Below are 127,707 nucleotides of genomic sequence, written 5' to 3'. Positions count from 1 at the left end.
CAGCTCATTAAAAAACGAGTTACGTTTCTCGGGCATCCGGCACGTGCAGGAGCCTTTGGATGTTACGCGGCTGGAGGCACCGATGACGTCTCTCCCCCCCCACTGTTGAACTCCCGGTGCGCAGCCCAGCTTCCTCTGGCTTTTCCACCTCTGAAACAGGGGTGGTGATACTTAACCACCCTTGGAAACACTTTAGAACACTTGGTTAAGAAAAGCGCTGCCTCATTTGCAAATAACGTTTCAGAGTGGCATAGAACGCACAACACGTGTTGCGGGCTGCCCTGTCGCAGCCAGCGAGAGGCTGTGGGAGGCCGCGGTGGCCGGCCCTGCTCTTGGGTGGGTGTTCGGTCAAGGGAAGGTGGCATGGGGTTGTGCTGACTCACTCTTTCCCGAAAAGGCTTTACGTTACGGCCATCGTAATGAAACGCTTGTGAAGTGTCATAGTAAACCCAGACTGCGTTGCAGTATGTGCGCCCAAATTGTTGCTGAATTATAGTTCCAGAATTAGAAATGCCGAGCACGGCCCGTAGTATTTCAGCAATCTGCTAGTTTCTCAGAGCACCGGTGGCGCGGTAGGTGGGAAAGAGCTGGTTGATTAAAATGTGTTTGGACTCGGAAAAAAGGCTTGTGTAATGTCTCACATGGGTGACTAGGCATGAAGCTAAGTAATCACAACCTGGAAGGCATACAACTGCCATTGATTAGGAAACAGGCTGCGAGAGAGAGGAAAAAAAAATAAAGAAAACATGACAAAAACAATAGCAGGTGTGCTGCCAGGTTCCAGAGTATGAAATGGAGTTGCCAGCATGTTTACTGAAGAGACAGAAAAAGAAGTTGACCATATGGCTGCAGTGGTTTTATGTAATGCAAAATCATGCACCCCTCATTATTGTAAGATTTGGCTGAGGAATTTCAGTTAGCCACGGTGAACTGGGTGAATGAGCAATACAGAATGATGTATCGAGAGGAATATTACGTATCCCATGGCAGTAAATTATCTTTGCCTTTTCAAGAAAAAGGTGTGTATATCATTGTGAATAGCTCAGTGAAACTATCTCTGCAATGTATAGTTCTTGTAGAAGGGAAATGAACAAGATATGATGCCATTAAAAGATTGGAATATAATAACTTATGAAAATATTCTGCATAATGGGGAACATGTATTATATATTAGAAAGGCAGAGATACAATGAGCGGTACTGAAAAACTAGATTTGATATTCCTACATACTGTATTTCAGAGCACAAGAGGAAAGGGACCAAAGCCAACATGGCATAGACAGTAACCCCCCTTTATTTTACCTGTAACTAATTATGCAAGTCATCACTGAGGCCAGCATTTTAATAGAACATTTAAAGGACTTGACTTTAGTATGTTTAATGATAACATCTATCATTATTCAAAACAGATTTGAAAAGTATAGGGAAAAAATTACCACCACTTGAAGGCATACCTTATACTTTACTGCAAATGTTAAAAGAAATGAAGGCAATTTAATTCATTTGATGGCTTTTCACACGTATTTGGAAACACCTGACAGTGACCTCTCTAGGTACAAAGGATCATGCATCTACTGTGTTGTGTTTCCAGGGACACGTGGCTCTGCCATGAGAAGTCAGCAGCTGGGAACTGTGTGCATAAGGCTGAATTAGTTTTTGCATCGTACCTGGGGGCTATGAAAAGCTTTCTCCTATAAACCATTTTAATATTCTGTATGTGATACGTGGCTTATTAACAACAACATGTGCCAGGGAAACATGGTAAACAGTAGAGAAGACTTTTTTAATGTAGTAATTAATTATTTGAAATAATAGTTATTATACAAAATTATGTGTATAGAGAGGTGGCTGTTTGCCAGAGATGTGGTAATAAAAAGATGATGTGTTACAAAGACCTCAAATTATATCACACAATTTCTGGTCAGAGGCTTTTTATTACCCCTTCGTGGAAATGGGCTTCTGTAGTCCAGCTTTCTAACTTTTCCATGGCCACTACCCACTACCATCCTCTTCTCACTGCTCAGATTTCCAAATAATCAGAATTTTCTTATTTAGCATGCTAATAATTACATTGATAATAATTATTATATGAGTATATTATGTTATACTCTTTACTGGAGCTCCAAAATCATAGTCATTCTGGTTCAAAATTAGCCTATTTAGTGAAATAAACAGGCAAACCTCACTTTAATGTAGTTGGGACAAAAAAGCCTGCCTTGACTGATACTCCCAGTTACCTTGGAGCATCCTTTGGTCAGAGAGCTGTAAAGAATCCCTCTCTCCTGCCCTCACACTCATGGCTTCTCCCCATGGACATGGGCTCTCTAGCTCTCTGTCATGCCCGCAGTTCCTTTATATTCTCTCCACAACTCTCATCACTCTCCAGATGAGTCATAGGAGACCTTTTCTTCTGTGCCTTTCCTCCTCCTCCTCCCTCTGTGGTACAACCTTGAATTGAGTTTGTGTGGCAAGGTTGTGGTAGCAGGGGGGTTACAGGGGTGGCCTCTGTGAGAAGTTGCCAGAAGCTTCCCCCACGTGCAACAGAGCCCATGCCAGCCGGCTCTAAGACGGACCCGCCGCTGGCCAAGGCCAAGCCCGTCAGCCATGGTGGTAGTGCCTGTGGGATAACATATTTAAGAAGTGGGAAAAAAACACCAGGAGCAATTGCAGCCAGAGAGAGAAGTGAGAATATGTGAGAGGAACAGCTCTGCAGACACCAAGGTCAGTGCAGAAGGAGGAGGTGCTCCAGGCGCCGGAGCAGAGATTCTCCTGCAGCCCATGGTGAAGACCATGGTGAGGCAGGCTGTCCCCCTGCAGCCTATGGAGGATGATGGTGGAGCAGATATCCACCTGCAGCCTGTGGAAGACCCCACACTGGAGCAGGTGGATGCCTGAGGGAGGCTGTGACCCCATGGGAAGCCTGTGCTGGAGCAAGCTCCTGGCAGGATCTGTGGCCTCATGGAGAGAGGAGCCTATGCTGGGGCAGGTTTGCTGGCAGGACTTGTGACCCCGTGGCGGACCCACGCTGGAGCAGTTCGTGAAGGACTGTAGCCCGTGGGAAGGACTCATGGTGAAGTTGGTGGAGGACTGTTTCCTGTGGGAGGAACCCCAGGCTGGAGCAGGGGCAGAGTGTGAGGAGTCCTCCCCCTGAGGAGGAGGGAGCAGCAGAGACAACGTGTGATGAAGTGACCACAACCCCCATTCCCCGTCCCCTTGTGCTGCTGGGGGGGAGTAGGTAGAGAAATCAGGAGTGAAGTTGAGCCCGGGAAGAAGGGAGGAGTAGGGGGAGGTGTTTTAAGATTTGGTTTTATTTCTGATTACTCAACTCTGATTTTGGTGGGTAATAAACTAATTTCCCCCAGTTGAGTCTGTTTTGCCTGTGATGGTAACTGGTGAGTGATCTCTCCCTGTCGTTATCTTGACCCAGGAGCCTTTTGTTATATTGTCTCTCCCCTGCCCAGCTGGGGAGGGGAGTGATAGAGCAGCTTGGGTGGGCACCTGGCATCCAGTCAGGGTCAACCCACCACAGACCTGCAGAAATTTTACGTAGCAGTGGAACAACTCAAGAGCAATCTTATTCAAAGGAGCATTGTATTATGGCAAAAGTAAATCCTGGGATAATCTAAACCATTATGCATTCATGGACAGGTTTCCCAAATGACTGTAGTTGGGCAGCCTCGCTCTGCAGTGAGAGAGGTTACTTTGGGCACAGTTTATTGGTGCTCGTATGAAATGTTCACAAGGAAAAGGTAGAGGAAATGAAGGTAATTTACTGGCTTTTCTGCTGTCAGGAGCTGGGCTGAGGGTAGCTGGGGTTTGAGGAGGAGACTTGAGTGTTTGGAAAACCAAAACAAAATGTTCTTGTCATAAGTGGCACCACTCAGCTTTTCCCTTCAGGCAAGGTATATGCAAGGTATTGCTGGTGGATTTTGTTAAAAAGTGTCTCTTCTGGAATACATTTCTACCATTACCATGTCTGACTATTCTCTGTATCAGGTTGTACGACCTAGGTAGCGTGAAGGGATGTTGAAAGAAGGGGCTGCCACCCGCAGCTCTGGGGCCAGGCATCCTCCCGCCTGGCCAATGGAGCCCAGCCCAGGGACCCGGCACCTCCATCACAGGCTGGTGGACATGGCTGCTGCTTTCCAGTGGCAACTTCAGTGGCACCTATGTGTAGGACTCACACAAGTCCCCAGCTCCCCTTCGGCTGTCAGGGATGAGGTTCACTAGAGAAAGCACACCCCCCACCCCACTCTACGTTCACAAGCACACACGCAGTTGCAGATCCCTGGCTGGCTGATACCCCTGCCTGGATCCCAGGCCCTCCTACCTGCTATGCAGTCCCTGACTCACTGCCTGGTCCAGCTTGGTGCTCACTGCATTTTGGCAAGGTCCAGCTGATCTTGCTGAAACAAGCATCCTCCCACTCCACATGCCCTTACCAGTTAGTCTGGCTGAGCAGGGCTATTCCCTGCTGTCATCTCTGTGTGTTCAGTTGGATTTGTGCCTCCAGACGTTTGGCCTCCCCCCTTCTCCTTGTCATGCCACTTGACAAGGTCCTTGATCAGATGACATTAACGAAGCAGGCGCTCTCTCCTTCCATGTGCGCTGACGGGTAGATTTCAGCTGGGTTTAGATACAGAAGCAGAAGGTGGAAATAGTGCCTCTTTCTGAAGAAAATCACCTTGGTACCTGAGCATGCTGTCCTCATTAACAACTACTCCTGTGCAAGTCGTCCATCTAGAGCAAACAGTAATAGAAGGTTTATACATGGCTAATGAAGTTGCACAGACATCTTGAATGTATTTTATTAAGATGTGATAAACAATTCCTGACAATCAATCTGATAAAGTAATGGTGGCAGAATAGAAGGAAATTTCAAGCAGGGGAAGATGTTTAATATATGGCAGAGAAAAATTATCTGTTATGGATAATTTAGCATAGAGTCTTTTCAGAGCTCAGTTTTGTACTGGTTTGAAAGGTCATAAAATTTCAAAACAATAAGAATAAAAAAGTGAGCCACAAAAGAAAAGCAACAAAAGTGATTATGTAAATTAACAGTGTTCTCCTTACTGTATACGTGATTTGAATACCACAGTACTGCAGTAAGAGAGCATTTGTCAAGGAATTACTTTAGCATTCATTTAGGCTCCTGCAGATTTAATATCCAAGGCTGGCCATAGATGTTCACATTTACTGTCCATTCATAGGTTATGATGAGTAGCTGGAAATACCGTATGTGTATCTAGCTCATTACATTTCAGCTATAAAATTACACTGAACTCTTAAGACTACCATTACAACAACTGAATTTGGAAAAGATCATTTTAAGATGTCACGGATTTACTGTGCTAGAACTGTTTGAAAATTATAAAGCATGATTATAATCTCATAAGACATTCCTGATGATTTTAAGCAAAGTATTTGGTCAATTAAAAACTCCTAAACTAAATATATGCAGAATACAGTGAATGATAAATAAACATACAAGCAAAAGGCCCTGTTGTGCTTTAACCCCAGCTGGCAATGCAGTACCACGTGGCCACTTGCTCACTCTCCCTCACCCAGGGGAATGGGGAGGAGAATAGGAAAAAAAGTAGAAATCATGGGTTGAGATAAAGACAGTTTAATAGGACAGAAAAGGAAGAGATAATAACAATAATAATAACAACAACAATAATAGAATACACAAAATGAGCGATGCACAGTGCAATTGCTCACCACCCAGCCCAGTCTCTGAGCAGCGATCCCTCAGTTATATACTGAGCATGACATCATATGGTATGGAATATCCCTTCAGCCAGTCTGGGTCAGCTGTCCTGGCTGTGCTCCCTCCCTGCTTCTTGTGCGCCTCGTCGCTGGCAGAGCACGGGAAGCTGAAAAGTCCTTGACTTAGTATAAGCATTACCTAGCAACAACTAAAATCATCAGTGTGTTATCAACATTATTCTCACCCTAAATCCAAGCCACAGCACTATACCAGCTGCTAGGAAGAAAATTAACTCTATCCAAGCCGAAACCAGGACATGCTCTTAATTTATGAAGTATTTTTCAGAGAATCTGACTGGGAACTTACAGCTTATAGACTCTGAACATCTCCTCCTCTATGTAAGCAATCTGATATGGTGGAATACTTTCTCCCCCACCACGTCCCACATATTCAGTGGAGCAACAAGAGGAGGAGGGACAATAGGACAGGAGTATAAATGTTTGCCTTCACACAAGTGCAATGCACAGGCCAGCAGCTAGAAGCAGGAGCACACATAGACACAGACAGACAGACAGGTGTCACTAATGAGGGGAACCAGTGGCTTTACAGGGATGCTCCCTGAGCCCCACGACAGCGACCGTGCCGCTTGCTTCACTCCAGAATGTTTGGGTGTTGGACCACACTTACCACACACAGAAAAAGAAATCTCTGCAAAGTCTCTGGCATACAATCTCACTTAGAAAATGTACATTGCATCTCAGCTGGAGTCCAGTGCCATCTGTGTGCAGGTCGTGGCTCCCAGCGACATGAAAACAAGCAGCCGAGTAGCCCCTCCAGCCTCAGTTCAGCTGGCAGATGTATTTGAATTGAAGGGCTGGCCCAGATATATTCATCCTCTTGCTCTCCCTTCATCCTAGCTAGGTACTTAATTATTTGCAACTGTTGGGATACCCAAACCTAACTGTTGTCATATGATTTTTAATTTATTTATTTAACTTTTCCACAGTGGGGAAATTTGCCTGGTTCTCCACAAGAGAGGCTCATTTAGCTCCTTTTCAAGTAATGAAGTCCTTCCTGGAATTCCTTATTGCTACCCCTGGATTGATACAATACTATATTTGTCATAGAGTCTGCCTCCAGGGAAGTTGTTTAAAGTTGTATTTGGGCTTATTATCCACCCACTCCTCCGTTACTTTCAGCAGTAATTTTTTCATTGCTTTTTTTCCCATATATATTAATCTTGGAGTTTTCATTCCCCTGCTGCTTCCCCTTTTGCCAATTAAGGTGGGAAAAATGGGAAAAATTTAAACCAGTTCTACTGTACATGTCTCTACTTAGGCAAAAATCACAAGCCCTAGAGCGGAAAGCCCCAAAAGAGCGGTGTGGAAGAAACCTTATCCCATCCAGTGACATCCCATGCCGTGTTCGCTGATCCAGTGGTTTCTGCCCTTTGTAGTAGAAGTTACATGGCTTAATGGTTGACTCCAAAAGCAGACACTGAAATGTAAAACTATCAGTCTGACAACCTCTGTTTTTTTAGATCAGTACAACTTAACCCCACTTTTACACAGCTAATGCCCTGAAATGCCTTGGCAGGGCTGAGCAGCTCAGTGTCTTGGTCACACCTCCAGGTTTGATCGCTGCCCAGGGATGCGACACCTTCCCATGTTCGTGCTTTCTATTGCCAGGGATCCTGAGAATATGTCTCTGCACAAAATGCAGTGACAGCCACAATTTCTTTCTTTCTTTCCACTTCCCATGGAAGTGTTTTAATTGCCAGTGTGTAGGCCAGTTTTGGCAATTTGTCCGCTGTCTTTATAAAATGGTATAGAAAAGGATGCAAGATTCACGGAAGCAGGGCGAGTAAGTGCTTTGGCAGCCTCTCAAGGGTGTCTGCCCCAAACAGGGACTTCTGGATTCCAGTCCCTGCTCCTTGTACTGGGTTTTGTCAAGTGGTTTCCAACTGCAAGGACATGTTCTCTTCGCAAGCTATGTTATCTCTGGCAAGAAGCCTAACTTGACAGCAACTACCACAGCAGCTCAAGTCTCTCTGGATCCACTGCCCTTATCCCGCTCTTCATCTCTGCTTCAGGCAATGTATTTCCAACCCCTCTCACAGGCTGTCCCAGCGCTTTTGTAACAGGGAGCTGTTTTCATTGAGTTGCATCTATACGTACCTGGGTGGGTTTTTTGCCTGTGTTCATTTCTAACCGAGCTATCTCACCCCTCCTGTCACACACGTGCTACTGGCCGTGAAAGAAAGCGCATGAGAACGCACAGCTCCCAGGAGCAACATCTCACAACGTCCCTGTACTCCGCACTGCCTGGTTAACTAGTTTAGCTAGTTTGCTGATTTTTAAACAGTTTGCAGTATTTCTGGATCCCGTGCAATTCTCTGCATGCATTCGTTAGAGAGCCTAGGTGACTAACTTAAGGCTTGCTATTTTACTGCAGAGATTTGAATTCCTGAAAGTTTATTTTTACAGCACTACACTTTTTTGAACCTTGCTTGCAGCCTCCAAATCAGGGTTAGAGTGGGCTAGTGTTTCAAACCAGAACTTAAAACCTCAGGCAAATCACTTAAACCCACTTAACAGTAAAGCCACTTATTAAAAAAGCATGGCTTATGAGTATGACTGCTTAAAAAGGAGAAGGATTCTAAATTTATTGTCAGAAGAAAACTGCAAATGAAAAGTTATTTGCAATGGATAGCTATGAAACAGGAGCTGGAAAAGTTCCTGTTCAATGATATTAATTTCATTTAATTTCTTTTTAAACTAAGGGGAACATATAAACAAGTAACTCAGCTCTTTGTACTTTTTAAAAAAAACCCACAGGAGTAATAGTTTATTTGCTCACATTGAATAAACAGAAACATATTACTAAAACTTAAATGTGTTTAGTATGGTGCTGTTTCTGTGTATGTTTATATATATAAAATTAGGTATTAGATATTAAGATTTTAAAGTGGGTGCTAAGATTTTTATGGAACACTTAGCTAATAATAATGTTCCTCTGTGGGAGGGATTTATAAGTCAAACTGGCAGTAAAAATTAACATTACCCATTCAAGATTAAAGCACACCCCCATGTATTTAATTGTGTGTGTGTAAAAAAGAATATATCCAAGGGCACCATCTGCTGACAGGTTCGGGATGCCAAATGCTTTAATGGATTTTCAGATATGGGGAAAAACTCTACATTCAGACCTCACATATATTAGAAACTAGTTTCTTCTCGATTTTGAGGGGAGCACAGACTTGGTATTGCTATAAATCAGTTTTGTTTGGGATTTATTTTTTGAATAGTGAGCTTTTGGCCCGATTCTTTTCCTTCTGCAAGTATTAGTCTGGAGTTCTTTTGCTAGAAACTGTCTTGAAAGTGTCCTCAGTGCGACAAGACAGGAAGGCACATCATTACGTAAAGAATATTATGCAATGTTGAATCAAAGTGAAAAATTCCTCTATCATTTTTTCCTCATTTTGTTTCAAAGCATCCTTATCCTGATACTTGGGTGGAAAAGAGGAGATCAAATAACTATAGAAAACCAGGCAGTATGACCAATAATATGCTGTAAGTCACTGTGAAATAGTATTTCTTTTCTTCAGGCTGATAACTTTCTTCTCTGGCATACAATACGTGCATTTGCAGTGGAAGTAATTTGTATCGACTTACTGTCAAAATGTGCAAGGAGGGAAACTGCCAGTGTGATTTTAAACATCAGATTAGCAAGGAGCAGCTTACAGTACAGGATATTCTGCTGGGAGCTAGGAATTCATCAGAGCTCAGGTGGAAGTTGGCATCACAAAGCTACCCAAGGCTGCGAGTTTAATAGTTACTGGTTTATCGCAATTTACAGCTGGTCCAGACATCAGGGGGCAGTTCCTAAGCATCCACTGATTGTCATCTTATATTATTACAATTTTCTTAACTTACAGAAGAGAACAAGAGCTGGTTTTACAAAAAGCCTTCATTTATGCAACTATCACATCATTTAGTTGCAGCGCACAAATGTTCTCTGCTGCCAGGAATTTGATGGATTTTGAATAAGGTTTTATTGAGCACAGTCACTGCTGCTATCCGAGGGGTGCCTCTGTAGCAGATGGCATGTCCTGTTACCCTGCTTTGTTTTCACCTGTCTGTCCTTGCACTTCTAGCTCTTTTATACGGAGTTCTGTGGCAGAAAAGCAAAGCTACCTAAAGAAAAGACCGAAAGAAGCAAAAAAGTGTATTTTTTGTGATGGTGAGATGCTCCAATTCAAAACACTTGTACATTCGTGTTACACAGCAAGACTTTTTTATGACAAAAGAATTTGAATGATACAGACTGCAGAAAAAAATTAGTTTCAAGTGCATTTATTTTGAAATAAACAAGAATATTATATGCATATATTCATATTTGTATTAAATAACTTATTATTAAATATAAGAAAAAATACTCTTAAAAACTAATCTGACACTTTCACATTCTAGTTTACATTAAGTGACTATAGTTAGGAAATATATAGAAAAATGATAAAATTGTCTCAAGCCAGCCGTAAAAGCAAAGTGCACTATTGCCTAGGGCAGCGGAGGAGCAAAATGATGATGGTGCTGCCGCTTCCTCCACGGGGAGGATCACTGTGAGTGGGCGGCAGTGAATGCCAAGGAAGGAGGGGAACCCCTTCAACAACTCCCTATCCTTTCTTTCCATTTTTTTGTCCTTCATCACTGAAGTGGCAAATTGGGTTTTGCATATGCTGACAAGAAGCAGTGAGACAGTTCTGCGTACCAAGACGATACACTGAATACAAGTAATTCCCTAAATGATCAGACAGGGGTTGCAGCTTATCCATGTTCTGTTGTGTCTTTGTCCCAATTTATTTAACTTTTCTTTTTGTTGGTAGTTTAAGGATGCCAAGGTGGAAATTTGGTAAGTATTTATCATGAAATAATAACTAAAGTAGCATCCTTCAAAAGCTTTCTGAACTGGCTTTTTCTCAGATAAAAGCCACATCCAGCACATTTTTTCCCAAGAGTCCCACAGTGGAATTTCTTAAATAACATCTTCCTTTTGATTTTTTTAGCAGAGATTAAAAATACTGAATTTAGAATAAGATTTAACTCAGATGTACTTACACAGATGCTGTACAGCTTTTCTATTCACATGTGATGTAAGATGGTATTTGAGCAACATGTGCACTAAATATTATTTTGAGAAGTTTGCTCACAGGTATTTGGAGTAAGAAAAGATTTAAAACCATTAATTTGGTTCCATTTTAATTGTCAGACTCCACCAAATATTTGCCTTTCCGGTAACAATTTATTGACATTAGTTTTACTGTGTGTGTATTCAGCTAGAAATATTTCAAGGCACAGATTGTCCCTAAATGGATACAGAGTAATGTCCAGTGAACCTTTCCAAGAAGGATATAAGAAATATGTGTTTGTGTTTGTTTCGGTTTAATTCACACTACCTATCAATCATCTTGAAAGGGAGTAAGAAAAAGCGCTGCTGCTGAATAGCAAAGAAAAACTCTAGAGAACGTGAAACCCAAATATAACAGTGTTCTTACCACTGTTTCAGTAACATTGAAACCTACAGGGCATGAAAGGGCATGGTGCTACCACTTGCCTGCAGTCTCCACTACCTTTGTAAGGCCTAATTTATGTCTAATCTTTGATGCGTAATATTCAAATAATATTACTTAGTGAGTGTTGCTCTGTACTGCTGCATGCATTCATGTTTTGTTTTGCTTTTTGTTTTACACAAACACAAGTTATTTACTGTTTTTCAGATACCACATTCCAGAGTAGCAAATTGAACAACTATAATTTCTACTCAGTGCCACATCTTTCTTCATATAAAAGAAGTGAACTACTCACAAGAAACACATGAAGTTTTACTCTACCAGAAATGTATCAATAAATTTATATGTATGGCAATAAAATTCATAATAAATATTATAAAGTGTGTCTTACTTCATGTGAATACGAACATTTTGACTTTTCTTCAACATTCTGCTTGTAAGACATCTTAAAATCTGTACTATTTTTTTAAAAGGATAAATTAATAAACATAATAGTAAGACTCGGAGAATCTGAACATTATCGTCCGTACAGTACCTTTCCTAGGTAAATACCTATCATTCACATTATAAACATAACAGCTTTATCTTTTTAAAGTAACAGCTTTGTTAGATTCGAAGAATTTAATTTGTACATTCAACTCGTATATAATTGTTATGCTACTTCGTGTATTCTCATTCCCAATTTAGCAGGAATTTTTAATAGTGCTCTTCTGAAAGCAAATTCACAGTCTAAGCTGATGTGGGGCAGTTTCTCTTCATCGCCAAAACGTTTGCCTACCCAGGTGTAAAAGTTGTTTTTGTTTTCTTTTAAATGACAAACATATCTCAAAATAATAAAAAATAATATTCAAAATATATTCTTTAAAAAAAAAGACTTCTGCCAATCAGGTGATAGTTTGTCGTTTAACTAAAATACAGCCTTAAAAGTCGTCGGAAGAGTTGATGATCACTACGTTAAGTGGAAAAGAAGTCCTGTGTTTTCTACTGCAGCTGGAAGATTCATGATTCACCTGGGTTAGTTTGTTCTTCATTAAGAATTCATAGGAATAAACAGTTCTAGCCAGTGCAGATAATCCTTCTTTCATCCTTTATCTCAGCATATCTCGTCTCCGAAATTGCTTCCATAGATCTCTGAGATGTTCACTGGTTACCGTCATCACACACGAGTAATATTCCTTCCAACCATACTTTGGAGTCTCCTGTGAAAAGTGAAAACATACAATTGGACAAAGATATCCTTCACTAAATTCCTTAATACTACATTAAATTTTACTCAGATTCATACACACTAGATACATGTTTTACTATTAAAATCATCAAAGATCAAATACTTCTATGGCTCAGAAGTACTTCTGTAAAATAAGGGTTATAAATCCATACACAGGTTAACTATTCAAAATGCATCCTCACCTCACAGCACACAGTTAGCATTCAACAATAGCCTACGTATATTAAAATCTGTAAGAAAGGATTTCCTCTTTATTCAGGTATGTCTTGCTCTCTCTCTAGTTTTGTTTCTCACTTCTTCACGTCGACGCTGTACTAAAAAATTCCCCTCTAACACTAAATAAAAAGCATAGAAAATTACTGATGTTCATGAAACTGAGGCATTAGCAAAAGCCAAATACAAAATCGGTAGATGATATGAAAGCTTCTTTATACTAGGTTACCTTAATCCTGAACTGCATTGTAGTTCACTGACATTGGTAAGTGCCCACTGAAAGGCGAGGAGTATTGTCCAAAGGCTGGCCTGGGAGATTCACTAGACTCTACGCTGTCTGCAGTTATCACTGGATCTCATTATTTCTTCCGCTATTCCTAACTTCACAAGCCCATTTTGATAGTAAGCACAGAAAGATGGAGAGGGGCTAAATATTACACTAACTGGGGAAAGAGGCTAAGTAAGGAAAAGGAATTGTAATTAAGTCAGAAGCATTTACAAGTAATTTTAAATTGTAATCCATCTTAGGAATTAAGTCCAATGTCTGGAGGTAAATGGTTAGAGTGTCAAGGTGAGAGATTGTCTGGTAGCTTGTTTTGGTTGAACCAAGTGAAAAAGTTAAAAATATTGCAACAGTGCAGTATATTAAAACCAACCATTAAAGAGTGAAGCCTATACTTCATTTATTCTTATTACTTATCTTGTATAAATAAAAAGCATAGAACATTATGCAGAAGTTGTAAATATTCAGAAAACAATCTAATCCACAGCAGTATATAATCCAGACTTGAAATACTAGAAACAATACTTACATGAATGCATAATTCAGCTGAGATTTATGGTTAAACTTATAAAAAAAAGCGCATTACTTGCAAAATGCATTGCATTATTTAAGAAAAGCACACTCAGTTGATTAACCAGTGCTTTGAGATATGCGTTTATTTTTTATTTTATGAAATAGGTTCAGACAAATGTTCATGAAAAGCAGTAAAAGAAACAGTGAAGAAGAAAGAACTGTTCATCTACTTATTTCTAATGTATGGATTGTTGTTGTATCTACTCTCAGTGTCCCAAATGCATGGAAAGAACATTTTGTCCACATACTCTGCAATGCTTTCACATTTCACTGGAACGCTTTCCTCCCACTGCACCCACATATGTTTTTAAGGTTCTAGTCGGTTTTAGGATCAAAAGTCTGAGTTCTGTAATTTCCAGTTACTTTTGTAAGATGAGTCAGGTGTGCCTGTCACACACTTCTCACTTTATTTGCTTTAGAGAAGAGGTAAGCAACAATTTCTTCAACTAAAAAGCAGCAGCATCTTCAGGTTTTTTTTAAAGCTATCTCTTACGATAGTTGTATTCAACTACTGTATACTGGGAAAGTATGGAAATCAAAAGCTTTCAAAGTATTAACTACATGGCACATCTTAATGTTGCTTGACTGAATGAAGTATTTATAGAAGACAGCAATTTGTTGTTGAAACATGACTAGTGATGAGGTTCTGAATCCATGCCTGAGTCTTTCACGTCTCTCTCAAAATGAAATTTCCTTCCCCAATTAGTCCCAAGACTCTTTTTGTAGCTATTAACTATTACTTCCTCAAAAACTTTAATCAGAACTTTAGAAGCCCCACAAAATTTAGAACACCTAGAAAACAGTTCTTTTAATGCAAATATCGTAAGATTTTCAAGAAATTACTGGGACTTACAGCTTATTTTCTAGATTTACAATTGTGACATACAATATTTATTTTTAATACTTTAGAAGTGAACAAAACTGGAATTATAGCATAAGTATCTATTACAGGTTCTGAGCACGCAAATAGTTTACTGACCAGTACTTTCAGCTGGACTTGACTCCCTCCTGAAGCTGGCCTCTAGCATCCTTCTTTGGAAATAACTCTGAAAGGGTTTTGTTAGAAATTTCCTAGATAACCCTTCCGTAAGGCATTCGAAATAGAGCTCTCCCCTCAGCTCTGTTTGGCAGTTCCCTACCAAGATGTTTTTTCTGTTCTCCCTACAGTATACGCAAAGGAGTACCTGCTGATGCTGAGTCAGGCTGCATGCTTTGCAGGGAGAGCTCCGCAGAAAGACAAGCTCTCCAAGAACACTGCCAGCTGTTTGGACCACATAGAGCTCATACAGCTGTTCCTCAAGGAGAGTTTTTCATTATTTATTATAAGGGTATAACATTTTTTACACTGTGAAGTAAATTGCATTAGTGCAATTTAAAGATACGTAATGTACAGCACAACGTGCTGTTTATCCCTTTTCAGGATGCAGATTCATAGTATGGTATAATCTGTGGTACGTAGGCCAAATGTCCTAATCTCTTTCATCAGAGTTCTACATTTACCACAGAAAGTGTATCAAAGCACACACAATAATCTGTACATTTATATTTGGAACAAAGTAAAATTAAGAGTAATTGTATTTCACTTTGGGATGTAATTGCAGCAGATTTTTATATTTCACATACATTTATGTGTTTCTTTGTACATCAGACTGAAATTTAATTACTCAATTGAAATTGCTCAATTTCAAATCTCCAATGATTCTGTCTTAATTATCTTTTCAATTTGTAAACTAAATAGAAAATAATTATTTTTAGAATTATGTAAATCTTCACTCCACACTGTATGGCAAAGACAGAATTAGTTCTGTTCTCCTCCACACTAACAAACTCCAAAATCACTTCACATGTTTTGGCTAAAGTTTCCATTCACTGACACTTGCAACAAACTTGCAAATCTGATGAAATATTACAAGTTATGTAATGTTTTGCACAAAAAGGAACTCTGAATAGCTAACAACTGGATACCTCATCACAAGAGACAAGGACCAGTTGCTCAAGTGAAGAGCAGTAGCTCCCTAACGTGTCTGCAGGGAAGAGGGAATTTTATATATACGAGGTTTACACTGTATTCTTCAATGCACAGGCAACAGATACCTGATAGAGTTGTACACAAGCAAGCTTAGGTACCAGAAGCATTCTTGTTACAGCATGCAGGAGCTCCAGGTGGGAAGAAGAGCAGGGTAAATAACCAGCAACCACTACACTACGTCAGTGAGGCGGCCTGTAGCCAGGTTGTGCACTGAGAACTAACCTAGTTCCTCTGTACTGTCTCCCAGTGCATAGTGAAGACATCATTATTCAACTTTAATTTTTTTCTTGAGAATGATTTTATATAGAGTGAACAAAAATCTCCCTTTATAAATATCCACTGTGGTTTTTTTTCCCCAGTTTACTCCATCTCAACAGATTAATGAATCAATTTATTGCCTGAGTTCAGATCTCTGTCAAGGTGTCCAGGTAAATAAACTTGATGCTTTTACCACCATCTCTCTTTTTGTCACCAAGCTAATTGTATTTGCCTTGTTATTAGACATTGGATTCTTTTGTGTCACACTGCATTTTACTCCAGTTGGTCACATACCCTTCACTGAAATTAGCAGGAAAGCATTGTGACTGTGTAACATTTTGCCAGTTTTCCTGTAAAAACTGTTCCCTATCTTGAAAAGTTCACAGTTTAAATAATACTTGACATGCAATTACAATGTAGGCTATGACAGAATTAGTGGAGACAAAAAGACAAAGTACTTCTAAAAGAATGATTTTTACAAAGACATGGGAAAGGAAATGTCCTGGTTTCGGCTGGGGTAGTTAGTTTTCTTCCTAGCAGCTGGTATAGTGCTGCGGTTTGGATTTAGGCTGAGAACAATGTTGATAACACACTGATGTTTTAGTTGTTGCCAAGCAGTCAAGGCCTCTTCAGCTTCTCATACTGCCCTGTCAAAGAAGGTGGGGGGCACCCAAGAAGCTGGGAGGGGACACAGCCGGGACAGCTGACCCAAACTGGCCAAAGGACTATTCCATACCATATGACATCATGCTCAGTATATAACTGGGGGTTGGCCAGGAGGTGGTGCGGCTTCGGAACTAGCTGAGCATCAGCTTCAGGTGGTGAGCAATTGTGCTGTGCATCCCTTGTTTTGTATATTTATTGTTACTGTTGTTATTATTATTAATAATTATTATCTTCCTTTTCTGTCCTACTAAACGGTCTTTGTCTCAACCCACAAGTTTTACCTTTTTCTTTTCAATCCTCTGCCCCATCCTACTGGGGAGGGAGCGAACAGCTGTATGGTTGTTTTAGCTGCCTGCCAGGTTAAACCACGACAGGAAGAAAGGAAGAGCCAAAGTTTCAAAGAGATTAAATTACATAAAATTAATCTAAAGCTATGAATTTCTTCTTATGTGACTGGTGAGTTGGATTACTAAAATGTTGTTTTAACTATTTTATTAGTCATTTACACTTCCCATTAATCAGGTGGAGAAACCAGATGCTTTGTTAAGATCACATTTCCTTTTTCTGTTCCTCACATATTAGTACAATGCTTCAGTATGTGGTTTATACTCATAAAGAGGAAGTAGAATTAAAAAAATGTTATTAGTTAATCAAATAATAAAGAAATAATCCTATGGATGCTAAATTTTAGAAGAGAAGAGCATATGCAGATCAAACAGAACTCTTGTCTTCTTTCCAGGAGGACAAATCAGCTGCGTGAGCCTGGACGTGCCCCAAGATATCTTTACTCCTGAATTTCAAAGAACCAGCCTGTTCAAAATTGTGACACTTCATGGAAAAAAACAAATGGTGTGAAGAGTCCGAAAGAACACCATTTAGAATAAATGACATGCTGTGCCACAGGAACAGGTCAATAATTAAGATATAATCCCTCTACCTTACCGATCTTGCACAGGGGTCTACAAAAGAAAAACATCAGTGGGACTGGTGAGCTGGTGGGCTGAGTAAACAGATCCCACCTCTCATCCTTACAGACTTACATTTTTGACAGTGCTAGAAGCCAACCATCACCTCAAATAAACAGGATCCAAGAAACTTCTGCTTAGTGTACCTATATTCCTTTCCTGCCACGCTGTTTCACTGTTAGGGAAGAAAGATTTAAACCAGCAGCCCAGCATGCTCACTGGCATACAAGTGTTCACAGAGGTACATGAGAGGAAAGGAGAGGATTCAGAAGGTCAGATGCCAATATGCTGATGTATGGAGGCATCTGAATATGGTTATTTGACAAGAAATCTCAGCTTAATATTGTGCCTCAGAATTAAAAACAGAGGAGGAATGACAGTCAAACTCTCCTGGCTGAGAAGCACGAGACGTGCTGGCTACTCCACAGGGCCCACTCACACCACACCACTGGCCTTGGGGCTGTGTTTGTCACGGCATACATCTCTCTGTTCCTCCCCACTGCAAAATAATGCATCTGGGACCTACATTAGCTGTTAACAGCCTTCGTAGTAACTACTGCAAAGTCTATAAATATAGATATTAAAAAAGAGCTGGCACCAAAACTTTAAATTGCAAAGGAGCAAACTCTTCCTTTATGTAAGAAGAGAAATGTCTACTGACACATTTCTGCTGTGTCCACTGTGTGACAAACAGTTTTACAATATGGCTACAGAATACACCCCCCCAGTTTTTACGCTGAAACCCACAGTACAATCTAATTGTAGGCCTGAATATTCATGTGGTGTATATGCAGAAACAGCCATGGTGGTCATGTGTGGGCACAGCGCCGATTTTTGAAAATTGCTGGTATAGCATTAATCGAGCCAAAGCCACGTTACTGTTTTCAAAAGTGTAACTGTATAAATCAAAGTAGAATCAAGTTACTAACAGTCTCTCAGGAAGAAAAATCTGCCTCTACGGTCTTCATTGGTAAATCCTTACTCGCTATAGGTACCTGAGAATTTACTTGAAAAGTGATCACAGGACAGACAGAAAACAGCAACAGAAACTATGAAAGAATACTTTTCCTTATTTCAAACATAATACAAAATCGCAGCTGGCTTACAAAACAGTGACAGTACAAGTCAGTCATTGCCAACTCCAGAATAAAATTCTATTACTTCAGTCAAAAACACAACGTGATGCTTTGAACTACTACATTGCTTACGGTCAGATAACCTATTCCTGAATTTTGGAACGGGAAACAAAGCAGTGACAGTTTAACATTCAGCCATTCCTGCAAGCATGCCAGCACACTCAGACTGGGCAGCTAACACATACCGTCATTTTATCTGCTATAGAGTTCCTTCCTCACGCAGGATTTGAAAGTAGTATACCTCTGTATAGGTTTGTAGCCCTGTGGAGCAGAAGATGGAGAAGTGCGCAGATGCAGACAACATGTGAAGGCAGCCAGAGGTAAGCATAAGACAACGGTATCATGAAAATACAAAAAAATGGCTTCAAGTGACAAATAGCTAGAAGATACAGTATATTTTGTGCTAGGTAAAATGCTTACCATTTAGTCATTAAGTTCCAAATCTTTCAGTTTAAAAGTGGAATTTATAAAGGAAAGGGAATCTTCTTATATATTTTTGAATTAAAAAAAGAAAGGAAATAACTATTTTAAACCAAACAGCAAACAAAAATAAAGCTTTTCATGTCTGCAAATTTTAATAAGTTTATGGCAGTACTTTGACTGACCACTTGATGGCAGCTTAATATACTAGTTTGTTTCAAACTACTAAAACCAAAAAAGGTTCTGGATTATACTACTATATTCCTGAAAGACATAAATTTCATTTGATTAACTCTTTAAGACATTTACTTTTCCAAAACTGTACCTAAAATAGATGTTAAAATGAATATTTATTATGTTCCTATAAGGGATAGTACCTGATCTTTCTCAAGTTTATAAGTGTATAGCTAAGCTTTTAAATAGGACAAAGCTGGTAGGTACTGACTGACCTTTCAGAACTCCAGTTTCATCAGACTTGTGTAACGCTTAGCTCTTAAATATGTTTGCTTTAGTCAGACTATGTAACTACAAAATGCCCTTTTCAAAAATACACGGTCCTCGTATCAAGTTACGTGATGCCTTCAAGATTCTTCTGGGCAAACATTTTAGTAAAACAACTTTTGAAAAAGTTGAATTACTAAGTATAAGATTTTAATTGTAAAATCATACTTCAAATCACAGGCCTATTTTAAACTGTTAATTTTTAGATGTTTTTAGAGTGATAATCAGAGACTACATTGATTTGGGCAGACGTTAACTGTAGGATAGTTAACATTAAAATCAGGCATTTACACTTTATAAACAGGTTCAAATTTCTCATGGCAAAAATTTCCACGTTGCCACAAAATACTGCATAAGCAGAAGCTATAATGTTCTTTTATCTGTATAATGGAACTGACCAAATCTTAATATGGATTTGAAACACAGTTATTAACAAAGAAAAGGTTAGTGATTTGTTAGTTTTGATTTAGCACAAGACAACATCTGAGCCCTCCACATTGTAGGAGCAAGAGGGTAAACTTGTACTTGTTCTGGCCACACTAAATACTGTGTAACTTTTAATGCACGAACAATAGGAAGCAATTAATGACACTTCACACCAATTTGTTCTGGGCAAAAGGTTCTTATGTGTTTTCTTCTTTTCATTCTAAACTAAGATTGGGATGGGTGGGGGGTGTTTATTAAACTGAAAAGGCAAATTTTTGCGGAGTTTTTACAATTACCGACTCGTGGAAAAATCAGGTTTATGTGACACTTGCAAACTTACTGGAAATTGTAATTCCTAAGTTTGGTACTGTAATTGTCTTGCAATACTACTGATCAGGGAAGAAAATGGATTTTTCTGAATAATCTAACAAGTCTGCATGTAGGCATGTCTGAATATAACTGAATTGTAGGACCAAATCATGATCATCTCCTATGCAATCCAGGAGATATATCTAATTAAAATTAGCCATATCATTTATGAAAGGCGGTGCTATTCTTCTGAGCATCTTTGGCTACTCTTTGTAGGTCTTTTACAGTCCACTGGAATATTTTATAGTGGCCTAGGCAAAAGAAAGATACATGCATAAGACTGAATAGTGCTGGATGATATATATTCTTAAGGATTATATGTGATTTCTGTCATGCATTTTGTGAAATAGGAACATATAATACATTTACAAGAATTACTTAGTAAGCAGACTGTTTTCTCGTTAAATTAACATACACTGCACACTTACAATTAGTAAACGATTAAAACATATAGCTGAACATCTTGAAACGGTTATGAAACAATCATCATTCCCACACCATAATAAAAGGAATTGAGGACCAACAAGGAAATAAGTTTGTTACACATTCAGTGGTTGTTACCCACATTTTACGTTCAATCATAATATTACAGTAATAACAAGTAAACTATTAGACTCAACACCACTTTACAGCAAGTTCTAAAATTATATTTAGGAAGCTAACTAAAAATGGCTAAAATTGCACTGCAGAAATAACATGCTGAAATGTGAATTTAGGAACCATAATACAGTTTATGTCTAAGATATTAGGTTGTCAGTAAGAACACCATTTTACATTTAGTTAAAAATGTTAACATCTGTCATATGAAGAAAAAAATGTGACTTTTATTGATCATACTCTAATTAAAAATTTTTCTGCTACTATAAAATTTCCCTGTACTACTCCAGAACCGGAAGAGGGCAGCAAGGCCTACACATTCACCTACAAGGCAAAGCATGATTTACAAGCTTGTTCCCTATGAAAATTTTCTCCAAGTAATTTCCTGCCCTCTAGCCTCTTGTAATTTAATGTATTAGATACAGGGTTAAATTACAAAATGCAACTTTGAACTAGAATATAGCATTGTTCAGCACCACTTCAGTAATTCTTTATTTGAAAATTAGAACTATCTTCTGCTGCAACCCTTTCCAAAAGTTGGAATGAACACTGGGTATTTTAAATAATGTTTTAGAAGAGCCAATGGTTGACCTTTAACTAAACTACCCGAGTTTGAGAGAGACAAACTCTCTTTTCCCTGCAAACAACCCAGACGTAATTGCTACCCTTGTTAAAATTCTTAATGCCAATCTACCAATCACACAATACAGAAGAAGTGACAGTATGCAGAGGATTTCTCATCTCCAATTTGAGTACTATAAAGGTACATTATGTCCCCTATGTATTGCTTTCTAATAAGCAAATCAAGAATTTAAGGAGGAATTTACCTTACAGACTGCTTCGGGATTTCTATAAAACATATGTCTTTAAACATACGGACTGTTGGTTTGCAATCTACTGGTGCTACAAGTGCTTAAGTAAGTATTGGTTAGTAGTAAAAAGTCAGCTAAGACAACTATAAAAACTAGAATCCTTACCCTGAACCCTCGATTGAGTCTGTCTTTCATAATACCGATAAATTCTTTGTAACTCAACTGGTCATCTCTGTCAACGTCAAAAATCTTGAACACTGTGTTCACCAAATGTGGTGAAAGCTTCACACCCGTGGCTACATACACAGCACGTTTGAATTCATCTGCATAAAGAGAACATCAGAAGAAAAAATAAAATACATTAATCCTACTCTGTGAACAACGTATTATGAAATACAAGTAAACTTTTAACTTTAGTTTTCACAGTTAAACACTCAAAAAATATAAAAACACCTTCTCCTCTCAAAGCTGGAGTCCTAGCCTTTTTAGCCTTTTACCTGAGACATTAAAACTACAAACTAGGAATTACAGAACATTTTTGTATTTTTCTCAATGGTTCTGTATCTTTATCAACAGATTTTTATAAAAATATAAATACTTACCTTGACCTATGGAACGACTTGCAAAATTATACATTTGCATTGCAATTGTAAAGTCTTCTAGGTTGTTCAAGAATTGGAAAAATGATCTAAATTCGTCAAATGTGATACCCTAAAAAATAAAAGAACAACATGCACCATGAGAATTATCAGTAGTGATGACAACTGAATAAACAAACCTTGCAGTTACATGTGTCTACTTCATTTAAGAACAGATACTACACCCATTGAAAAAAATAGTGGTTTGTACTGAATGGAAATAAAGAATTGGAGTCTCCTGAGGAATGCAAGATGTCTTTCCTCTTTACACTGCAACGGATAGCAATTCTTACCCAAAAAGCAGTCAAAAATATCGCTCCATTGCTTAAGGCAATCTTTAAGAATTCCAGAATTAATACGATATGGTAGGTAGTGTTGAGAATGAGTCTAGGTTTGTATGAATATTGGAATATGTTTACCACTGAAAACCTGCAAACCACTATCATATATACATGCGTGTGTGTGCTTACATTAATACATTGAATTAATTCATAAATACATATTATGAACTAACTTAAGCTCTGTACTTTAAGGTGAAGTTTTTACATATCCAGATTTAGACACCTAGGTCTCTCCAGCTGATACTCCAAGTATCAAGTACTGCAGGATTTGCCCAGCTTTTTGAAAAATCTTGTGCATTTTGACCAGACTTCAGAATATCTTCTGTGAAAGTTTCTCTGAAAGTACTATTGTTAAAAGAGCTTATTTTCTCTTCTTTTCTTATGATATTTGTTCTGCTTTTCTCTCAGCTACAAATAAAAAAACCTGATAAACCATCTCTAAATCAATTTTGAAAGAGACCTTAAACAGAGATTTTTAACATAATACTGTTAAAATAAAAGACTTGTAACAGGCGTCCACCCACTTGAGATGTAAACCACAGCTTAAGTGATCCTACCTAAGCTCTAGCTAAGACTTAAAAACTGTTTGGAGAGCTTGACCCATCTTCATCATGAATTGCTTTTCTCAGCAAGCATATTTGTTCTCTGTTTCATTCTCTGCAACTGGGAGGAAACTCATAGACACAAGCAGAACCACCTCCTTATTCTCCTTTAAATTTTTATCTTAAAAGCTTAATTTACTAATACTAACCAATATTGTCTTCTTGTTTTGTTGCACTTGACATCTAATAGTTTATGTTCAAGTTCTGTTTCTTGCACTCTGTTTAGACTGAAAACTCTCTGGGACAGGAATAATTTTGTGACATATTTGTGAAACACTTAGATTGGTGACACCTCAGTCCCTATCTAGGACCCTCAGGTACTATGGCAAAATAGCAATAATAGAAAATAGCCATCAAAATCTTGAGCTGACATTTTTAGGTTCACAATGATTATTAAAAGTCCTTAATTTGCACCAATTTGTCTGTAAAGATTCTGAATGTGGGAGATATTGTAAGAGGTCAGGCTACCACAAAAAACCTGTCTCTTTCCATATAACTAGAGAGGAGATGGTCAGTCCAGATGGAAAGTAGCCTTGCATAGGTAAGGCTGAGAACCACTGGTCTACAAACAAGCCGTTCTGCAGCTTCTGTGTTTCCTGTAGTAATGAAATCTGCTGCCATGACTTCACACTGGAGATGACGCAGGGAGACAAAGGAGCCACACCTGCAGTCCATGGCTGAACTGTACATACTCTGCAACATTTTAGCAATAAGAAAAATATCTGGCTTCATTTAGGAGTTCTACAATTTCTGCTGAAATTGTCTCCAATCATACATGCTTATTTCCTCTCAAGGAAAAACAGCAAAGGACACAAAAGAGGCAGAAGGGAAGGCAAAATGACACTCAGAGAGAGTAGGGGATATGGCATTCTACTGCCTCTCTCCTTTCCTAGGACCATATTTTGTTCAGCTGGTAACTGTAATAACATTTTGTATTTGCCATGCATTTTGACATAGGGAGGTATCTATGTGTAGATATCCCAGAAGTTTCGTACTGGAAACTATTTATTTTCTATGTAAAAGGAAACTAACTTTTTTATTTATTTGGACAGATTATATTTTACTACAGCAAAGAAAACTGTTATATTAAAGCACCAATGCTGTTAAAAATGCATAGACTTTCTTTAGGAGCTGATATTTCTGGTAATTCAAGATGCCAGCTTAAATGAATCACTGCTTGGCATCTAGTTAGTAAAAGGAGGAAAACATCCTGTGAGCAGGCAGCACGCCAGCTGAACATTTTAACATGACTACAGTAAGCCAAATGATCATCATGTTGCTTTAGAGGCTTCTACATACAGCACCACGAAAGATTAGCATTGCCAACTGCCTATTACTTTACAAGCTAGACTAATTTTTATTCTAAATGGAATCCTCGGGTTTGTATTAGTATTGTAGCATAACACTGTAATAAAATACAGCATACACTTTATAATTTTTGAATTATAATGTTATTACAAGTGTAAAAAAGTGCTAACATATGAACAACACCTCCATGGCAATAAGAGGCAAAGTCCCATTCTCAAAAGCCTGTGGCCAGCACAAGAGATGTCACAGGGATTTACTTTTTCCACTGTACTGATAGTGCAGTTACCAAGCCAGTGACATGGAGCTATGGAAAATGGCAATGTCTTGTTTTACTTAACGGAGGTATAGCATATGACCTAGAGATATATGGCACTGGTCAAGTGCCAGGAAATTCCCAGAATGCAGCATAAGCAAACCTGTAACTGAGTGGCACAGTTTTCTAGGTGCAAGCTTTCCTTAGCTGATGGTCCCACCAGAGATCAAGAGGAAACTACTGTGGAAGACTTGCTATCAGAACAGTGGCATTGGAAGACTTAGAGATGAACTGCAAAGAATATTTCCTTGTGTTTAAAAGAAAGCATCTGTATTTACATTTACTTAATCCACTTCACCTTTGCCATTCAGAAAAGCATTTCACTGTACCTATGACTGTCATTCTTTTTCAGTTACCCACATGATATTTACACATTGTTGTTATACAAGCCCCGAAGTGATTTTTTTTTTTTTTTTAATTTCCATATATATGGAAATATTGATTTCACCCTAAAAAAAAAAAAATATCTGGGAGCCATGCAAAAAGAGCTTTATACCATTTCTATTGCACTGTCGGGGCTCTGAATATGGAAAGCTGCGCAGAGTGGTTAGACTTGAGGGTGTCAGCAGCTAGACCAGGAACTCAGAAGGGTCGGTGAGCAGGAACTCTGATCCCAATCATACCACTTCATCTTACTCCTAATCTGGTGCAAAAGAGACAGCCCTGCTTTGCTTTTCCACTCCCCAGCTATATCTACCTCTCAGTGGACCTAAGTGCTGTAAAACACAGGAAGAAATGGATAATCCAGCTATTTGAACAGAAAACTGTTGATTTTTGGAGTGTGTTTCTATCAGGTCAGCTGACTGATCTTACTTACTCTGCAGACTGAAATTACAATGTGATTTCTCAAACAAAAAACCCAAAAAACTGTCCAAACCAATTTATTACTTTTCTTCACAAGCTCTGCTTTCAATGCTATCAAAATATATAGCTATTAAAAGAGTTAGATTTCTAGGACAGATTAATCTGATCTCCTGTAAACACAAACAGAAGTATATCCAAACCATCCCTTATTTGAAGGGCTACTTTTAACATTATCCTATTGGTTATAATTGATGCATAGTTGCCACTACATTCCTCTTCAGATATGCTTCTGACAACACATTTGTTGTTAAACAAATAAAGGACTATCTACCTCATGACCTTTACTGTTTTTATTACCTTTTCTATCTCTTCAGCCATTAATAAGAACTATATACCCATCAATAATTATATACAAGCGATCTGTTATGAAGACTATAAAACAACTAGATAAAGGGTATCAATGTTATTTCTGAAGAGGTGCTATTCCAGTGGCAGTGCAAAAGAGAAGTAAGAAAAAAAAGGGGGTTTAATGCATTGTTGCTAGAAAATTGTTCTTTTTCAAGTCTTAGGTTTTTTGCTGTTTAAACTGAATTTTCATGTAATATAAAGCTTTGTTATCTAAACTTCAGAATTATTACTAGCTAAATCCTATGGAACATAATTTTATGCTATTTACTCTTTTACTTTTTATTCAACAAGTAATCTGAAAGACACGAGACACACAGCTTATGATCAGAATAAAATCCTGGTGCTAATTAATTCAGTGACAGAATCTCATCCAGTCCAACTAGGCTATGTTTTCATCTTGATGACACTGGGACCTGATGCTGTGGCCCACTGCTGTCCTAGCTAAACAATTACCTTCTCTTCAGGAATTCTGCAGCGCATGTTTTCCAGGTAACTTGATGTATTTTCCACATTGGTATACCTCAAAAGAATATGGGCAAAGTCTTCCTCACTGATGGTGTTCATCCCATTAGAGTAGGAAAGGAATTCTATCTCTAGAACCTCAGTTTGTAGGTTATCCATAAATCTAAAGCACAAACAAAAATATGAAGAAATAGTAATACTTTTTACTTCTACTATTCATGTCCTTAAAAGACTTGTAGAATATAAAGCCAAATAGCATTGTACAAATTAGTTCCCTTTTTGTAGCACTGATGGTAAATTTGGTAAATCCCTTATTTACATTGACACATTTTCTAATCAATACAACAATCTTAACTCAAAAATGAAGTGTTTTAGTAAGGATTAAAATGACTTAATACTTACATTTCTAATTTACTTCTAGTGTTTGCTTAATTTTCTTCTTCAGTGGGTCACTGGTCTTTATTTTTATATGCTAGACTGAAAATCCCATCATGGAACTAAATGAATTCCAAAAATTTATTCCCCATATAGTTGCTTACAGGTTGTGATTAACCCTTATTTTTCTCTTTTTAACAAGCTAAGTATGATGAGCTCTTGCAGCCTCTCAATCTAAGCTTTTTTTTTCTTTTTTTTTCTTTTTTTTTTCTTTTTTTTCTTTTTTCTTTTTTTTCTTTTTTTTTATACTTCACTATTCTTATTTTCTATAAACTTTTCCCAACTTAACAACATATTTAGTATATTCTGGACACAAAACTGGGTAAAGTATAAAACTCGATACATATCAAAATAAAATATAACTTCCCTGATTCTGCTTGATGCCCTAGATACACAGCCAAGGATGAAATTACCTCTCTGGTCATAGTACTGCACTGGGAGCTCATGACCATCTGATTGTCAACCACAACCTGCAACACTTCCCTGTTTCAGGTTCCCAAGAGTTCACATCCTGTAGACACCGTCTGAAACACTCCTTTCTAACATATAACTTGACTTCTAAGAACTATGAGGAGCTTAAATCAAAAGGAGGTCTAAGCAACAGTGCAAGGTAAACATGCAACAGTATTTCCCTCACGAGTCCGTAGTTTAATGATTTTTTGAGCTAGTAAAGTAGTGTTGAATAAAACTTGATGGATCCCTCTCATGAATATCTGTACTAGGTTTTGACCTCTTTAGCACTCACAACGTCTTACAGCAATAGACGGACATTTTAACTAGATGCCTTTTGAAAAAGTACCTTTTCTGGTTCTTTTGAACTCACATCATGATTTCACTTGATGACAGAGTTTTTGTATTATGTGAAATACTGAATACTTTTCAAAACATACATCATTTTAAGGTGAAATATTTTGCAAATATCTGATTGATTAGAATGCACAGTTAAGTGATAACTATAAAGACAATAGGTATTGGGAGTATTCACTGAGAAAACAATAAATACTGTATGTCTTTCAATCACACAGAAACACAGTTTTATGGCTCTGTTTTTACAGCACTCTTCCTAAATTTTTAAATTCTATTTTAACTGGTGTAATAATTGTCCTGGTTTTTGGCTGGGATAGAGTTAATTTTCACCAGAAGCTGGGAAGGGACACAGCCAGGACAGGTGACCCAAAGGGGTATTCCATACCATATGATGTCATGCTCAGCATATAGAGGGGGCTGGCTGGGGAAAAGTCACTGGTCAGGGATGGGCTGGGCATCGGGTTGGGTGAGCAAACTTCATTGTGTATCACCCGCTTTGTATATTTTTTTATTAGTATTATTGTTATTTTCCTCTTTCTTTCCTGTCCCAGTAAACTGCCCTTATCCCAACCTATGAGTTTTGCATTTTTCTTCCGATTCTCCTCCCCATCCCAGGGGAGGAGGAGTGAGCAAGCGGCTGCCTGGTGCTCAGCTGCTGGCTGGCGCTAAACCATGACATAACTAAGCCTATAGCTTCCACTGTGTTTTCACTTTTTCCCAGAAGAAGCTTGTTCTAAACTGCCCACACGATATCTTCAGAAAAATCTTTACATTTAAATATGTCTCTAAGAGCAGAGATGTACACAAAATTTGTTTTTTTTAAAGCACTGACAAACAGGAAAAAAAAAATAATTCAAAACCAAGAAAACAATTCCTACATACCAATAAGGACAGGATTGGAGTATAACCTCTGCACCCTAAAGCAACTACACACACAAGTGCTAACAAAATTTGCAAATGTAGCAGCATTAGTACAGGACCAATAAGTTGGTCCACTTATTGTTTTATTTTGCTCTTTGTATATACAACACACACAAAGGGAACATAAACTTTATATACATGTCTGCATAAACTATGTGTGCAGTAATATAATACACATTAATTAGAACAAGCATGCAAGTATTTTTTTACAAGGAATTAATAAAGTTGAGACTCACCTATAAAAATCTTCAAAGTTCAGTTCAGCTTTTCCTTTCTTGCCAAAAAAGTGTACAAGCAGTGTAGTATCTGACAGTGAACTTGAAATATCATCAGCACGCTTAAATATTAGAATAAAAGAAATTAAAGGCCATGATTGGATCAGTTACAGAAGTATAATCTGAGAATGCGTATCATCACAATAGACCTTTCTATTAAAAGATTTTGTGTTTTATGTTCACAGTCTTTAAAAAGACTTCAGTATTAAAATCCATTAAATTTAGTCATGCAATTTTCACACAAAATAGCATTACGTTGTTAATTGCATTTAGTAGAAAGCACTTAAAAAACTATATAAGCTGCAGTGAAGGGGAAAAAGCATGAAAAATAAAACCAGAAACTGTTGAGAAAAAAAAAGAGTTCTAGTCAGTTAAGGTAAACCATAAAAATAACTCCCTTGTACACAATTTCCTTTCCCTTCCACTATGCAACTACAAAGAAATTAAAGGAAGTTACTTCGTATGCTCTTATTTTTTATTTCAAAATTATTAAGTATGGGATTGTATTCCAAAACCACTCACATCAGTCAAGTGTACTTTATATGATTCTTTTCTGTAAGTAGCAGATGCCTACAGTTTAAATTTTATTGCCCAAATATATTTAAAACAACAGAATTGTAAGACATTTTGAAATCATGAACCAGTATTTTGACTCATTCTCTTAAGAATGTTCCTCATCTATGAGTACGTGATGTCTGCATCAGACAGGAATCTTTGAACATGTACTAACACTTTTTCCTTAATAAGTAACTACCAACTTTGAAGGCACAAAATTAGAATAGTAAAACCAACTAATTTCGACCATTAGTAATAGCAAGAGCTGTAAATAGGAAGACACGCATATAAACAGAAGTAACTATCATCTGTGTATAAACAGAGGTAACTATCATCTGTATATAGTGATTGTGCAACATTCCACTTTTTTACTACATATTCATTTCCCTCAACTGTTCTGTATGTGCATTGATTTTACTTCTTTTACAAAGAAACTCTTGATATAATGAAGAGTTAGAAAAATAATTCAGTAATATAAGGCTCTTAAGCCATAGTATTCCACCATGGCAATGTCCTTCAGGCATTAACGTGTATCTGCTAACATTTGAATTTCAAAAAGTAATATATTTAGTCTCCTTGCTGCACCTGCCGAGGGAGAACCTTCTGTCTGAGCTCTCACTTTTCCTACAAAGACAAGATCATATGAAAAGCCAAGCGTGGGAGCCAGTAGTCTCTGCTCTTCCAAGGCAAGCTACCCCCCATCAGCAACACCACATTTCTGTGGAAGCGTGCCTGCTGACTCTACTGTTAAAGTACAGAACAGAATACACGGAACAGAAACCTAGTAAGTATCTGGGAGATGTAACAGTAGTAAGTTCTCACCATAATGACAGATTATAAACCTAGGGGATTTACTGTAAGTATAGAAAACTGTTTATACAGATCTATAAAGATCTGCATATACAAACATGCAAGCTGCACTCATAGTCTTTTAAGTCTGACTTTATTTCATAACTGAAGAGGCTATATATTTATAACAGATGGGAAAACTCTATATGAAGAGATCAGGATGAAATTTTGAATGGTATGCAGTAGTTCAACACCATGTACCACAAAAAACCATTTCATATCTACATTCTCTGAAATACACTATATTAATTTCAAATGTACATACTGATTCGTAAAAAATGTAAAATGCAATATCCATTAAGAGTATTTATGTATCAACAACAAGGAAAAACATGAGGCAGTAACAACACAAATCCTTTTCTTTCATCATCCAAGAACTAAAGAAACAAGAGAGATTTTTCTGTGCCTTAGTATAATCAGTTTAGGATTCTCAAGATTGTATTTCATGTACTCTAGCTTCCTCTTTATTCTCATATTCTTCTCCAGGGAGAAATAAGATGACATAGTGTATATACAGGTAGAGAGATATTTCATGTCCTTCAATTAAGACAGCTCTGCTCTTCAAGTGAGCAAACTAATTCAGAAAAGTAATCACTATTTGTCTTTTAATATTGTTACCCTCCACTACAGGACACAATATACTGAAATGCAGATACCCTGATTTCTTATGTCTTTTAAGCAATTAAATCCCTAAGTACATTCAAACAATTTCCCTCAAGTACACTGCAAAGATATCAAATGTTAAATTACAGCCTTTCATCTTGCAAAAAACATTTCAAAACCTTAGACTTAGGTTGCATTCACCCATATCTAAAGAACCATTTAAAAAACACAATCTGTAAGTCTTTTCACAATTCCCATTTGGTCAGCCTCACTAAATAAAAAACCCCAAACAAAAACCTCACCCCAGAAACTCAACCCAGTAGGCTTCTCTGCAGAATTACAGGCAACTGAAAACTATTCCTGTGCTCCTTCTGCATTGATGGCATTAAATAAATTCTCTCTCTTCAGGGCCAAGGATAAAAACAAAAGCCTTAATCACTTAAAACTGTTATTTATTGTTCACAATAAAATTAATTTTCTGTTTTGATCTAAATGAAGTGACCACACCTGTTTCCATATATAGACATATGAGACTCTATTTTGATCTAATATATTTTGCAGTTATTTAAATGAGAATAAAACCCTGCCTTGTTTACCTTTACACGAACTGAAATACAAATACAGGTAAAGGGACAAACAGGAGAGACATGTGTTTCAGTCACATTACTGGCTTGCTGCATAATGGCAACACTTTTTCCTCTCAATTTCCTAACCCACAGAGCAATAAATCCATTTTTTTTTATATTCTGCAAAATTAATTTCAAGCTTTTGATTAAAGAAGGTTGACTAAAAATAGGTTACACTCATGAGCGACGGTCCACTTGTAGCAACATATGCTGAGAATGAAGTATGCATATATTATGTTTTGAATTAATAAGAGCTTTCTTACTGCAAGTCCTTGATTTTTCAGTAGTGACAATAAATCTACTGATTTCCAGTTTAGTTTAGCAATTTCAGAATAAACCCACAAACTGAATTCAGTGATAACTGGCATATTCTAACAGGACGGTGTAGTTTCTAAATTAGGAATAGCAGAAACAGTACTGCAAACTGTCCTAGAAAGAAACTGGATGTGATGAATAACTTCTTTCCTCCCCAGACAGACCTTGTAAGATGATTCCCACAACAACGAACTTTATTCAGTCTCCTTTTCAACTTACACAAGGCCTTCTCAAAAGGCTATAAAACAACACAGACTTCAGTGTCATCTAGCTTTATGCCACTTAGTACAGATGCCTATAATATTATTCAGATGTGAGAGTAGCTGGGAGAGGTAAGAATATGGATGAAAGCCAGCCGGCTCAAACTTAACCCCAGCAAGATAAAGATGATTATGTTGAGAAGTGGGTAATTGTCAGTGGAGCAAATGCAGGACATGATTTTTCTTCATAAAAGGATTTACAAGTGAGCAGAGATACATTTTATACATTTTACACATTTTACAGAGAATTTAAATCCGTGTTTAGTATAGCTGCTGTTAAGCTTCAATTACATTGTAGTTACAGATATTAGTCTGAAGCATCAGATGTAAAAACCCTCTTTCTCATCAAATTAAAGGTGTGGAGAGATTACCAAATTTAAGTCCATCTATACGTGGGACTGAATTCATGCCAGCTAAATAGATTAAGACGACAGTTAATTCAGAAAACTAAGTGCCCCCCAGCTCCTTAAACAGTCGATGAAAAGAGTGGCCCTCTCTCCCCTCTAACATCTTCCCTTAGCTGACTAGACAATAACACTGATGTTCTGGGCTTTAAAATGTTCTGGAATAAATAAGGACTAATAACTGGACTAATAGTTCAGGAGCTCATCAATTTAAAAGCAAGGAAAGAAAGGCTGTGTATACTGCTTTATTGCAGGATTACTACGAATGTATTATTGCTATGAATACTACAATAAATATTGGTATAAAACTCAGTTCTGTAACACTACACTTTCTTTTGTTCAAAGCCAAATGAACTCAAGCTGAGAGAGATAAGAGAAGGCCTATCTGATACCTGGGAAATGTAGGTTCCACCTTAGGAGAAAAATTAAAGACCTTGTTCTGTTTAGCCTATGACAATTAAAACTGAGGGCTATGACTGCCTTTATAAGCACAATCATCTTCATCAAGAAGATTAACACTAAAGAAGAAAAAGCCCTATGAAAATTAAGGGATAACAGACTGGTATAAAGGGACTATGAGTAAATTTAGCCTGGAAATTAGAAAAAGTCCATCCAAGTCCTCAGGTTATTCGATAGCTTCTGTAGAGGAACAGCAGGGACAAAACACTAATTACTTTTAATATGGAGCACACATTGCTTATGAAGCAAAGAAAAAGATTGTTTTACCCTGGAGGTCCGTTTCAGTTCCATGTTCTTTTCTCATTATGATCCTGCTTATGAAGCATGGGACTTGCTTGAGACCAGAAAGTCAGCGGGGAGTTGCTGTAAGTCCTTTAATGCCACAACCAACAGAGCAATCACCCTCACTGTATGGGGCACTGAAAAGCCTAAATGATATAATTTTCTGACCCTCTTAAATGATCAATACAAACAAAAGTCTTACTCAATTATCTGAAAGCAGATCATGAAACAGGAATCTTATTAGAATTTAAAGAACTATGGAAATTAATTTGATGGCTTAGTGATATTGCTAGTCCTCCGTAATGATCGTGTAATGTTAGAAAAGATTGACTAATGTTTTGGTTACCGTAAAACATTCCTGGTTTGATCCAATGATTAAAACAATCTTTGTGTGATACTGGTTTTGTGAAGACAAGCTCTGATAACATACATAAAAAGCACATTAAGGACCTAAAAACTAAAAGCTTAAAGGGCTGCAACTCCACAGTTGTCATATCCCTGGACCATGCCTAAAAAGACAAAGGTTTCCCAAATTACTTCTCTAACTGTGAAATCCTGTCACTATTAGTGTTAGAAAACGCTTCTTAGGGTAAGGATTGAAGAGGACTTGATCTTCCAACTCTTTCAAAAGGTAACTTTGCTTTTACTTGGAAATGACAACTTTGAATTATCCCATTGTATAGAACCAAATCCATTTAATCCGAGAACTTTTAGGTTGGTTTTTTTTTTAAAGTAATTAAAAGGAAGAAAAGAAACAAAGTGCATAAAATAAAAAACCCCATCAGAACAGAAATAAATGAAATAGCAGTCTGTTTATGGACCAGAGACAGAGGTTGTCTTATACCTCCGCAAGGTCCGAAAAGAGTGCTTGGCTTGTGCTACGTCTCAAAGTATCCCAATAGCTTCTGGGGACAAGGTCCTCTCCTTCTGTTTTAAGAACCTGCAGAAGTTTCAAGAAGCACAATTGTTTGAAAACCAAAGAACAATAAAACAACCGCTTACAGACTTTAAAATCTTTTACAGCTCATCTTCAAAAGCATGGCTTCATTCTTTTGCTTCTACACAGAGAAATTTGTACTCAGTTACATGACGCTTTGTAAATTAAAGGAACACTGGTCTATTACAGGTATTTGCTTATCACTTATAACTTGGCTGTGACAAAAGTATCACTAGACTCCACTTTGCCAAATAAAATAGAGAAAGTGTAAAGTGAAGCTATTTATTAAATGTACATGTGAAAATGTTCACCTAAACTGAGTATTTTGCTGTTTTTTTCTAACATTTCTGTTTTGCCAAAAAAAAATATTAATTTATATATTTACAAAATTTGTCTTCTCATTGGTCAAAATACAAATATCACCATACAACTAGTTATATAAAATTAATTTCATCTAATGATCAGGATGACATCTTTGCACCAATAAAGAAATGCAAAAAACAAGCCTAATAAGTCTAACTTCAACTGTAACATACTGATCAAGAAAACACTCTGCACATCTGGTGATCAAACTTACCATGTTAAACAGAAAATAAGTGTTTAATCTCTTCAAATAAAATACACTTACCTTTTTGTTCTGAAATGCTTCATCTTTGGAAGCCTGAAAAATCTTCCCTTATTAAAACAAGCCTTCCTTTATCTTGCAATTAGTCTTGGAAGATCTATGCGATACACTTTTTTTTTCCTCTTCCCCCCAAAGAATCTATGGGAGGGGATCTTAAAGATAGCAGAAAACTATTTGAACTTGGCTAGGGTTATTATAACTGAATGAATTTTCCTCTTTCTCTCCACAAGTTAATCTAAACTAGGTCTCCTACTTTCACATGGCTCCCCACTCATGTCCATCTGGGCACACACGACAAAGAAAGAATGAGTTTAATCTTTTAACTACAAATGAAAACCATTTTTTTTGACTCAGCACATACTGTTCTCTTAGAAGATTTACACTGATGTGACAGCTGTGCAATGTGTAAAACCACACTGTTATCATAAAGAACACTGTACAGAGTTGAAGGTTTATTGTCTCTATGTATTCTATATGTTGTCAACATATTATGTGTACTGCTTCTACAAGTTCTATTAGGTACTTCCTCCACTAACCAATTCAACTCAGCTCTGTCTGTAAATGGTCATCAAAGAAAAATGACAAACTACCAGGAATTATACCGATGCTTAATGTATATTATACTTTTGTTTGCTTTTTGAAAATTTCTGGTTTTATCTTTCTCTTATTATGGAGTAACAGTTCCTATGCTGTGGGCACAGTATTCTCATATATAACTCCATTCAGTCCTAAATTGCTGAACTCTGATAAATTTGTTTACGTCAGTATGTACAGGATTAGGTCCTTAGCAGTTTCTCTCTTACACTTATTTATCCCTTTGATGTTTACGGGGTCACGTGAATGAACACCACATTCTTTTATGCATACATTTCTGTAATTATCTGTTTTAACTATTCACTGAATTTGTTCTCTTACTGGAGATTTAGTCAATGGAATTAGTACTTCAGGACATGCACATTTTATTTTCCTTACATGCATCTCATCATAATTATCATGTTCCAGTTGGCATTTGGCTAGTGAAAGAGCTCATGCGAGACATGCTGAAGTAGTCTTAACACACGACTGCAGTATGCACCAGAACATGACTTCAAAGAATTAACCTACACGAATGAAAAGACAAAATATTTAACCCATTTAAAACATCACTGTATGCACTCAATGGCTTAAAGACCTCGACACTTCTAAAAAAATTAGAACTGTTGTGAAGTGAGAAGGGCCCAACACAGCACTTTGGACTACGCCAGAAGTTTTAGGGCTGCATCTCCTTGGTCTCAAGTATCTTCAACTCCCCAGGACATCAAGGGAAACTGAAAAGGCTGCTACACTTCTTGTTTCAGTAGGAGAAACAGAAACCCAAAATATCAATTTTCGGGGGTGGGGGTCTGGCAGATACTGTGAATTCCCATACATCTGAGTCTCCTTTGCATGGAGATCTCCATTCAGGTTGTAGGAGGGCTGAAAAGGATGGTGCACACCTGGGCATCATCTTGATAAAGAGTTTGGATGTGGCTGGAGTCTAGAAGAAGATTTTTCACTAAAGCTGAAAACTATTATATGAGTAGAAAAGCCAAACTAGTTTGGGTTCAGTTTAAAATAGGAGGCTGCACAGAAATATGACAATCACTGTACGGCATCTTTCACTGCAGTAAAGCCTGATCTAAAATCCACTGAATCATAAGGCCTCACATTTCCTACTACATTATTCTCACAACACTGTAGCATCTGTATTATGTCACTGCACCTTTTTATTCAACAGACTTCCTTCCTGCATATTGCCCAAATTGCCATGTGCCAACTTCACAGGAAATAAATGTGTGCATTCCTGAGAATGATTATATAAAGAAACAGACTTTAAAACTGGAATCTCATTAGTCATCTAATTCTCATAGGTTCCCTCCCCTCACTTTGAATATCACAATAATCATACCAAAACAAATTTAATTCTTCTATTTAAACATCAAAGCAATCTTTTTTTACAACAGTTTTACTTCTGCTGTGATCTAAAAATTAATCAAGTCATGATGAAGACATAAAAAAACCCCAGAAGATCTCTCTCTTGCTGATTCTCTCTCCCACTCCTCAAAAATGATTAAAAATAAGTTTACTGTCACCTACATAATACAGGGAGTATTTTCTACAAAATCCTACTCTAGTTCAGCACTGAAAGTTCTTCTTTATTTGTTCTGTAAGTGAAGCACACAAATATAAAAGCTCTCTTCTGGTTTCTTTTTTTGTGGGGGGAGGGGGAACAAAGAGGTGAAGGATTCATTTGATTAATTATTACTTCACATTATACATGAGACAAGGCAGACCTGGATCAAATGACTCATACAAGATGACTTAATTTACATACATTAATTAGAAACAAGTCTATAATGTCTTAAGATATATTTTGTCCTTTCCCTTAAAAATACTGTTTCTTTCATTGTATAAAAATAGAGAGCACAATCTTTCCTCCTGGTAGGCTTGCCTGTTTCAGAACACGTGCAACAAGCATGCACAACCCTTTATGCAAGTAAAGATCCATCACATTTTTACTGATTAGCAGAAGTAATTTACTTGATGCAAAAGATAAATATAGTAAATTTTCTTATAGCATATTATTTCACCTCACTGGTGAAGACTGCATAAATTGAAAATAATTAGAGTACATACACTGTTAGTAGAAGTATGATATCCATAAAGTTGAAGACGCTGACATACAGCAAAAACGGGCCAAGTATCACATGTCAGAATGAAGCCAAAAGAGGGAAAAAAAAAGGCAACAGAATAGGTTAAGACAAGCAAATCTTTAGTCTATATATTATTATATTTGTTTGTTTTTAAAATGACAGTGAAGAAAAAATGGTTTCTCTTCAATCTTGTTTTTCAAATTTTCAAAAGAGCAGTACAGAGTTGCAGAGATTACTCTCAGGAGAAATGTTCCATTTTGTAATCTTTACTTTTTCCAAAAGCTCTTCCTTTGGGTCTAAGTTTCCTTTGTTCAGAATAAACACTGTGTGAGAGATTCAACAATTGACCTACAGTTTTGAAAAACTGAGAAGGATAGGTCTCTCTGGGTGGGAAGAAAAGATCCCTTTTTATGCTCAGGGAAGGTTGAAAAAGTATTAATTCTTGAAATTCAAACTTCCTGCGGTTTCAGGGACAAAGATCTGAGATCAAACATCTATGGTCCCAAAAGAATAATGGGCACCATAAGAAGCTTTGCATATATGTCAAAACGTTTCTTAAAATAAGGAATTTTTGCCGTAAACACGCAAATTGCAAATGAACATGTTTTTTTCTGCTGTGGGCTTGACAGAGACTTGTCCCTGATTTTTACTTGTCCAATGGTAAAGTATAAAATAAGTTCCTGCTACTGCTGCTATCCTCCCGATAAACTTATCTTTCTTATGCCCATAAGAAATGAAAAATTGACATCCATTTTGCATTGGTCATAAGCAATATTTAATAAAAAAAAAATCTAAGTACACTTATAACATTTCATCAGCTATTTTAAAACTACTATGTTAATAACAAGCATCAGGATCAGTATGTCTACATGGACAGCTTCAGCTAGTTATGAGAGCAGGAGCATAGTTTGGTCTTGCCACTGAGATCTCTCACTCTTACAGAAAATAACACTGGGTCATTACTATTCACTTTTTCCTAGATTTATAGATTCCAAATGGAATCAATGCTACTGTCATAATATGTAATACAATATTTAAACACATATTTTTCCTTTCTAGAGACCACTTAATTTTTTTTCAATAACTGCAGTTTAGGCTAAATACTACTTTTTGCTCTATATAAAGTTATGCACATTAGTTTAATTATATGAATTGTTTTTAAAAAAATGAAACTGATTAGTGAAATATATACACACACAATTTTGTCGTACATCAAAGAAAACAAACCAACTACCAGATGCAACTATTCTAATTTTACTTACAAGCATTGCACGCTTTTCTTCATCTCCTTTTCTTTCTCTCTTCTCATTTTTTTTCCTGAAAATCTCTTGAAGCTAAAAAACAAGCCATTTTGTTCTCGTTTAGTTTTCAGGCTATTTCACATGCGTAACAATCATTCATTGTGAGGAACACTGCAAACAGTATTAAAATGTAGTTCTTTACTAAAATATCAGTGTTTTAATGATGCTTCATTGTTCATATTCATGCTTTCATGTTCCTTCTGTGACCTTAACCATCCCACAGAAAGGAAAAAGGAAATATTTTTTCCACAAAGGCTAATAATTCTATTTGGGAGCACAATACTAAGAACATCCTATTTAGCTTTACATTTTAGCCAATCCAGACCATACAAAAAGGAGGAGTTCCAGCCTTTTTCACCACCTCTAGGCACATCCTTTCTTGTCCAGTACTAATTAGTATCTGTGTGGTTATGCGGTCTGCTGGATCAATCTTTTTTCCCATATTGTTAGTTTCCAAACAGATCAGTTCTTCCTCCTGCTGGCACAAGGGAGGGGTGGAAACACCTGGTGGGGGTGAAACATTCCCCTTTAGCAGCAACAAACTACAACTCAAGAGTAATTTATCAAGTACCCTTTTTTTTCATGTCTGTTCAAAGAATACCTTCAGGTCTTGTAAAATACCCCTTTCACAGCTTTCTCTAACAGCTTTAAACATGACTTCTGAGAAAACCTCAAATACAAGATTTAAAACATACTGATTCTTGAGCATATTTATTTTTTTAAATTATAAAGTGTTCAGAGTAAGAACTGGTCTGTACTTATCTTTCTTTGTATCTGGTTTATTTAGATTATTTTATTTATAGCAATACTTATTAATATTCCCAAACCATTAGAAAAAAGTGTCACAGTGTTTACTTTTCACAGCAAGAGAGCGCTGTATTAACCATAATACCACCTATATCTCTCCCAGTGAACTTCAGCTTTTCAAAAATTGCATGTAAAAATATTGTACTGCCAATTGTATCATTTGCTAATCTCAAAGTGAGCTGCAAAAAGAATAAACGCTGTGTCTGACAAATTTGTCCTATCTAGAATATGGTATTTTCAGAATCAAACATCATGGCATACAGAAGCAATCGTGGGAGTCATTTTAAAGACACGATTTTACCTACCAGAAGTCTGATAAAAACCTGATACTGTAATGACATGCACATAGAGCTCCCCAGGGACTGGCTTGTGAAAAATAAAGTGTTTTGCAAGCAAATTTTCCAAATTTAATTTCAGAATACTGTATTTCAGGGAAGGCAGATGACTAAGACAAAGGAATCAGCAACCCCTACTGCAGGGATATGACAACATTGAAATAAATGAATACAATGTTTAGCGATTAAATATCAAACACATTTATAAATAAAGTTTTATGAATTTCCAAAACTGACTACTGTGTTCTGGAACTGCTGATAAGGCAAATACAGACCAGAATACTGTGTGTGTGATCAATTTACATACCTTGGTATGTTTTTTCTAATTTTTTGCAAATGGCACAAATTACTGTAACCTATGCTGACAAGTAAAGAGTCATGATAGGACATTTAGATGGATGGCCTACTGTATTACACAGTTTGCAACCCCCCCCCCCAAAAAAAAAGAAGAAAGGTAAATGAAGAGAGAAGTAGAAAGAAAATACCTTGTGAAAAGCGAATTGACAAGCCATCAAGTAGGAGAGAAGAGTGGCAGTAATTGAAAAACCAAAAAAGATCGGTAAAAAGCAATGCATCCTTGGATGTACTTCCCCTGCCACAGAGGCAAAAGGAGTAGGATTTTGTTGCATTCATCATTAAAGCACTTGCTAAACTTCTGGAAATGGATCTTTTGTTCAGAAGGGAGTGCTATAGGATACCAGTGAGCAGAAAAGTGAATGCAAAAAGGATCCAGGAGTACTTTCATAGGAACATTGTTTGAAACAGGATAATGAGATTGACTGCTGAAAGCAGCAAAAACAAGATCTCCTGTAACAAGGCAACACAATCCTTCTGTTCCCTGACCTCACCCCTATGACATAAGCAAAGAGGAAAGCACAAACGCCATGGAATTAGTTTACAAAAACACTAAAGCTGTTATCAGAAACATTAAGTATTTTAAGTATTTTTCAACTCTTCACTACACATACTCTTCCCAAGAATCACATAACATGATTTTAGTTTTTGTCACTTCAGATCTAACATTTTGACTTAGGGGTTTTGATCTAATTTTTGAAGGATGACTGACACTGTAATCAAGCAGAGTCAGGGTCAGGTTTAATCTATACAAATTTTAAAATACAATAATAGGTGGAGAACAGTATATCTAATGTTTGAAAATTCTCCTTTCTTTCTTCTATCCATCAAGTCCGGTAACAGAAAAAGAATGAAAAATTTTTATCAGGGACCATGACAGAGAACAAATAAAAAGCAGGATGTGAAGAGGAGTATAAAAGCATATTTAGAAAGAAAGATGTAATATCCATAGTTAAATGTTGTCCTCGCTTCCCACCTTTTATACTTATTTGATTTCATTTTCAGCATCAGTTTCTGAAAGACAAAGCCTCCTGATTCAGTTTCCTCCCACTTAGCTGTTGTAATGGAAGCCTTTTTTTTTAAAAAAAAAAAATTGTCAGTCTATTCCACCACATTCTGTTTTATTAAATCATGACAGACTTTTTTTTTTTTTCTCCCTTCTTCCTCTATTTTTACTTTGGCCAATTAATCCAATGTTTGCTGTCTTTTCCCCCCAACTAGAGGAGGTGGTTATTAGGAATTAGCAAATATAAGGATGTGTACATTTAATATCAGAATACAAGAAATGATCAGCATCCCACAATTTGCAAGCGGTGACAGTTTCCAAAATAAATGAGACTTGTTCTGCTTAAGCTATGCCACCAGAAAACAAGCCCCCAGATCTCAGATCTCATTTCCTTGAAAAGGAGAACTGAGGAAAGTTCCGTGTGTTGAAGACAGTTTCTTTCATGTTTCCATTTTCTTTAGGTTAGCATAGCTTATTTGAATCGAGCCTTATAACTTGACTTAAAAACAATTAAGAAACAGCACGCAGGAAATGAGGGTGTCTTCATTTTAAATAAATCATGGTCTGACATTTAAATCCATTCCATGTGTCTGTTTCATTCTTTATATTTTGTTCCATCTTCTACTTCAGCAAGACAGTGGGCTTTATTTATTTATAAACTCAGCTACATAAAACATCTATGAAGGTAAGAATTGATGTCTTCTGCAAGTATCTTTTTTTACAAACACCTGATTTGATTCTTATATTTTTATTCAATTAATCACCTGTACTTGTTCAGTAGAAACTAAAGGACTTTCTCCTTACAAAGAAATCACTGAACTCCAGCTTAGCAAATTGCTTCAGCATATGGATTTCATGGGCTGAACTAAATATATGTACAGTATGTTTCATTTCATTACAAATCTTGTCCAAAACAGATGATAGTGTCAGTCAATATTTTCAGGTTCCCTGCAATCATAAGCAGGAATGAATGACAAAGTGAAGTGGTCTCCCAGGAAAAGATTCTTCTGCAAGGCCCTCCATCATTATGGCAATTAAATAATTCTGCTGACCATTGATACAGCAATATTACTTTAATAGCTTAATTATCTGTGAATGTAGTAGCAATTAAAAAGATCTAGAATAAAAACTGGAATTAAGCTTCAAAATTCATTATATACAACACACCTGTGCACTATAATATGGATCTATCATTTACAATTTACATGACATTTACTACTTACTTTAAATAAGGCAAATAAACAACCACATTCAGTGAAGAATAGCTTATGTTCTCATTACTACTGACATCACCATGAGTCTCAACCCAGACAAAAAAAAATATTTTCAAGATTACATCAAAATATTCAAAGACTGAAAATATACATACCACTAAGAATTCCTTTTTGTCCACCATCTCATTGCCATCAGTATCAAACATGTTGAAAGCGATTCTAAAACCTGCATGTGGCTCTGCCAAAAAAAACCCACAAAACATTCAATTATTTATTTGCTTGGAAAGAAAGCAAACATGGAACTCTAAGAAATTATTTGGTTTCTGTTTATAAAAGCCATATCCTCAACTAATTTAAACTAGTACATTTCTGTACACAGTAAATGCAAATCATAACATCTGTAAAACAATATTATCCATGTCATGAAAACAGAAGTCATGCTCACAAATTCACAAAACAAATGATATGGTGGAAGAGACCCAGAATTTTCTTGTTTACATGCTTAGAGTGATTGGAATTTGAAATCAGGTTAGAATTTTAATTTCACAAACATGGGGACTTTGAAGGTAACTGTAAGTGAAGCCTTTAGGTAAGATTTTGGTGATAGTGATTTGCAATATGGATGAATTATGGCCAAAAGTTAGTTCAGATAACAAAGAAATGATGGAAGAATATCCATCAATCCAGCAGTTAGGGATTTTAAGGGTTCAGGGTCAAGTTCCTGCTCCAATTCATAACGAGAATCCAGATCATGTCTGAAAAACCCCCTAATGAATCTAATAGAAATGTTTTAATTATGTACAAATGAAAGACAAATAAAAAGAGTTGCTCTTTCCCAAAAAACACCTTTTAAAATATCAAAACAAAGTCTGTATCAGGCTTATTTTACTCTTATAGGTGGTAGAAGAATAAGTATTCAATTTTGTTAGTGTTTTCTAACATAAATAAACATTTACTTTAGTTTGACAGATTTTATGTATTTTATATTTTATCATTGTCGTTGATGACACCCATTACGCACTAATAGGTGAAACAAACCAGTAACAATGCATATCTTTCTCTTCTCCCTATATTCAGTGTCCTTTATGAACTTCAGTAAATTCAGCTAGAAATTCTGCAGGAATTTCAAAGAAGAAAATAAATTTGAGCTCTTAAATGGGGTTTAGCTGAAGTACATGGCTCAACTTTCTCAACAATCAGTAGAAGGTGTTTTAGATAATAAAGCACTTAAATAAAACGTAACATAAGATTCCCGTAGGACAGGACACGTTCCAATGGACATAGAGATGTATGATACTTTTTTTTTTTTCATATTGGGATATGTAGGAGAGGGGAAAAAAAAGGAAGAAAAAAAATAGTATTGTAACGTACAGCAATACATTCAGAGCTTAGAAATTTGTAAGGAAGTTTTTTTGGTTTTTTTTCACCAAAATACTTACTTGTTAAAATACATAAGAGGAATAAATATTCTGTGTAAGATATCACACCTGAAGACAAAAAAAGAAGTTATGCCATATTAGTTTCACTTTGTCTTCATATCTAAACTTGAAAATATTAGATCTACGTATAAGAATGAGAATTTTTGTACATGTGCATATGCATATTCAGACTTGTGTGCATGTGACTGTATTCAACCTGGTCAATGAGTTATTTGTTTAAAATATTGATCTATGGGGTGGTGTTTTTTGTTTGGGTTTGTTTTTGAGTATTTTAGGGGAGGAACGCATTAAATATGGCAAAATAAACAACTACAGTCAGTGGAGAATGGCTCATTAAACAGAACCTGGCTTGATTCTTAGCAGCTAATATAAATGATTTATTTGGTTTTCTTTCCGAAAACCCCACCAATAATTCATGACAACACTGTCTAACAGTATGAGAACATTTACTCTGAGAACATTAATAATGCTGAAGTCAATACCCAAATACTGTGTCTGGTACCGTAAGCTGTACTTCTGCTTTTCTAATGCTGAGGTTAAGAGATAACCTTGCAGAATGCCCATAGTACCAACGAAGAGAAGCATCTTCCAGTTCAATAACAACTGAAAACAATGACTTGCAGCTCTCCCAAAAGCCCTTAGCTCTAATGATCTTCGAGGCTGAACCAGCAAAACTGGTTCCTGGTTTCTAACCAATTGATTTTGTCTGTCCTCCAAAACCAAAAGTGTGAAGTCAGCCCACAAAATCAGACTATTTCAAAAGAGTAAAAAAAAAAAAAAAAGCATTTAGATGCCTGAGAGTAAAGATGTCTATCAGCTGGGATTTTCAAAAGTTGCTGGCTGTCTCCTTGATTTCAGTCCAAGTCAGGTGCAAAAGTTTTTCTAAAAACAGACACATCTTTGGATGTTTAAATATCTTTTAAAATCTGACTTAACTGAATATGTGTCAAACTATGTAAATAGTAATCTGATTTTTTTTTCATTGAAAAACCTGTAAAATTAAAACTCAAAACAGTGTATCATTCATGTGAATTTTAAAATTACTTGAACACATTTAACATCAGCACTTTCAACACTGCCAAAGTAAGAAACTCTGGCATTTTCAACTAATATTTACAGCACAAAAAGTTCTAAGTTAATTCTGTCCTGAAATAATACTCAGGATGGACTTTCTGTCCTCTTGAATATTGAGATGAAAATCTCAGCTATATTTCTCTTGGATCTGTCCAAATGTCTCCCCAAACCTTTGATCATACAATACTTCTCCCTAAAGCTAACTGTCCTGAAAGAGGAGCGCCTTCAAGAGACTCATGTCTACTATCCTCAAACATAAAAGAAAAAAAAAAACAACCACAAAGATCTCCACAGTTATCACAGAGACTGGAAAATAAAGACAATACAAAAGACAAACAGTTAATTAAATTGTCTTTGGAACCAAATCACATTCTAGAAAGAATCACTAAACCTCTCAACCTTTACTAGCTGCCCTCCCAACTTTCATTCCATTCATGGAAAAAAAGGGTATTTTCCCACCTTTTGATCCAAGAGCAAATTTAAGTCTTCAGGACCAAGATTTTACTACTGCTTGTAGATCTAGTTAGGAAGGCTACTAAGTATTTTTAATCCCACCTACTCTTCTCCTCAATTTACACATAGCTCTACACTGAAGAATAGCAAAAAATTAAATGCAAGCATTTAAGTAATGCATGGTCTATGCTTTATCTTCTTGATTTTATACAACAGCTTGCAGAAATTAGTTTTCAAAGGCCTGCTTGAATCTGTTTGGACAAGCAGCTATCAAGAAATCAGATATCTCAAAGGTTCTCATTCAGTGATGTAAAACATTCTTTGACAGTCAGTCAATAAATGTAAATATGTATTTTTGTTTGTTTGATGACACCTTCTTTGTTGTAAAATGGAGGAAGAAAGTACAGTTGTCAAGTAGTCCATCACAGGTATGAAGAGAGCAATATAAAAGGCCTTGAAAGCATTCTCTCCTTTTGTTTGTACTGGTATATTGTAGCTGTAGATGATAGATAGTTCTGGTTGACTGCTCCAAGTGTTATGGGAGAGGGGCTCCGAAATGACAATTGAACAGAAAGAAAAGCTTACACTAAGATCAGAAAGAAAAGAGGGAGGTCACTCAAACAAAACTTGAGGACAACTAGCATAAATCTATGTGGCTCATCTGATTTAAAAGAATCTATGGCAAAATAAATGCATGTAGGCTTCTGCTATTTGCTTCATATTAAAATGTGCACGTTAAAGAAAATGAGTAAATTAATCTTGGAGTTTTCATGTCACATACTAAATAAACACTAAATTAGAATCAAGATGACCTGAATTTATTCCCATTCCTGTCACTGACTTACTGAATGACCTTATCAGTCATAAAACTCATCATCTTTTCTTGTATTACATATAAAATGGGATAATGGAACTCACTGTTTTGTAAAGCATATTGAAAAGCTCTGTAGGTGCTAAAGTTTATTACTAATTTTACCAGCTTATTGCGCCAGTTTTGAGTCCTCTTAATGCCATCAACTTATGTAGAATCTCACTGGCCGAAAAATGGAGTAAGATACTGTTGAATCAAGACTGCACGTTGTAGACATTTTATTGCAGATTTAATAAGCAAATCCAGATATGGATTTTTTCACTTGATAATGTATTGATTTAACAGATTCTGAAGCTGAATTTTTATGTAATTAATATTTCAAACGTCAGCTGTTCTGACCATTTAGAAAGCAGCCTAGAGCAAGGTAATACAAGGAAATACAGTGCAAAGATGTGCCAGTTCTGCCTCTTTGGTATTCTGGCTACAGACACAGGGAAAAAAGTGAGTGCCTCCATGCTCTAGATATTTGAGCCCAGGACCCTCCTCTGAGAGCAGGTGCATACTTACTCCTTCAATAAATTTGAGATGCATTTGAATTAGATTAATCAATTACATGCACACGTTTGACTGGAATTTTGTTGTTGGCATGCATATTTTAAACATTCATAAAGTGTCTTTATTTTATAGCAAGCACTTGTTGCTGCTTTTAAAAATGTTTAAAATGCTCCAACAGACCTTAGCCATTCTGAATATAAGCAAAGGAAAATGTGGATTAATCATAAACAGCTTTTAAATGTCTGTATACAAGCCATCATAGGGGTTTTTTTTGTGTTTTTCATTTTTGAAGTGATAGAGCTTATTAAGAACGAAAAAAAAAAAAAGAGACCAGGAGTGTGGCTCATGGCCACAGCTCTTCCTTTACCAATAGTGTGAGTTTCAAAAGCTATCAAAGCCCTCATCTGCAGAATTTAGAGATATATAGCATTTCTGAAACTGTCTCTTTGTGTTGTGAAGAACATGCTTATTCAGTGATATAAGATACCATTACTGTCTTTAAAAATGATCACATCATTGAACCTATTTTAAAAAAATCAAGAGATATCGTGTCTTTATTAGAATATTCTATCCGTGGTCTATAGATCATTCTCCATTACAGCAAACTGAACTTGAAACATTCAAACATCAGTTTAACAATCTCTAAGATACCAATTCACTTAAAGAGGCTAGCTGTAAGATGGCATGATTAAAACACTGTAGAGGCTAAAGGGAACTTTTCCATGCTGTAAAATGTAGAAAGCAACACCTTTTATCTTTTTGAAGATGTAACTCCAATTAAAGTACAACATCACTTTAGCCACAATAAATTAATACAAGTGGTAATTTCGTTCAGGAAAATAAATACTTATCCTCCACCTTTCTCATTAAGATTACGGAAAAGTTTGGATGATCCTTTCCAAACTGGTGGTGTCTCCATAAGGATCTGATTCAGTTCCTAAAAAATAAGATTTAAAAAAGATAAAAGTATTTATTTAAATATTTAATGAAGTAGTTAACAGATTATGAATAAATGCTAGGAAATTGATACAAAAAACAAGCTACTGCATGCAAATCTACCAGTTAATTTAATTTCAGTTTATCACAACGACTTTGGAAGTACTCAAGCACATGTATAAATTTTGCACACGTGATTATTCCAAGAATTGCTCATCTGCGTAAATATTGTTTGCAGAGTTGGAGACAAACATGTAACATATTTGTTGCTGAAATCACTCATCACTGCACATATTCACTGAAGCCAAGGGTAAGTCCCCCTGGATTTCAGTAAGGTTTTCATCCAAGCTCCAAGCAACTGTTCTCTTAAAACACTCAACCTGAACTAAAACAAACTTCACCCATGAATATGAATGTACTTTACTTAAAATACACGGATACAGACAGAGTCTTTTTGCAGTTGTACAAACGTAAAAAAAAAAAAATAAGGCACTTAAACATCACAAAAGGCATGAGTATTTCAGGCAGCTTTGGATACACCTTTTACACTTAGGCAATAAAGAAATTCAGTCAGACACAGGCTGAGGAAGGAACTGACGGGCTTGAGAAAGTCGGTAAATTCAACATAGCAAGCACAGCTGCTCAACTATCTTTGAGATTCTGGGTTCAGCTGAGTCTGAAGTGACAAAAATTAAGAAATGAGGTTTTTTTTTTTAGTAAAGATTTAAAACCTCCCTTCCTTCTCCTGTGACTCTAAGTTTACATCATGAAAGAAAGTAACTGCATCAAAATCCACGGTTATAAGACAGCACAGGAATTATTGCTCACCTGCTTTGAAAGGGATCGCCACTGTTTAGCACCTGCAACAAAAGACAAAGTTATGAATGCAAAGAATTTAGTTATGCCAATGTGGTGTCATAAAAATTAGACTGCATCTATAGTCTGTGTTTTCTAGCCAAAGAGGAGGTATTTTCCCTACTTCATGAGGCTAATCTTCAACCTGGTTCCAAAAAATTCTTTATGTTATTAAAAAATAATTAGCTTAATACATACCTAAACTCCTAACTTTAAAGAACCAATTCAGATGTAAGGTTTTTAATCCAACTCTGCTTCAGTGAGAGAAAAGACCTTCTACCTCCAAAATACACCACTAAAACATTAGACAGGAAATAGAGGGCATTCATGTTAACCTGTTGTATCAATATTCTGAAACAATTGTTTAACAGCAGTTTAACAGTGCAGATTGTCGGGAGACCTGGATTCTGGCCCTTGCTTCAGGGACTACTCATACCTTTTAAAGAAAATACAGCAAAAAATCACTGAAACTACACCAGGTGCTAAAACTCCCTTCAGCCATTCCTAATAACTCAGATTCATGCCTCTGTCAGACTCAATTGTTGGTAGGGAGTTTTAACAGAGGAGATGAAGAGGGCCTCCAGTTCAGAACTGGAACTGCTCATTAACACTGAAAACTGATAATGAGTAAGACTGAGCAGATGCTTTCTTCCTAACACTCCACATGTAAGATTCCAGGAGCAGAAAAAGATACTTCCGTTCAACAACAGTTGTCCACAACTGTCCAAGAATTCAAAACTTGAGGTTCATTCCACCCTCTCAAGGCAAACATTCGCAGAGATTCAATACTAAGATAAAGCACTGTGAATATCAGAATTCACAAAGGTACAAAAAGTAGCATCATATGTGGTCAAATCCATAACTTTTTGGTTGGTAAAGGCTTATTTTTATAGAGCAAAACATTCTGTTGTATTAAAAATCCCTCCCTCATGATGAACTCCATGCTCTGTTAAATAATTATCACAACACAGAAGCTACTCACTATGGTCTTTCATTAGTTCATGGTTAGAACTTGGTTTTACTTTTACATCTTGGTGAAGGTTATCACCAAGACTGTCTGCAAATCCCACTCCAACTACGGTGGAGTTATATCAAGCAAGATCATAACATGAGCTAACAGATTTTCATATACTTTTTAGTTTAATTTTTTTATGTCAGTTAAAATCTTGTCTCAAAATACTAAATAAAACTCAACAAAACAACCTCATTTGCCATACAAATTAATATATGTTTATGCCTACCATAAAAGACTTGGGGAATAAATATATCTAACTTTCTAATCAGATAATTTCCCGGTCTCATACATTATATATAGATTTTCTTTCTAGACAAGCAAGTGAAGATTTATGTGTCTGTACATACTTCTTACAGCTCAGTATTAGGCTAAAATTACTATAGTTAGAGCTAAAGGGAACAAAATATATTTCCTCTTAATTGGCTCTCTACATATATAAACATATATTCAGATGATAAAAATGTATCGAGCATGACTTAAAATATGATATTAAAAATACTATATTTTCCCAAATGAAAGCCTGCACCATAAAGGGAGCAGTAGCAAGTTAATTATAGCATTTATTTTATATTTTTTTATAATAACTGCCTGGAGTCAAAAGTTGCATTTTATAAAAGAAAATATACTCTTACCATATTAGTTAGCGTTTAATCAAAAAAGGAAGTGAACAACCTCTTGACTTTTGTAGGGTTTACAAGATTTCCAAAGTAAATCAATCACAATAGACGCATTCACACCATCACAAATCTCATTCAGGTCTAGTATTATTAGCTTTTCTATAGAGCAGACATAAAGAGCCACTGTTATTACTCTTCAAAGGGCATTTTTGCTTTTGACAAAACTCAAGACCTTTCTAGTCTTCATCCATAAAAAACCAGGTGTATTTTTTTTTTCTGCAAAATATATACATGCTCTAGTATGTCAGCCTGAATGGACCCAATTATTTACAGTTTGTAACTTATTTACAAAATGATCCAAAAATACATAATATGATGTTTAGAATGTATTAATTTATTCCAAAAAATACCTTCCTTAACTTACTACCTTCCATAGAGCAAGAAAGAAAATTAAGACTTGCCCCAACAGACAAAGTGATACTTTGACAAAGCTGCAGCACAAGGGTTAAAATTAATACCGTCAGAGATGAGAATCTGTAAGTGGTAATACCTGCAGATCATCTACTTCATCTATTACTTCCTACTTGTCAGCCTTCTGTCTGAATGTCCCAGACAATATGACTTCCACTATACTGAAGTCATCCACTTCTACTTAGTTACAGCCTCTTACACTATCCCTTAAAATAATTACCTCAGTCACGTAATCTCTGATACTAGTCTATAAAACTAAAGGACACCCAGGTTAGTTTTGTTTTCAGTCTCAGAGATGAACTGGATGCACAGGAAAGATTTTGACACAAACAAGGTTTGCTACACTGAACTCAGAAGGGTGCCTGACTGTTCAACTCCAGATCTCTTCTTCTTTGGCATGAGATTTTTAAAATCTGAATACTTGCTGTGAGAGAGAAGGAAGTGTAAATTTCATTAGCACGGAAAAATCTTAATAGCAAACCATACATACAGTGTGGTCAAACCAGTCAAACTGTCATACAATGGAGTTAAAATGTTTAACTGATGTCCAGTATATGGCACAAATGCTTCATGACCATACATGGTGAAACCCAATTCCACACTAACAACAAAAGGAAGACTTGGAAATTTGGGCAGAGGAAGTAGATATAAAGTACTGATGTGTATTTGTATTAACGTCTGTGATAAGGAATCTGCTTCCTCTCTTTTAACTGCAGAGCAAAAAAAGAGAAGGAAGATTTGTTTTCTGGTAAGAGTTTCAAAGTTTTGCAAGTTTTCACCATCTAAGCTCTATCTTCTGTCTTCACAGTTACAATAAGATTATATCTTTATTCAAAAGTTATAGAAGTTTTGATCACGGATGTGCCATGGCTGAATTCTTTCCTCTTGTTTCATTACTGTTAAGAGAACAAAGGGGGGAAAATCTAACATCTGCACAGAGCTTTAAGCTCTCCTCTGACTGTTTCAAATGCTTTTGACTGTTCTCTAGACTAGCTTTGTGGTGCAGACTTTAGGAAGAAAGACCTAAGGTGAGTTATTATACATGTCACACCTGAGCAAAGATATTCACTTTCCCCAGAAGTTGTGTGCTGCTACCAGCAGCTACCTGAGGGCCAGGAAATCAAACTAGATCAGAAATGGATCATCTTACTATTTAGTCACTCTTTGATACTTAAAGCAAAAATTTTACAATAAGTGAACTAAAGTTGATAGTTTATATTTCATTAATTTAATTAACACATAGTGCTAACTCTAGCAACTTTTAAGTGTAGAAAGTGGATCCCCTGAGGGCCTGAAACTGTTACTCAAAGCATGTTATTTAGAAAGCCATGATATGGTTATAGAATCTCTGTAGGGCAAAAAAAACCCCAACACAATAGCAGATGACAATTTAAGATGGCAAAAACTGAAAAAAAAATGTTATCCTAAATTATTTAGGGAACTCATATCTTGCCTGCCTATTTGCACAGAAACTATAGAGAGGAGGCAGCAAGAGTTTTACAGCAATACTGGCCTGCTCAGAAAGAAACCAGAACTGTAACTGTGCCAATGCAAATGGTACAAATGAACATCTTGTCTTTCATGCCTGTTCAGCCATCTGTGATCTCTAAGACAAGAAAGTTTAACTAATGCCTAGTATACAGATGTTTACAAACTAGTAACAATCAGGATACTGATTGTATGCACTTGGAAAATTCTGCAAGATGCAGTACCTTTTTACCACAATCAGAAACAGAAGTAGTAATCAAAAGCAAATGGAAAAATAACATATGCCACTGGCATTTTCCCTAGCAATTTTATCAATATAAAACTCCTGCTTACGTTTGGGTTCATCATTTGTGACAGCCTGAATGAAGTCATATGGAGTCATATATAGCTGTCCTTCAAATTCTAAACTGGCAAACCTACGAAACCGTTGCTCCCGAGGAGTTGCATAAAGGTGTAAATCTTCAAGGTCTGATCTGTTTTCTGTAACCTTCAAAAACAGAAGGAAACAATTTTAATGTATGAAAAAAGTTTTGCTTTATAATTGCCACTGCCATTCACCATAAAGAAACTGTAAATGTAAAGGTAATAATTTGTAAAGTCAAATGCATCCAAATATTTTTGTATGGTAAGAGTTGAAACTACAATCAGGATTTCACTGCTATAATTTTCAGTCTTCTACCATTTTAGCAATAAATATTTATGCATTGAAATTGTTGACACCACCCAAGCTCAGAAAAGAAAAAGACAAAAAAAGAAGAAAAAAAGAGAACCTCTTGAATCACAGAAAAAGGGTCAACTTTAACTGAAGGAAGTCCATGTAACTTCAGCAGTCAGACTTTAAACAACTCTGCTAAAATTATTTCAGTTGTCTGACATTTCCAGAAGAGAACAGAATAACAATTTTTTATATTGCTTCTTAGTGCAGAGCACAGCTGTTGACAATAAGTGAGAGTTCCATAATATACTCCAGTGTAAATCTATGGATACTGCTATTTCAAGTATCCAATGCAATTAAAGCTACCATACTTGGGGGAACAGAAGAGCATAATTATTCCTCCAGAGTCACAGAAGTACTATATGGCATTAAGTTCACACCTCATGAGAGTTTATAGGTGTTAGGAGTTTCTGGTATATTTACCATCCAGCTGATTTACATGTAAACTTAGTAGTACAAAACTGTAAGTGTTCTAAATTATTACACTGTCAAACCTTTTAACAGAAAATATGCTACCGCTATCTGAAAACATTTTTAGCCCATGAGTCAAGCTCCTCTGTGGAATCAGTACCTTAAAGACAATGTAAGTATCTTGAACTTTTTTTCAGAGATGAAAAAAACAAACCCAAACTGTCTCATAAAAGGAAGAGCAACAATATAAACTTCTCCCAGTATGTTAAAATAGGAATGCAGCACCTTATCAATGAAATATCCCAGGCTGCCACTGTCCTCACTATTCTTGTCACTGCATACAGTATCCCTAAAATTCTTCAGGTGTCAAACTAAGGAAAGGCACAAGTAGCACATGGTTTAACTAATGTCTATGTTTCCTTTTAACAACTAAGAAAATAGACGAATACATTTTGTTTTTCAGACAGGCATCTAAACACAAAGAGAAGTTGGGAGATGTCTGCACTTGCTGTCTGCTAAGAAATAACAGTCCTCAACTACAAACAGAAACTGGTTTTCCAAAACCTTTCAAAGAATGGGTTTCAGATTTGAGCAATTAGAAGCAAAGGCACATTTATATTGGGCAGTCAAAAATCTGGGTTCATTTTCCTTCTGCTTTCTGAACAACATCCTTAAAAAATAAAACATTAGTAAGACTACTGTAGCGAAACAAAATTTTATGGCTTCAGTTGCAACTAAGAGATTAAATTATGTTTGTAAAATAGACACATCAAAATGAATGTGTCTAGAACAGGTCAAACACTTTGGAAAAAACAAAACAAAAGGAGGTTGTAGCAGGTGGATGTTGGTCTCTTCTCCCAAGTAACAAGTAATAGGACAAGAAAAAATGGCCTCAAGTTGCACCAGGGGAGGTTTAGACTGGATATTAGGAACGACTCCTTCACAAAAATGGTTGTCAAGCACTTGCACAGGCTGCCCAGGGAAGTGGCTGAGTCACCATGCCTGGAGGTATTTAAAAGACATGTAGATGTGGTGCTCAGGTACATGGTTTAGTGGTGGACTTGGCAGTGCCAGGTTAATGGTTGGACTCGAGGATCTTAAAGTCTTCTCCAACAAAAACGACTCTATGATTCTATGTATAATCACAATGTAACAGAAGACTTGCAATTACTTGATTTTATATATGGGAGTCTTAGGACTTCTAGGACTTCTAGGACATTTTAACCAGTCTTCTAGAAGGAAAAAAGACTATTGACTGCATAGTTTTCTTTCTGGACTGTCTCTAGTCTTTTTGAAATTATTGCTTCGTGTGTGTGTGTGAGAGAGAGAAAGAAAATGTTTTGTTTCAGCAGAAAATACTGTCATAGAAAGAGTAACAGAAATGCTTATACAGTAATTTAATTTTCAGTACACTGCTCTACATACAAATATTTTGCACTTCTGCCTGAAAAGCAGCTTTAAACCTCGTCTTCGTGGTTTTTATCATTTTCAAATTATTACCAAATTAAATATGGGGAGGAAAAAAGAAAATCCAACAGCTAGACCTATGAACTCAGCTCAGAATGACAGTAAAAAGCTGCATTCTCTTCTGACATACCCACACGCAAGCCAAAACATTTCTGTCCTATCTCAGTGTTTGAATATTATGGTTTTACTGATACTTCAGCAGTCCGGTGGCATTCAAGCTATGCCTTCATGTGGGATTTACACGACTCAATTGTTTTGGTAGAGCTTGTAGTGACATAACTGATAATCCTTGTGTTTGAAGTTTAATAAGCTATCTTCTTTTTTATACATACATTATTTTATCACTATTACAAACATGCTTCTGCATACATGCAGGTTGTAAGCATGAGCAATAAAGCAATATTTCTGCTAAGTCAATTTTCAGAAAAAACCTTGCTTTGAGACCGTATTGCATATGCAGTATGTACAATCGATTGTAATCAGTCATAATCAATCATACACACTCAGGAGAATCTGTAGATAACGTATCACTCAAGAAATAACATCTTAGTTTTGATCACCGTTAGTATTTAGATATCATGTAGAGATTCTTTGCTCTCAAGAAATTCACACTATCTCAGATACTATTGCTTAATATTTTGCTTGAGACACTTAGAAAAGCATTGGCTAAATTCTCAGACATATTTTAACAATAAGTACTCTATGCTACTATAAGTATAAAATAACATACTGCAAACATGGAATTTTCAAGACATCCTTAAACTTAACTCATGCCATTACTGAGGTCTGCAAAACCATAATTTCTGCTTCATTTTAGCCAACCTACAGTCTCCCTCTGACTATACAGCAATGCTGTATTTCATGCCCTGGCTCATTGTAACCTGATATGATTACAACCTGCCACCAAAACCAGCAGTACCTCCCTAAAGGTTCAATACCCTGCATGCCCTTGCTCTGGCACTTTATGTTCATTTTTCCAAGCATCAATCTGGATAAGGGAACTGGTCTGACTGAAAACTTTATGTTTTGGGGGTGTTATTTTTTAGCCAGATAAATGCCTGGATCTACCCCACAAGAACAGTTATTTGTTTCAAAACCTAGGCCACAGGAACTGGAAAAGAAAGTATCACCTGTTCCAGCAGCTAGCTCCACCTACTTCAAGTAAAAGTAATGAGAAAACTGCAGGCTTAAGCATAATTTTATTCCAAGGAATAAAAATACCACTGTATTTTGAACTTTGTGGTTTTATCTGAAAGAATCAAAACAAGTTGTTTCTGCTATTGATCTAACATGAATTCAGACAAATGTATACAGGGCTTAATGTGTATTAGATCACTGGTCCATACACTAAATGTCCAAATAAAAGCAAGGTTTGACTGCAGAAGACTCCAGGCACACACCTTAGCAAAGTGACAAATAAAACCATCTTTGGGAATAATATTTTTTTTTTGTCCAAATTTCTTGTTCAGAGCTTTCCTTCTTCTATTACTGCTTATCAACTTATGTAACATATAGCAACTTTAAGTCTCTTGCATAAAGGCCATAATTATTACAAAATAATCAATATGCTAATTAAAAGCCAAGCCATTCTAAGGTATGACCTCAATTCACAGCTCTTCAGGCATTAATTTAAGAAATTCGTCTCAACACATAACTATGAAACATCTCTTGTCTTCCCCAATATTGGCAGATCATAATCCAGTGAAGCAAGTATGAGAATCTTAGTGACACCAATTGCTCTCAACTGATTTATTTCATATTTATGCCCAGGTTAGGTAATCTTATTGTAGCAGCATTAGTATCAAATCCAATGGACATATGAACCAGACACAGAAAAGAGATGTTGAATACCTCAGGGAAGGTAGTGTTGGTGAAAGAGTGCACACGATTCAATAAGATTCCAATTTCTATTTGAAGTTTCAAGAACTTATCCAGACTAAATCTCTCTGTAATTATCAACAATCTTCAAAAACTTTCATGAAAGTACATCTCTCTGACAAACAAAAGGGGAGAATCTTTTATGCTTCTGTTTACTAATCCTCTCGGCAATCCTGCCTACTAATTACTATGATCTTGTATCATGTTAGGGTTCTCTACCTTTTAAAAACTGGACACGGCCATTTCCTTCAAGCAGAATGTCAAGGAGTCTCCCAATAGCACTATTATCTTAATTTTAAGCATAGCAAGTTAGCTGTGGTTTACCTGTACACGCACACCAACCTACTTTGTTATTAGAACTTTTAGGGGGAAAAAAAGCCCCACAGCTGAAACCAAGAATCTAGCTGGTAACCAGAACTTCCATCCATCCAACTTCCCAACTCATGAAGTAAATAAAAAGAGGCAAGACTAAAGCTTATCAGCAATCACTAACAATATATTATCTTTTCCCTATTCTCAAAAAAATCTTATTGTTAATAGTTGTAATCAAACAGCTCATGGTTATCATCCTTCCGCCCTTCCTCCCTCAAACTCTGGTACCTTGTTGCTCTGTATTTCACCTCCCACCCCCTGTCCTCCTGTGCCATACCCTTGCAGAAGGACTGCAGAGGGAACACAGCACCTTTCTGGGGTTCTGCTATGCATGGCCTTGGCTTCCATCTGCTTTCTGCAAAACCAAGAATACAGACTGTGTGGCTCTTCTAAGCTCAGTTTAAATCAGCTGAGGAGAAAAAAATGATTTGGCCTATTTTCTTGCTGTTCCCTAACACAGAAATGTACATACATACACCTAATTCTCACACAGAGGAGACATTTCAAAGCACTTTCTAAAACAGATTAAATGGATTCAGCACTTGCGTGCAAACCACTACCAGTCAACGGAAACAGAGGGAAACATTTCCCATAAGAAAGTCCATTTTAACATCAGCTTATTAAAACAAGGTAAGTAAAAACTAAATTGAAGACCAAATAGTAATTTGGCAGGGTATTCTCTGAATGGAGAGTATCACCCTTCAATTACATGTGCTTCCATTGTAAATCTATGCTACAAACGTATTACAAACAGCCTAAAATATCTGGAAAAGGCCTCAAAAGTTTAAAATGTCTTATGCAAATGAAAATATGATGATAATGCTCTCTCACTAACATATTTCAAGGACTTAATACAATTCCTAAAAACTATTTTCTAGAAGTACTGCATTTAGAGGGCCATCTAAAGCTACAATAACATGACCACGTGTCTCTCAGAGCAGCAGTCCTTTAGATGAAGGTCTTTGTTATGGACACTCAACATTTTTAAGACAATCAAATTTGAAAGCGTTCCCTGCAGAACCTCTTTTAGAGTGATACCCCTCTGTATTTTCTCCCTGTTAAGTCTCGTATTACATTGTCAGTTAATTCTGAAGTTTTAGTCTGTGGCAAAAGATCTTATTTTCCCATAGAGACAAGCTTAAACGCCAGATTGAGGATTTTTCACTTGAAAATTAGAAAAATTGATGCCTATAAGTTCATAAAGCTCTGCAGCAATAATCTGCAATAATCCGTTATCAAAACCCAGAACAATACTCCCAGATTCTGAGAATATCTACAAATAATGCACAATATTTTACCAAACAAATAGGTAAAAATATACATGTTGTGTGTGCATGCATATGAGGCAAAAAGCTCCAACAGTATCACATAAAAAACCACAACTTTGCTGTGTTCCAAGTCAAATCAGTGTTCTCTTGCTTCTTCCAACAGAGATAAAGGTGAGACTACTTTAGCTAAAGAAGCCAACATTTACTACTGAAAGTACCTTTTGCTTGCAGTCAAAAATATTGTTGTTACAGTAGTTTAATCTTTAACTAATTTATTTCAAGTGAGTGAGTTTCTTTGAATTTTTGCTTGCAAAGTAATCTGTCTTCCATCAATGAGAATCTGTGCAAATTATTAAAATAAAAAGGGTTTCAAAGCAATGCTGTTCCTTACTTCCTTCGTTTATACTTCGTTTGACTTCAGGCTTATTTAATATGCTCCCATGTAGATAAAAGTAGTACAATTTTGTTTTCATGCTGGGTGGCCAAAAGGTTAAACGTCAAGTTCCCAGTGTGGGAAAATCCCAAAGTAGACTAAACTGTTTTGATGCTTACCGAAGTTATATTTCTAGCAGACTACTTAGATGTAGTACAGCCAACAATTCTGTTAGTTGATCCTGCTTCACTGAGATAAGGACATTATTATATTAAAATATTTACAAGTATAGGAAGCTGGAATGTGTTTAAAATGCTGTAAAAAGGGCCCTGTTCAAATACAATTCTGTTACAGGAAATCCTTGGGGTGACAATGTTTACCTGTAAGCATAGCTATTCCAGAAATCCTCCAAAATTACATTAAAATATTCTCCAACAGTCCTTCGTACAGTAATTTCACATGGAAGTTACTTAACCTCTAATAGTTCTCCAAGAACCTTCACTCAGTCTGTACATCCTGCTGTACATGTCCATATGCTTCACTGCATGCAAGACTAAACCATACTAGTAGCTGGATCTGTCTGTCCCAAACATGTATCATCCTTTTTTAACATCTTGAGGAACACAGAGGTAAACCTTCCTTCTCCTTTAGCATGGCTCTCATTGCAGCTGGCTGGCAAGCAGTATCCTTCTCAGGATGATGACAGTGAGGAGCTTCAGATGTCAGCAACCAAAGAGCAAACCATCTTTCTACATCGGACAATTGACCTATGACATGAAATGCACAATGCTTATTAAAAAAATGTTAGCTGCAAGTGCTTCTCGTAAAAATGATGCTTTATGCATCTCTTGGAATGGCGTCTCTTGAAGCAAGCAGGAGAGTGTCCTCTGTAGGGGAGTTTGTCTTACTTTCTGGAGTTCTTGTCTTGTTCTTCATTTCACAGAAATGGAAATACATGACGTAATCCACTTAGAAATGTGCTGCTACAAATAAACTTGACCTTTTGAGTATTTTCACAAAGAGAGAGTTTGACAGTACCGTTGAGGTACTAGGAAAAAAACCTCTGGAAACATTTGAAGTATGCAGCTTCCTTCTCCTGGAAATGAGTGTGCCTACAAGAAATGTGATAAAGTACATATTCTGTGTCTGTCTCTTCCTGCCCCCCTTTAATTCCTAAATCACCTCTGAAGGAAGTGATTCTCAGAGGATATTTCATAAAAATAGAGACCTGGAGTTCGCTACCTTTACACAATGACGACATGATTATAGAAAAGATCCCTAGAGTAGAGAGGCATCACTGGTATTTTCAAGATCATTTTAATAAACTTTACAAATGACATTGGAATTTTGGAAGTAAGGCGCATGGAAGCAAGGAACTAGAAGACAAACATTAATTCCACTGAGGAATTCTGATACTGGATTAGGTTTTTCTAAAATTGTTATATCTCTCTGAAAAAATATGATACACAGTTACTCCAACAAGGTAAATACTTCCTAAGCAGTATGTTGGATCAGGGCTCTTCTTGGGTCAATACTGTTCTCACTTGTCAGTACAAAAGATCTGTATCAAAATCACAGTTCTTTCAAAGAGCTTCCCGCTCTGCATAAGCATCTCCTAAACTTTAAAGGAGCTGTCTGTCAGTAGAGCTCTCTCAGTTTTCACCAAAACCTTCAGACACAAAACCAGCAGCTCTGAGTGCAGACTTCTACTCTGGTTCTGCAACGTTATGTGGCAGCAACCCTGGGATTAAAACTGTTGGCTTATTATAGTGTCCAAGATTTTGCTCCAGGTAATCGCATATAAACCTGTAGTCCTCAGGACTGGAATTATTCTCAGAAAGCATCTGGGAAAAGAGAAACCTGCAGGGAGCTTAGCTTCATGCTGCTTCTAAAACAAATCTTACTCTCTACCAGAACATCTCCAATGATATGCTTGGTCTAGCAAGTATTTTTCTGCACTGACCATTGTGAGAGTTGTCTGTTCAAAAAGTTTGCTACACCGCTGACCCCATGTTGGTGACACATATCATAGCTTACTTGACCTCTAGCAAACAGCATCTTATTCACCTGTACATAAATTCACAAACCTGTTGCTCATCAGGTTTCACACTGTAAGAGTTTCATAGAACATGCAGACCATTCTGACACTCTGTTTTTCTAGGGGACTCAAACATTTTTTTTTTTTCAGTTACCCTCAAATGATGTACCTCATTTCTGAACTGGCCAAGAATGGGAGTGTCCCATCAATATCTGTGTAATCATCAGCGTTAGTCCTGGAATCAAAAACCCTTTTAAAATTTATTTGTTCCATAAATACTAGAGCATCAGTAAATACTAGATGACAGCAGTAGGACAAAGAAACTAATTATCAAGGTCTATATGATAACCTTATATTCTTAAATATTCCATCCAAGCATTATTTGGACTCAGTGACAGAATCTGAAGTAAAGTACAACTCTCAAGATACCTTCACAGGCCATATGAATACTATCTGGAAGCAGGTGACCTGCAAGAAAAAAGTTGTTCTTCAAAAGTCAAGACATAAACCAGGTTAACCCCCCCCTTTACGGTATTTAGGGGGATCAGAAACCTATTCTGCTGTCTGTTGGAGCTGCCTAGATGAAACAAGAAGGCCATTCCACTTATTACACTTTTACAAAAGTTCATCTCAAGAAATAAGAAAGGTATGGGAATTCAAGACTAGATATGTGTACTGGTTTTGGCTGGGACAGTTAACTTTCTTCACAGTAGCTTGTATGGCGCTAAGTTTTGGATTTGTAACCAAAACAGTGTTGATAACACAGGGATGTTTCAGCTATTGCTGAGCAGTGCTTACACAGTGTCAAGGCTTATTCTGCTTCCCACACCACCCCACTAGCGAGTAGGCTGGGGGTGCATAAGAAGTCAGGAGGGGACACAGCCAGGACAGCTGACCCAGACTGGCCAAAGGGATATTCCATACCATATGACATCATGCTCAATATATAAAACTGAAGGAAGAAGGAGATGGGACATTCAGAGTGATGGTGTTTGTCTTCCCAAGTAACTGTTACACATGATGGAGCCCTGCTTTCCTGGGGATGGCTGAACACCTGCCTGCCCATGGGGAGTGGTGAATGAATTCTTTATTTTGCTTTGCTTGTGCACACAGCTTTGCTTTACCTATTAAACCGCCTTTATCTCAACCCACGAGTTTTCTCACTTTTATCCTTCCAATTCTACCCACCACCCCACTGCAGAGGGGTGAGCGAGAGGCTGCGTGGGGCTGTGTGGTGGCTGCTGGCCAGGATTAAACCCCAACAATATGGATGAGCCAGCCATAGCTATCTTGAGTACTCTTGAAAACTCTGAATATCTGAATATTTTACATTGTGATAGCATTTTCAGTTATAAACTTACTACGCATTAACCATTAAAAATGAAATTATCCATAGCCAACTAATGTTTCAGAATGATATTTTTTTAAAGGAACCAAAAACTATGGGAGGAGATAGATTTTGTTTAGCTTCTGCAAGCTTTTTGAAAAAAGGGGTTTTTTTCAGGTTTTGCAAGGGTCACTTTAGTGTCAGGACTGGGGTTTTTTGAGTAGTTGTACTGTTAAAAAGTAAGTTATGAGCCTATGCAAACCCTCACCCAAAAAACCTCATTTTGTTAGCTAAGTCCCCCAAAATTTCAACCTGCTATATGGTCATTCCAGGTCAGAGCCCCAAGAGTGATGCAAGAAACATACAGTGTAACTGCTTCTACCAGCTGCTGTAGATCTCTATAGCAAGTCATGGCGAGCAGAGACACCACCTGCTTCTTACTTCCAATGATCCAATGACAGCATCTGAGAAAAGCATCCTGCTGGAGGGAAGATTAAGGAAGAAGCATGCAAATGGAAATATTAGGACGAAGTAGAAAAGGATGGATGGATGGATGGATGGATGGATGGATGGATGAAAAAAAAAAGATGTTGGATTTGCCTTGATGGAATGAAAAGCAGACTGAGACTGGAAATGAAATGGGGAGTGAAGGAAATAGGTAACTGGGGGAAGGACAAACCTAGAAAGTCCCAGAAAATGGTGTCAGACTTTGTGCATCAGGAAAAAGGAGAAATGTCTTTGACTCCTCCTTGACCTTCCAAAAGTGGATGGAGAGGATCCCAGGATACTTGAGTCTCATCATTCTTTGTTGCTCGGTACATGACAGAATCGTAAAAACCTCCTAGCAAAATGTGCAACACATTTCCATCAAACTCATCTATACAACAACTGCAGGTTATCATTCTCCAGCCATACTCTAAACACACTCTGCAGTAGATTCAAGAGCTCCAATCTTGATCCTAATAACACTGACACTTATATGATTTTCCATGACAGAATTTTCTACTTCAAACATTATTATGTTTTTTAAACTGTTAAACACTACTAAGGTTGTTAAGCTCAGCACTTAAAATTAGGAATTAAAAAAGTTATTGTCACTCAGGCAACATGAATTCAGCCATAATAAAGGATGTTACAATACAATACCATTGCAGAATATCCTGAATACTATTCAATGCAATTTGAACACAATATTTGCATCCTTTTTTCCCCTGGAAGACATCTCTGCAGGCGCTTAAAAACCTGTAATGAAAGAGTTGGTGATCATCACAGGTCTAGAGGGCAATCAGAAATGGAGTGCAGATTGCAGATGGAGCTCATGGTCAAACTACTCTTGGTAGTTCACCAGCTAGACCTGGCATCAAACTATGGCTCTCCCCATTGTCATACAAGCCCTTCTGCAGCACGACAGTCAATAATAAAAAAAGCACAGTAACTCACTACTTCAGACCAAAAATTCCACAGCTATTTGATCCTCATTTTTGGGGGGCTTCAATTTTCAGGAATGCTGAGTGCTCAGATCTGCAATCTGAAATCAATGAGACCACTCATTCAAAAATAAAAAATGGCAACATAAAGCTAGTATTCTGAGACGCCAGTCTGTGCATTTAGTCTGGCGGCACAAACTGAGTGGATATGTTTCAAGTTAATGTCTCAATTTTTCTGCTATGCAAATGAAAAACCGAATTAATTAGAGCCCTTTGCCACACATGAGCATAAAACCAAGCATGATAATTTTTTTCTTTGCCTTTTTCTCCCCTGGTGTTTGTCTTCGAAAAATAGTCTCTGTATACATAGAAGATACATTTTATACATTTTTTAATTTTACATTTATTCAAACTTAACCTTAATTCTGACTTTGCAACCTCAATGCTTTTATAGTGATGTGTGTGAAAATTCAGAGTTACACATCACACTAAATTTATTGACTTTTCAAGGATGCAGCAGCCATATTTCCCTTGAAAGAAGACTGAGAATTAAGACCGGATAAGTAGAGCAATGTAAAGTTCTGTCAAATCAAACAGTATGAAAGGCTGTAAGAGTCTATCTTTGGTCCTCTGTGCCATAGTAACACACTCAAGACAAGTACATGAATAATCAAAACTATCTGGCTCAACTTCCCTTCATAAAGGATGCTAACAACAGAGGGCAAAAGGGCTAACAACATTCATACTTAAGCTCAAGGCCTCCATTGCAAAAATATGGATCTTCTTCCCAAACATAGTATAAGATAAACTTGATCTACAGAAAGCAGGCCGTTTGCACTACTGATTTCCAGTCCTAGCAGATACCATACGGACAAACTGCTTAATCACAGTTCTTGACACTTTAAAAAATATCTATTTTTTTAATGAAAAAACCCTGTCATTACCATATGTTGCATTTGGCACGGTGCAGGAGTTTCTCCCTATCACAGGAAACTTCCATTTTTCACGTTCACGTCAACTGTCTTTTGTTACCCGTGGTTAGTCAACCAATGTTTTTGCTGAATTAGTCCAGCTGAAGCGCTACTTATTTGCACCACGCGCTAAGCTACCACTTGTTATGAAGCTCTGCATAAACCTTCCACTCCACAGAAAATGTCATTTTAAAAATATAATTGTCCTAAATACAAAGAAGACAAACCCTGGTTTTACACTATCAGTGGTGGTACCGTTTGCAAAATAATATTTTGTTAAAGAAAAATAAAGATTTGACTAGAACGGCTCCAGAGACAAAAAGCAGAGGAAGATGCACACGGTTTACATTTGGAGGCGCAGCAAGGCATGCCAACGCCCGCTGCCTACCACGACGCTTCAGTGACAGCTCTTCTCTCCTGACGGAGGACGGGTGACAAGCTCCTGCCTCTGCCCTCCTCTCCCGGGGGACCTGCCCGCGCAGGCTGCTTCGCCTCCCAGCCCAGGGGCCGGCTCCACGCAGGGTCACCTCTGCGCGACAGCCCCGGGAGCGGATCTGCCGCCAACAGCCACCGCCTCGCAGAGACATCTCCACAGCCAAAGGGCGGGGAGCGATGTTCCTCCATCCCCGCCGGCTCCGGCCGGTTTCCCGGGCAGCTGACAGCGCTCGGCGGGGTCGCCGGCACGTCGAGCCTCCCCGCCGAGCGCGGCACCGAGCGAGGCCGCGGTGAGGAGGCGAGAGGCCGCCGGGCCGTTAGGCGGGAGGGGCGCGGCGCGCACACACCTACCGTCTCCTTGGCAGCGGCCGCCACGGGGATGGGGAGCAGCGCCCGGGCCCCGCCCGGCTCGGCGGCTGCCGGCTCCCGGGGGGGCTCCCGCCGCCGCTCGGACAGCCGGTACCCTACGTACACGGCGAGAGCCCCCCCCGCCGCCCAGCCCAACTCCCGCCGCCATCGCCTCAGCCCCGCCGCCCCGGCCCCGCCGCCGGCCCACAGCCTCCGCGCCGGCTGCGCGCCGGGCGCGGAGCTCAAGCGGCGGCGCCACCGCAGTAGGGTGCGCAGGGCGGCCATGGCCGCCGCTCCGCCCCAGCGACAGGCGGACGGAGCCCTCCGGGGTGCCGGCAGAAGCCTCGCGAGAAGCGGGGAAGGGGTGGGGAAGCGAGAGGCCCCCTCCAGTCCCCGCCCCGCGCCACCTGCCCCGCCGCACCGAAACCACCGGCCTGCCCGCGGCCAGCGCTCCGCAGCCGGGCCGGCGGCCACCCCGCCTTCCCTCGTAGCCCAGCGGCGAGGCTGGAGGCACCGGCTCCCGCCCGGGTTGCAGCAGGCGGTGCCCCGCGGGGGTGCCCGAGGGGACAGGCAGCAGCAGGCAGCGGGGCGTTTTCTGCCTGCGGCGGGCTGCAGCCAAGTTAGTGGAGATACGAGAACGGTCACGGACCTGAATCCGGGCAGTTTAAGCCAAAATGTTTGGGAAGGGTGATGCGTGAAACTGCCATGACTGGGGACAGCGCTGGTGCGCGGGCCTCACTGCGGTACGGTGCACTGAGGGCGTACAGTGTGTGCTCAGCATCGTGCTCCAGAGCCTAACCTTGTGTGTTCGTAGCCTTGCTCCCAGGCAAATGTGCCCGCACAACCCAGCAATGTGTCTTTGCGGAAACCTGCAACTGGTAACTTAGGAAAACGAAGAGCCTCCAACCATACCTCATTTGCCTTATTACCCCGAAGGCTGGAGGTGGCTGCGGCATTAAGATTGTTCACTGTTGTAAAACAAGGCTTTATTACAAGCATCCAGTGATCCTAGTTATCTGTATTAGAATGAAGATTGCTGCAACTCAGTCCCGTAATACCTAGTAATGTCGCAGCCCGTTTCCAAAGCCTTGAAGATTCTTGGTGCATACCTGACATACAGCTGAAACTAAAAGCGTGAGGATTGTTTCAGAGAAACAAATTAAACAGTGTTGCCTGTGATACTAACATTCGGCATATTAAATCTTTGATTTTTAAATTTATTGAAACCTGACAAATAGTCTGGCGGACTATTCCATAATTTTGTAAACTGTACTGTAAAGTGTCCATAGGTGGCACTTAGTCCCACAAGGAACAGTTTTTACAAATGAAACGTGAAACAGGGAGCTAAACAACTTACCAACAGAGAGTAATGCTGTCCTTTGCCATTCTTACACTGATCTAGATAACGTTCCTTCTGTTTGGTTGCCTACTGCATTGCTGTATTGTGACCCAATTTAAAAATTCCCTAAATTCTAGTAGGCCGGAAACTTCTGCCTTCCCCAGGTCCCTCTGACTTATCCCTCCAGCACCTCTCTCTGCACCTCGTGTTCTCGGAAAAGAGGGATTCTCCTTGCCCCTACTTGAAGCTTATTTGCTGTTCCTTTAATTTCAAAGTGACCCCAGACTACGGTATCTCCTGCCCTTTCATGGCCTTGTGTTACGAAGCCTTCTCATCAGTAAACCACAGACACTTGCCATGTCAGCAGCCTCTCCTCTGATAAATATTCTTGGCTGCAGGCAGCCTCCTTAGCATAACCAAGCACTAGTTAAAGACCAGTTGTTAAAGATGAGCATGTTCTTTTGTCCCTTGTTGGTGCTGATGGGCCATAGGCCTTGTCAGGCATTTCATGTTATGGCATTGTCCATGGTACAACCTGCATCGCCACCTACACTATCTTGAAATTTCAAAAGCTGTACACAGACATTTCAAGTTGCAGCACACCTTATAGCATTTTTTGCAATGGTCAGGTGCAGCCTCAGTCTTTTTCTTCTTTATATAAATATGTTCTTTCCAAGTTTCAGTCAGTCTTACTTTTTTTAATCCTAAATCTTTGCTGGCTTTGTATTACTATGAACAAGATTTCAGAAAATACACAAACTATAACTCATTTTAATAGGTTTAAGACACTCATGCATTTTCAATTTCTAAGAAACATTTCAGTGGTTACGATATTGTGTCAAGGGAGAACTGTGGCCATGTTTGTCAACCGACAATCTGACAGATCATACAACTGTAAGCATGCCCAAGGTTGAATTACCTCAGAGAGATGTCTGGAAAGGCAGGTATCTGGGGTGAATGATAGAGTTACTGCATTTCTTTCAATATTTTAGAATACCATAAGCCAATTCATCCCTCAAGTAATTCCCTTGACTTCATTACCCCAGGCAACGCTACAGGCTTGGGGAAGAGTGGCTGGAAAGCTGCCCAGTGGAAAAGGACCTGGGGGTGGTGGGTGACAGCTGGCTGAATATGAGCCAGCAGTGTGCCCAGGTGGCCAAGGAGGCCAACAGCATCCTGGCTTGTATCAGAAATAGTGTGGCCAGCAGGACCAGGGAAGTAATCATCCCCCTGTATTCGGCACTGGTGAGGCCGAACCTCAAGTGCTGTGTTCAGTTTTGGGCCCCTCACTGCAAGAAGGACATTGAGGTGCTGGAGTGTATCCAGAGAAGGGCAACGAAGCTGGTGAAGGCTCTAGAGCACAAGTCTTATGGGGAGCGGCTGAGGGAACTGGGGTTGTTTCGCCTGGAGAAGAGGACGCTGGGGGGAGACCTTATCACTCTCTACAACTCCCTGAAAGGAGGTCGTAGCCAAGTGGGGGTCGGTCTCTTCTCCCAAGTAACAAGTAATAGGACAAGACGAAATGGCCTCAACTGGCACCAGGGGAGGTTTAGATTGGATATCAGGAACAATTCCGTCACCAAAACGGTTGTCAATCATTGGAACAGGCTTCCCAGGGAAGTGGTTGAGTCACCACCCCTGGAGGTATTTAAAACGTGTAGATGTGGCGTTTTAGGGACATGGTTTAGTGGTGGACTTGACAGTGCTAGGTTTATGGTTGGACTTGATGATCTTAAGAGTCTTTCCCAACCTAAATGATTCTATGATTCTGATTATTCCCATCTGTTAAAAAAACTATCAATTTTTATGTTACATTTTTATGTCTACTGCTTTATTTATATGTACATTTCTCAAGTGAAAGTTTTGTCTCCAAACCTGAGCTACATCTCTGTACTAAAAAGGACAATATTTAGGTGTCAAGGCAAAAATAGTTTCAGATGCTTAGCATGACTGAAACTCAAGTATTTCTCCTGTAGTTACATGACTGAGCATCCAGTTTGGAAAATTTTGTTGAGTGTGGCTCTTGGATCTTTTCAGTTCTAGCTGCCACATTAAGAGACATCATTCACCAATACAATTACCTTTTAAAAATAGTCTAGTTTTTCCATTTGATTGGAAAAGAAACTACTTTTTGGTCAATGTAGTGTCCCAAAGTAAACCTCTTTGTTGAATGACTCATCAGTCATCTAAATCATAGACATCAATGATGAGTTATCTCCCTGTTCACATTGTTTCCCTGAAATTGGTTAGCCACATTTTAATGACTTTTCAATAACACCTTTAGGCTAATCTTTTTTTCACTTCAAAAAATTTGATACACATCTGTAACTACTTACACCTGGCTATGTTAGTCAGAACTTCCCTGGCGAGCTGTTTACTTAGGAACAAGAATGCAGTTTATTTGTGCAGCAAGTCAAAAACCGTAAGCTGTCTGCACATCTTCTGTGCGCAGATTGAGAAGCCATGTAATTTAAATAACTCAAGGTGGTTTTTATCCAGTGATCCGCTTACAGAACTAATATAAAAGCTGCCAAATGAGGCATTTGAATGTTGAAATATGTGGAAAAGGTCCATTCTCACTGGATGTAACTGGATGTAAATGTGTGCTCACTACCTAGCTTCTCTGGCCCATTCTGCTTATATAGGAGTTATTCATGTGTATCCACAAAAACATGGACGATAAAATCATGACTGTTAAAAATCCCTATGAATTTCTGTCTTCATTTAAAGAAATAAAATGAAAAGTGAAGGGGCAAGAAATGTAGAACTTCCTTTCCATGAGAAATTTTTTTTTCAGCATTACTTTTCCCTCCTCTGAGCTTTTGTAAATAGGTATATTTATATATACATGTATGTATACATGAATACATACCTGGAACTGTATCAGTTCAGAAGAAAAAGTTCTCAGTGCTTTTAAAGTCTGTATGTATTGCATTTAAAAGGCTTTAGATCATCAGATTATGACCTGACTTGCATATGAAGCCTTGAAAATGATTGTCTTTTCTTCCTAGTAAATCCTGCACAAGAATACACCTTATTTTACTCAGACCTGCAGTGCTCTAAAAGGCTCTCACTGCAACTTCTGCATGTTTTGCTTGTCTTGTTGAAAGCAGCCAAATGTGTTTTCTTGTCCAAATCTAGGAAGAATCTGGAAATAGTATCTCCACAGGTATCTCCAGCTGGACATACTCGTTTACGTTCTACTCGGTGGGGTTTGTTCTACCCCGTGTTTGCTCTCTCAGGTATTCATGAACCCCCCCTTCATTCTCCTAGCCAATATTTTATTATATCATTAAAATTTTATGGCTGGCACAGCACTGTTGTAAGGGAGTTCTAAAATTAATAAAGGTGCAATAAATTGCAGGACATAAAGCTTTACAGCTAGCAACTTTATTTCAACCAATCTGATAGATACATAGATCTACCTCTCTCACTATGTATATATATATGTATATATATAGACTATCTGTCAAAGATTTCAGTCCACTGCTTTGTCCACTCCCTCGGTAGCCACCAGGTTTTGCCTGTGACAATATGCTATTCTCAGGAAATATACAGTAATTATATTGTCTATAGAAGCTCTAACTACTTGCTGTGGAAATAAAAACTCGACCGCATATGTATTTGTTCAACGACACTGAAAGTGCGGTCTCTAGGAAGTATACGTAGAGTTGATTAGATTGTACTGTATACTTTAAGTTGAATTATGTACTCTCGTAAAAAACACTCTTCAAAATTATTTAACTTCCCATGGTATAGTCTCAGAAGGTGCAAAAAAAAAAAATCTGTAGTGTTATCTTTTCCTGTCACATGACTAGTGCAAACACAAAAAAATTTCTTATCTTTTTGTTTCTTTTCTGGTACTTTATAAAACAGCATAACCGGTTTAGTGCCCAGACATTAAAGACTCCACTCGGAAAAGATCGACATTATATATTCCACTCTAAATGTTTCCATTATATAACAGGAAAGATTTAACCATAAGGGTCTTCCAGTGTGTGATGGCTGAGGATTTATTTTTTTTTAAAAAAACCCTTCCCCCCTGGGGACAGTGGTGCCATCTAACCAGAAGAGCCCTCTACTGTTTGTAGGACTCGGAGAGTCCTGCTTGGACCCGGCAACATTATCCGTACTGGAGCATCCTTAGGCTTAGAAGAAAATACCTCCTCCATTTAGCTGTACCATCCCAGCGCATGTCCTGCAACTTAGCAGCTGTGATGAACTAAGTACAGTTTGATCCTGACCGACCAGTCACGTCGATAAAAATACTTGATGCGTGTTTCAAACGTTTTAGGTATATTTGAGTAATCAGTGTACAGGCTACTTGAGAAATAGGTGCCATATAGATTATTCAACTTTGATCTATTTCTTTGATTTAGCACTGCAATTAAGTAGATTTGGTTCAAAGAGAAAGCTCATTGGTTGATGTTTTACACTGATGTGATAATGTTTACACAGATGTGCTTTGAAATCTCGATTATGGTGGATTTTTGGGTCCCACCACATGACAGGCTTCTGTTATCTGAAAGGTAAAATAATATAACATCTATCTGTAACTGCCTTCAGAGCAGGTCCGCCTGTGCTCTCTTCTGAGGTGATTTATCTGATCATTGTATTTAGCGTTAGTTTTTTCAGTTTTAAATCCCTCCACAGTAAATCACTTGCTTTAAAGCAGCCTTTTTATAATTCAGGTGCACACAGGGGCAGTACTTAGGACTGCAATGATGAAAAGGTGTAGCATTACCTGCTTTAAAGCACCTGCCAATTAATTAGCCCTATACTCTCCATAGCAAATAAAGCTAAGCAGTCAAATCCATTTGATCTCTCAGATTTAGACTGTGACTGAAAAGACCATGGAGCAAGATGGGAGAACTAATCTTTCATGATTCTCTGCAACTTTTTTGTTTAAATGAAACCTTAAACTGCCAAGTGATTCTCTCGAACTTTTGAAAGAATTAACTATGAAAGATCTTTGCGTTTTATACTCTACTACCATGTTTTAACATGGGCAAGGAACTGCATTGCCATCTTCAATGCTAAGATGGGTCATGTAGTTTGAGCCTTAAAATTCATTAGACACTACAGAAAAAGCAGCAAAAAAGGCAAAAGTCAAGCTCTGAGTTTTAATATACCATTGTTTTACCCTTGCTAATAATGAAAAAAAAAAAAAAAAGTGTTCCACCAATACATTTGCACACATGAACCACTGTACTTTTGGGATGAAAAAAATGCCTGTGGTCATCTGGAACAGGACAGCAAAGTCCTAAATTGATTCAAAACACCGTAGAAAGACAACAGAGCTCTTTCAGTAATTATTCCTAATCTGTGGTGCTCACAGACTTTGGTGATGGGCCCAATGCAACCCCCCCCAAAAGATGCATTAGATGAGCCATCTTTCAATCTTTCTTTCTTTTTCTCTGCAGGTTTTGAAAATATTTATCTGAAACCAGGGGCCTGCCCATTTCTGTTTTCAAGGTGTTGTATCGATATCCAAACCCTATAGATCAGTTTCATGTCACGTTAATGATAAATTAAATGCAAGGGAGAATTTGCAGAGGGGAAAACACCTCCCTGACGATGCCAATTTCTTTAGAAATTCCCCTCCTTGTAGCTGAAGCGATAAAAGGAAAGGGTAATGCATGTACGTTTTATTAGCGTTTTAGAAACAGGGAGTAAAACTGTCAGATCTTGAGGTTTTTTTCTTTCATGTGTGTCTGGGCAGGTCTAACCCTCAGGTAACGCCCTTTCTCCTTCTTCCCTCCTGCCTCTCCTTGCACCTGTCCACGTAACGCTCCGGCAGCTCCCGCCGGGGCCCCGCTCCCGCCTGCCCGCTGCCCGCCGCCCGCTGCCCGCCCCCAGCTGCCCGCCCCGCTCCGCGCAGGGGCTGCCCCCCCTCCCCGCCCCCGCCACGCGTGTGCGCGCCCGTGGGTGACTGCAGCGGGGCGCAGGAGGCGAGCCAGGAGCTCCCTCCCCGCCGTCATCTCAGATCAGAGGAAGGTGCGAGGAGAGGGGGAGCCGGTTTACAATTTCAAACGCAGCCTCCCCGCAGAGGGCTTCATTAGCATATGTCAGGGGGACCGCCGTATATATATATACACACGCGGGGCGTATAAACACCACCCCGCCGCCTGGCTCACACCGGCACGGATCGGCTAGGCTCGGCTCAGCACGGCTCGGCCCTGCCGGCTCCCCATGCTTGGGGCCCCGCCGCGCACCCCCACATGCCCGCCGGGAGAGGCCGGCAGCCGCTCTCCGCCGCCGCGCCCTAGCCCGCTCGCCCCGCGCCCCCATGGCTCCGCTGGCCGAGGTGGGGGGCTTCCTGGGCGGCCTGGACGGCCTGGGGCAGCCGGTGGGCGCCCACTTCCTGCTGCCGCCCGCCGGGGAGCGCCCGGCGCTGCTCGGGGACCGCCGGGCTCCGGCGGAGCGGACGGCCCGCAGCGGCGGCGCGGCGGCGGCGGCAGCGGCGGCAGCGGCGGACCTGGCGCACTTGCAGGGCATCCTGCGGCGGCGGCAGCTGTACTGCCGCACCGGCTTCCACCTGCAGATCCTGCCCGACGGCAGCGTGCGCGGCACCCGCCAGGACCACAGCCTCTTCGGTAGGCGGCTGCGACACGGCCCCCGGCCGCGCTCTGCCCGCGGGCGTGTGCGTGTGCGCTCTCACGCGTGTGCACATCCACGCGCGTGTGCATGCATGCGCGTGTTTGGGTGTATGTGCGCGCGCCTGCCTGTGCGTGTGCGTGTATATGCATGTGTGCGCGTACCTGTGCGTGAGCAGCTGCACTCTTGGGAGGGAGGTGTAGTGCCGGTGCGGACGGGGCAGGTGGATGCCCTCTCGGCACCGGCTTCACCCCTCGGCATTCAGCTACGGGGGCTGCACCAAGGCTTCAGGGCGAGGTGGCGAGGGAGGGCTGCGCATCCCAGGCAAGCCAAGAGGCGCGCACGTATGCCCTTTCTCAGCCTGCGCTGGGTGTCTGTAGGCACGTGCATACGCCTGCAGGTTTGGTGGGAAAAGTCGAAAGTCAGACCGAGTCTTTTTGTATCCGCTATCTGTGTTGGAGCTTCCTGAGTCTTCGTAGAATAACATGGATCATGGACTCGGGCATGCTGAGCCTTAGGCTGCATGAGACTGCTTCGTTTTCCGGACAGAAAGTTGAAGCAGAGGGGCCTAAAATGCCTCTTTGCTCAAAAACTTACAATGCTTCCCAGTCAACTTTCTCTGGCGGTAAACCAAAAGGTGATGAAGACAACCCCAAGATGTAGATGTTTCCTGTGATATAAAAGTAAATCCTAACTAGTAGTTGTAGGAACTGGACATCTGAACAAACCTGCCGTTGTCAACTATATGTGAATTTTTGTGCGTATTGATTTAGCAGTCGTAAAAAGGTGATTAAAGAGTTTCCTATCATCCTCCCCATAGTCAAAACAAACTGCTGGAATGGCTCTTAATTGCTTTTATAACACATGGATGTTTTCAGAAGTAAAAGAGCAGTAGTCAAACAGACAGTTCTTCTCAGAAGGAAGATTTCCTACAGCGTCTAAACATGAAATAAATCTTTGCTTTAAAAGAAAAAAAAAATTAGCCCCAGATCAAACATTTACTGGGCTTTTTAGAAATGTTCTTCCTTTATTCTACCACTATTTTCGGCAGGTTTGTCTGATGTGGTTGCTTTGTGGGTGGAATCACCTGCTTATTATAGTTTTGAAAAAGGGTGGCTTTGAAAATGATACCAGAAAGACAAAATACCTCCACCTCTTTTTATGGGACTTTGTGCTTTAGGAACTGGAAAACTAGGATGATTTACATGCAATAGAGTTTTTAATGCTTACTCTTTGTAAAGGATTTATTTTCTTCGCTGCTTGGTAATATAAATAAGAAACCCGCCAAAGCTCAATTAAAATTCAAAACATTTTAAATTATTGTATAGTCCAGACAGTCCATCTGTCTGAGAGTGAAAAATGGTCCTGAATGAAAAAGAGTAACCAGAAATACAGCAAATAGATGAAAAGTCATAATTGAAATCAAATGCACTATTTAAACCCACTTACCTAAGATTCAGATTTTTTTTTAATGTTTTGTGGTTTTGCTGCTGCACAGCAAAATCTTAGGTATGATTCTAGAACAACTTCTTGTTGCGGCTTTGTTTACATTGTTAACAACTTCCAAAAAGCCAGTTCACACGTTCCCTTTCTTTCATGTTTTATATGTGCTGTAATCTGTGCATATCAATTGGTTAAATATGTTGGCATAGCCCTGCCAAATTCAGGCTTCAAATAGTGCCTCATCTCCCAAATACTTTATATTATTAATATATATTACATTTTTGGGCAAATGTAATATAAATAATGCTATAATCCAAATGTTAGCTAATAAGCAGCATATTTAATGCACATAAAAAGCCTGCACTGAAGACAGCAAGTTGTGTCAAAAGGTGTGGGCCCATATGCTAGATAAGATGTCTGGCAAATATTTTTTTTTTTTTTTCCTGTGGGTAGATTCTGTTATATAAAATTCCCATCTGTACTTTGATTTCCATTCAAATGATGTAATAATGGATGTGTTTTTTTAAGATCATGCTATCGAGAAAGTAAAGTATATTTTCAGGTAATTCAAACTTATCTTCCAATGTTTGAATAGGCAGTTTAGCGAATAGTATATAATCATTATAGATCGGAGCTGCATAGTACTGAAGGCTTTAGCCTCAGCACTGAAGAAAATGCTTTTGTACTCAAGGTAAAAAAAAAGGTTTCTTAAACGGTGTAGGATCCTTATTCCTAGATGAGGCTTCTCAAACTGCTTTTCTGTGTATGTTGTATACATTACCATGTAGTATTTGAAATTTCAGAGAAACTAGGCCACATTTCTTAAAATATGTACTTTTTCTACTTGTTTTCAACTGCATTTTGGATGCTACGTATTGTATGCTTACAAGTTGAATTAAAGCAATATCCTTTTTTTTCAGGTATCCTTGAATTCATCAGTGTGGCAGTGGGACTGGTCAGTATTAGAGGTGTGGACAGTGGCCTTTACCTTGGAATGAATGAGAAGGGAGAACTCTATGGCTCTGTAAGTACCATTTTCATGTCAGCTCAAACATGTTGAGGTTTTGATTCACTTAGTATGCAAACCCCTCAAGTAGCTAGCTGAGCTCGTCTTAACTTTCAAAACACTAACATCTTTTCCTGTTGAAATGTATAATATAGTTTTAAAGTACAGGTGGGATACTAAAGATTCGATGGGAAAAGTTTCTCTGTCCTAGACGAAGAGAACTGAAAAGAAATATTCCTCTTAAATTACGACAAAACCAGCTAAATTAAACTAGCTATTCAAACAGCATTTAAATTTCCTGCTATCTAATTTTCTTTTTATCAATAGTGCAAATGTATCACAGTGCATACTCTATCATCAAAAACATTGGCTGCAATTGGAAAAAAGTTAAAAGGGTAGCTATGGAACAAATAAACAACAATTAATATAGTACCCTGACTTACATTATGTATAGCCTAATTCTCTTCTACAAATCAGCAGGTGGTACTTCTAGGTACCAGTTTTTTAACATAAAAGCACGTTCAGATACTGGGAAAAAGAGGAGAATACCATTTGTCACAGTTAGATACCACTATTACTTGAAAAATCCAAATGATGCAAGAGTACTGGCAGTATCTGGAGATCCCGACTGGAATATTTGCATTTAAGAATGAAAATTAGCTTATAATCATTACTGTTGATTTGTATCTATTGAACAATTTCAACATATGACCGTAAATATATAAACTTTGATTTTTGCAATACTATCAAGATAATCAGTCTTAGACTCTTCTCCTTTCAAGTCTTAAAACATCTTGAGATAAAATATTCTGTCTCTCCAGTTCCTTTGGTTGTGGTTAGTCCTGTTTAAAATGTGAGGAGTGATGCACACCACACAGAACATATGGAAATACCTTCCTGATCTGTTACATTGCACCTGAGTCCCTCCACCAAATCTCATTTCTAAAACGGTCGATACCCCAAGACAGAACGCTATCTAATATACTTCCTGTAGGTCAGGTGAATTTTAGTTAAATCATAAATAAATAAATAACGCCATCTTGGAGAGAGAGTTTGATTTGTTGACAGTTGAATGAACGGTAAGGCTGCACAAAGCCTAAAACATTTTGTTTATTTTTATAATTTTTTTTTCCTTGTGTGTTCAGATATCTAGCAACAGCTTGACTGATTTTTCTTCCCTGTTTCTTTTTGTAGGAGAAACTAACTTCTGAATGCATCTTCAGGGAACAGTTTGAGGAAAACTGGTACAACACCTACTCGTCCAATGTGTACAAACATGGAGATTCGGGGCGGCGATACTTCGTAGCACTTAACAAAGACGGTACTCCCAGAGATGGGGCAAGGTCCAAAAGACACCAGAAATTCACACATTTCTTGCCCCGGCCCGTGGATCCTGAAAGAGTTCCAGAACTGTACAAAGACGTGTTAGGATACAGCTGAGGAAGGAGGCAACTTTGGAAAAAACCCATAGTGGAGCTGTTGCCCCCACTTTCATGGCAATACCAGCATGAGGAACCTGCAGAGATCTAGGATGCTGGATTGGAAGGAGCTACTTTGTGACAGGCAAGCCTCTGTTTTCTAGCCTTGGATTTAGGAGACAAAGCCTTAAGGCTGAGAGTGGACCAGCCTCCTTCAAACTTGCCGAACTGTTTGGCAGCCAGTACCCAGAGGGAAGTTGGAGTGTGACTTTTTTAAAAATGACAAACTCTTGGCAATTTGGCTGGATTACCTGTGGTCCATAAATTAGCAAAGAACTACCTACATCATGTGGATGAGACAACAGCTGGAAGAAGTAGAAAGAAATGGACTGTAAAATAGTAATAAATCCTGAGAACTGTATATGAAGTTTTAGCGGCTCCACTTTAGTGATGGACATTAGATGTTGATGCATCGTAGTCAGAGCTGGAACTTTTCTTCAGGATGGACCTATTTATATATCACCAGATAGCATATATTTATTTTATATATTTATTTATTGAAGAGTTTATTTTTTACTGGGATATGAAGAGAATACAAGCCCCTAACCCCAATGAGAAATCATTTACAGTGCCAATATTTACTCTGAGTAGTGTCATGATACAGAAATGACATTACATTGCAATGCATCCAAAACCTGAACATTCGTTTTTCATTGTTTATCAGTTACAAATAAGGTTATATTCTATGCACATACATTGTCTTGTGACTATCCTTATTTTGGAAAGAATGTTTAATTTTTTTTTATTTTTTTTTGACCTATGAGAGTGCCTTACAGATCTGTATTGAATTCAAATGCACATTTGAAAAGGGAATTAAAAACTATTTCACTTTATTTGGTTTACTGTCATTTTTAAATTGAGAGTCTCTTAGCACGCTCTGTGTAACGTTTCAAACCTGCAACAATTGTGAAGACTGTATTGCAGTTACCTTGACAGAAAAAGTAGTATTAGCTCTCGAAATCTTGATTCAAACCACAACAATCTTGATTTTTTTTTTTTCCAAATGGTTCCTCCTATCTTTACTAACACACAAGTAAGTATTCCCTGTATTACTTAAAATTTTCACGTAGGATTCTCACCAGTATGCAAGATATTTTATTTATATTCCCTATCAATATGTTTAAGGGGAGACAGTATCAGAGTAAGAAATTTCTGATATTGCTGAATGAAAAGCTTCTGTGAATGAAGATTGTTTCTCCACTGAGTACAGAGAAGCCTAAGGGGACTACTTTCTTAGCTTAATTCTTCCTTTAGGGAATAATCTCAGCATAAATTTATGTGTGAAGACTGTCAGGACAAAGATGAGCTATATCTCTATGCTAGTTACAGCTATACAAGAGGTAGATCACACTAATTAACTTTACACTAATTTAATTCAGGACTGTCAGTTACGAAGCACAAACTCATCTGCCTGTTGACTAATGGTGAAGTCTCTGCTCTCTGCAAGAATACTAAGGGTTAATGACGCACCCTATATGATGTAGCCCTAAACCTGCTGGAGCTTGCTGTCAGATGATTGCCACCACCTCCACAGGAAAGGTCAGTCCAGGAAAAGGAGTGCAGGAAAGGCAGTCCAGGAGAGGGCAGCAATATGTGTACCATACCAAAAGTGGTCTCATGGTCCAGGTGCCAACGCTCCCACTGAGCTCTGCCTCAAGATAACTCGTGAGTTCAGTTTTGTGGAAGCGTATAGGGTTCAAGTACTGCACATCATCATTTTTATCAAATCAAAGTATTAACACAAAGCATTTTCCAGTATAGAACGGACTTGCTAGAGCCATCACTGTACCAGAACTTCTTCCAGTCTATAATGAGAAGTGGATGAGCATAGATTACTGATGGACTGCGGACAAAATCATTTTACTTTCTGCCAAAAGGAATCGAATGCAGATATGCAAAAAGATGTTTCAGCACTTTGTGGCTAGCAATATGTAACTTAATAAGGTTAAAGGCTTCATTAAAATTTCCTGAAAAACAGGCAGTGGAAGATCTACAGTGCACTGAATACAGTTTAGTAAAATAATGTTGTAATGCACTTCAACGTACCATAAAATAATGATTTTATGGGTGACACTGAGTCCCATTAGTAATAGATCAATAACTGAAAACAAAAGTATATGCTTTAAATAGAAAAAAAAAATCTGCATATTAAAAAGTAGTTTATTCCATCTAAGTTGTGTAAAAAACCAGTGGCTGCTGCTGAGGATGTAATTCCCGTGCATTTCTGGCAAGCACGCTCAGTGTTTAAATCATACCAATAAAAAAGTTATCACTCTTTGGATTAGCAGTTTATTGTTAATCCAACTACCTCGAAAGTACTTTGAAGATGGAAGGGCTCTAATCATGCCTGTTATTACTACTTTTTCACAGATATGATGCAGTTCAGAACAGTAGCTGAGCATAGCTTTAAGTGATGAATAATGAGCTGAAACTTCTGGATCCAAATATCTAGCCAACATGTAGATGAAGAAGAGTGAGATATGCTCGACATTTTCTTGCCCCATTCCCATTTTAGATATATGCCAATAATCCTTGAACAAAATGTAATGGAGCAGGTATGGTCGTGATGAATGACTGCACAAAACCTCCAGAGCCTCCAAAGCTGTCACAGACTCCTTTTGTAGTTCTGGTATATTGCCATTGAAGAAAGATACCGTGTTTTGCCTTTTCATTTTGCTTGTAGCATTTATTTACTTTCTGTTACATTCTGTGCACCTTGATTTTCAGATGCAGTTAATCTTTTTCTAGTCTGAAAATGGCAGATGCAAAAGCAACTCCTCAAAATAACTGTTTTCTTCTGTCTTTAAACTCGTAGCTTCTGCGGTTTGTTGGTTGATTTTTCTTGTGTGGTTTTCACTCCCACTTCAGAAAGCCCAACTGGATAGAGAGGGAGAGGTTGGTTCTGTTTAACCAGTAGAATTAATGATCTAGTTTACCAGTCATTAAGTTTTTACATAACCCTCTCAGTCTGAAAGCTGTAGGCTGCTCTAATGTCATGAACAGAGTAATCTGAAGGAGGTGACATTGTTCAAGGTTCAGAGGAAATCTCTGAAGGCAGAGAAAATGTCAAATCTTGAAATAAATCCCTGCATGACTGGCCACCCTATTTCTGCCTTCCCTTTTTTCCAGGGAAGGAGAACCATTTAAAGTAGTTACACAGTTTGCATAGCAGGTGCAGCTCCACTTTCTGTTCCCTGCTGATTCTCCTAGGATCTGCAAAACTTGGCCCTTTGATCTCAGAGCTGGCTGGAAACTGAGTGCTCCATGCCAGTTCTGTATTTCTTCACGTATTTTGTTTTCTGCTGCTCTCTTTTCCAAGTTGTGTCAGAAATAATATACTAGCTGTACAGAAGATTTTCTGAAATCCAGGAATAACCTTGACTTCTGAGCACATTTGAAGTGAAATTGTTACTTTTAGTAATCTTTGTGCTCTTGCTCAGAATGCAGAAGGTAGAATTTTGAACAATCTCCTGTGGTAGTCTTCTAGCTGTGATAGTTACAGGATATAGGAGAACCCAAGTGCCTCTGGAAATGGGTATTTTTTATTAGACAGGCTGATATGATCAGAAAAAGTGGACAGCTAGTCTAAAAGGCGCACAGTCCTTTCAGTGGTCTGAGCCATTTGTGTTTGCATGGAGCAGTTTGGTCCCATCCATATCTTCATGTTTTCTGTCATAAGCTTATTGATGTTATCTTTCATGCTCAGATGTGGCAGTCAGTTTCACTGGTTCTATCAGAAAGTTCAAATCACTGATACGGCCGTGCACTCTGGTAGCACTCCAGGGTTGTGCAGAATTTACTTTCTGACGTGTGAGAGTCACTTAACAAGTGCATTTTCATCATAGCTTTCATCTCCAGCTGTTTTAATTTCTTGATGTGCTTTGTTAACTCATTTTTCATAGCCATCCAACCTTCCTTTAGTAACTTTGCAAAGCTTTACCTAAACATAGATCTTTACTAGCAGTTATATGAGCTGTGGGTGTGATTTTTTAATTTTTTTTTTTGTTTAGTTTATGTAAACATACTAGTATTACCTTACCTTACGGCTCTAGCTATATCATTACAAACCTCTTTTAGGCTTGCCTTCTGTACAGTAATGAACCAAACAGAAGTAAGGCAGTTTTATACACCATAAATGCACCTGCACTACTGCCTTAATGTACTGGACCAAGCCTGTGTCATAAATACCGAGAACACTGTGGTAAGATGCTTAAGTTTTGCTCATCTTGCTCCATACTGCACAGAGATGTTATCAGTGAGGAGGCCTTTTGGAAATCTTCTCTGCATTTGCTCCTTTGCTTTTCATGTCAGAAAAACTATTGACTTCACTACTGTTAAATTCTCTGCAATTATTTGGTCGGGTTTTTTAGAAATTCATGTTACATGAGCATAACGTCTGCATGAGATCAGACAGTACCGCATCTCCACTGCATGGGGAAGAGAGTAAGAATAAGACAGGCGTATTTTCTGGGCATTCATTGTAGAGCCCTGACTAGGATTAGGGCCTGAAGTCAATTCTTCTCTGGGTCATTTCCTTTTATGAGGCAGAAAAGTGAAGTAAACATTTCACAACATTGAAGAACACGATGGTGGAATTCTACACTTTCTGGATGTCTGCATCAACCTGCACTTTATCAGACATTTCTCTTAACACAATTTCCTTTGCAGTAGTATATTCAGCTGTTGTGCAGAAATCATTGCTGTTAGTGTACATCTGGGTGTACATGTGCTCATCTCAGTACAAGGCAATAATATATTGCTAGAGAGAGAAAGAGAGCATTCTGAAGTTGTTATGTACCATCAAAATGTTAATCAGAAAAGTCTGGTTTATGGCATTAGTTTTAACTAAGTTTTTGATACAAAGTTTTACAGCACTTTTGACAATACTGTATGGGATCTCAACAGTCAGATTCATGGGCAGAAAACCAGAAGGGTGTAAAAGCTTCTCAGGTGGAACATACTTAACCATGACATCTTTATGAATAAGCTGTGTGCAAATAGGAAGCGAAAAAAACCCGACCAAAAACCAGGCAAGAGGTCAAACAGTTACTTCTATTGCCAGTTGGAGAGAGATTAAGTTTCAAACAGAAATTGGTTGGCAGCTTGCCAGAATAACTATTTCATCTGCAACATGATCAGACACTAGAACTATTCTAGAAGTTCAGGAAAAAGAGAAAATACTGAATTAAAGCAGTGGTGACAGTAGCTCTCTGTATTTTGAACATACATCCAAAATGCTATTGGTATTGTTCTCTTATTATAGCAAGTCTCTAGTAAAGGCAATTCATAGGGAAAGGAGTAAGAGCGGTCGAAAGGCAGTCTTTTGAAAGTCAGCTTAATAAAATTCTTTCTGTGGTAAAGTCCTGGTTTATATATTTTCTCTAATTATAGGAAAATTGAATCATGCTTTATTCACACTTAAAATACCACAAACCACATAAAACTACTTTCATGGCTATCTTCAAGTCACAAGTGTGACTTGATTTATGAACATAGCTCAAGTGAAGTCACATTTGTCTCCCAAATGTCATCTTTTATATATACATATCTGCACTGGCATATATTTATGAAAGATGCCTTTCAAATTAGTTACAAGTGTTTCCTGTGTTCCTGGCAGTCTCGGTGGTTGACTGTTTCAAGGAATATGTTTGTCTCTTTATTATTCATGTAAGATCTTCCATCCATCTCTAATTCCGGTGACTATAAGGTGCCATAGACATGAACATGAGTCTCAAGGTGGGTATATCTACCTTAGGGTGGTTCCATCTGTACATGGCTGGGATATCAGAAGGTGGTCATAGGCAACTATGCTTACACCTAAGAGTTTTTAGCCATTGATCCCTATTGTGCTGAAGCTTCTGGGTAGGAGCATGAAGTAGTATTAGCTGCCAAGTCATCAGTATCCTCATAATGCTAATTCCATGTCTCCTATTTTGCTGGAGCCAGAAAAGATAATTTCCTTTTCTAGCAGAGGTATGGATGGAAGCCAGTTGGCTGGAGCTTGGCATGAACATGATGGAGGTGACATGATAGGAAGGGAAATATTCTCAGGATTTTTTGCAAACTCCGAGATGATTTCGCAATTAGTAAGTCTTCCTTACTAGAGAGTCAACTGATCACGTGGGTTATCAGGTTTTGAACTCCAGCCAGAAACTCTTTTTCTTTTCAGCTGGACAAAGACTGTGTCTTCGGCTCTTAGATTTAGCACCACTTTGGCCGTTTATTCTTTCTGAAAAGCAGCGTAGTCCAATGATAGCATGAAAAGTCAGAACGGTGTTCTGCTTTTTGCTCTGCCTTTTCCTCTAGCTATTCAACCCTGGGACTCTCTATTAAAGTCTTGATATCCTAATTTCACCACCTATAAGGGCACAATAGCTCTAATTAATCATTAAGATAAACAAATGCAAAAAGTCTTAAAACATATATAACTGTTAAGAAATTCAGCCTGCTGCAGAATGGGCCTATTAAAATGGTCTATACCTTTGGTAACTTTTAACATGAAGATATGGATGCATGCTTGTAGCCTACTGTAATCCAGATATGATTTAGAGCAGGTTTTGATTTTTAAAATGTCAGAGGGTAGCTCTTCCTGTTCAGGAAACTCCTTGTCATGGTTCTACAAACATGGTTCTACATGTGTTGCTGGCTCTCCAGTCAAACTTTCAGAACAGTAGTTCTTAACAGATAGAGGCTTCTCCCTTCTTGCCCCCTCTTTTTTTTTTTTTTTTTTTTACAGAAAACACTTTAGCTACCCTCTATGGTTTAGTGTAGGGATCTGAAAACCTGTTTTTTTCTTATTGCTTTTTTCCCAGTTAATCCAGAAGAATTCCTACTCTTGCTACAGTCATTCCTCTTTGAATAAACTGTCAGTTGATTTCTGCTGTGAGAAGATTGCTTTGTCCAAACTTTCCCCAGTGAGCTAGAATCCAGTACTTAACAGTCACCAAATGGTCAGCCAATGCTCTTAATTCTATGCTATTATCTTTGTGTATAAACTAGAAACTGCCGAACACTAAACCTTAAACATCGTGTGGCATAGTACCTGGTCATTCACTTTCTCTTTTAGGTCATGGTGCCATGGATATCTATTCCACAGTCATAAAGTCTCCTGAGGTGAGTTCTGTGCTTTGTGATTGCTGAACACTGTAGGGTGCAGTATGAAATAGTCACATGCAGTATGAAATTGTCTCATGCGATTAGAAATGTCTCATGGCTGTATTCAAGTACCATTGCAAGCACCACATTGCATTCGGTTTATTACTAAAAACTGGGTCCAAGATACCTGCATTTGTGTAGTGGTTGTGGTTTTGTGGCTTATAACCTCAGTTAACTCCTCAAGTTTACTGTAATGAGGAGGTAAATTCTTTTATCTAGGAATGTGTCTGCTAATCTTAAATATGTAAAGTGTTCTCTGTTCTGATGATGGTGCTAGGCAAACAACTGCAGTAAGGAATATGTAGATGTTTCTCTAAGTTTTCTTCATGGCATATACACCTTGAAAAGCTCAATTCTTCTAATTCTAAGTCATTAGCAGAGTTTGCCTTAAGCTGTTCTATCTGCTCTGCTGACAATTTTTCATGGGGTGAGTCTGTATTGTATCAATGCTCTTACCTCCTTGCACATTCTTTAGGCCAGTCTTTAGGATGCATTTCCTATCCATGAGCATCTCTGAGAACAGATCACTTGCAGCTCATCAACACTCCTCCAAAGACCATTGCAAGAGAGCCAAAGTAAGATACATCTCATAACCAGGTATTGTGTATGTTTTTTGATATTTTGTTCTTGTCGCTTTGGGGAATTAGGCAGTGCGTCTAGGGTCGAACACCAAACCTATCTTAGCTGTGCAGTGTACTAGCCCTTGCTACCTTTACATATTTAGTCAGCCCCTTGAAAGTGTTTTAAATGAAAAGGTGACAGATGATTAATGACACATATCAGTCTCACATGTTTTCATATTAAAAAAAAGAGGTACTATTGTTTCAAAACACCAAAACTCTTTTATCTCACGAAGAAACTTCAATAGTTCTATGAAAGATTTGGTTTCTTAAAAAGTTGGTGAGTGTGCCCATATGTTTTCATATGATTCTTTTATGATGCTGGCCAGCAATGATGAAATTAGCATGTTTTGATCTATATACAAGTTGTTCATAAAGAACTTAAAAGGAGTAGTTAGGAAAATCCAAGTGCTGAAACATTTAAGATATACTTTCTGGTCTCACTTTTGTGTGATTGTCAGCCAGGGACTATCATGATCAAGGTAGCTTGCCAATTGCCTGCCATAGATATAATATTTATTGCTGCAGTGGGGATTTCCTATCAGAGATCTGAAGACAGACTTTTATACATTGTTTCTCCTAGGTAACCTATTCAAATCAGCAGAAGAGATCTGATAGTAAAGGAAAAGTAATCAAAAGATATATATTTTTGATCTTTGCGTTTATTTGAACTTCATTTTTTTGTTCAGGTTTTCCTTCACATAGCTGAAAAAAAAAAAGAAGGAAATTGGCCGGTGTTCTGCTTTTCTATATAAAATTCGTAACTGTGTAATGATATTAAAATTAATGTATTTTGCTACTGACTTATGAGGTATAACATTTATTTTTCATGTTATCAGAAAGTAGATATACACAGTTTAGCAGGAAATTAATCTTTTTAAGTCTGTTGGAAATATATTGGAATACCCAGCTAATCAAATCATAATTGGCTAACATTTCTGCTTCTCTTTTCCTAAGACAGAATTAGACAGTGGTCCAAAGCACTGAGAATGGCAGGATGGGGTTAACATATTCTGAACAATTCCTGGTTCTGTGTCCCTGACTATTTGCACAAACTATGCTCTCCATAGAGTTGATTCCCTTCAAAAGTTGATCTGTCAGTCATCAATTCTTCTTCTGTATACGTAGCCTCCTATCTTCCCTTCACAAGCCACATTCAGCTTCATGAGGAAATCAAGTCTTCTCAGTTACCCTCACATTTTTAGAAGCTATGGCCTGAACTCCTTTATCAGTCATTACCTCCTGTTTCATTGGAGGGAGCTGGACTTTTCTGATGAAGGCTATGCCACAGATGTTTGTATTGTTCAGTGTTGACTGTCAGAGGCAACTCCGGATTTTGAACAGCTGCCCCTGCTTCTACAAAGAGGCATCTCGTACTGCTCCCAAGGAAACCATTGCCTTGCCTCCCAAGACGTGGCACATCCCTCACCCAGCGAGGCTACCTTAGCCTGCAGCGCTAACACCGCTGTGTTTCTGTGTGAGGAGATGCAGCCAAGACCGATGAAGGAGCAAGGCTAGGAAGCGTGGGTGAGCGCCTGCGTACAAGGAGTGCACTGAGGGGTATGTGTAGCAGCAAAGGTGTGTGTGCAGGGAGGGGAGGTAGCGGCAGTCTGAGATCAAACTGCTTTGCTAGCATTTACGCCTTGGTTATATAGCTGGGAAGCAGGATCAGAAACTGTCTGGTCTGATGCAAATCTCATTGGCTGCCTGTTCTTAAAAGGCAGATGAACTTTTTTCTTTTAAAAACATCCAGTAGAATTACACACCACTTTCCATTTTGTCTGAACTACGGCACCTGAGGCCTCTTCAGGTACAGGTTTTCATATCCCTGAACGTTCTGTATTTTATTTACCAGCTAAATAGTCAAACAAAGGTGATTACTGGCAAACAGCAGTGTTTTTCTCATGCTCTACAAACTATATGGGGAGCACAAACTGTATAGGGAGCATGAATTTATTCGATAGGCAATGCTGATCAAACTATAATTTGATAGTAACAGGGTTTTTGTCACAATTAACTGACAATACAAGAATCTAAAGACTTTGGACTATCTATTCTGTCCTGGTCTGACGCATTCACTGATAGATAAAACAAAATGTTAGAGTTACATGCTCATATTCACCTCTAGTTTTTCATGTCTACAGTTTACACTTAAAATTTCCTAAATCCCTTTAATGGCTCTGTAGCACATTAATGTTTTTCTAATATTGAAAAAAAAAAAAGGATTATGTTCCAAAAAATTATTTTTAAAATTTGAGCCATTAATATATTAGTAAACACGAATGTAAGAATGTTATGTTTCAAATCTGAGTTGATATCTGAATGTATCTAATAAGAAGTCAAATTTTGCCAGAGGGTATTTCTACATGAAGGCATGACAGGACACATACTGCAAAGCCATTAGTGAGTGCTTCAGCTTCATGGGGAACTCTAGCCACCTATGGTGCATCTTAACAAACTCATAAAACTTGATCTGCAGTATCTTTTTCCTGTAATAATAATAGTAATAACAATAATAATAACAATCATCATCATCATTATCATCATCATCATAATGGATTTCATTTTTAAAGACCTCAGCTTAAAAGTTACATTTCTGCTTGCTAGATTAAAGCTATCATGGGGAAAAAAAACCAATTTCTAGCCATACATATGAGAAAACACAGGAAAAGATTGGAAAACAATATTTTCTTCATATGTTATCATTGCTAAGATAACTATTTTCTTCTTTTGCTTGTGTTTTTTCCTTCTATTTTTAGTAGACTTATGTCATCGCATCACATTATGTGTAGTCTTCCTGCTCCCAAGGGCCTAATGATAACATCGGTTTGCTGCTTTCCAATTTCCTGGAACTGAGTAATTTGCTGATAAAGTGAAGCAGAAAATTACATTAAGAGAATCCTATATTCTTAATGAAGTTTGAAAAGAAATGTAGGGGGCAAATAATCATGCTATTTAAAATATAGTAAAAAGCAAGACAGGGCACTAAAGAGACACTTCTATCAGAAACTTTGGCCAAATCTGTGATATGCTTGTACTGGTGTACAACACTGGGAATCAGAAAAAAAGGAAAACATGCCAATTTCACACAGGTGGGAACATCCAATCAGCTCTGATAAGCTGCAAAAATAACAACTAGCCTAAAGCAGGGCTTTGCAAAACATCCGCTGTAATTCTGTACCCTCAGAACTCCACCTTTCACAGAAACGCTTTCCTAGCCTTCAGGGTAAATGCCAGTAAAGGACATGGCATTTTGATAGCATGCCTTTCCAGAAGAACAGATGGAATTTTAAAGAACCAGAGATTCTTAAAATGCTTGTCACATCAGGCGTTATTTGAAAAACAGAAATCCCTCAAGAAATACTGGGAGACAAAAGCAGTCCACTTCAGTACACTGCCTGAGCCTTCTGTACATTGAAGGACAGTACAACATGAAGGAGGGTGCTGTCTCTCATCAGGCACCTGCAGTACTAGTTCTGTAACCTTGAAAAGTACAATCAGAAGAAACAGTACATCAGTAACCTTGTTGGCAGCATGCATGTTGTAAAGAGGGAGAGATGTAAACCACATTTTTTAACCAGGAATTATTTTTTTCCTGAAACAAATTTGGCTGTTACCAGAGCAGCTTGCAATAAAGAAATGCTGAAGAAGAATTCGTGTAACTAAGATTTCCTCCCCACCCCCCTCCCCGAGTCTTAATAGCTAGTTCAGAGTCCACTATTGTCTAAGATAGCTTTTTCCATGTGATTTTTTTTAGACTGAATTTCATATGCCATTTCAATTACCTAGTCACCTTTCTTCACCTCTTTGCAAATGGCTTTTATATTTAATAACTTTTTTCCATGCAAAACAATGTTACTCAGTTGTCTATGGAGGGCTGGCTTTCATCATATGGGGATAATATTTTGGTTTTTTTCACCAAATCAAAATAAAACAATATGTTCAAGGGAGACTCTCTAGGTCTTCTTCAATACTACGAGTTGTCATGCATGAAGCTTTCAAGGCCAAGGAATGTGTCCTAGCATGCTGGAAATAAGTTGTAAATAATAAGTTGTAATCTAGGGCAGAGGTCTTGCGCTTTTTATCAGGGTGAGAACTATTAAGTGTTTGAATTTTGAGACAAGATTCTTCAGAACCAGCAAGTTACCATTGGCCAGTCCTGCAAACCCATTCCAGGACTGGCTGCATTGATAAACTTAATATTGTAAATTCAGAAGAATATGAAGCTTAATTAGATATTTTGAACATATTTGATTTACTTCACTACTGGTCATACCAGCTACTTTAATGTTATCTTTCTTAGATTCAGTGTCCCTTAATGCAGAAGTTCTTTTTTCTATTTTAATGCTGCTTCTTCCTCCTTGATAGATGTATAGGCATGGGAGAAAAGGAGAATAAAAAGTTAGGAAAGAAAAAAAGTTCCCAGATATACTTTGAGTTCTAGAAAAATAAGATTTTCTGAAAACTAAGACAGCGAATCTGTGCACTCTGGAGCAGAACAAATAGATTTTAATGTAGGAAGTAGGCAGCATAGGCGTCTATGTTACAAAAGGCATACTTCTCTAATGATCCCTGGCATTGTAAAGACTCTTTCTCTTTCTTTGGTACTGACAAAAGTACCAAACTTTTATCTGGAACTGAGTTGATTCTCAGCTGGCCTAAAGATCAAAAATATAAAGATTGTTTAAAGCCATCACATTCCTCTCAACACATTGATTTCTACAACACAAATTTCTTGACTAGAACCCTGGGAGTTAAAGATGATGGCAAATAATATTTATTAGAAGATATAACTTTTTGGCAAGAGGAATAATATCTTGATTCAGTTATCAACATTTAGTATTTAATTTTAAGATACACTTCCAGATGTTACATTAGAACATTCTGAAATGGAAAAGTGTATTTGTCTTTAGAAAAAGATTAGATTTATCACCCAACAGAAAATCAACTGCTTTTCTTGGTGAATATGAAATACATACATATAAAAGAATAAAACATTTGTTTTGAATGTTACACTGCCATCTAATGAGACAACTGTAAATTACATGAAAACATTCATAGTTTTGTCATCTGTTTTTGGAAGTAGATGGTATAATACAGGTTACAACTTCAATATTAATTGCATTTATAACAATAGGAAAATTGGACATCTATTCACTAATAGAACTATACTAATAATATAATTAACTGATGATATGGCAAGCAGCTGGAAAAAAGCTCATCTTCTGATGATATTTAAATAAAACTGTGAACTAAATGAATACAGTGAATAAGGTTTTCTCTGAAGACATGAAGAAAAAAGGAAATTAAATGAAGCTGCATTTCACGTGTTATAATAGCTTTTATCTGGATATCAGACAACCCTACACAGTGTTTACAGTGCCAGAGGTTGTTTTCACCAACTAGTGCATGTGAGGACCTAAATGAATTTTGGGGATGAAGGTGTATGGAGTAGAGGCACCTGGGCTCTGTTTGCAGATATGCAGTGCAGTTCTTCAGTGAACTTGATAAGTCACTAAGGGAAAACCCTGCCCTACATCTGTCTGCACGAAAGTACTCAGACACGGCAGCACTGCTATGTGGATGCTGATGCAGGATGAGGGGATTCCCTGAGGGCTCATAGTGCTTCGTTTTCTGGGACTGTTGGAGGGCAGCTGGGATTCAACCCTATTTGGATTTCCCCTGTGCTGCTGATTCTGGGGGTCTTGCAGAGCTCCTAAGTAGCTTGGTGTCAGCGCCGGGTGTAGGGCTAAGTGTCTCAGCAAGGAAAGACGGTGCCCAAGTGTGCTCCACACTGTGCTGGGGCCTTACTGTGGATGTATGCTTGGTGTGGAGAGAGCCTGCGCCTCTGGGCTACTTTTCAGGTGTGTCAGGAGTAGCTGAAAGGTCTGAGTACAGGTATTTTGTGTAACCGCACAAGTGGAAAGTTGCATTTCAGTCTTGTTAGCAAAACCTAAAAATCTGCTGAGTTTTATTTCTAAATATGTACTCAGCTAAAAAAAGCACCCTACTCTCAGACCACTTCCTACTACAGCAATGCTAATCTGAAGTAGCTCTTTTAATACTCATGTTTATGTAACAAACTCCATTGTGAAGAACGCCTATAGATGTTAAAACACTTCACTAAAGACAACCAACCAACATTCACTACAGTGTATTTTACTGCAGAGTATAACCATCAATATTTATTTTACAGTCTCAGTTGATGATATGCTAACATGGCCAAATACTAGTTGGCTATGTCGCAATAATAAGGACTTTGATTTTCACCAGTGTTGTTGGGGCCATCCTGCCACTGAAACTTGACATAGACAAAAGGGGAAAAGGCACATACACTAACAAGCAGTATAGTCTTGCCAATCACCAAATCCGAGATCTGGCTTTTCAGTGAATGAGAGCATCTTGTTGATTTTATGGAACGTGAGGATCTTCACACAGGGAAGATCAAAGGGCTGCATTAGGTTTCAATACATAACTTTATGGGACAGATGGAATCCACTCAGAGGGACCCATGACACTCAGGGCCAGATTATCAAAAGTTTCAGACACTAAAACCTATTAGTGTGTTTAAACCCTTATTCCAACACTGTCAGCACTTTTTAGCTCTGTTTAAAGCATCAATCTACATTTTAACTACTGCAAAAGTTCAAATGGAGGTTAAATGGATGGGCTAACGGAGGTGGGCAAGTAAAAAGAAAATTTGTTTGCCAATTCTTTGTTTCCACACAGATACTGTCAAACGTTTGGGGATATAATTTAGTTTTGCAAGAGCAAAACGAATATTCTTGGGAAGCATACCAAAATTTGAAACATCTTTGGTCAGGTAATAAACATGAAAATTGTGTATGTCCTTGCCTCTGAGATCTTGGAGCATGAAAATCACTTTTTGCTTTATTACTGTTGAGAACATTTCAGGAGTTTCTGTCAAGTAACCCAAATACACTCAGGAAGAAAGGACAGGTCAACTCACCATCTTAACAGCAGTCTCCTCAGATTTCTTAAACTCCCACATTTGCCCATTTTTGCTTGGTAATAGTTTGACTTCTAACATGCTGGTGAACTCGTCCCTTTTGGGGGCACTCTAACTAGGATTCCTGCTTTGAGTCTCGACGTGCCAGACTCTTTGCTCTGGAGTTACCCCGGAGTGGACTTTAAGTGTGAACATTTAGTTCCTTGACCACACTGGCAGGTTTTTTAAGTAGCTGGTTTTGCCCTTTCAAAGGAGTAAGATCTTGTATTGTAGCCTCTTTAGCTAATGTAACCTAAGAGGATCCTTTTCCAGATCCCCAGCATTGCACACACTGATTTTATGGAGAAGAAACACAAAGTTGAAGTTGGCTAGCAATGATTTTGCCAAGTGTCTAAAAATCCTTCCTGTTTTACTGTAACTAGCACAAGAATATCTATATAATATCATAAAATAACAACCACATGGGTGTCCAGCCTCAGTTTCCTTAACAGTTTTGAACACTCTTAAAGCCCTATTCAGAGATCCTAATGAAACCGTCATCCTCTGCTCTTCATTCATAGGGCTTTTCTGGAACAGTCAGCCTTTCTCAAATTGCTATTAAGAAACCCTCTATTTAGGACTTTCTATGAGTTGCTTCCTGAGCCATATCAAGTGATGACAATTGATCATCAGGCTATTCATTGCTTAATTTATTCCCCTCTGTGGTCCAGTCTTGAAAAATAGATTACCTTAAATGATAGCCAGCTCTTCTTCTGAAGTGTCATATGAATGAATAAAAGTTTCAGAGCTCTTGCTGAGTAATTCTGTAGATTTTTGTTCTCATATGAAGGCAAAGATGAAAAAAATGCAAAGAAGCCTCACATTCAAACCAAGTGGAGTTCCTGCTATTAGGTGAGATCACCTATTTTTAAACATGAACAATTTCTGCTAATCCTTCCAACAAAATCAGAGCTCCTGCCATTGCTTCATTGGTGTGATCATACCCTGGTATAGCTGAGATGTGGGGAAAATGTAGTTTACCAGCTATAATCTTACTGAATCGTGTCCACCCTTTCCACCTCGACTCTGCTTTCTGCTGTATGAAGCAGAATTATCTCATGTATGCAATATCTCATGTTATTCTGGTATATGATTATGGGTTTTGAATTTATTTAGAACTTTCCAAGCAATAATGGAAGACACTAGAAGGTGGTTTCTACATGGAATGGTGAAGGAAGCAAAAGACAACATCAACTTAAAATTACGTATTAGCTCACAGTTGCACCATTTTTTACAGTTAGGCAAAATGCTTTTATCTACAATGGCAGTTAGCCTGTGTGGATTAAGTTAAAAGTGACTGAGGACTTAATAATGTGACCCTCATTTTTAGTATTAATTATGACAAAACAAAACCTGTCAAATATTCTTCTTGAAGGACCGAAAAATGATAGAGTGTAAAAATTGCTGCAACATGGGCCCCTGTTCATGCGTTTTTGACGTTACACATAAGTCCCCTGCCCTTCAGCATGAATACCCAGTGCTTATGGACTGCAAAAGCAGACCCCGTAGATTCCTGGGCTCAGCTTTGGCTGGATGCCCTTTAATCATATCATTGCAGCCTCTGAAAAGCAGGGAGAAAGATTAGACCACTCATGTTTCTTTAGCAGCATACGTCTGCTCAGATGGTCAGATATAATAATGTGATGGAACAAACATTTTGGTGGGCTCAGAAAAGAGTTCCACATAGCCTGTATCACTGTTTTCCATAATTGTGTAGCCATGAATAATTCTTTATAGTAGTACTAAAAATCTGTCAAGCTAAATAGGTTTTTAATACAAATAAAATAGTCACTTGATACATTTTGACAAGAAGGCAGAATGTAGTCTCCATTTTAAAACTGCTTTAAGATCTCTTTTGATTGCATCATTCTATTAGAATCCTCTCCTATGTTAAGAAAGGAATTTGAGAAGGAAGAGGAAAGGGTTAAAACCTGCACTATCTAGCAGGTGTGTTGGTTAGCAAGGGCTTTAGCTTACTTGGCCCTCACGCAGTGCAGGTGTTGAACATCAGCATTTTCATCCTGTTTGATATCTAGGCTTTTGTGTTTGTCATCTGGGGACTTTTACACTAAGTCTGTAGGAAAACCCCCCTTGCTTTGTTGTTTTGGCTGAATAGGATAAAACAGAATTCATTTATATTGGTCTTAAGTTTAAAAAGACTAGCATAGCTACGTCTGTCAATCTAAGAGGTGGAGGGTTTTTTTTTAACTTGATAGTTTATATTACTGTAGATCTTCCCCTACTAAACAACAGCCACTAAGAGTTAAAGAACAGCAAGCTGACAATTAATGAAATCTGCAAATACTGATAAACAGTCAGAAAAATATGACAAACAAAATGTATGCATTTAATGCTTACAGTACATGTCTGAACTTATAAAAAATTATGTGTAAAATTGGCTGAAAATCTGATAGATGTGCTGGCAAAATGGAGAACATTTCTGCTTTAGGATAAAAATGGAATTGAATTATGTATGTAGTATTAAGAATAAACAGTGAAAGATATAAAAAGGTCATGTAATTTTACAATAGTTTATGTATGCAAAAGATATTTTATATATAAATATGCAGATTTAAATGATTTTGTTCCTTTAGACCAGCAGAGGTTATATGCCTTCAATGCTGACAGAATCTGCACAGTAATTTCTTTTTCCCATCTAAGTAACTCTTAAGACATACAAAAGCCTACCACTGCCTCTTTCTGCTCTGTCTTCTGTAAAGTGATGAACAGAGTATAATGAAGGCCTTTTGAATAATCATAACACTTATGCAGTCACTGATTTAGTCCCTTCCTATTAAAAGTGTGAAACTAATTTCGAGCAGTTGGTCTCTTATATGGTTGTGGCTCATGACTTTATTTTGCATGGAGACTATGCAGGGTAGAAACTTAGAGTAAGTTTAAGACATGTTTACTTTCCCTCAGGGACTTGTCTGAAATTGCTTGAATTAGTCTGATAATTAGAATTGTTACAAAGAAAATACAATCCCTTCCATTTCTTCCCAAACACCTTTCTATAAAAATTTTCTTATTTGCATTGCAATTATTGGCTTGATAGTAGAAAGGGCTTTCAGGAGAGCATGCTGGTATTCCTGGGTGACACACCAGTATGAAAAGCCAGGAACTGGTTCACTTTGTCTCAGACACTTTGAGTCAAGATGTCATTCTGCCTCTGTGATAACTAGGAAATCCTCTGAGGGATTTCCACATAGCTGATTAACTTTGATCTTAGACATATACCAACAGTTTTCCAAATTGTTAAGCAGTAATTACACTGCCCTATATTTTATCAGCAAGAAGAGAATAGTGATATTTTGCTGCCAGGTATTCTGTTCTTAAGCACCCAGGTATATTCCCCTTCTTGAATACTCTAGTAATGCTTGCAATAATACAGCACAAGGTTTTGGAACTATTCCACACAACTGGTTTTGACTTCTTCTTAACTCATCAAATGCTTTTTGAAATGCATTCAAAGATAATGCTCCACAAGTACTGCTGCGCTTGACAATGATAGACCAGAAGTTTTTGGCGTCAGTGTGTTTTTAAGTTGTTACTGCAAAAGACAGAAAGATATTCTTATGCAAGGTCATGTTCTAGAATTTCTTCTCTCCGTCACTATGTCATATATCTTACAAGAAATCTATAAAGCAATGCCTTTGCTACTTGAAAACAATACTATGGTCTTGACAAATTATCACACCGAAAGTTACAGTCTATTTGGAAGATTTTATCACCTGTGTCATAAGCTCAAAGCACTTAGAGGGGTTAAACTTGACTTTCTGTCATTTTATTGTGATGTTTACTGCATTATCTCATCATGCCAATACCTGGCTTGGACCTGGACAGAGAGAAAATGTTATTTATGATACATTTCCCTGTTTAAATTTTTTTTAGCAGTTACTGTAGTTCTGTGTTTTCATAACACACTTCACAGCTTATGTGAAGATGCATTTTATCATCAGGTCCATGACACTGAAAGGATTGCACTTTAAAACAGAGAAATTATCTTGATACATCAGAGCCTGTCTAGAACCCATCCAGATGTCACTGGTACTTCATTATTCATTTTGGTAATGCTAACCAGCTGCCAGTTTAATGTCTGCCATCGGAGTCCATTTGGGAATCCTCCCTCTCCTCAGATAATCAGGCAAGTTTAACAATTGTTCTATATTAGCAAACTGTTTTATTGCCCTGTGAAACCTAAACTGAAAGTTGCAAATGTTGTGCTTTGAATCACTTTCATGTCTGAACATGACTGCCACAGAACGACTTCATTAGCTTTCAGTAAAGTGCATTAGAAAAAAATTTAAGACTGAGCTCAGGTGCCAAAAGGGGAGTACTGTTTAACCTTATTATAAGTGTAGCCCTGGTTTCTGTGTTGATAGACATCAATATTTCTATTTCTGTTATACTATTAGTTAACCATTTTCAAGATTATTTTGGTTAAAAAAGTTTTAAAAATATTCTGTTAAATACTTTTGATCATGAACATTTAGGAATATTTTCTGAATCACTGAAGCTGAGAAACAACTAAGAAGAAAGACATTCTGGATGTAAAGACTGGAGAAAATTCAGTATTTGAAAATATAGGAAAATGGGGATTGGAAAATAGCAGAAAGTAAAACTTGTGTGGCTACTAATACAACCCACAGCTTATCCGTGTAGGAAAACAATAAATAAATGTATTAAAATACAACACTAATAGTTTTAAGCATTATTTCTTCAAACAGGAGTATTATCCAATGCAGAGTTTCAATAAAAAACAAATCTCAAAGAATGGGATATGTTCCACTTAGGTAGGCTCTCAGAGGTATTCCAATGTACGGTTATCATGCCTTAATCCTTAGAATCTACTTTTTTCCTTCCCACTTCACCCAGCAATGTCCTGAAATCAGTCATAAGCTCTAAAAGAATTTTATTCACCATCCATACAATTCATCTCACTAGTGATGAGAAGAAAAAACCCAAACAGATTAATGCTTTTAGCTACTGTGCCTAAAAATAAAGGTGGTTGCTGCAGTTTGTTCTCAGGATGTCAGTAAAACATACATCTTTTCAAAAAACAAGGAATATAATACTGTTTATACAAGTACTGAAGATGATGCGTAAACCAGCTGTGAACATCTGCAGATGAGACCCTCTCACCCTCTACCCATCCGTCCTGCCCTAAAAAACTTTGCATATACATTTTGTACATCTAGCATGTACATCTGTACATCTAGCATGAGGTTTTTTATATGAAATATGAGGTGGATTAATCTGATTTTGATAAGCATTGTATTGAAACTAAGCTAATAAAGGGACACTCAATGTGGCCAAGTATTTTTCCACATTATAGATTGCCTAGAAGTAAGATCAATTGAGAACAGGAAATTCAAGCAAAAGCAGTTTCTGTTTAACAGGGCTAATAGTGAGAACACACTGTAAAAAAATGATGCCTTTATATGTGTGTAGCTTTGCTTCAGACTACATTTATCTAAATGGGAACCCTCAGTTTTCTGGCTTTGCAGAAGACAGTCACTATTCTTTTTCTGACAGCTGTCGTGATGCTATACAAATCAGTGAGATATTATTATTTATGGCTACAGTTCATACAAGGGGAGTTAATGAAAAGAAGGAAAGAAATGGAGAAGTAGAGGAAAGCTACACAGTAAGTAGAGGATTAATTAAGAGACAACAACAAATAGGATTTGTTTAAAAATTCCCCCAAACAAATCCTTTTGAGCTTGCTAGGGGAAGAATGTAACTGGTTTCCCCAAAGACAAGGACGAGCTATTAGGACAGAGAATGAATTTTCTGCCTTCCTGACAAAATACTGGCTTTGTGGTCATTGATATAAAACCTGTTAGATTATCTGACTAAACCAAGTTTTACTTGGTTCAGATGTAGAAATATCATTCCATTTTGTCAAATTGGCCAGAGCATACAATACAGTTGGCTTTATGTACATAACATTGCTGCAACGCAGCAAATATCTGATGTGACTTACAGTTAGAAGCACGCAGGCATGTGATACCTGATCCATCATAAAGTCTCTCAGGAGAAGTCTACCCATTCACACTTTTGAAGGAATTCAGCCTCCCGTGTCACAAGGTAGCAACATTTCTGATTCAGCTGATGGAGTCCTAAAACTGGACTCACATTTACATTGAACTCCAGAGTTAAAACCGCTGCTGGGCTGTCTGAATCAATAGGTGCCTCAGCAAGAAAGGAGGCTAACTGGCTTATTTTTAGGATGGAGAATTCATCCTCTATGTACAGTAGTAGTGCATCAGTTGTACTACTGAAACAAGAAAGCTGGCGAAGGTGATGAGAATTATAGCTATTTTTAGACTTCATTAGAGAACACATATTCTCTTTTTACTTATTTTCAACATGAATAAAGCTTAACTTTATATTCAGAAGGAATCCAGTTTTGGTTAATTATGAAGAATGTAGTAAAAAAATGTTTTAATTAAGTTTTTGCACAGGGAGGTGCAACATGTTTGGTTTTTTGACATCAGTCTAATAACTGTGGTTGGATTTTCAGCATGGGTTTATATTGTATCTGTCTTGGCCCAAGAGCTACTTCAGTGACAGTAATCAAGTGATGCAGATGGATTGAAAAAAAAAAGTTTACTCCAGACTTCCCTGTCCATATTCTGACATTCATGATAAAGATGACACTGGCAAAGTATTTCAAAGCCAAGAAAAAGCTCGGACAATTTCTCTGGATTCCATTGGACTGAGAAGATCAAAGAGAAAATGGTAAGAAAACATGGAGGATAATGAGGATCTGATGGAATTTCAGCTATCTAAGAATGCTGGTGAGCAGCAGGTTCCCCAGTGACTTTTGGTCTGCTGTGTTTTGCAATTCCTTCATCAAACATCATGGAGAAGAGAAACACATGCAACACGTGACTACAATATGAATGAGGCAGTGACAGGTGACTTCAGCTATACATGAGTGTTCTGAACAGATTTTTTTTGTGCAATAGTATTTTTTTTTCTTTTTAACTGCAGAACTAAACAATTTTTGCTTACAATGCTAATATTAATTGTAATAACTTTAAGCAATTATTTCCATTTGCTATCCCTATGCAAAAATCATAAATGCTTCTCTCTTCTAGCACGACATTGAAATAATAGGTCTGAAATTTTAAAAGTCAGAAAACAAGAACAGACAGGAATGAACATTTCCCACTCAACCTTATTTCATCCTCTTGTGCATATGTGTTATGATATAATCTTTAATTACACAATCATACAGTTTTTCTCCCAGGAGACCTCTGGCTTATAGAGTGAATAATAGTTATCCAACATTTCTTTTTATCCTGTTCACTATGTAGTTTAGCCTCAGGCCTTATTTATGTTACATCATCCAAAATCTTGACTGACTGCAGAATTATTCATTTATTTTCCTGGGAAATTCTCTGGTTCTGTTATCACATCAGCTAATTTCTTCATGGCTGCTCCTAAACCTATCTTTGTTACCCCTTTGAAAGTGTATTATCAGTGTCCTGGTTTTGCAGCTGTGGAACTCAAGTATAAAGAGATTAAGGCCAAATTTACTGTGTCCATTTTTGGGTGCCAAAGCTGAGACATGAAGAATGATTTTTTTAAGAATATCTCATTTTTTGAAAGCAATTTGTACACAGTTGCAGTGCTCACTAACTTTATTTGCAATCTCTCACAAATATTAGATGTCTCATTGAGATGCCTCACTGGGTATGTAACTGCATCATATAAAGACCAAGTGGATTCAATTTCACCAATGCTCTTTCTTTTCCTGAAATCCCACCTCTTTTAGTTCACACTTTCTAACCATTTCTAGAAGAAATTAGGTTTTCCCAATGTTCCTCCTCCGTATGTGTCTTTCCCAGCCCAGTACTCCTCTGCATCATTCTGAACTCCAGATATTTGTGTTTTCTATAGCCCCTTCATAACCCTTGTATTTCCCTAACTCTCCAACTCCTTCTTTGACTTTCCCTTTCTGCAAATACTCTCAAACTTGCAACCTGCCTCTCCACGCTTGTCACTCTTCTGCATTCAAGATAGGTAGTTTCCTCTTCTTTTGCACTGTGTGGGAGCCAGCTGGAAGGTACTTGGGGAGGGGAGAAACCGACATTTTGCTTTCAGCTCCAGGGTCCTGTGTCACATAATTTAGCAATTAGCTGGAGCAATCATAAAAAAGTCCTATTTCATCCTTGCATCTTTGGGCAACGGTATGCTCAGTACAGGTGGAATCATTGATACCTTGACTGACCATGTGCACAGAGTCTTTGAAAGGCTTATAATTCAATCATTATAAATGAATTTTTCAGAAACAGAAAATAGCATATTTTACATCAGGGCCACTGCCTAAACAATTTTTAAGTTTCTGCTCTTGTAGATACAAGCGTGGAGCTTCTCAGTGCAAGAATTTTTAAAACTGCTAAGTGCCAAAATCTTTCTCAGAAACAAGTGTGCTGTTGTAGCTGAAGTCTTCCTCAAACAGTTTATCCTGAGAAACACAAATGAAAGTCTGACAAAAGATATAAAGTAGCTTCAAATCCAAACCTAACAGTGAGCAATACCTCAGATGACACTTTTATGACACTAGTAGACTATAAAAACAATTCTTTTTTTTTTCTTATTACATATGCTCAGTCCTTATCATAACAACCAGTACATTTTAACCAGTTATGGAGCTTTGTGGTCAAAGAATTTAAGAAACTTTTAGTATAATGTAAAAAATGTTTCTAAGGCTAATTTCCACTGAAATAATTTTTTAGATCCATAGTACAGTTACCTCAAACAAGCAATATTTTCATTATTATTATCATTACAATGAACTTTTCATTTTCTCATCCTGTTGTTCTAATCATTATAAATTCTTAGCTTCTGTCTGGCTCTGGCATTCAAAATCAAATTAGGCATCAAAATGGACTTTTCCCCTCCTTGCTATAGCTGTCCACTCCGGTGTTCTTGTCTTTTTCTTTCCCTTCCCTCCTGACTCTTTCTAAATCTTGGAAAGATGCTTAGTACTTTCCACCACTGAAAGTAATTTATATTTTAATTAATATCTAGGATTAAGTGAGGTGATAGCAGTAGAACGAGTCAGACACTGAACTTCCAGAAATCTGTCAATTAATAGACATATAGATGTTCTGATGAGCAGAAGACACCAAAATAAAATGATTTGCATAATCATTTTACTAGTAATATCAAGTAACTTTAAAAATTTGAATTTCTGATGTTTGACCACTTTTGACCTTCCCTCAATATACAGTAGTGTTATTATATGCTTATCATATGGTTATAAGAAATAGTTAATTAACAGCTTGCAAATCAGACTTTTTCTGAAAGAGTTTATTCACACTGATTTAAAGGTGCTAATAGTATAACACATTGTATTTTGGAGTAATAGGTGCACATTTGCAAGGTACAAGTCTTCCTGGTTCTGGTTATAGAAAAGGAGTTCACATTCATCATAAATCAGAAGTAATATTTAGTTGAAGATACCATCCAGCAAGAAATGAACTGGCTAAAAATGCAGCAAAATACAAATACGTGGAAAGAAATTGAGAACAACAAGATAACAAATCCATTATTTGGAGATAGATTGTAAGATTTTTTTATATTACAGGGGAATGATAAAACCAAATTGTAATAGATGCAAAAAATTAACAATGCTCATTAACAGGCATTGTTTGAAGCGTTTTGATATCATCAGTTAACTTTTGATACAGGTGGAGAAGTATGCATAGAAGAGGGTGGAAGTAACACTTCCAAACAAGTAGAGGCACAAAGGAATTTGAGATGATATCCCTAATGAAACCCAGAGCTTCAGCACTGTGAGAAAATTAAAGCTTGGGCCAAGAATCAAAGAGAAGCTCAAAATGCTTCAGAAGGCTTTTTATAGTCTAGGATCAAGGAGGTTTCAGCTTTTAGTGTGCAAAGGGCTAATAATGATCTGCTAATCTATGTGCAGCATTTATATTGTTTTCCTTGTCATTTCTAACAGTTTATCAAAGCCTCCAAGTAAGGGTTTGCGTGCTGGAAATCAGATGTGGCTATGGGTCCAGTGCATATAACACCACATTGGCTGATGTGATGTTCAGGAGGATGTGGAATGCTTTTAGGACTGTCTAAAGGTTAAAGACTTTAAATGCTGCTACTCACTTCAGTCACATTCTGGGAACAGAGAGTAGACAGAGAGCAGAGCAGAAGCACCTGGAGCGTATTTGCCCTACAATGAGACTCCAGCAAGCAGCTAAACAGACCCCAGAACTAGAGAATTTGGCTTTGACTTTGTCCTAAGCTTTTAAATAAACTTCCAAAATAGCCAAGATGGCAGAATACAGAGAACTTTGAAATGTATTTTGAAATACAATGTTTTTATTTGTGCACATCTGAATAATGTGTTGTAATAAGTTTCTGGTTCTTATATCTTTTAAATCCTTTCATATATTTCAATCCAATAAATACCCTTTATGTCCTTAAATATTGACATTTCTTTAAACCAGGATGAAGTTTTGACCCAAATGAAAATGATATTTTTCCATTTATTTCTGTGGTACAGGAGTCTGCCTCCAGTTTTAAGTTTTTATAGTAATCCTCAAAGCTAAACAAGTAACTTTCAATCAATAATCAGTTTCTACTTACAGCTAGATACTAAATATACTCAATGTACTTGCAATTATAAAACTCATATCGATTTCTTTACCAAATACTTGGAAATGACATAGCATTTAATTTCCCCAAACAATCAAATATTTAACTTATACTGTAACACACACGTATGTGCGCACACACACATATTTTATCTGTGAGATATTTGATATGTATATATGAGAAGTAATTTGTGTAGGCATAATTTATGCTACTAATATGAGCCCCAGTTCTGCAATTCAGCAGCATACTTTTGTTTCCTCACAGACATATGACAGTTTTCAAGAGTGGAAACCATCCATCTGCAGTCCTTGTAAAAAAGGGAAATTGTGTATTTAACTTTTAATTATAATATTTGCTGTGTATGCACAGCTAAAGCATCTGGTGAACAAGCACAGAAACTCTGACATTACTATAAACACAGAATCAGTTATGAATGTCAAAGCTCATAATCATACTTTCAAACTTATTTTCCAAGGATGAACTGTGCAGTTGTTCTGAGTTCAAATGATGCTAAGTGCTTAAACATCACCTTAGTTATTGCTAGCACCTTAATTTATATCATCGGCATTATTATGAAGCTCAGTGGTGAATTTCCTGAAGAATCTCTGCTGGTAGAGTTTAAGCACTCAAACATCTGAAGGAAAATGTAGAGGAAAAAGGTATGAGAAAGGGGGAAACAGACAGTAATTTTGATTATGAATTTATGGAATACTTGTAGGACCCAGTACAGTAAGTATTCAGTGTTAGTTTTTCAGGCCGCATAGAGTAAGCATCCATATTCTTGTATTGTGAATTCTGAAGGCAGAGGCCTAAGTTATTCAACTTTATGCTGTTAATTTCTAACTAGTGGTTTTTGTGGTTGACCACTTCAGATTATTCTTGGCAGCTGTTTTGTTATACATGTAAAAAAAAAAAAAAAAAAAGCTTGGGAATTCTTTGTGGCACCTCAATGAGATTTACATATCCACATAAAATGATAAGATCAAAAAATTAAAATATCATCCAATTTGTTCTTCAGCGTGCTTTGCTATGTAAATGACTGCAAACATCATATAGGTATGCATTTGTCGGTAAATATGATTGAGTGTATTGGAAGACCCTAATATCTTTCAAAAAGAAAAATCAATTTGCAGAGCAAATGTAACACTGGGATAGAGGTGTAAAAGATCTATGAATTTTCATGAAAATACATTACCAGGCAGAAGAGAGAGAGGCTACATTAATTCCCCTCTGACAGAAAAAAAAAAACCCAACAGTGTGATCTATACTGCTCATAGACATTAAAGAAGTGATATTGGAAGGCAGCAGGAGGGGCAGAGTTGGGGAAGGAGGGAGAAAGGTAGGAAGAGAATGAGAAAGTGAGAGAGTTTATGAACATCTTGGGTTTTTTTTTTTAGAATTTATGATATATTCACTTATTAAACACCAGAAAATCTGCATGGAGGGAATAACCTTGACTGAGGTCTGGATTCTCTACTGCTTAAAAGGGTGACAATATTTTTTTGCAGACCATGAAATTATATATGCTCTCTCCACGTGGCTTCTCTGTTTTCCCATGATGGTTGAGCTCACATTTGTTTTAATTCAGTTTAAATGTCAGCCAATCACGAAACACAAATTCGCTGGAAACATTCAGACAGAGATATGAATTTCTAATGACTTTCACACTTGTCATGTCATTCTACCTTAACCTGGCTTGTCAATTATTTACTTTCAGATTTTAAAGTTATATTTAGAGACAGATTGTAGAACTCATTGAGGATGACATGTGGCTTCTGCTTATGTCTGCTGGAAATTTCCACTGACTTCAAAGCAGGAATTTACCCATACTGTTCACATTCACATTCTGGAGTGTCACATTTACTTGATGAAATACCATGTGTATTGGCATTGATCTTCTATTCAAATCACAAATGGTATGGTATATTCTGTTAGCCAAAGAATTCCCATAGAAGTAAGACCGCATAAGCTGTTGATGCTGAACCATTAGGACAAGAGAAATTAAATCCAAAACTTTTATATTAGGAAAAGCTAACCCATATATACTACAGTATTTTTTGTCCAAAAGGATGAAACAATCAAAGTATTGTTTTACTAGATGATCTACTTTCTAAATTTTGTTCCTGTAGCCACCAAATATGTTTTCTACAGACACAAGGCACCTAAATAATTTCACATACTTCGTGATACATGAGGCTGGTATGGTGAAAGTCTCCAAAGTCAATTCATTAATTAAACTGCTATCTAAGAATTTTGTGATTTGGGAAGTGTGACATTATTATTATGGTAATAAACTGGGACAAATTTGTTAGCTTGATGGAGCAATGTGCTAGTGGTAGACAACCACCTCTTACAAAAAAAACCCACGTTAATGTCTGGGTGATGCTTAGGTCCCAGCTGGAAACAAGACCAGCAGCATAGATACCAAAGGAATAAAATTTCCAAAAAGACTCTGGAGAGAGAAGAAAAGCATGCAGTAGTTGCTGACTTGAGAACAATTAAACATGAAATGATACTCCCTCAACTTCTTATACCAATGTAATAATTTCCAATTTGCATCTGGTACTTACTTCCCATCTCTCTACACAGCAAAATTATTGACAGTCAGTGTTCATTCAGGCGAAAGAGATTCTGACCTGAAAATAATAATCCTCTGGGCTATGTTCCCTGTTTAATGTCTCATTCTTTAAACACATTCAATAGGCAAGTAATCAAAACTATATATGGATTCCTTCCATAGTAACAGACGTAATTTAGAACTGCAACAGACTTAATTTAGAACTGCTAATAGGATTAGGTTCTGATGGTTTTAGTAGGTAAAAATGAAATAAATTCAAAGTGAAGTCGTAGCTTCAAGACCTGAGAAGTAGAAAATACCAGGTAAACACAGAGAGGTGCTTGCGCACTAGCTGCTGACATGCCTAATACTCAACTGCTTCTTCCTTCCTATTGCCCAAATGAATAATGCCATGAAAGGAAAACCACAGAAGAATCATATTTTGACAAGATACATTATAACATTTATTAAGTAACTATTGATAAGCTTTAATTTATTTCTTAAAAATGTACCTTTTTAAAGGGAACCTAATAATTTTTTAATAATCCCAAGGGCAGGCATATTTACCCCCTAAATAGGGGATTAATATACTCATTTCTTGCTTGCAATACATATTTTCTGAAATGATTGCATTGTTAGATGCCAAAAGATGTAACGCAAGATTTACTAGTATTATTTCTTACGATGACTGATTTTTTAATATGTATTTTACAAGATTTTAGTTAAATGAGTAAGAAATTATTTGCTAAAGATGTATTTTCTATTGACAAGACAAGATAGTAGTATGTGGGTTTTATACTGCAATAGAACTCAATCTCAGCTTGGGTTATACTGTGCTCTGCTCTCCAAAGTATTCCAATATAAAAATAGATAACTGTCTGTAATGATAGGTCAAATTCTTTTCTTATCTAAATTTCACAGACCATTGACAGTTTTTCATACAGACTATTCAAGCATATGGAAACAGCAAGTTCTACTGTGTGCTCTGAAAGAGTATTACGGTCTTAAACATGTTTAATAAATATTGCCCCTTTGAGCCTCAGCGGCCAGTTCTTAGGGGCCAGATGCACTGTGCTCCAAATTTGCCTTTGAAGAAAGTCCCCTCCCCATTCTTGCCCCACTGTGCTCTCTCCAGTAGCAACAAGAGTGTAAGTTAGGGCGGACTTTTTCATCATCCTCAAAAAGGAATGGTGCCAGATCCATAAATGTACTTAGGAATATAACTGCTTTTGGAAACAGAAGGAACTAAATGCTGTAATAACTTTTTGGTACCTTTGGTACCTTTACCTGTTAAGGTATATTTTTATGTTATATTTACCTTAATAACATTGTTGATCTTGGTTGGCTGTGGATTTGTTTTGATTAAAAAGACACTGCAGCAAATGGGAGTGTTCTTTCTGACACAGTAAGGAATCTGCTGTCTTTTGTAAAAAGATGTATATATGGTTTTTAACAATATAGTGACAATGAATACTGCAATAACGGTGCAAATGGCAGGATACAGGATTACCTGAACAGGCCAACTAGTAGGGCTCTGTGGGCAAATATGACAAACTTTGCAGTTGTATTCCCCTCTGCTTCTGACAACTGAAAATAATAAATTTTCAAGCTTGAATTATTACATTAATTTTGCCATCTTTTTTCTGAGAGAAAGGTAATTGAGATTGTTTCTAGTGTCATAATGAAATCTTCAGAGAAATTCAGCTTGTAAAAACTCAGGCAAGACTCGGAAATGTTTTCTCCCTAAAACTTTTCCTCTGAAACAGATGAATCAGTAAGCCCCATAATTGAAATAACTTCTTGCCCTCTAGAGAGAGGGTGATTCCTACAGGTCAAAACAGGGGTTACTGGTAGGTCAGCTGAGATAGCCATTACTGCAGCTATCTGCTCAGTGTTCAGGCTTTAAGTAAACCAGAGATGTTATAATGTGGAACTGCTGGTTCTTGGTAGAGTTTCCTAAGGTCATTAAGAAAAAGACAGCTTATTAAGCCTGAGCTCGTTGAAGGAAAACACTAGACCTTGTGTCAAAACACAAGTTGTGCCAGTTTAAGTAAAAATGATTTTGATACTTTTCGAGTTAAAGTATAACAAGCCTATTTAGAAACCAGTACCACTCAGAGACAGCATTTAACTGCTTTCTTGACCCAGTCACTGTTATTTCATATATCCATAATTTTTCACTTGATATTTTCATTAGCATACTATATTCAAGCCAGTGATACTTTCCATGTATGACATTAATTCATTAAAAGCATGAGTATTGACATTATGGTGAGAATGAATGTTCGCTAAAATCAAAGTATGATTGGTTGAACAGAAGTTCTATATATGTCGTATAGTCTAGTGCAAATGCCCTTGAAAACCAAAGCTAATGCGTTCTTTCCATGTGTTTTAAAAAACAAATTGTGTTCATTCAATGAATATTTTTGGCACACCCTCCTTCAGTAAAATTCTTTGCATATAGTGATATAAAGGGAATGAAAAATTAGAGAAAATAATGGATTTTTTATTTTCACGTTTAGCTGTGAACAGGCAATAAAATTATTTATTATATGTAACAGCTCCAGTTGTGAATTCTCTTCTACTAGAAATTAATGTTGTAATTTCTGAGAATTTAGCAGATTTTTTAATGTGAAAAGTGGTTACACCTTAACTTCAGATGAGATACACTACCTGCTTTCTGAAATTAATGAAAGAAAACACAAGTATGTTCCCAGACAGGAGCTGCAGTATACTCGAAGCAGTGCCTCAACTGGACATTTGGGGAATCATAGCTGCAGGATGAACTGCACCATGCCCCAGCACGTAAGTAAAGATTTGGCCTGGAAGAAGAATGTGAATCTGTATGCTTATTCTGAAGTTTAGCTTACTTCAGTGCTCAATACTTTCCCAACTCAAACAGATTTATGCTCTAGTTATCATGTGTTTTGGCTAACAAAGACTATTTGCTGCTTTCCAAAGCTGGCTTTTCTATTTTGATTATTTACCAGAACTCTATTTTATACAGTGACTGTTAGCTCCAGTTGGCTTGTTTATTACATATCACAGGAACTGCTATCAAGTAAATAATAGAAAATAACAACCATCAAGAATCAATACTATCAGGGCCCTTGAAACACCTCCTTGGTTTTCCAACTATTTTAAGGTTAAGCTGCAGAGCTGGCTATATCTTGTTTAGGGAACCTGTTGTTCCTTGATGGGGAATGGCTTTCTGACTATTAGTTGCCCTCTCTTTCCTTAATCAGATAAACTGTTCTGAAACACAGCCCTTTTCTTTTCACAGATGGCTCTACTTTCTACTCTCAAGAGTTCCTGCACAGCACTGGGCCATTTTTTGTGTTAAAAGAATAGAAACTTTGACTGACTTGTTTTCCTTTACATCCCTTCACAGAACAGACCCAAAGGGACGCGAGGTAAACTATCTACAACATCAAATCCAAAATCGCGCGCACACACAAAATCCTAATTCAAAAGTATGCAAATAAAAAGATGAAAGGTCTCTTAGTTAATTTCTATTACGTCTATCTTTATCTCAGAACTCACAGGAAATGACTCAGGAAAGTCACAGTTTTATGCTTAGGAAAAGGTACTGTACACTTGCTCATTAAAATGTCATGTCTCCTTCCCCCTTCCCTCCCTTCTTTCCCTCATCCTGCCAATTGCACACTTGGAATTGAAGTAAACCTTCCTCACTGTGAAGAACTAACATCTCTGCTGAAGTAGGTAAAAACAAATCTCTTAATCGCAAGGTTAATAAAAATGTGATTCTCGGGGAACCTACTGAGATGAATTATTCTCAGTAATGCCACTCTTAAGAATCAGATATGTTTTCTATTCTAGAGAAATACCTCACTTCTGTCTGTATGAGTTGAAGAGTAGTATTACAGGTAGGAATTTTGATTGTGATTCTTCTTCATTAACACCACTACGACTTCACTGATGTGCACACATCACATTTCATTTCTGTTTCATGAGGTTGCTTTTCCAGAAAATTGTCTCTTGCAGTCAAAATTTTCTATGAACATAGAAAGAATGCAGAGGAGACATACTGAGGAGTGCATATATTAGGTAGTAAAAATTAAGAACTCTGATTTTAAAGGGTCTCTCAAAAGATGTAATAATGCCTAGACCAAAGTAACTTTGTCAACTTTCTTGGACTTCACTTTAAAAAAAACAAAAACCAAACAACAAACCAAAACAGACTTATCCAAAGCATAAAACTTTCTGTATCTTATGTTTATACAGAGTAATTCACAAGCTCTAACTGGACTGTTGCACAACAATATCTGGTTTTGTGCTACAATATTACAAGTATAACACAACCATAATATTACAATGGAAAAGTCATAAAATTACTCCATTATAATTTTGTGAGTCTATGATTCTTTCTCATGGATTAAATTACGATTGCTCTTTAGCATGATCAGTCAAATATGTGAGGGAGGGTGAATATATATGGTTACATAGCACTCTCCAGAGCCACACGGGAAACTCCATCGGCAAACTCTAGTTAGTCTCTGTTATATGAACCTGAATGTCAGTTAAAGAGAATTTCACCAAGTATCTTTCATCAATTTAGTTATGATCCAGCTTTGTTCCATCTGTATCAGTGATTATATTAGGATCATCAGTCCTTTGTTATATTCATGGACAAATATAAAAAGTACATATGACATTTCCTGGGATAAAAGGATCATTCTGACTATGCAAACAGTGAATGTTGGTTTGATTCGAAAAAGGATTAAAACTGAACAGGGAAACTGAGAAATCTGAATACTGGTATGTGGGCGAGAAGTCATATGACCTGTGAAATTATATTTTAGCATAAAATATCACAGAAACATTCTCTCAAGTTCAGGTACGTAGTATGCATGTGTTGGCAGTAATATATTCCTGAGGATCTTTCAAGAGAAGTCCAGTATATTGGGGAATTTTTAAAAATTGTTCTTATTAATTTCACTAACCAATATAAAAAAAAATATAGCCCTGTTCTTAATGGTTGCTATCACTAATAACTGACAAAAATTGAAGTAACTATTAGCCCTTAGAAAGCTGCATATCATATTGCTTGAGTTTTTGTTACTACACAGTTTTTAAACTGTTGTTTCTGCAGCATGGGGAACCATGAAATTAATTAAGAAAAATAAGTTTACATCTATCAAAGGGCTTATACTTTCCCATCTAGGGTTTCAATGGAAAAAATAGACAGTTATCTCTCAGTACCCTAGTCCCTTCTCCCCCCCTTCCCCCTCCCCCAAGAAGAAATAATGCATGTTAAAAGGTGTATGTTAGTACTATTAGGTCTGATTCTGCATATGTGTATCAAATTACTGGAATAGAAGACTATGCAGGGGGCTCATTTGGCTACCCAAACACCCAATCACATGGAATTAGAGGACACCTGACAAATATATGTTCCTTAACCTATATGATTCACTTCCTCTCTCTGTAAGACCAGGTTATTCTGTTCCTCAAGCTCCTAAGAGACTGTATAATGAAGATCTGAAAAATCAGGAAGAATTTTGAGGTTCTCAGATAGGACATGTTGCACATTTGCAAACCAGTATAAAATAAATTCTTAGGAAAGCCACTATAGTATTACTTTTAAGAATTAAGAACCAGTAATATATTCACAAGGGTAGTATAAATTCTATGAATTTACTTCATTGGGGTTAACTTCGATCATTTTTCTGAAGTTAAAAAAGACACCAAACAAACAGGCTTTGATTGTAGGGCCAGATGTAGGGCCAGATTCCATGTTGATACAAACCCTGTACAAATCTTTTGAAGTCACTGGAATGGTTTGGATGCAAGTTAGCACAGAGCTGGAACTATATGTAGTTTTATGCATAGGGTATCCGTGGTGACAGTCAGATACTGTTTATGAACTGTGAAAATGCTACACCTGGAGGACATATAGAGAATTGCAGCACTTTTTTATAACGGATAACTGACACTGTGAAAAATCTCTAAGCAGCTTCTAGAACTTCTGTTGTGTTAATGATATCTTTGTAATAATTGAGCTCCTTATTGAGATATTGCTTAATCTATTTCTTTAATAAAAAGTATTAACTTCTGCCACACAACTATATTTTGCTACTTGGAATTAAGTTTTATTTATGTGTATGACCTCCAAAAGAAAAAGAACCTTTGAGGAAACTGCTCAGTCTCTGGTGAAAGGAAACTGGGTGGAATACACACTATGGGACAGAGACAGTACAAATGATGCTTGTTTGAAGAGAGGCAAAGTATAGTTCTATTATATTCTTCTGTTAAACACAATGTTTACTGAGTTTACACACTCTCCACACTCTTTTTAAAACTGAATGGCATGCCACTGATTTAATGTCACTTGCTGTCCTTCAGAAACTACTGAATAAAATGCAGTATTTTTGACATCCCTTCATTATAATTTTCCGCAAACAACTAATGGAAATATATAACGAGATCATATTACACTGACAAATTAGAAAAAATAATTCATGTCTGCATAAATATTCATATTAGTACAAATGAAGCACTAAGCTGGTTCTCTCACCAGAATGAAAATTCCTCGAAGGCTGCCTTCGTGTCAGGTCTGGGCAGATGGATCATTAAAATAAATGAATAGAAACACATATGATTAATAGCGTGAAAAGCCCACGTTAAGTGCAAATGTTCTTTTATCACACTGTAAGAACTGCCTCAATATGCAGGAAGAGGTCCTAGCTGGATGATGCCCAGGGAAGAGTCAATACCGACTCCCCTGTGGCTCGGCCGTAGAGGCAATCTCCACGCTGAGAATCGGGTGGCAACATGTGCGTACCCACTGGCCTGGGCTGTCCTGCTTCTCTTCTCAGGACTTCATCCCACGGTTTGCAGTTTTGTTCCATGAAAATTTCCTTTGCCCTGCCGAGTCGGGCCTACCTGTGGTCTGACATCCCGGCCTGGTTTTGGCCTGTCCCCATCTGAGGTGCAAGGGCAGGGAGTGCACCAACTGCTGAGCAGTTAAAGCCTTAGCTTGCAAAACAGTTTCTAATTTGCAATTATTAGACAGACTATGGTCATTTAAGTGTGTGAAAATGATATGTAAATACCAGTAGAATAACAGTAGCATGAATCATTTTACTAACAAAAGAAGTTAATGTAAACCTTGTGACTTGGTTCCCATTTTGAACGGGAGTAACAGTTATTACCTGTCTTTCGTTAGGTTGCACAAGCCCTAGTCACTTCCTGGTGAAATGAAAGATCAGCCCAAGAAATGGATTCATGACAATTCACTTTCAACTTTTTCTGCAAAAACTCCCATGGATTTTGGTAAGTGAAATACAGAGGCAGTTTGTTTGTTTTTTTTTTTTTGCAAACCAAAGGAAATGAAGGGGAAGTTAAACATTGCACATAAAAATCAGTACTTTGACCAGAGCTAGGCAGGGAATATTAGCAAAAATGTCCATGAGGTTTAGGAACAGGGAAAATGCAGAACACATTTCTTTGAATGAGAATTAGATTTCAGCTCTGAATGCAGACAATTAGCTTTGGAGCCTCTTCTTGAACGTTTATGCTCACGAATGTTTCTTTGGGATAGGAAAACAAAGCTGTAATGTGAAATCTGTAGAAATGCCATTAGTATTAAGAAAATAATACTTAAGCCGTAAGAAAAGGCCACTTTTCTTCTTATTGCAGCATTAACATTGCCCTTTTTTTTGTACTTTTGACCATATGCCAATATCCGTTGCCAATGCATGAAAGCTAAGGCTCACAAGGATAGCAGCATTATCTTCCACTGACTTTTATGCAGCATCTTCATCAGAGGTCAGAATAAGTTAACTGAACTGTGCTCAGTCACGATCAGTGCTTGTGAAGTAGTATTTTTGTAGCTACTCCTATGATGATGTCTTCATTGTAAATAGTACTTTATAAACCTAACCTGCAAACTGAAACTGATAGAGATCAGAATGATCAGAATACATCCTGTAGGCAATAATCAATACAAAGGTAGCACCATATGGGCTACGATGAAGGAAAGTAACTTCATCCTAGCCAGACCCAGTACACTCTTTAGCCAAGTCTCACAGGAAAATTCAGTTGCAGTATGACTCAATTTTCTACACAAATATTGTCTTGCATAATTAAAAATCTGCCAAAGAACCACTAAATACTTGTCACGGGCATGTTCTTTGGAAAGAGAGGAAAAATAATTGTTCATAGATCTCTGGAGAATTATTTCAAATCCATGCCTACTTTTGTATTTGTAACGTGGGAATTGAGAATGAAAGCTGAAATTTGAACTAGTAGGTGATCTTTACTTAATTAGATACTCTTGTATCTAGAGCAATCACAAATTATGTGTCAGACAGTAATTTTACTTTATATTTGAGTTGAGTGACAAACCCGTTGATTCAAATGAAGGCTGTTCTCTGAGATGCTGGAAAAAGGATTGTCTGTTAGTCTAAATCTGAAGTATTTGGTAATTTGAAACCAAAGACTTCTCCAGGTAGATTTCAATACATATTCATGGGTATGGTGAGGAAATTTTCTCTGCACAAGTTATTCTATAAGCATCCACTCTTTTATATTCTTGTTAAGTAGCTATTACTGGTCACTTTGAGAGAGGAAAGTGGATTAGATTGTTCCTCTGGTTTGATCTAGTGTGGCTGTATTTTTTGAAAGCAGAAACGTGCAGAAACATCTTCAAATGAATTGGAGATGACACTGCTATCTATTTTCTGTCCTGTATGAATCTCTTACTATTTATTGTTGTTCAATGAATTGTTGAAACTTGGAGAAGGTTAATGGAAAAATGAGAAAACATTAAAGCATATGGACACTACAAAATGAAACATGATGCAAACATCTCCAGGTAAGCAGAAATATACGGCAGAAACCTGGCTAAAAATGTTTATCCATGTGGCAATAGTATGTGTAACAATATCTCCAAACAAGAGAGAATGAGAAAGCCTCCTACAACTTGGGGGGGGAAGTTAGTTTCCAATGACAATAATGCAGTAGGTTGTAAACTGTAATATTAAAGTTAATAAATAAACTCTTTAATGCTGTCTTGTATCTCCAAACTTACCACATAAAAAATGGAGTAAGAAATCTTAAGCTGAAAAACCCTCTAATCAGTATAATGGGTTACTCCAGTTGGTTCCTCTGGTACACTTTCTTGAGCTTAGAAAAATAAAGCAAAGCTTCTTCCTTTATATTACTAGTGATACTATTTTTTTGAGTGTTTGTGAGTGAAGGCTATTTTTGCATCTTCGTATTTTGCAAGAACGCTTAAATTTTTCTCTATGGCAAGTGTTAAATTACATAGTAGAGGTATGCTATTTGTTTGCCTACCTTTTACCTACACCCATTTGACCTTTACCTCACCAGGTATTTCTCTGAAAAAAAAAACCAGTAGGGGATGGGTGTGCACAGTTACTGGGGATGTTATTGTAAGCCCAAAGAAACTCAAGGATTTAAGAGAACTTCCACCTGACAGGGCCTCACAGACATCAAAGAAGGATGGTTAGCCAGTTAGAAAATACAGCAGCTTAAGCTAAAGCCCTGGCGGTGCAAAACTGTTGAGATGCGCAAAATTTACCTGCCAACATTTGAAATGGAGGCAAATTACAAGTTGATAGGGTTACAGAAAAACTTGTTAACATCAAAACTCTTCCTCTGGCAATTGTAAATCTTCAATAGATTTACATATATTTCTCTTCAAAGGAAGGCAGCCTGCAAGGTGGTCTGAAATACTAAAGCTTAGCCATATGATAAGCATTTCAGTAGTATTTCCCTTTCTTGTAAGCTGCTTCTTATTGAAAAGTGATTGCTCATGCAAGTTGAAGAAGAAAACAAGGTGAACGGTTAGTCCAGAAGATTGTACATGATTTAAATGTCTGGTTTGTTAGTAAAATGAATAAAAGAAACTAAGCAATCACCATATGTTGTGTCCGCTCTGTACTGAGTATGTGAATGCAGCTTTTCCTGTGAAGACTTTCTCCTATAGTTCAAGGTACAGAGGCTATTGGACGCAGCTCTGAATGCATCTGAGTCTTTTGGCCTAGGAGGCCAAAGAATGTCACTTGAAGATTGCAAAATACAGAATGATGCTCATGTGGCCGTGCCACAGATGAGTAGGACATGCTTTTGACTGGTGTTCTAGCCAGAAATATGCTCAAATTACAGATTTAGCATGAATGATCAGAGATCAAAATAGCAAACATGGTCAGGATACAAATAAACAGAAGCCAGCCTTTCTCTCATTTTAGTTCTTTCTTGGGCTGAAATGTGACATTTTTGCTCTGTAAACTGAGGTCATACTAATATTTATCTTTCTTGATCTTTTCATATCTAAAAGCTTCTAAGGATATAAGAATAATCTAGTGGAAGAGGCATTCCTGCAGAGCATACATAATCAAGTTCAAATTCCTCATTTTCTCTGGTTTAAGTTTTTAGGCAAAAATCACAAATAATGCAAGCTAAAGTTGTCACTGTCTCTCTAAGGGGATTATTCATAGAATTATATTCCTGCTATGACAGATGTTCTAACTTCTATAGAAATGCGTGTTTATAGTTCTTTATAAACATAAACATAAAAAGTCTTTAAAAATGTTTTTTCTCAGTAGAGAGAAACAATAGTTGAAAAATATTTTGTTATTAAAAATATGCATATTTTCTAGTGGAAGTTAATATTCTGAAGTATCTAGCCTTGACCTTTCAGTATTTGATAACTATCTTGTCAAATGTCATTGAATGCCATGTTAGGCTACAAGGATGAATCAAAGAAGGAAGTTACTAGAAGTACTCTGCATAGCACAAAAGATGCAAGTTAAAAATCATGGAGCGTAGAGATAGAAGTAAGGCTATTAAAATTTATATTTTAATATATAAAATTTTATATTCAATATATAAATACTATATTGAAATGACTGATAATGTAAACACAGTTTCAGAGAATTTAAAATCTTTGTCATATCAAATCGAGTTTTAGTGTGAGGGGTGAAAAAAATCACAGGCCATAATGGAAATGTGTTTAGGTGGTGTGTGTAATGGAGCAAATTTTATGGCTGACTTGCTGCCCAATTCCCGGCATATTGTGTGTTATGAAGAGAATCCATTTAATCTGTTTGCATTTCTTGTTATCTATTCGCTTTTTAAAAGAAATACAAACATGCGTCATGCCATTGCCTAGACTGCCACAGAAGTAACTTTTTCAGTGTATTTTACTGCAGAGAAATACCGAATAGGTGAATGTTTGCATAGACATCAGTATCTGATGGTTACTGAGTGCCAGAATTTGGAGGACCTGCAGCAGTTAGTGGGCAAGAATACACTTCTGTGGGAAATCTGTGAACTTAAAAAGTATGTTGCTAAAATCAGAAAAATTAGTCAGTGTATGCCCTAATTCTGGTCCTTCTGCTGAAGAGTGTTTTTAAAGAGTACTAACTGTCCTTGGAAAGCTGTCTTTGAACAATGATCTAGTGGCAAATACATACGGATGCTTGCAAAAGAACTAATTCAAATATGGATTTGGTATGTATTATGTAGTTCTCATCTCATTCCTGTTGTACTTGATTTCATATTGAAAGCTGACAGTTGTGTCTGAACAAAGTTACTCATGTGTTACTAATTCAAACCTTTGCAGAACAAGCACTTAACTATTTTGGGGTTATGCATGCAAACAGCAGTTTCTCTGATTGCGAGTTAAATCTAAAGTACTGCCTCAATCCTCCCCCCAAAATATTAATGAAAATAACTAATGTACAGGACTGAAAAAAAATTTCAACATATCAAGAGATAACAGACGAGCTGAAAAATTTATTTGGAAATATGTCTCTGTTTTACAAGGGCAAAGTGCTGAATATGTTTTGGAGAATTCAATTGTTGAAAGACAAGAGTAATACAAAATGTTAATGAAAAATAAAGAGATACCCACTCTCAGTCTCTGTAAGAATAAACTGTGGTAATTGCCTGAACTTTACATCAGCTACTTTTCTGTCTGTATGGAGCACTCATTAAATTTCTTCAAATAATTAATGGCTTTGATGAACAGTGCTTTCTTTCAAACATCTCAGTCAGCATTGCCTTACTTATCCAAATATGTTACAAGCAACCTAGGAAATCACAAGAGCAATTCTTGTAACCATCACTGATTGAAGTACAAGCTGGTTTTAAAACATTTTGTTATGTTGCCTTACTATTTATTCTGAAATTCGATATCTAAGCAAGTATAGAAAGATAATGAAGGTTTTATTTGCATTTCTTGGCAGGCTGAGAATATAAGTTCATTGCAATGGTAACTTTTCACTAAAAAACACACTGAAGAATCCCAAATGTCAATTTATTATCTGCTAATCTTCCAAACAGAACGTTTCTATCTTTTCCTTATTGCTAGCTACATTTTCCCACCTCACTCTACAGCAGTCATATGTTCATAGGATGAAATAGTTCAGTTTGCTGATCTGACAGAAAACCAATTTTTTTTTTTCCCCAGTTGTTTAATTTTCTATCAGATCAGTTGGTTGAGCTGAGACACCCTGAAGCCACACAGTAATTAATACAAAGGAATGGGCTAGAGTGCACAAGTGGAGGCAGAAAAGAGGAGCAGATATGTCCCTTTCGGAGGCCATTAGATTGGATTTCACCTAGTCTGAAACTGCACTCTGTGACAGCCAAAATTACAAGTAAAAAGATTGCTTCCCTCACACCTCACATCACAGACTTGATTTGTTTAGCAGTCTTTTGAGCATATGTGTAAGTTTGCTGCTCCTAATCAGCAGAAGACAAATTTATCTTTCTACCTCTTATTCACTAGACTTGTAGTGAGAATAGTGTACTCCAGAGCTGACCAGTCTACTTTTCACCTTGCAGATATATAACAGGTAAGTGCAAAGAGGAAAGACTTTTCTTCCATTAGGAGCTGTTTTATCCATTCAGATGGAGGATTACAAAAGAAACACTATCAGGCAAGATTATGGAAAAGCGCGCGCTTACTGGAAGTTTTCTCCTAAATTCTATTAGCAGATTATTGGTTTTTTGTGAAGCTGGAAGAGACTTTTTCCTCCCACCTACTATTCCCATGTGTGACTGTGGCTGATCTTGCCAGCTCTATATTTCCAATATTTTAATAAAACTTACTAAATTAATGATATGAAATATGTAACGTGGGAATTAATTAGAAGGGTTAGTTAATGTTAGTATTCTATGAGTTAAAAGAGAAATCCACTAATTGACGTAGCAAACCTTCTGAGCACCTGTAGGTCAGACATGAAAAGTGAGGAAATCTAGCAATAAGCAGTTTGCAAGCTGGAGCAAAACAACAGCAGCTATGGAGGAAAAATGTGCTGTAGTTTGCACGGGTAATCAATTTTTGGGAAAAGGGCAGGAAGAAGATGGAAAAGAGATATACTGTAAGCAAAAACCTTGTAACTGTAACTACATGATAACAGTAGGGTAACCAGGAAGGTTCTTCACTGAGATGGTATGTTACTGGGTTGTACCACAGAGGACTCCTTAGCCTTTCTAAGCATTCTTATCGATATAGCAGATACAAGAACGGTTTATCACTCCACAGAACTGTGGAAGTTTTGTAAGTTGTATCTATATTTGCTGGTAAATAAAGTTAATTATCATAAATTCAGAAAGAATCTTTCAAAGGTGCATTCATGGTGACCACATTTTCTAGCCTCTCTAGCTTGTCGGGATGAACATATATCAAATACTAAATGCTGCTAGCAGTAAGCTCTGGGCTTAATTACCTAATGACCTGTACCGACCCTTCTGTTTTTCATGTGATTGAGGTCAAGATGAGTACACTGCTGTTCTGAACTGATAGCTTTACACACAATGCATTTTACCATCTTCTGGTACAAAACGGGCAAAGCAGTGATGAGCAGGACCTTATGATCAGCGTGCAGCTAAGAAATGCATGTAACAATCTTTAAGAACACTTCAACATATTGTCCCGATAAAGAAAGAGATTAATATTATATTCAGAATATATTCACTAAACATGATTTATTTCACCCAGTTTAGTATTTAGGATCCCAACTGATAATTATATTTAACCAGAACTTATATCACAACTGCTTTTGCATGCTATAGCCTTTAATTCAGAGCATACACACCTGCATGCATGGAGCTCAGGAGGGTGTAAATGAGATAACTATCTTTAAGCCACTTTCATACCATAAGCTGTTCCTAGCTCTTGTGGTTTCTGGCAAAATGGCATTGGCCTGAATACTTCCAGAACATCTGCAGTGCTTCATACCGTGTGTACCTCTCATTTGTGTTCCTGCAGCATAGAGGCTGTCCCTAGACTTGTAAGAGCAGTGTTTCAGGTTGGCACAGCAACCCCATAGCGATGCTTGTGTGCTGAGACCCACGGTCAGGTAGGACTTTGAAGTGAGTGTGCATAGATCTTTGCTTTATGGTGAGTTCCAAGTTCCTGATTTTAAAAGCCTCTGAGTTTTCTTTAGGGGAGCCAGGTTTTATTAAAATAAGAACAAGAATAGCTGATTCTTTCAGTAGCCAGAAAGAATAGAAATAAAGATGGCCTATCCTTAACTCTCCTCCTGATAACTGTATTTTTGACAGGTGATGGGTTTTTGCTTCAGCCAGTTTGGTGGCCTTTTCAGTTTCATCAAATGCTGTGCAACACCTTTTGCTGCCCAGCGAGTACCCTTGATCCTGTAAGGCCTATTTGTTCTCTGCTTCTCTCACACTATGCCTATATTGACAAGCAGCAAAGCAGAATACAAGCAGATCTGGAAAGAAAACCAGTTGATTCTGAGGACCCAGAACCCATGCTATGCATGTTTTGGAGGTTTTATTTCAGACTAGCTCTAGTTTGGTTCCCTGGTCTGCATGCCAATTAGTGATTGGAGCACATTGACCCCCGTTTGTGTTGGCATTAACAAGATGCATGTCTCTTGGTTTAGTTTCACGTAAAGGGATGTAGTCTGAGACAACTCTGTGGTGCAAATCAAAGCATGAGGAATATTAGGCGATTTGTACTGAAAGTGCATTCCGGATCCAAAGAAAGATGCTAATGCAGACTCACTGTCAGTTTTTGCATGAGTTACAGGTTCTTGCCTCCTTGATCTAACTCATTTATTCACCTACTACACCTGTGCTTTGACATTTTCTCTCCCTTGAGAATGAAGAAAGTTGCTCCTCAGAGCAGAGCAATCTCTGTCTCTTTCTAGAGGGTCCTGTCTAATTTGTGAAATTTTCTTGTAGAGAGATGAACATATATTTGAGAATATAAAAATAATCAATTAGACAATGTGTTTCACAGGGAATTTCTTCCAGTCAATCAATCATCCTTTGTAATTCTTTTTGGTTTTATGAACTTAATGTGAGTTAGAGGTGATGAGGCGGCCCCTTTCTGTAATGGGAAAGATTAAAAAAGTATATGAAATAGGCAAAAATAATTCTGAAGAGCTTTCCTCTAGCAATTCAGGGGCAGGAAGCCAAGGGAAACTCACAGGGTGAGGATTTCTGATTAGCAACCAGAATAAATAAAAGCAGCTGAATAGTGTTTTGGAAATGTCTGGAAATTATATGGATATTGTTGTTAAAATAAACAAAATGTGAGGATAGGTCAAGCAAGATAAAACTATTCCATTTACTGTTTTAACAATGTTTGTAAAGAGACTAGATTTGGCTTAGATACTTAAAGTCTTTACAAAATATTTTGAAATCTTTACCATGCATCTCAAGATCTTAAATACAAAGTTGCAATTTTTCTTAGCCTGCACAAGGAAAGTTTCATTCATTGAAAAATCTTCCATAAAGAAAAAAAAAAGCCCAAACCACCCTTAAGGCAGTCAGGAGAGAAGCTCATTGTATTACCTTATACGTTTTGTTCTGGGCACCTGAGCAGGGAACAATGCACCACTTTTCAGTAGAACAAAAGATTCCTTCATTGCCCAAGCGCTGGGAAAGATGACAGCTGCAAAATCAGAGCCTCAGAGGACAGGTAGCTTGCATGAGTCCTAATAGGAAATGAACTATTCATGCAGACTTTAATGTCTGACCCTATCTACTTCAAACTGAAGTAAGATTAGCCTCTTTTAAAAACATGTACATGTTTAATGGTAATCCTAGATGATTATGGTTGTGAGAGATCAGATGTAAAAGTAGAGAAAACAATGTGTCATACATTGGTGTATATGAGAAAACTTTCTTAGCTTTAATATACTAAAAATATAAATAATTCCCTTTGTATATGAATTTGTGCTTTTTATCTCAAACTATCTCAAGTAAATGTTATTAAACAAAAGATATTAACAGCATGTTAGCACATTTTAATTCCTTAGTTCTAGACTTTATATAATTTAAAAATAAGACTTATGAGAAATGTTAATTGACTCAACTTTACATTTAACGCTCATGTTAAATGGAAGCCAGTATCATTAATTTTTTTTTTTTTTTTTTGGTCAGAAATATATTATTAGGTTGCAACTGTATTTTGGGCTTCCTGACAGTTGTAGTGGAAGAAGGTGACATAAAGGGCTGGTGAGTGACAGCTAGGCACTAAATTGCAATACTAAGAGAGCTCACAGGTGGGGGCCTGACTTTTCCACCTGCCATTCGCCACAAATGTAGGCAGGTTTGCCATTGTTTTGCTCTCCCTATGTCTGTGAGTCATGCAAATTTTATGGTAACTATAATGTTTGTGTAAAAAATACTGATGGCTATTCCTGCTCTAGTTATAGCATTTTATTCCCAGGAGTTTTCAATTGTAATTTGAAGGTTTTTCAGGAAAATTCATAAAAACGGTTTATGACAGATTCTGTAAATTCCTAACAATTTCTGTTAAGGTAGTGGTTTTATGCTAGATTTACACAGATTTAACTATGAATAGGATGTGCCTCTTCATTAAAAGCTCTTTCTTTTCACTGGCTAACCCCAAAGAGATTTAGAAATAGGATTCACAGATTTTCATTCCCTTTTTTTTTTCTTTTCTGTTTTCTAAGGTGTATATATGTGATAGATGACTATAATATTCACATTATCCTCGCCAACCAATTCAACAAAACAAGTTGAGATGAATTGTCACACTCACCTCAGTTCCTGCCTGCTGGTGTGGGCACGTTTGTACACACTGTTTTGCTTCAGACTGTAATTGTTGCAAAGGGAGTTCTTTTCATGAGTAGGAAAGAGGTGGAACATGGAAGAGTGATCAGTTTTTCAGCTGTCATCATGGAGCTGGGCTTCCTGTGTATGAGCAGTGTTGCAACACTTTATGAAAGGGGATTAAACTGGAGAAGGGAGTGAACAGAGGAGAAGAAATAAAGTATTTCAGCGGCTGCAAAGGCAGGCACAAGTAAATCTGTACAATTTACATGAATTGCAGCAGTGTTCTTCAAATTCAAAATATCTAAACCCATGGTGTTCCCACCTACTCTCACTGTGCTATAATTCTAATGGAACAATGATGATGATATTTACTGCAAAACTATGTGATTCTCTTATATCCCTTATAGTTTCCTTCAGCAATCCTTTTTGCTTCATCATTTCTTCCAAGTTACAACAGTCCCACATTGTCAATTCCCTAGATTAGGGACTGTCACTCGTTCTTTTTTTTTTTTTTTCCTGGTGAGAAATCTAGTACATATTTGAATGCAAAATATAATTGTAATAATCATAAAATGTCCCATTGCATGCTATGTGAAGGACTCTGGGTACTGAAGAACTTGTATTGAATGACAAATTTTTAAATTTAGTGATGATTTTAACGTACAGAAATTCTGAAAACTTATATTTTATATGTATTTGTTTACATTTCCTTCTGAATCCTGTCTGCCTCTGCTGCCCATGGGAAATATCCTTGAATTACAACATATATAATATCACCATCCATCTGAATGACGGTATATACAGAATTCAAACCACTATCATCCAGAAATGGCCAGAAGAGCCACAGCAACAACGGTAGACAGTCCGGAAATGGCCACCTGTGCTTGCAGATGCCTCCGGTGAGTAATAGCATATACACTATGTGCTACCAGCCCTTTATATTACCTGTGAAACTGAAGCATCTCAAAATACTTTAGTTCATATAATAATGAATGTTTGAGGCCAGCGTTTTAGAATTTCTGTTTGCTCACTGTTTTGTTACATAAAGGCTAAACTGGGAGTTTTGTAATTCTTAAAGATAATGTGTGTTATTAATTGTAAGTCCATAATATCATGTTCTTAATCATGACTTTTCTAGTATTGTTTTTATACCTTTTCTAGCAAGCATGTGACAAATGTAAAATAGTAAAGGCAATCTCAATTTCAAGGAAATTGCAAAGTAGATTGTTAAGATTTATGCAATTTAAGACTGAGGTAGAAAGAGTGATAATGGATGAACAGAAGGAACAGTGTGATGGTACGAAACATCACATTGGAGTCCCAATATTTTTGTGGAGGGTAAGTAGAGTTGTAATGAAGTAAAATAAATATGAAAAAATTAATGTGGAAAGGAAGAAAATAGAGTAGGGCAGGAGAAGATGAAAAGGTGTGGAGTGAAGTTGAAGAGACTGTTAAAGAGGGAGAGACCAAATAGTGAGTAAAAGTCCAGTCCAATCTGCAGATAGTCCTCTGACTATCATGTACTCCCACTTAAGCTGTTCTTGTTCATGCTGTTACTTTCTTAAACAGCCTGAGTCTCAATGGTCTGACATGATTTTTTTTTTTATTTTTACTGTGTGCTGTTTCCTCAGTTATGAGTGACAGGGGAGTTTTATCTGTAGACACTTCAGCTTAAAAGGGGCAAGGTGTTGACAGGCTGCTCTTTGTGTGTGGTCCTCTTGCTCTGGTGTTCAGTTGGCTATTTGATCTGGCTGGGCATGATGCAGGAGTTGTCTGTTTTCTAGGCTGTGAAGGAGGATGGGGTGTACCCAGTGCTGGTAGACCTGGACTTTAAGGGAGGTTACTACTAAAGTCTGTATTTCATTGGTAGGCCTGTAGGAAGGATGTGGGAATGGCCAGATGGCTTTGCATGGTCACTGAGTTAATGCATTTACAATGTACTTGAAAGTGGTATATATGGTTTTTGTTCCACGTATTTATCAAAACACATTCTATAAAAATGGGGGAAGGAGTGAAAGCTGACAGAAAGACCACAAGACTTTCTTCTTCTAGATGTGTTTCTGTAGCAACTTTACTCTGCAGTACAGTGGTTCTTCAAACTTTGACCTTTCTTTGTGTTGTGGTTTAACCCGACAGGCAGCTAAAACAACCACACAGCCGTTCGCTCACTCCCCCGCCCCCCCCAGTGGGATGGAGGAGAGAATTGGGAAAAACAAATGTAAAACTTGTGGGTTGAGATAAAGACAGTTTAATAGGACAGAAAAGGAAGATGATGATAATAATAATAATAATAGAATATACAAAACAAGCGATGCATAGCACAATTGCTCACCACCTGCTGACTGCTCAGCTAGTTCCTGAGTCATGGTCGCACCCCCGGCCAGCTTCCCCCAGATATATAGTGAGCATGACGTCATATGGTATGGAATATCCCTTTGGCCAGTTCGGGTCAGCTGTCCTGGCCATGTCCCCTCCCAGATTCTTGTGCGTCCCCAGCCTGCTGGTTGGTGGGGTGCTGTGAGAAGCTGAAAAGTCCTTGACTTAGTGTAACCATTGCCTAGCAACAACCAAAACATCAGTGTGTTATCAACATTATTCCCATCCTAACTCCAAAACACAGCACTATACCCACTACTAGGAAGAAAATTAACTTTATCCCAGCTGAAACAAGGACACTTTGTTAGTTCACAAACTAACAGCTCATTACAAGCTGTAAATCTTGTCCTGAGCATAAAATTGTCAGTGTCTTCTGCCTGTAGACCCAGACAAGAAATGCAGTTGTGGTCTGGTGAGAGGGAGAAGAATGTACTTACATAAAATTTAATGTTTCACAGAACTGGTCTGTAAATGGTAACTTCTTTATGAAAAAGGATACCATAAAATACCTATGAGAAAACTGTGATATTTTATGGAAGTAAGAAGGATTCTGAAGAAAGTAAGGCCTTTTTAGCTAGTTTCAGCAATTTCCCAATTCTGCTATACATTAATACATCTTAAAATCTTAGATAACTGCTTACCAGTGATGTTTCATGTGCAGGGACAAGAAACTCTTTAGTACTTCTCTTGTGATCTATGTTTGTAACCTAAACATATCTTCTGGGAGGGTGTAAAAAATGTCTGCCCCTACAACTTCAATTAATAGTAAGTGAATAGCATGAGAAGGCATCTTCTTGACAATTACCTACTTGGTAAATGGTGTACGTGGTGGACCTTTTAATGAAGAACGTCAAAGACCATTCTTGGTCTCTACTGACATATAATAGTAAGTAAGCTTTCGATGTAAGGACGGTTATTATGGAAGGTAAAGGCATCTATCTTGTTGAATAAAAGTGCTTATTTTATCTGGTCTCCATTTTCTTTAAGATCTTGGGTCAGTTTGAATATGAATCCAATAATTCCAAATTTCAAGTCAAACCAGATATCAGATGGTATTAAATACCATTAAAAAACCCCCTCAAATTAGTTTTGTTCTAATATTTATCATTGATACAGCCTGTCGTACCAAGGATCCCAAAAATCTTTGCAAAATTGAAGCTTCGAAATGGTCCTATTCAAGATCAGAGTGTTTCTCTGAAACGTCCATCATACTACACTCTTAAATCAGTGGTATTGTTTGCATATGAATTTGGACAAGTTCATCCTCTAAATTGCTGGAAGTTAATGGGCTAGGTTTAATGGCTCAGAAAGAGAATCCTAAAGACATCTCCCAAGGACAGTTCTTGACAGCCATGAAGTCAATACATTCTTTTTTCCATTAAGTTCAGTGCTGTCAAAATGTAATATTGTAGGACTATAAATCTGATAAGGAGACCAGGCTTTAAGTGGGGTACTTCCTTTTCACTTGTTTTCAACTTTGTAAAATCTATTATGCATATTATGGAAAATCTAGTATCCTGGGGAATTTATTATTTAATAGACTAAGGAGATCACTGCTTGCCTTAAGAATAGAAGTGCTAGCAAGTGAAGGCTACTGCCTTATCCTGTGAGTCAGTGGCTTTATCACCATGGTTAGTTAGTACCACTTCACTGGGGCAAGGAGGAGCCTTGCTCTTTCAGGAGGAGGCGCTCTCATCCCTCCAGGAACCCCGGGCAAATGGAAGTAGGAGTGCCCGGCAGGGCAGGGCTGGAGCTAATTGCTTAGGGAATTGTGATCATCCTGTATTTTCAGATACGCACAGTATCTGTCCTGTGGTTGGCATGCGGTCTCTGTCATGATAAATGTATTTCACATAATCTAATGTATTTTGTAGCAAAAGTCCATCAATTATTTCTATGTTACAAGCTTCTAAAAAAATTATTTCTTTACATTAGCCCTTTCAAAATGGTTTACTGAGAAAACATGACTTTCTTGTAACCTTTCGAAGAGGAAGAATGAACCTGTCCCTTTCAGTCATAGATCCTCCTGCATTTCTATAACATTTAATTACATTATGGAGGAAAGAAAAGAGGAACACTGGTCCTGCATTATGTTCAATTTCACACTTAAGTATGTGGTCATCATCACATAGAGCTTTTCTATTGCGGCTTATACAATCAGGAATGTAAGGATTACACAGAGTGTATCACGTACATTGTACTACTTCCTGACAGTCTAAAATATCACAGAGCACAATAGTAGTGCCTCTCTCAAAATGACTGCTGACTTTCTTTTGTCAAACCCATGAAGATAAATCACATAAGCTTCTTAAAGTTGGAATAATAATCTTTGGTGATTAAAACAGCCGATGAAAGCTTTAGAAGTTGGCTTGTTGCCACGTACTGATTTCCTGTCATGCCAGGTAATGTTGTTTGGCCAGTTACTGGCAAAGTTTCCTTCTCAGGACCTTGCTTTGTTGATTCTTTGAAGTAACAAGTCTCAACACTTCCAATTTAATGAACCTATTAGATATGTTCAATCCCTCCTCAGCTGTTAATAGTTCCCTGCAATGTTAAATTTACAGTTTTTAAGTGAACAAAATGCCAATTTGTTGCAACATTCTTAAAGATGAAGTAATTCTCTCCAAGATTTGAAGCCAGAAATTCACAGTAAACCTGCATTTTTTGCAATATTGTTCATTATCTATGATGAAACCCAACAGCATCATTAGCTTCTTTTTTATTTCTACCACATTGTTTTCAGACTTATACCTTGTAAAACAAAGAACGGAAATTAGTATTGATGTTAATGTTGCAGAGTTAACATTGGTGAGTGGTAAGAAAAGGAAAACATATTCTTTATGAATGTATTTAGTTCTGTGATTAGGTCCATGGATTTAACTATAAGAAATCTGGACATTTTACATCAATTTCAGAAAAATAGGGGAAAACAGAGATTTTTAAAATGAAACATGAAAAAGAACATCTCTGGAGTAGCCATTGTAACACTTAGTTTGATTTCTCTTTATTTTACCTTGTGACCCT

The 127,707-nt window shown here is 37.6% G+C and overlaps 2 protein-coding genes across 11 annotated transcripts; one reads left to right on the top strand and one right to left on the bottom strand.

Annotated features, from left to right (window-relative positions):
• Window positions 1–10,054: 10,054 nt before the first annotated feature.
• On the bottom strand, window positions 10,055–65,745 carry MICU3 (mitochondrial calcium uptake family member 3). Of its 10 annotated transcripts, XM_054823966.1 has the most exons (15): window positions 65,420–65,745; window positions 52,720–52,873; window positions 48,769–48,800; window positions 47,863–47,941; window positions 44,112–44,159; window positions 42,828–42,910; window positions 38,918–38,989; window positions 37,639–37,677; window positions 34,266–34,361; window positions 29,030–29,130; window positions 26,622–26,793; window positions 22,357–22,465; window positions 21,920–22,077; window positions 18,815–18,890; window positions 10,055–12,477 (listed from the first exon to the last, which is right to left on the bottom strand). In XM_054823966.1, the coding sequence occupies exons 1-14, from the start codon at window positions 65,699–65,701 to the stop codon at window positions 18,822–18,824; spliced, it is 1,494 nt and encodes a 497-aa protein (XP_054679941.1). In that variant the 5' UTR covers window positions 65,702–65,745; the 3' UTR covers window positions 10,055–12,477; window positions 18,815–18,821. The 10 variants fall into 10 exon arrangements, with proteins under 10 accessions (XP_054679941.1, XP_054679939.1, XP_054679946.1 ...); XM_054823964.1 differs by lacking the exon at window positions 18,815–18,890; XM_054823971.1 differs by lacking the exon at window positions 34,266–34,361.
• On the top strand, window positions 65,700–77,241 carry FGF20 (fibroblast growth factor 20). Its single transcript, XM_054823924.1, is given in 5 exon segments — window positions 65,700–66,103; window positions 72,794–72,904; window positions 72,906–73,351; window positions 75,716–75,819; window positions 76,996–77,241. Coding segments are annotated over 5 exon segments (1,311 nt in total).
• Window positions 77,242–127,707: the final 50,466 nt, after the last annotated feature.

Source organism: Grus americana, chromosome 4, assembly GCF_028858705.1.
Source record: "Grus americana isolate bGruAme1 chromosome 4, bGruAme1.mat, whole genome shotgun sequence".
NCBI classification, from domain to species: domain Eukaryota; kingdom Metazoa; phylum Chordata; class Aves; order Gruiformes; family Gruidae; genus Grus; species Grus americana.
Note: the sequence above shows the minus strand (reverse complement) of the source record. Positions and strands in the feature narration are given on the sequence as shown.

Excerpts from the sequence above, each read along its gene's own strand:
- MICU3 (XM_054823964.1), bottom strand. The coding sequence starts at position 65,701 with ATGGCCGCCCTGCGCACCCTACTGCGGTGGCGCCGCCGCTTGAGCTCC. Across the intron at positions 48,801-52,719 it reads CACAAATGATGAACCCAAAC|GTGCTAAACAGTGGCGATCC; the intron begins GTAAGCAGGAGT and ends CTTTTGTTGCAG. Across the intron at positions 34,362-37,638 it reads ATCATACTTCTACTAACAGT|GTTCTTAAAACAGAAGGAGA; the intron begins GTATGTACTCTA and ends AAACTTCTGCAG.